The sequence below is a fragment of the Lactuca saligna genome, chromosome 1 (assembly GCF_052625555.1).
Source record: "Lactuca saligna cultivar CGN05327 chromosome 1, ASM5262555v1, whole genome shotgun sequence".
Taxonomy (NCBI): domain Eukaryota; kingdom Viridiplantae; phylum Streptophyta; class Magnoliopsida; order Asterales; family Asteraceae; genus Lactuca; species Lactuca saligna.
In genome coordinates, this window is record NC_136417.1 from 180,232,455 (window position 1) to 180,376,633 (window position 144,179).

Consider the following 144,179-nt stretch of genomic DNA (forward strand, 5'->3'; position numbering starts at 1 on the left):
TACATTCATACAAGAAATATTTATATTCACAAACATTTAACGTAAACTTGTTATCCTATATTGTGAGTTTCTCCATCTCTCCCCGTACGTCCGAGTGCGGGATATAATTCCTGGTAGTTATAATCAGAATCTCCTTGAGGGAGAACGTGATACTTGTATATAGATCTATATTGGGTTTGACACCCCACACCTTTCTGCTAGCTACAGTTGGACCTGCAGGTCTACGGGTGACAAATGTCATTTCATTTTTCGCGACACTGAGAACGTCGTGGCAGGTTCACATAGTCATAGTATGATTATAACGGCTCACATAGGGAACAATAAACTTGTTATCCTATATTGTGAGTTTCTCTATCTTTTCTTTCTCTCTATCTCTCTATCTCCCCGTACGTCCGAGTGCGGGATATAATTCCTGGTAGTTATAATCAGAATCTCCTTGAGGGAGAACGTGATACTTGTATATAGATCTATATTGGGTTTGACACCCCACACCTTTCTGCTAGCTACAGTTGGACCTGCAGGTCTACGGGTGACAAATGTCATTTCATTTTTCGCGACACTGAGAACGTCGTGGCAGGTTCACATAGTCATAGTATGATTATAACGGCTCACATAGGGAACAATCCATAAGTTTACGGGATTTTATTTTTAAAACCTAAATGAGTTTTATGTCGATTTAAAATCACCTTTTATCTCTATGGGTACAAATACAAAACGTCGGGTCTCTATACAAAGCTATTATGATATTAAAACTACACATCCTCTAAAATTGTTAGACTTCAACTATAGTCGCTGAGCGTATATGTTGAGTCATATAAGAATTTAGTCTTGATTGGCCTAGAATTGGTGGTGCCCGCCTCATCTCCTGTTCCTCGTTGGGTTGTGGACCTAGGGCAGACCCACTATATTCAACGTTTTATCTAAGTTAAGTCTTATATAACTTTATATGTTGGACGATTATAGAGGAACTCTGCGGATTACTCTAGGGTTCATTACAGCATCATGTAGGATTATTTCTATTCATACTTAACTAAGAAAATATTGGATTTTCTGGAAATCAAACTAAATCGATTTTACAAGGAAAAACGGTGTCTACTTCAAACAAAACTCTTATGAACTCACCAACCTTTGTGTTGACACTCTTTAAAACTACTTGTATTCTCAGGAAATCAGTGAAACAGGAAAACTTCATCGCTTTGAGGATGGGACGCTAAACCGTCAACAATTTATTTTGTCATCATAATGTAATTGCTTTTGAAACATGTAAACATATACTTTGGTGTAACTTTTGCAATTATATTTGTGTTGGTTGTATTTACTTTGAGCACTATTATACGCGTTGTTGTGATACTGTACATGAAGTCCTCCACCCCCAGACGTTTCCGCCATCCTTGGTTTGGGGGTGTGACAATTAAAACCTAATAATACATTTCGTTTATCTTGGTGGAAATTGGTGAATCGTCATTCACCTACCTTCAAATTGTTTTATAGCTTGGATTACGGCATACCTCTTCTAAGTTATAAAATAGTTTGTTGGGTCCTAGCCTTAATATTTCATATTGGGTGTCATATTAAGGACTTTAAGATCAACAATCTTGAATATCTCCCAAAACATGTCTGTTTTAGATATTTATGATCTTCCCAAATCTCTTGAAACAAGCTTTCCTAAATAAAGATGATATCCCATGGAAATCATACTTCTTTCACCTCCTCCAATTATTCTCCCTACCCCACAAGTTCTTAAAAAGTTTAAGGTCACTCAAGCCCTATTGGCAAGTAAAGGTCTTGGTGTGATCACATCTTGGAGATGTAGTCACATATTGACAAGCCGGGAGAGTTAGGTGTTAAAGTCTTGAGAAAGTTGGTGGTTCAATCACTTTCTAAGTCACATAGTGAGTTCTTTTGGAACACCTATGAAACAGACTATGACAAGACCCTTAATGATCTTATCTATTTGCTAAGATCAACTTCCTGAAACTTTATGGACATTGACAATGGTGACACTGGAAATACAGGAAAAAAAACATTCTCTTCCTAAGGAAAGGGATTTACCATAGTCAACTAGGTTGGCCAAATGGTAAAGAGAAAAAGGCTAAGTCTGTAATAGTCCTGTGTACCATTATCAAAGGGTCCATATGTTTATATTGCCAAAGTAAGGGTCATTAGTTGCGAAGCTGCCTAATTTACCTAAGGATGTTAAAGTCAATAAGATTGACTCTACTTCAGGTAAAAGTCCACTAACTAACTCTGTTAAGTTTCTATTTTGAGATTCCTGATACATGATGTGACTGGGTCACATGGTAATGTTTTAAGAATCAAAGAAAAGTAAAGGAACTTAAAGAAAGAATATGCTGAATCTGATCGCATAGATGGATTTCTATCGTGTAGTTTGAAGATCAGATTCTTGAGCTACTTGTTAGGAGTTATGAGGTATTGCTTAGGAATAGATAACAACAAGTTTTCATATGGATTGTAAGGATAAGTTTTTCCGCATAGTTTTAAAATAAAAGAAAATTTTTTATTTTAGTTATTTTAAAATATCCTTACAATGGCAGTTGAGGAAAAATTGTTGCTTATATGATTCCATTAATAGCAAGAGTGGAAGTATGAAATTGATTCTTTCATTTGTGGTAATGTCTAAATTTATCAAATAAAGGACAGATTCTCATCACCAAGTCTCAATTGGACCGAAACTTGGAATCATGCAAGTTGTATAGCATGATGAATGAGAACTTTCAAGTATTGGAAAATTAAGACTAATTACTTATTCACATGGATGTGTGAGTCAAGTAATGGACTAAGGGATCGAGTACATAGTCATGTGCACTGATTAAGTCCACCACAAAAGATTGATAAGACTATTTGTCATAGTTTACTAAAGCTCAGTAAATATGATTATACTTACAAGCTTAAGTGTAACTCTGAGACATTGGAAAAGGTTCCAATGTAAGGTAGAGCGAATAAGAAGAATCAAATTAGGCAGAAGGATAAAAGTTTCTCAAATCTGAAAAGATGGGAGAGTACTTTAGTATCAGCTTTGTGATCATCTTAATGATTAAGAATCCATATCAAAATTAGTTCTCTAAGGAAGTCTTAGTGCATTCTTATGACTAAGAAGAAGGGATCTTGAATTGTTGAAATGGTTAAATCAAGAAGATGAGTCATAATTCGTTCCAATACAAGTCTTAGAGTCATACTCCAAGATTGTAATTTGAGTGACATGTCTTTAAGAAGGTTTAAAACACGTGTCAAATGTAAGAGTAAAAGTGTCCTACTCTTGTTCATTTTAAGTTGGTAAGTTGTGATGTTTTGGATAAAACAAAGACCAACTTAGGCCAATTGTGTGAAGTGTTTGTCTTGGTTAGAATCCACACTATCTCTTGGATGTTTGACAAGGTTGTCTTATAGGTCAAGAGGACAGTGGGAGTCTTAAAGGTCTTGAAAGTCTCAAGAACTAATCAAGAATAAAACCTGAAGTTCTTCACTAGCACACGCCTTGAGGTTTATAACCTATCGTGTTGACATAGTCAATGACCATTCCAATTAAAGTTGAGTTCTTAGAGTTCTCAATTGGTTGCACAACAACTTGCAAGCAATGGCAGGCCCTTGAGCTACCAGGTGGCAAGAAATTAAGATTGAGTTCAGTCCATATGAGTTTGGATTTGTTATTATCCTTGTCTTGTGACTATGGTTTTGACAATTCACATGGATAAGAACACATACACCATTAAATCTAAGTGTCATAAGGTTTCTCTCTGATTCATGAAAATGATGGTGAGGAAACACTTTCACTAAGTAGATTTTAGTTAGATACAATTGTGATATTTGCATTCTCAAAGTCGTTAGTGAAGCGTGTGTGGTTTACCGGCACACTAACCTGAACTTGTGAGAAGTGGCAAAAAGGTCTAACCATTATGATTACGGCATCCCTCTTCATAATTGTTTAGACACACAAGTGTGCTATCCAAGGGAAGGTGTATGTTTTTGATAAAGTTTTATCAAAACAATCTAGTATCAGAAATCTGAACATTGGTAAGAAAGTCAATAAAGTATTGATTTCTAGAAGTCGAGCTTTCTGAGTACATGTCAAAGCTAGTGGGAGCATAAGTGTTATGCTAATAATCATCACGTTAGTGGGAGCATGATAATTATGATAAGTATTGCAAGTTAGCAATGTTAATTATAGAAAAACAAAAGGTTTCAATTGGGAAAAAGTTGTTTTGCTATAATTAAGGGAGAGGAAATTATACTTCATCTCAAATCTATAAGCTTAGATCATGAGGTTTTAATCATTTAGTCAAGGATATATATGAATTTCATGTTAGAATGGCTCAACATAAGGAAATTCTGTATATGGATCCATTATTTGCGTTCTAAAATTCAAATTATGATTACGGCATCCCTTTTCATAATCTGAATTATGAGAACTTGGCGAATAGAAATGGAGATGTTATAGCAAAAGACTGGTTTAGTCTTTATGTGAGACATCATGAATCGTGTCCCATATGCTTCGGATATAGGATCGATTACATGTTCTATATTCATCCTTTCTAAAATTTTCCAAATGCCTAGGGCCTTAAGAAGGGAAAAGGTTTAGAACTGGATATGACTAAAAGGATTAAACAATTGTCGAGGACAATCTAAGGTTTACCAAAGATTGGTTGCTCAAGGACAGTTGGAAGTATAGTGATAATTCTGGAAGGACCATATTGACATAATCTGTAAGGAGGCAACTCTTGTTCAGAAGTGATAGTCAAAATGGAATCTGGAAATGTTTCAAAGTTAGAATTTTCAATCTGTTTAAGATTAGGAAACTTAATGCAAGAAGGTTGTTTCCAAGGAGCTGATCTCCTTTGGAATACTCTGTAATGATTGTTGTCAAGTCTTTCTGACTTTGTGCATAATCATTACAAGAGTAACAATGCATATAAGTTTAGAATCTAACAGATTTTAGTAAATGACATGAATTTGGAATTCTTGTATTTACAGTAAGGATTTGGGAGTGTGAAAACAGAATCATTGAAGTTATGTTCAATTGATCTAGTTCACAAAGTAAAGATCATAGACAAACATAGTATGCATACTTGGTGTATGGAATTACTAGTGTTTAGGAAACATAGTGTACATGCTTGGAGCATGGGACAAATATTGTTTTAAATTCAAGAATAAAGTTGATAGCTGAAACAGTATACAATGAATAATGTGTAATCATATGGTGATAAATAAAAGATGTTTTATTTATGTTCATAGGTTTTGATACCATATTGGATTCAATTATTCTTGTGTTTCATTTTGCATGTTTTGACTTCCAGAATAAACTAGGTTATTCTTCTGGAATGACTAAGTTATTCAAACCATCCACAGTCGGTCATATGTTGGAAGTAGATATGAATTAAGACTGTCATGGGTTGGCTTGTAGAGGTCTAAGGTGTTGGACAAATGGCTACAACACTCATGAGTGCTCATAAGTTCTGAGTATTGGATTCAACCCGCGCTCATTGGAATCACTTCATGGATTTTATCACGAGTGATCATGAGACGATAATATCTTATATTCTTCAAACCTAGAGATATGAGTTGTTACTATGAGTTGGTTGTACATTGATTGCACGAAACTGCATTTGATAACTCGGTGCTATAAAAACGTGTCTTTGTGTATGATTCAACAAGTAGTAGAACAAGCCATATGAGTCGAAGTTTATCCATTCCTTTTACCTTCGGGATAAAAGCGATATCTGTGGGCCCCTCGATGATTTGATGATGACAAATGGAAGTGCTCGGCCGGGCCAGGACTGATTTGATTAGTTCAATTAGTCAGTCGTCATAAATCGGAAATCGGGAAACAACAAATGGACAGAGAGAATGATTATAATCCATGTCTCAGTCCATATGATATCTAGAATGGAGGAATATATGATCCCTTATCTAATGGACAAGTCATTGACAAGATCAGAGTTCATCTACAAGGTCAGAGTTCGACAGAAGCTTTTGAGAGCTACGATTGCCAGTTGGTTCCTGAAGTCATACGCAATAATAGTTTTAGACTTATCCAAGTGGGAGACTATTGGATTAATGTCTAAGTCCATAACTATAATTGGTAAGACTTGACCCGACCCGGCATGGTCCATTTGGGTTGCATACCATCATGCACTTGGATAGACTAAATGAGAGAAATAAGACACTTATGGTTATTAATATATTATAAGTTCTAGTATATTAATAATAAGAATAATGAGATTATTTAATTAGTATTGATCAAGAATTAATCTAGGATTAATTATGTGATCAAAAGAAGACTAATTAAATATATGGGTTGATTGTGTAAATCATCCATACTTGTATAGTGGGCTAATGCTCCATGGATTATCTAGTTGGGCCAAAACCCATATGATGCTCCATGGTATATTTGAACCCATGGATCCAAGGAAATGGAAAGTCATGACAATTAGGGTTTACCCTAATTGTATAACTATATAAGCATCTTATTCTTGAGGAAAATCGGCCACTAGTGAGAATAAGAAAGGGCTAGCCGATTTCATGAAGTGTAGAATTCTCTCAAGCTATTCTAAGTGTTTTGATGATTGTGAACCATTTGAGGTGTCACACTTGGGGCACTAGGCACTCAAGCTTCATGAAGACAAGCACCATCAAAGAGGTATGTATTCTATCTTGTTATATTGATAGTTTTGTATGCTAGTTTAGGATAATACCTTGGATATTCATATTTGCATGTATAATAGAGAAAACATAGATCCAAGGTATTTAGGGTTGCATGTACACTTAGGAGTGTTAGAATGCTCATAACCCAACAGTTTTTCCATCACCGCAACCCATTTCGTCTGTAAAACTCGTTTTAATCGAATTATTCCGATTTCATTTTTGGATTAGGTCAATTAAGTTAAGACTTTTATTTGACCTTGTAAGTATCCAAACATGTTGGAAACATGTTAAAACGCCCCAAACTAGTAATTAGAAAAGTTTTAGTTTCGACCATATCGGGTAACGACAACTTAATCGGGTGGGACCAAGAGCCTCGGTTAACATCAGTATCGGGTAGAATTCCACCGTGTATCAAATTCAAACCATATTTAAACTGAATTAAGACTCATTTGGAGCCTTTTCACTCTCTCTAACCTCTCTCCTCAATAAAAGATTTAGGTCCAAAAATCATCCATTTCAAGCTTTAAAACACCAAGGTAATCATCCTAGCTCCTAGTGTAACATCCTTAGCCTTCATTTTCGTGTTCAAGTCATGGAATAGGACCATAAACATATGTTTACAGCTCTGGAACAGTCTTGGGCCATGAACACATATAAATGTGGTTTTTGAGCCTTAAAACCCTTCCAAATCACCATTAGAGCTTAGATAAGGCTTAAGGACTTATTGCATTGGACTTAGGACACCTTAAACTCAACATTTGAGGAGTAAACATGAGTTTACTGCCCAAGAGCAAGCTTGGGCCGTAAACACCATTTCATGGAGAGTAAACTCCTATTTGGGTGTTAAAATGCAACTTACACACCTCATAAGCCCTGGAATAAAATATAGAAGCAAGCATGAACAACTTAGAGGCCTAAAACATAAAGAAATCACCCCTGTAAGGATTTCACAGCCATGAGGGAAGTCATGGGCCTAAAACTACTAAAAGCATGTCAAATGATGCCTTTAACTCACCCATTGGCTTGTAAAATTGAGTAGAATCACTTGGAATAAATCAATGACCTTCAAAACAATTAAGAATGATGTGGGTGAGAGTTTACATCCGTAAACACTTAGTTTACTGCCATAAACTCATAAATTGGTCCATATGGTTGAGTTAATTCCTTGATAATGCCCTAGAACCAAACCTAGCAACACCACTCAGTTGATTTAAGGCCATTTAGCACATAAGAACACCCCACCATGAGTTTACGGTCGTAAACTCATGGGGATGTGGTGTTTAGGTCTGTGAACACTCCCTAGAGTTTACTCTTGAAGAGTAAACTCCATATCCTAGCCATTCATGTCCTTAAACGTCACCCAGGTCACTCCAAACACTTAATTTGAAGTGTTTTCGCATCATGGAGTGTATAATCGTATCAGATTAGTGTTTTAAAGTCTAATTAGATACATTTGTGTATCCTTTAACATTACATAGGAACCTCACACGTTTTCAAGCCTTGATCTGGCGTTTAGCATCCTCGCTGACACATTTCTCTCCCGGTGAGTTCATACCCCTACCCTTTTTCAATGGTTTTTAAATGTTTTTAGGGGGGGATTAAAAAGTACAAGAATATCTTGTACTTAAATTCATTATTTCATTTAAATGGTTTCATAATTCGCACACTTTTAAGAATTGAAAACCTACTAACAAACTGATTTAACTTGCAGAGTTGTTTGTTCAAACGATTTCAATTCTTATTATATATTGTTATGTTTCACAATTGATTGTTCACACTTATATTGATAGAGATCATAGAACATTTGTAATGTCCTTAATAAAACACCCTAGGCTCAAGTGTAAAGGACAGACACGATTAGAAAACATAAACCATCTGTAATGTCCTTAATAAAACACCTAGACTCAAATGTGAAGGACAGACACCATTAGAACTTACTTAGTCATAGATACTACTTCCCCTAGACACGAGAAGTAAAGAGAAATCTTAAAGATTGGAGACACCTCCTCTGTAACACTTCGTTGGCACGGGAGAGTGGAGGACTACCCCTATAACCAAAATCTCTAGGCGGGAGAACGTGACTTGAGTGTATAGATCTATACGGGACTGACAATCCCGCACCTGGCTACTAGCTACAGCCGAACCGAAAGGTTCAAGGGTGAAGAAAGTCATAAAAAGGATACTGGCCCTGGCCCGAGTCATATCTAGTCTGAAGTATGGTTAAGGACTCGCAATCAAGATTATGAACACTTTACACTTAATTATTAGTTTTATGTATGTGTTAAAACTAATGTACATATAAGGATAATCAGACTTTTAGGAGACTTCACACACACACACACACTCACATTTAGGAAAATATAGGATTTTCCTAGGAATAACATAGAACATAATCAGAATTGGTAACAATCCACACGCACACAGAATTGGTAACAATTCACACACACACTCATGTAGGAAAATATAGGATTTTCCTAGGTAACAATAGTACGTAACCAGAAAAGTGTAACAATTTGGATAACTAAATTTTACAATTCACAAGAACAATTATGTTTTCTGTGTTCATCTTTTACATTACATTTTGGATTTGGTAACCAACTTTTAAGAAAATATAGGATTTTATTGGGTCATAAAATTTTCATAAACCAAAAGGAATGTTGTACATTTTCATGAAAACAAACCGCTTATGAACTCACCAGCTTTATGCTGATTTTCAAACTGCTTGTATTCTCAGGTTCTACTTAGACAGGTACCCCGCGTCCTTTTGCAGAAGATGGAGACAATGGAAGTCACTCCTTTCTTTTGTTTAAACTATGTATCTATGAAACTTGTACTACTTTACTTTTCAATTGATGTAATGATTCTAATGAAATCTATGTAATGTAATTTTTTGTGTTTTACTTCGCTTACTATGTACATTGGTTATGTTATTCACATGAAGTGACCTCTGCCTTGAGACGTTTTCGCCCTCGGTTTCGGGGTGTGACAGATTGGTATCAGAGCCCTTGTTTATAGTGAACTGAGTATACCAAACCTTACATGGTATAAGACTATAAACATTAAGGGGCCTAAGTGCTCTGAACTAAAAGTATACTTCGAAATATAAGTATTTTAAAAAACATACAAGTATACCTAACAGTCGAGATCCATAACTACTAGTAGAACAAAACATAAGTAAATGGGTGTTGTATGTTGCGGTTAAACCCGGGCAGTTATGTAGTCGTGTCTAGGGTCAATATAGCCTGATCGACTATATTCATTTGTGACACGGCCAACATGTACCTGGGCGTGACTGTGGTGTTCAGCATGCCTAAAACTTACCCAAATACCCCAAACAACGAATCATCGTCGCAGCGAATTATGAAATACTATGGGAGTATTTCTATATCCAACTTCATTATAGAAAATTCTCATTCAAGCGTTACCCCTCGATCATTCCTTTAGCGATAGTTTATCTGCCTGGATAATTCATTTCTGCTCTATCGCTTAATAGAATTATATGTTTGTCTTAAAGAGATATCCCTTGTTTCATATCTCTTGATTTATTGAAGAGGACTTACCATCCTCTTTTTCCTAATCACTTTAGTTCGAAATGTCTTCGAAGGAAGGATCCAGCTCAAGTAACAACAACCCTCCGTCGCCACCTCTTCCTCAATTCGATCCAATGATGACCCAGTTGGCTGTGTCTGCCACAGTGACAGCCAGAGTGACATATTTGTGCTCTAATAGGTTCAGTGGACTAGGAAGTAACACCAACCCTTAAAACCATGAAAATGTTTAGGAGCATCAGAACGAGCATAATAAGAGTAAGAAAGTTTTCTGGAAAAAGCGAAAGGGTCAGAGTTCCCAAGGACCCTCCAAGAGGCATGAAACTATGGTAGTTCAAGCTGCCGCTACTTCTGTTGCTGTATCTACAGTTCAAGCTACCGCTACTCCAGTTGTTGTACCTACAACTCAAGCACCTATCACTAGGTATGCGGGTAATCTCCCTTGGTGCAACAGGTGCAGTTATCACCATCGTATCCCTGGACCATGTCTCGAAACACTCTGTAACAACTGTGGCAAGAAGGGACACCTTACTCAAACCTGTAGAAAACCAGCCCCACTAATCAATCAAGCTTCCGGATCGAGTACTGTTCGAGCCTGCTATGGTTGTGGAGAAATCGAGCATTTCAAGCGAAACTGCCCAAAAGCAACAACCACCAACAACGTCAACAACGCCGAGTTTGAATCATTATAAATTTACAATGAGTTTGAATAACCTTTTAAAAGAAATTACAATGTATTTAAAAGTCAATGAGTTTGAATAACCTTTTAAAAGAAATTTCAATGTATTTAAAAGTCAACTCATGCAAATGCTCCAACAAATGTTGTGTATATACGTGCCTCCTACCAGATGATTCCTGAAAAAACATGTAAAACGAGCGTCAACTATAAAAATAGTTGGTGAGTAGTCACAGATTAAAAATAATATTGGTTTCATGAATCGTAATCAATGTTTAATAGATGTTTCCATAAATAAAAGTACGTTGCTAAAATGTGTAAATGATTTTGCATAAACAAAATTCGTTGTCATTGTGAGAAATAAAGTATGTTGCCAAAATGAGATACAAAGTTCATACTCTCATGAGAAATAAGGTTCATTGCTAAAACAAGTAAACAAGTTTTGTTGCTAAAATGAGTATACAAGTTTCATTAATAAAATGTATATACAAGTGTCGTTGCAAACATGTGTATACCAGTTTCGTATATGCATAAAGATTCCATTCATGAGTTCACAACCCTAGCCTAATGACCGAATCGTGCCCTATTGACTATTATGTGTATCGCAAACATAGAGAATGACATGGTAAAATGCACTCAAGCGAATCGTGCGAGTGAGGAGTTGTCTACTTCCTGATAGCGCTATCCATAATAACCATAGGCTCAAAAGAGTTAATGAGTTGTGTCGAATGATTCCAGGGACTTTTCCGCGATACAGTCCTCATGAATTAAAGTAGCATACACATACATACGAAATATAGCAACCAAGTTTCATATGAGTCAAAATAAATACAACGAACATAAATAGTTTAGGACATGTTTTTCCACCCTAAAACATTTAAAAACCGAAAACATGGGGAGTCATGAATACTCACAATGTATTGAGATGATGAAAATGATGCCTTCATCTAAGTTCCACTTGTACCACTACCGAATCCTACAATAATGGTATACACTAGTGAGTCTCTAGTCGACATCAAATGCTAATATACTTACTACTACAATAGAATTATACCAATATTGTGTCAAAATTTAATAGTGATAAGTTACAAACATTTTTCTGAAATGGTGAAATTTTATAACTCATGTGATTAAGACAATTTTGGATTATAATTTTCCAGATTTTTGTAATATTAATTAAGGGTATTAAACACATTTAAAGGTGTTTTAAGTTCCTTAAAGTCCAAAATATGATCAAACAGTTTCCAAATATTGTCAAGCTTTGCATTTTCATTTTAAATATAGTAGAGGTCATCCAGAAAATTTCCCTTGAATTTTTGATGTGATTAACTATTTTTCCAAAATTTTAAGCCTTCATAACAATATAAATTCATTAAAAATAGCATCCAAATGATAAAAATTCACAAATTTAATTTTATTTAATATTAGAAAATAAAAGAAAAGTAACATACTGAATAGAAAAATCATCCAAATTTTTAGTTAGAGTTCTAATATATTATAAGGGCTTCCTGTAAATTTTCATGAATTTTGGATGAGTAAAACTATTTTTCCTGTTTTTAGTCCATTATAAATACGAAAATCAGGGAAAAATAGGAATGCATTATGAAAAAGTCTGAAAGTATTTTTCTGACTCTTAAACATAGGGTAGAAGCTGCAAAAATTATTATATACGCTTTTCACATTCTATAAAGTGGCTGTGTGATTTATTGGTGCAAAACAAAAAGAAAATTCAAAACCGCATAAACTGTAAGAAAAGTCGATGAAACTTAATCAGAGGTTATTATTTACTATAGGGGCCATCCATGAATTTATATAGGATTTATAAGTATCAGAAAGTATTTTATATGATTTATGGCCTTGTTTTCTTGTAACAATTTTAATAAATCAAGGAAATGGTAAACACTCTTGGGATTTTTCAAATCCTCATATTATCTTACTGGGATTATGAGGAAATTTTGTTTCGAATTAAAAAGGATTTGTAGATTTTTATATAAATAAAATCATTTACATGCACTATTAACAATGTACTTTGATCATCAAGCTCTTTAGCTTGGTGTTCATCACATGCATCATGGTTTGAAGAGCATGCATGGACGTATTTTTTTCATAGTTATCTTTTCAAAGGAAAAACATGTATGCACAAGGTTGATCAACCTTTAAAGCTTGTAAAAATCCTTATTTTAGGGTTTGACATAGGCTTTAGTCCTTGGATTTCACCATTAAACAACATGCATGTTGTTCTTGGGTGAAACCCTACCACCATCATCATCAAAACCAAAGTGAATGAGCACACAAATTTTATAAGAGAAAGGTGTAGAAGAAGAAGGAAATGCAAAAAAAAAAAAATAATAAATAAAATAAAAAATAAACATGAAAACTTGAAGAAAATGAAAGAAATTCATGTTCTACCTTAATGAACACCACTAGATGATGAACATTTTTGAGTATCTTAAGTGTTCGTGGACTTGTTTGCTGGAAATTTACGTGGTTCATAGAGAGAGGAAGAGAGAAAATGTGTGTGAGATATATATATATATATATATATATATATATATAGAGAGAGAGAGAGAGAGAGAGAGGGAGAGAGAGGTGAATGATATGGAGTGTAAGAGAGAAGAAGTGATTATGTGTTTTGGGAAGAGGGGAAGTGTCTTGGGAAGATGGTGGACGGTTTTGAGGGTTTAATGCCCTCCCTCTCTTTTAATTTTATAAAAAAAATTCAATTCTTTTATAAAAATATCAAGTTTTTATAAAATATACACATTAACCTAGTTTTTATGAATAAAACTCTCGATTTTTGACTTATAAATCAAGGGTAAATGTTAATAACTTAAATTTTTTTCCTTGATTGTATTTCCTAATAATTATTATAATAAGATAATATTATAAGGTTCATATTTATTTTTATAGGATTTTTAAGGTTAAATTTTATAAATATGAGTTTTTAGGGCTTTTAGGGTTTTTTGGATTTTACTAAACTTTAGATATCAAGGTAGATTGAATTTTGGAGGAATCAAATTATTTTTGAGTCTTATAACTCTTTTATAGTTATAAATAATGTTTGTAACTCCTTTTTGTCAGTTTATTTGCATTTATATTTAGTGGTTCCGAGATTCAAGTGAACTTGAAGAACCAAGTATACTAGTCATAGTTTCAACTTTGACTTAAGTTCCACGAGATTCGACCTAATTTCTACTACTATGTCAAGTGCATAATGTCTGTATATGATTCATGAAAAGGTGTTCGAGTCAAAGAGTCACCCGAATATGGATATTCTCTACAATTAAGTAGTTGTAGAATTCACATAACAATGTGAAATCGAAGTACACTATCCATTTATTCTACTTGTTTCCTAGTTTTTAGTAGGTTATAACTTAGCATCTAGTTACAAAAGTCTAGTATGTATCGTGCCTATATGTGCATCTAACTTAGCATCTATCCATTTATTCTATGGGCCTTGAGAATAGCGGTTATAGTATAGCGATTGTTTATTATGTATTAGCATGATTATGTGATAGTGTTTATATGTATATAGCGGGTGGGCCCTGGAGACAGGCGAGGCCTAGTAGAAACAGATGGGGGTGTGTATACTGACATTCTGAGAGTTTAGAGCTTGTGGAGCTCCAGATTACCATGGGGCCAGGGACCCCATTGCTAGCAGTAGATGTTGGCTGATGTCACCAACGCTTTTCGAAATAGCTAGTGTCCTGAGGGGAACAAGGTCTGATTCACATCATGTATCCTGAAGGATAGAGCGTGTGATTAGTTGGAGGAGGTTGGACATACTGTTCGAGATGATGTCGCATTGGACGCAATGACATGGAGTGACTTCTCGACCAATTTCAGGGTCGAGTTTACACTAGTTATTAAAGTGCATTAGTTAGCACGAGAGTTTCAGGACCTCCAGCAGACTATTGAGACAGTGGCAAAGATCACCGGAAAGTTCAGAGAGAGAGCCCTCCTGGTTCCGAAGTATGTGGCGGATGAGGAGATGAAGAAGGCTCGGTACCATGAGATGCTGAGGCGCGACATCAGGTAGTTTGTGAGTCAGTCTAGTTGCAAGACACTGGAGGATATGATTGGTCGAGCCAGGGAGAAGGAGATTGAGTTAGAGGCAGACAGGAAAAGGAAACCAGTTGAGGTATAGACATCCGCGGGATCAGGAAAGAGGCCCAAGACATCAGATTCTAGATCGAGAGGTCATGAGGACCGTAGCTTTTGTGGAAAGTGTGGCGATACGCACGATGGTGCATGTAGGAGTGGCAATGGTGGCGATTCTAGTTGTTTCAGGTGTGGCCAGATCAGTCATTATAGAAGGGATTGTACTGCTACCACCACCCAGGGATCAGACCTGATCTGCTTTCATTGCAGTTAGTGGGGCCACAAGAAGGCCCAATGTCTGGGTTTGGCAGTAGCAAGACAGGTGATAGCACCTGCCCCTGTGACTTTGAGGATTATCGACGGCCGTCAGGGTCGGGCAGACGCACCCGCGGTGAGGAGCAGGGCATTCCCGCTGGTTACAGAGGAGACACGAGCAGCCCCTGATATGGCAGGTGCGTATCATTCCCTTTCCTATCATTTTTTATTTATGATTTTATTGCTATGGTACTACATCGATGTAAGTAAGTATATTTCACAATATTATATTTCATGTTTATGATAAAGTTATATGTCATCTGCATACCATGGATGTTGGAGTAGTAGTTCGAAGATGTTTCCCTTAGGGCAGGTTCTCAGGATGCGGTCACTATAGCAAGTGTGAGTGGGGCTCGAGAGGTGCCCTGTTAGTCTTCAAGAGTGGTTCAGATTTTGGATTGGTAAGTTTAAAGCACTAGCAATAGTAAGTATCGGTTGTCAGCAAATCGACCATTATATGGAGGGAAGGATTGAGAATCTTTTCCAAGCTGGGAGCTATATGGATCTAGTTGAATCGAAGTGGGGGAGAACTATCCCAGTGGGTAGGAGCAGAGGTAAGTACAAAACTGGGATGTGTTCGTGACTTTTTTTGGAAGGAAAGCAGCCCAAGTTGTTGTTTGGATAGAGGAAAACACGAGTTTGGAGTTTAGGAAAATTTCCAACATTGAGTTCGTGTATTCATGATAGATGATAACTGGTTAGGAACCAAGTTAGAGATCCTCTTGATAGGATGTGAGTTTAGTCAGGAGAGTGTGGGCGAGGCCCATATCTCCTAGTGAGTAGGGTGTGGGCGAGGCCCATGTCATCGAGTGAGCAAGATTAGGATCAGGAAAGGATAGTAAGTTGAGATTCGTGGAGGAGTGGGCATGCATAGCCCTAGATAGGTGAGACATATGGGAGAGGCTAGTCTGAAATGTAGTTGGTTGAGACCTATGATAGCAGTGCAGATGGGACCAGGTAGAGATTGTAGGGTCGAGGTAGCAGATTTAGGATCCTAGGGATTAAAGAAGCAGAGTGGCAAGGTAGATAAAGCAGTTTTAGATCGTCGAAGCTTCCCTCGGAAGTTGTAGGGAGCGACTAAGAGATGGAGTTTGAGTTCAGTAATCGATGGGAGTCCAGTAATCAAGTTGATGGTAGATTAGTTGGGACTAGGGTGGTGTCGATTCACCCAGAAAGCAGATAAGAGATAGCAGGATCTTCAGGCAGGGGTAGAGATAAGATAATTCTTGTATAGAGAAATCAGTTGATCGAGTGGTGTGATGCCTCTCATAGCAGGGTTAAATAATCTTAGTGGGAAGGATTTGATTCAGTTGTGCACCTCTCGTTTGAGTCTAACCGTTGCAGGAATGAATCTTTTTACTCGAAGGATTATGTGATCCATTTGTTGGGTTGGTCGTTCAGCACTAAGGCATGATAAGAGGAAGCATTCAGTGAGTATCAGCAAAGAGACAGCATTGGGAGTGACTAGAGATTAGTTGCAGCAAAGGATATGTCCTTCGCAGAGACAGGAAAGGTTATTACTTATGTACAGTGGTGTCATTCCCGTAGATTCGGGCTAGTCAATTTAGAGACGATAATCGTAAAAAAATGAAATTTTGATAGAGGATTATTTAGAATAAATAATCTCAACTAAGTTGTAGTATATGTCAAAAGGTTTTCATACATATAAAGAACGCTAAAATCCAAGATATAAAAAAAAGTTATGACTTATCGAAGTTTCGTGACAAAACCAGCATGACACCTGCAATCATAAAAAGTGTGTTTACTATAATTATTTTTTATCCTTGGTGACCTAAAATAAAGTTGTAGATTACGTCTCCACCTACGCGTGGATATAAAGAACGTCGAAAACGGAGCTGGTATGCATAAGTTATGACCTTCCGAAGATGCAATTGTCTAAGGGCATGACACGTGGCAGAAACCCTACGCGCCTTAAGTCACAACGTGAACGTGAAGTTCACGATGTGAAACATGTGAGGGACACTAATCGGGGCTAGAAAACATGTGTTAAAGCTACGAGATGACGTGAATGGGCCCAGAACAACCTATAAATAGCAAGTCCGACCCTTTCATTCCTTACACCTTCTACATTGTTACTCTCTCATTTTCTGAAGTCATTACGCGTCCCGAGCCCGACGATTACGAACTTCTAACCATTTCTAATTAGATTCTACCAAAGCACGCTACAAGTGAGTGCATAGTTACTTTCATCTTACACATAGATATGAAGTATTTAATATAAATTACATGATATGTGTGCATATTATTTGTATTCCTAATATCTTTGTTGGATGAACGTTTTATACATGTTTTAAATGATTTTAACTTAATATGTCATTTATATCTACGAATATGTTGGGTTGAACATGGGTAGATAAATAATGAGGGAAGATATACGATATAGAAGAATATTCGCAGCTGCACCATAACCCTTAGTTGTTTTTTATTTACGTGTTCACCAGTTGTAATCTAAATATGTCCTGGCAGTTGCGCCTAATGGATAATATTGGCAGTTGTGCCTAATAGATACAACATAATATTGGCAGCTATGCCTAATAGAGAATGTCATAATCCTAGCACTTGTACCTAAAGGATAATATTGACAGTTCTACCTAATAGAGAATGTCATAATCCTGGCAGTTATGCCTAAATGATAATATTGGCAGCTATGCCTAATAGATAACCTTGGCAGCGATGCCATAGGCAACGATGGAATTTGTGCCTATTCCTTAGGAGAATCCTTCAGAATGAAAAAAAAGTGAATGATAGATGATTCTTTGGGTAGATCCTTAAGAATAAAGAAGATAATGGGGATGGGCAACTGGGTTGATTGTTTGATGATTAAACATAATAATTATATTATTGTGGGTTTAAAACCCTATGTGCTCACTAGGTTTCCAAACCTAACCCACTCCATATATTTGTATCACATGTGTTGATATGAAGTTAGTTTACACTGAGAGATTTAAAAGAAATGTAGATCACTAGTGTAAATAAATGTAAGATCTATTTATGCTTATGTTTCTATATTGACCATGACATCCCAAATGTTTTAACATGAATAAAATACATTTCTTCGGAAATGATTTGATAAAGTATTTATTATGTTTTCTGGGAACAAATTCCACAATATATTTCTTCACAAATATACTCTGATTTTCAAATAATCCATAAACAAATCGGTCTTTTCTGGCCGTGAAATTGGGGATGTCACAGTTGGTATCAGAGCATTAGTTTAAGCGAACTAGGATTAAGGATTTATTACTACACTTAAACTTAGAATGCTAAGCGATGATCGTGAGGAGTGTGTCTAATATATTTTAGGTAGTACACCTGCATTGACACAAGCACTAACTTACTTTCGGATTGAATTCCTTAATTGCTTTTATTTTCTAAATGATTTATGTTATAGCATTATATGCTTTATGATGCTATTATTTGATCTGATCCACGGTCTATTGCCGACCGAATCTGAAATTTTTAATTGCTCAGATTTCTAAATGTTTAAATACGGTATTAGAACTGGCATGTAACTTTTCGGAGTAATAAGGAGGATTACGTGTCTAAACCATTTATATCTATATTCTCATCTCGATACACTAAACACATGCTTGTGTGAACATAGCATCATGGTGAAGACTCATAGTGAACTGTGTAAATGGATGAAATGAGAAGGCTTACGATAGTGAATGACACCTATCGGAAGATATCGTAGGAATGGTATATTTCCTTTAGAACACGTATAATAAAATAACAATATGGATAGAGGAGTACGGTACATCTGTATGTACACATTTGATTAGCGGGATGATAGAACGGTTGGTGTAATTCCTAAAATTGTCTTATTGTCTGGAGTTTCCATCACCAACCGAATTGAAGCACAATTATGTTGAAGATATGCATGGAAGAAGTCCTAGTAGAATATAGGGAAATTTTTAAGATTATTTGGACACATTGATATGTGTTAAAATGTTTTGTGATTTTAGGAAATAAGAACTTGGGGACTGCGAGACAATACTTGGGATGAGTATGAGTAGGTGTGAATGGTAGTTGAGGCCTATACTACCGGAAGCACAGAACTCACACTTGGATCAGGAGAAGTCACAAGGTTACCAAGAAGCTAGTAATTGTTTCCATTTTGCTCAAGTAAGTCGTTACCATCATTTTGGTAATGACTAAGAAGATGACTATTATTCCGACCCGAGTGGTCACATCATATTGAGTCCAACTAAGATATGTATTCTACGTGGTTCAGAGATCCAAGTTAGACGTAGTACCTGACTTAAGCCACAAGATATAAGTGAAATCGATCAATAGAAATATCGTGAATTGCCGTTAAATTAAGAAACATGTAGCTAGAAGTGTTACATGATATAATGTGATTATATCATACTAGAACATGAAGGGAGGCATATTATGTTCTAGGATTTGACTCTAAGAGACCTGAGTCTAAGTGTTACATAATATGATAGGAGGTCATTAAGACGTGACCCATTGGTCTATATTGGTAATCAAAGAACATATCCTAAGCTTTTTAAGAAAAATAAAGTGTCTCTAATAAGGATCGAGATTGTGAATTGGAAGTCATAATTGAAACTTGGACATGAGATAGAGGGTGCATTCAAGATCAAGCACCGCCTGCAGTTAAAGAAGTCCAAGAGTTATATGTTAATTCCAGGGAACATCAAAGTTACGGTTATCACCCAGGATGAAGAGATAACATTTGGAGTCATCATACAAGCCCTGTTTTGTTGATGATTCTGGAACTTAATCATCCTAAGGGGGAGATAATTGTAACGCCCGCAGATTAGGGCTAGTCAATTTAGAGATGATAATCGTAAAAAAATGACTTTTTGATAGAGGATCATTTAGAATAAATAATCTCAACTAAGTTGTAGTATATGTCACAAGGTTTCTGTACATATAAAGAACAATGATATCCAAGTTTTAACAAAGAAGTTATGATCAGTCGAAGTTTCGTGAAAAAACTGGCACGACACCTGGAATCATAAAAAGTGTGTTTATGATAAATTATTTTTTAGCCTTAGTGACCTAAAATAAAGTTGTAGAGTACATCTCCACTTACGCATGGATATAAAGAACGTCGAAAACAGAGTTGGTATGCATAAGGTATGACCTTTTGAAGATGCAACTATCTAAGGGCATGACACGTGGCAGAAACACTAGCCGCCTTAAGTCACGACGTGAACATGAAGTCCACGATGTGAAATGTGTCAGGGACACTAATCAGGGCTAGAAAACACGTGATAAAGCTATAGGATGACTCATGGAAGTTCACGACATGAACCTATCATTTTACAACGTGAATGGACCCAGAACACCCTATAAATAGCAAGTCCGACCCTTTCATTCCTTACACCTTCTACTTTGTTACTCTCTCATTTTATGAATTCGTTCCATGTCCCGAGCCTGACAATTACGAACTACCGACTGTTTCTAATTAGATTCTATCAAAGCACGCTACAACTGAGTGCATAGTTACTTTCATCTTACACATAGATATGAAGTATTTAATATAAATTATGTGCTATATGTGCATATTATTTGTATTCCTAATATCTATGATGGATGAATGTTTTATACATGTTTTATGTAACACCGTAAAACAGTAAAACAATTTTTCATAGGTTTAAGCATGCTTTTATTCATAATATTAAAGATCTCATTATTTCTTATAACAAAACAAAAGTCAATAGCCCAAGATCATAACATATGTAAAACTCCGCATGTGTGTACTGATCATGCCGGGGCCTTTCGGCGATCCTCGCTGGTACTTGAAACACATCACACAAACATAGTAAGCACAAGGCTTAGTGAGTTCCCCAAAATACCACATACAACACATATCCCACTCGAGGCTACTGTACAACCCTCCGTTCGATGTGTCTCAATGGGACCCTCCAGTCCCGTTGCTCGTTGGACCCTTTGGTCCGGACAGAGCTCGTTGGGCCCTCTGGCCTGGTCTAAATCATTGGACCCTCCGTTCCGATCTGTATCGTTGGGCCCTCTGCTCCGGTCTGTATCGTTGGACCCTCCGGTATTGTCTATACAATCATATAACATACATATATCACATAGCACAGAACTCATTCGTAACACATAATCTCATACATAGCACATAGGACCATCCGGCCAACATATAAATACCACTCTAGGTAACATATAGTGACAAGACTCACCTCGGGTAAAGAAAAGCTCCTAAAATTCTACTGCCATGCACCAACCTCTAACTCTATACCAAACCCACGATTATCTCAACTAGGAGCTAAGTCTAACTTCCCACTTATCAGGTCAAAGGATAGGCCACCAACCAGCCCACCAATTCCATAAGCCCATTGGGCCTACCAAGGCCCAATAATAAATGGGCCCAGACACAGCCGAATTCCTAAACAGAAAGGCAAGCCCACCCCAAGGGCCCCAAGCACAATTATACCCTCCCCTGGTCCAAAACTCAATTGCGTGATGTCCAAACTACAGGCTCAACTCCTAAAGCCCAACACAAAGCTTAGCCCAAAAACCCCCCAGTAGGAGTTATGTGGGGCGTACCCCCTTTGGTACGCTCAGTGTACCCAGACGCGCATGGATCTGATCGGGGCCACAAATGACTACGTTGCACATTCCAAGACTTACGCCCAACGTAAGTCCCAGACTTACAATTCCTCTAATTTCAAACTGAATGGGTTAAGAAAAAAGCTCAAAACTCAGATCTGGACATTCTTCAGTCTCCCAAACCATAAATTCGAGACCTTTAGGCCTTTGCATGGCTAAAAAGTTTATAACTCACCTCAACCTTTTATCCCCTTTTCTCTTTAATACCAAACTCATGCATGGCTCCATAACCATGACCAATATTGGATTTTTATGGCTCTACAACACACATATCACTGAAATGGGACAGATCTAGGTCCATGGAGTCCCTTTTGCTCATAAGGTCTCCGCCTTTGGGACTTAAACCCTAGAAATGGACCATGAAGCATAAAACAAGAAGGGAAAGGAAAACTAGGAGCTTTTTACCTTAGATAGAAGCTCCATTCCATGTAGAACTCGGATCTACTTTTTCTCTCCAACTTCAAGCTCTTCAAATGGCCTCTTCTTCACCTTCTTCACTTTGAAATGGCACCATCAAGTTTAAAAAAAACAGACACAAGCCTACTACGGGTTTTCTTCTCTTTTAGGGTTCCCTTTCTAAATAATGGTGGCTGGGGGAAAGGCCTTAACATTCCTCTTATAGTGCACAAGCCAGAATTAGGGTTTTGAGTCTGGGATCACTACGCCCAACGTAATTTAAGGTACGCCCAGCGTACCGCGTATACTCCACGTCCAACTTAAGTGCATGAGTACGTGCAACATACTCCTTTGTACGCCCAACGTACTCATCTATGACAATTCTCATTTTTGGGTCAAACCTGACAATTCTGCAGAAGAATAAGGGTTAAAAAAATACTCCAAATTCCCGTGTGTTACATTTTAAATGATTTAAATTGTATATGTATTTTATATCAACGAATATGTTGGGTAGAACTTGGGTAGATAAATAATGAGGGATGAAATATGATATAGATGAATATTGGTAGGTGCGCCATAACCCTTTGTTGTTTTTTATTTACGTATTCACCAGTTGTAATCTAAATATTTCCTGGTAGTTGCGCCTAATGGATAATAATGGCAGTTGCACCTAATAGATACAACATAATATTGGCAGCTATGTCTAATAGGGAATGTCATAATCCTAGCAGTTGTACCTAAAGGACAATATTGGCAGTTGTGCCTAATAGAGAATGTCATAATCCTGGCAGTTATGCCTAAATGATAATATTGGTAGCTATGCCTAATAGATAACATTGGCAGTTGTGCCATAGGCTACGATCGACTTCGTGCCTATTCCTTAAGAGAATCCTTAGGAATGAAAAAACTGAATGATAAATGATTCTTAGGGTAGATCCTTAAAAATAAAGAAGATAATGGAGATGGGTAATTGGGTGGATTTTTTATGATTAAACATAATAATTATATTATTGTGGGTTGAAAACCCTATGTGCTCACCAGGTTTCCAAACCTAACCCACTCAATATATTTGTGTCACAAGTGTTGATATGAAGTTAGTTTACACTGAGAGATTGAAAACAAATGTAGATCACTAGTGTAAATAAATGTAAATTTTGTTTATGCTTATATTTTTGTAGTGACCATGACATCCCAAATGTTTTAACATGAATAAAATACATTTCATCGGAAATGTTGTGATAAAGTATTTATTATGTTTTTTGGGAACAAATTCTGGAATATATTTCTTTAAAAATATACTCTGATTTTCAAATAAAGCATAAACAAATCGGTAATTTCTGGCGTGAAATTGGGAATGTCACAAGTGGCCTTGGGAAGGCCATCGCAGGGTAATGGTTGGACCACAGGAGGTCAAGTCTAGCGGTCCATTCAGGGATCGGACTGAGCACTCAAGGTTAAGCATTGCATAAGGATGGTTGTTAGCATTCAGGATAGCTTGGAGTAGCTACTGTGACTGACGAGAAGTAACCGAGATAAGTATCCACAGGAGACTTCGAGGATGAAGTCTAATTTAAGTGGGGGAGAGTTGTAACACCCCGTTTCGAATCATTTCCATTTCGGGGTGGTGATCATTGAGTGGGTATTATTTGAGTTAGAACCATCAAAGAGTTGAGTTTGGGATCATTTGGAGGTGGGTGATGTAGTTGGAATGATCCAATTATTCAGTTTCTGTTTTGGAGCCCAAAGGTATCGGTAAAGGCGTTGGTTCGTGCCATTTATGGATTTTGGATTTAAGTTCGGTTGGCTTTCAGGCTAAATAAAGTTGATAGATGCGTAGGGCTTCTCGTTAGCTTTTCGTGGATATAAAGAACATCAAAATCAAAGTTATAACAAAGAAGTAATGGCCATTTAAAGTTAGAAGGGTTTGGGCCAAACCAGTTACGCAGGGCGTATGAAATATGTACGCATGGCGTACTTGGGTGTTATGGACACGGATGCACATGGGAACGCCATGCGTTCCCAAAGGGTACGCGCTGCGTTCGTCTGGGCAGACAAAACCCTAATTTTTGGGTCTTGCACCCTATTTAAATACCTTAACTCACCTCCGACCCTCATTTCCTTCGGCCTCCATCCTATCTAACCCTAAGAATGAAACTATAAGCCTCTGCATGCATATTGATCTTACCTTGAGCATTTTGGTGTTATTAAGGGTGATTTAAAGAAGAAGGTTTTTAGAGAAGAAGCAAAAGATTAAATAGAGCTTGTAGATCCAGAGGTTTTACGTCATTTCCAGCCTATTGAAGGTGTAAAGTTATCATCTTGGTGCTCCAACATCATAGATGTCGGTTCTCTTGGATATTATCCCTTTTTGGTTTCAAGAATGGATTTTTATGTATCAAATCCGTTTCTGGACTAAGGGTTCCCACCAATGAAGCTATTTGATTCCCTTAGGCAGGAAAAGTTGCCATCAAGGTCCTAATGGGTTCATGCAAAATTTGTGGCCATCTTTATGGAAGTTGATTGCTATTTCTTGAGATTAGGACTTTTGTGTAACAGCCCAAAATTCAGGTACGACCATTTAACCCTTCATCTTTTCCAAGATGTCATTTTGGTCCTTTGTGTTGAGTGAGTATGCTGGGCGTACAAATAGTACGTTGCACGTACTCGAGCGCTTATTTTGTACGCGATGCCATCTGGGTACGTTGGGCATACCTAAGGTTACGTCAGGCGTAACCGGCCCAGACTCAAAACCCTAATATGACTTGAGGGCTATAAAAGGAATTAGATGGTCTTGTCCCTCAGTCACCATCTTTCAGAAAGAAACCCTAAGAGAGCATTTCGTTCATTTTCAGCTTGGGTGTGAGTGTTCTAAGCTTCAAAGTGTCATTTCAAGGTACTAAAAGAGAAGAGGAGACCATTATGGAGGCTAGAAGTTGGTGGACAAGTGTAGATCTGAGGACTACAAAGGTTGGAGCTTCTTCCTGAGGTAAAAATTTCAGATCTTTCCTTGTAGTTTATATGGTGTGCTTCTTGGACCAATTTCTAGGGCTTTTGGTCCCAAGATGGAGACTTGATGAGCAAGTAGTCTCCATTGGCCTAAATCTACCATATTCCAGGACTATATGAGTTATATATTCATAAAAATGCAATTTTGGATGTGGATGTTGAGCCATGCATGAGATCTAGACTCTTGGAGGGGAAAGGAAAGGTGTTAGACGGTGTGGGGAACCTTTTAGACATGCCAAGGCTTAAAGGTTTCGACTTTATGGACTAAGAGGTATTATTTTGGCTAGATCTGGAATATGGGGTTATGTCTTAATCGTTTAAGACATTAGAAGAAGGAAGTGAGAAACTAGGATGTACACTGGGCGTAATCCCAGTACACGCCGCATAGTGGGACGCGTTCCCCGTTTCTGGAATACAAGAGTACGCTGCGCGTACAAGAGCTGGTATGCCCCGCGTACTGCTTGCTATAGACCTTTGTTGAGTTTTAGGGTTTTGGTCAACATGTGGAGTTTTGAGTCAAGGAGGGGTGAAATGGTCTTTTACCCCTCTGTGGGATAGTGAAAAAGGGTGTAGCTTAGTCTTGGAAGCTTATGTTAATTAGAATGATTATTCGTTGTGAATAGGAGGGGTTGGGTCGTCGTTTCGAGATTTAGAGATATCGAGCACGTGAGATTCTAGACATCCTACAAGGTGAGTCTTCTCACTATACTGTAACTGTAAGGGTATCTATGTGTGACCGGATGGTCTGGTATGCTATAAGATATATGCATTGTTTGTGATTAGTTAACCGTTTTCTATGTGCTATGTATGTTATGCTTGTTATGGGCCGGAAGGCATTATGTTATCAGCCGGAAGGCATTATGATGTGCACCGGAAGGTCAGGGAGTTATGGACCGGAAGGTCGACACGGGTAGGACCGGAAGGTTTACCGGGTTGGAACGGAAGTCCCCTGAGACACATGGACCAGAATATCATGGCCTGGAAGGGCGTATGTGTGTAAGTGGTATTTTGGGGAACTTACTAAGCATTATGGTTACAGTTGTTGTGTTATGTGTTTCAGGTACGAGCGAGGACCGTAGGAAGGCACAGGCATGATCTGTACACACTGACGGAAGATTTATTTTATGATCTTAGGATGTATTTTTATTATGATGACATTTGCTAAACATGATATTTGAGAATATTGAATGATAGTTTATGTTGTTTGAAAAACGAAAAATTGTTTTGAAAATTCACGTTGTTACAAGTTGGTATCAGAGCCTTGGTTTGAGGGATTTGGGTGCACCTTCGGGCGTAACTGAACTCAAACCGAGGATTTAAGATAATTTTTCCAATAATAAAAGCATAAAATTTTATAATAGGTTTTGAGATAACAAAAGAAGGAACAGTGTGTACGGTCAGCCAGCGCCTGAACGGTAAAATCCCCAAAATACCCTTATAATATGTGTTATGGGTGCTCGAGATTTTTGGCGTCAAGTTCCCAATTGATCTAGTTCCTATCACGATGGGAGACGTCTGTGTCATCCTGGGCATGGACTGGTTGAGTAAGTTTGGAGTGGTTATTGACTGCGAGAGACACCTGGTGACCATACGAGACCCTAGTGGGGGAGAGCTTACTGTGTATGGCGAAGGGACCCGGTGTGGGTCAGCGTTTTGTTCGGATGCCAAGGCGAGACAGAGTTTGCAGCAAGGCTACAGTGGATTCATAGCCTATGTGATGGACACACGAGTGGCCGCGGGGAGGCCATGTTCGATTGTTGAGGTCCCGATAGTGTGCGAGTTTCCGGATGTTTTTCCCGAGGAACTGCTGGGCGTGCCTCCGGAAAGACAAGTGGAGTTCCGTATCGATTTGGTTCCGGGAGCAGCACCTATCGCCAAGGCGCCTTATCGCCTCGCGCCGCTAGAGATGTAGGAGTTATCCTCGCTGCTTCAAGAGCTGTTGGGGAACGAGTTTATTTGACCGAGTAGCTCACCCTAGGCAACACTGATCCTTTTTGTCAAAAATAAGGATTGTTTACACCAAATGTGTATTGATTACCGGGAGTTGAACAAGTTGACGGTCAAGAACCGGTATCCGTTGCCGAGGATTGATGACCTGTTTGATCAGTTGCAAGGGGCATCTTGGTTTTCCAAGATAGACTTGAGGTCGGGCTATCATCAGATGAGGGTTCGGGATGAAGATATCTAGAAGACTGCAATCAGAACTTGTTATGGACATTACAAGTTTGTGGTGATGCCTTTTGGGCTCACCAATGCCCCAGCTACGTTCATGGATCTCATGAACACGGTGTGCAGGCCGATGCTGGATCAGTCGGTTATTGTATTCATTCATGATATTTTGGTATATTTGAGGTCTAGAGAGCAGCACGAGGAGCATTTGAGGGAGATCCTTGGAGTTTTGAGATCGGAGAGGCTGTATGCCCCTACGACTTTGAGGATTACAGACGGCCGTCAGGGCCAGGCGGAGGCACCCGTGGTGAGGAGCAGGGCATTCCAGGTAGTTATAGAGGAGACGCGAGAAGCTCCTGATATGGTAGGTGCATATATTTCCCTTTCCTATCATCTTTTATTTATGATTTTATTGCTATGGTACTGCATCGACATTAGTAAGTATATTTCAGAATATTAAATTTCCTACTTATGATAAAGTTATATGCCATTTGCATACCATGGATGTTGGAGTAGTAATTCGAAGATGTTTCCCTTAGGGCAGGTTCTCAGGATGCGGTCACTGTAGAAAGTGTGAGTGGGGCTCGAGAGGTGATCTATTAGTCTTCAAGAGTGGTTCAGATTTGGGATTGGTTAGTTTAAAGCACTAGCAATAGTAAGTATCGGTTGTCAGCAGATCGGCCATTAGATGGAGAGAAGGATTGAGAATCCTCTCCAAGCTGGGAGTTATAGGGATCTAGTTGAATCGAAGTGGTGGATAACTATCCCAGTGGACAGGAGTAGAGGTAAGTGCAAAACTGGGATGCGTTGGCGAGTTTGTTGGGAAGGAAAGCAGCTCAAGTGGTTGTTTGGATAGAGGATTGCGCGAGTTTGGAGTTTAGGAAAACATCCCAACATTGAGTTCGTATATTTATGGTAGTTGATAACTGGTTGGGAACCAGGTTAGAGATCCTCTTGGTAGGATGCGAGTTTAGTCAGGATGTATGACTGCCGATGATTCGTAGCGGTCAAGTGTAGCGGTCCTTTCACTTATGTATAGTGGCCTTGGGAAAACCATCGCAGGGTAATGTTTGGACCTCAGGAGGTCAAGTGTAGCGGTCCTTTCGGGGATCAGACTGAGCATACAAGGTTAAGCGTTGTATAAGGATGGTTGTGAGCATTCAGGCTAGCTTGAAGTGTCTACTGTGACCAAGGAGAAGTACCCGAGATAAGTATCCACAGGAGACTTCGAGGACGAAGTCTAATTTTAGTTGGGGGAGTTGTAACATCACATTTCGAATCGTTTCCATTTCAGGGTGGTTGTCACACCCCGAACCAGACGACGGAAACGTCTGAAGGCTCGTGTAACTATAAATTGAAATATCATCACAATGGATATACATGAAACATAACACAATCATCACCAACATTTCATAATACAATCGACATTGTTCACATCAAGTACATTGTTTTACATTATATATTTTAAAAGCATAAACTGTACGATGATTGACATTTGCATAAAAGAAATCCGAAAATACTCTTGATGGTTCTTTAGCTTATCGATTACCTGAGAATACAAGTTATTTTGAAAATGGTCAACATATATAATGTTAGTGAGTTCATAAGCATGTTTGATTGAAAAAATTTGTATTGGGCACATAACCCAGAAAATCCAATACTTTTTGTAAAATTCTCTGAAAAAGATGTAATGATTAAGTGTAAATGTATGTTTGATTTTCATTGTAAATCATGTATAAATGAAAGATCCAAATTTCCTTGTCTTATATCTGTTATAAGAAAGAGGTAGTGATTAATAGTATTTCCCCAGAAAATCCGATATTTTCTGATTTATAAAAATGTTGTAGTTCTTGCATTATGGTATGAATTGCTTTGTATTGATATGATTGAAGAGTTTGGTTTCCGAAATGATAAGATGGTATTGGATCTCTAAGTGATCCTTTATAACCATGCATGATAATGACTAGTTTGCCTGCCATGGCATTTTCCAAATGCCAGTATTTGATCAAGGTTTTGTCACCCTAGACTAACCTAGTCTAACTGTAGCGAGCAGCTCAGGTGTGAGGGGAATAACCCCCGTATAGATCCATACACAAACACTAGTTCTCCCTCCAGGAGACCCTGATTATAACTACAGGCTACGGTCATACACTCAATGATGTTAATCGACAAGTCGCACTAGATCCCAAATGTTTCCACATGAATATGTATAATGTTATATGTATTTAGTTTTACAAACACCAGGTGATATATGAATGTGAAATGTTAAAGCCCAACAAACATGAAAAAGGTCAATTGTGGCCCATTAGATGTGTAAATTGTTTCAAGGCTTGTTAGGTATGCAAGAGGACACTTAAGGCCCATTAAGCATATAACGAATGGTTCAGGCCTGATTATCATGTAAATGGTCCACTAAGGCCCAATAACATGTAAAGGATAAGTTAGGCCCGTTAAGCATCTAATTGGGCCACTAAGGCCTAATAGACATGAAATGAATATATTGCACCCATCAAACATGCAAACGGATCACAAAGGCCCAATAGGCATGTATAGGAAGTATTAAGCCCAATGTTCGCATTGTTGTTGTATTTTGTTTGTTTGTTATAGTATAGTTCATTTAGTCGGAAAATTTGTTCATAATGTTATAAAAATCTAGTATCTTACTATAATGATATTTCTAGCTTGTTACGTCGAAATTCTATAATTTGAACTCGTGTCTAATAAAAATTACACTATAAGTCCCTTAAGAACTAAATTAACATTTAAAGGCTTGTTTTTACATAAAATGTCATTTTTTGGTCTATTTTAAATAAAAATAACATTTTAGTCCAAAATTTTAGAAAAATTTGTATTTTCGCCCCAAATGTTTAGTAATTTACAGATTTGGTCCAAAAATACCCATATTGACATTTTCGGCCCATTTATGCAGAAAATTACATTTTCAACCCTTATTTGAATAGAATGACATTTTCGATGCAATTTTTATAAAGTTAACATTTTTGGTCCAAATCTTTAAATAAGTGTCATTTTTAGCCCTTAATCTCGTGGGTTTTCATTTTTGGCTCAAGTTTTGATTTCATGACATTTTGATCCATAAAAATTGTTATTTTTGCAATTTGGGCCCAAAACGCCGTAAGGCCCACATTAAGGCCCATAATGCACAATTTTACACTTTTGACCCTTTGGAAAGTATGATTGTTATAAAAACTCATTTTTAAGCAAATGTGACATTTTTGGTCCTTATAAAACCATAGGTGTCACTTTTGTCCCAATCTTTTGCTTATTTGTCAAAAATGATCCTTATACAAGATTTGTGTTTCATTTTTCACAACTTAAGCATGTAAATCACTTTTAACTTTGTAGTATGGTGACTAGAGTGTTTTTATTTATGAATCTCACTTATTTTTATTAATGTTTTATAGATCCATCGAGCTTTATCACACAAACACAACAAAAGCCAAGAAAAATCACACATAACATGCATACATACATAGATCTACACATAAACACTTGTATTCTCCCCCAAAACATGTAAAAACCGAAAACAAGGGGGTATGAACTCACCATTGCTTGTTTTTCTCGGTTTTGAAGAAGAAATAGAAGAGGTTTCGGCTCTAGCAAGCCTTCCTTGGATAGATCTTGAGCTTATGGGGTTTTCTAAGAGTGTAATCACCAAAAATGATTAGAATGAGTGTTCTTAACATATGAATGAAGTTATATAACTTGGATATGTGGGGACTTACCAAAGAAAGATGATTTTTGGTGGAAATCTCCTTAAAACAACTCTAGATCTTCAAAATTTTGGAGAAGAGAGGAGGTTTTCTAGAGAGAGTGTTCTTGAAAGATTTTTAAAAGAAAATGAGGTGGTGAGGGTGAGGTTCATCCGAGAAGAAGAAGGGAGAAGAGAGAGGGAGTGAAGTGATGTGATGTGTATAGAGATCCACCATGCAATAAAAGAGGTGCTAATGCTCATTAATCCTTTGAATATCATTTTGTTTCTTCATTTTTTTCATTCGGCCAAGAATAGGCTCAAAGGATGAAGGTAAAATGACTTTGGGCTTAAATTCTTGGCTGTTCTTGAATTTCATATATCCAATCATATTTTTCGACCCATTGGGCCCTTTGGATGGTTCACAACCCTTTTGAATAAAAGAAATGGAGTTTATGGCCCATTAGGGCTAATTAATTCATTTATGGCCCAATAAGGCCCATTAGGGTTAGAATGAATCATTCTAGGTCGAAACGGTCCCAAATGTTATAGATTTATGAACTGGGTCCATTTAGAAACTAATTAGAGTATTTAGGCACAAAATTGTCGAATTGAAGGCTTGGTGGTCCATTAGGCCCAATAAGAAAACCATAGTCCGCAATAAGCTTGAACCGGGATTTTTAGGGTTTTCAACTCGTTATTGACTATTTGGATACTTTGTACAGAGTTCTGAACTTCACTTGTGAATTTTGATTAACTTTGTTGTCATAGAATGAACATAGTGCATGGTATCAAGTTAGAGTTACAAGTTTATCATAGATGACGTTTACATGATCACAGAATTTCCTGGCTAAAATGCCAGTTGTGACATCATCCCCGCGTTAGAGGGAATTTCGCCCCGAAATTCTTTTGAAAACTAGGATTATGAAGGCAAGAATAAGTGAGAGTACATCTGCTTCATTTGATCTTCGTGTTCCCATGTAAATTCTGGTCCACGCTTGGCGTTCCATCAAACCTTCACAATCGGAATGTGGATTTTCTTTGTATGCTTTACTTCCTTATCCAATACCTCGACTCGCTCTTCGACGAACAGGAGATTCTCGTTGATCTCGATCTCTTCTAGAGGAATGGAAAGAGTTTCAACTGATAGGCATTTCTTCATATTTGAGATGTGGAACACGGGGTGTACGTTGCTAAGCTTGGCACGTAACTGCAGCTTGTAAGCCACTGGACCAATTCGGGCGTGATCTCGAATGGTCCAATGTATCACGGGTTCAGTTATCCCCATTTCCTAAATTGGATCATTCCTTTCCAGGGAGAGACCTTCAATAACACTCGATCTCCGACTTGAAATTCTAATGTCTTTCGTTACTTGTCAGCATAGCTCTTCTATCGGTCTTGCAATTCTTGAAGTTGAGCTTTAATTTGGAATATCCTTTCGGTCGTTTCATGGATGATTTCTGGTCAAGTGAGAACACTGGCTGGCGATTGCCCTTTTGCTAGTTGGGTGTCACCCACCTCGGCCTAGCATAGAGGCGATCTTCATTTACGGCCGTATAGAGCCTCGAAAGGAGCAAACTTGATGCTCGTGTGATAACTGTTGTTATAATAGAATTCGATCAAAGGAAAGTGGGCATCCCATGACTAGCCAAAATCAATCACGCAATCTTAGAGCATATCCTTGAGTGTTTGGATGGTACGCTCGCTCTAACCATCCGTCTATGGGTGGTAGGCAATGCTCATATCTAGCTGTGTTCCCATTGCCTTTTGAAGAGATTGCCAAAATCTTGAAGTGAACCTAGTATATCGATCCGAGATAATAGACAATGGCACTCCATGGAGTCTCACGATCTCCTTGATGTAGATTCGGGTAAGGTTTTCCATCTTGTGGGATACTTTTATTGGTAGGAAATGAGCGCATTTTCTTAACCTATCAACGATTACCGAGATAGCATCCAATCCATCTGTTGTCTTTGGTAATTTGGTCACGAAGTCCATAGTAATCCTTTCCCATTTCCACTCGGATATTACTAGTTGTTACAATAATCCCGAGGGATTTTGGTATTCCACTTTCACTTTAGCGTAGGTAAGACACTTTCCCACGTAAGTGGCTATCTTTGCCTTCATATTTAGCCACCAATAATGTTGTTTGATATCCAGATACATCTTATCTGACCCAGGATGAATTGAGTATCGATTCTTGTGGGCTTTATGCATGACTACTTCTCTGAATCCCCCAATCTTAGGAACCCAGGTTCTGTTCATGAAGTAGTGAGTTTCGTCCTCTTTAATTTCAAACCCCTTATCCATTCCCCGCATTGTTTCGCTAGTGATATTCTCTTGTTTCAATGCGTCCAATTGGGCTTCCTTGATCTGTAAGGTTAGGTGATATTGAATGGTGATGGATAGAGTCTTCACGCGACGACTTGAATACCCTTTTCGGCTCAGGGCATTGACTGCCACGTTAGCTTTGCTTGGGTGGTATTTGATCTCACACTCGTAATCATTTAGCAGCTTGAACTATCTCCACTACCTCATGTTTAGTTCCTTTTGATTTAAAATGTGTTGAAGGCTTCTATGATCGATGAAAATGGTGCACCTGGTACCATAAAGGTAGTGCCTCCAAATCTTCAAGGCGAAGACCACAGCTCCTAGCTCGATATCATGAGTGGTGTAATTAACATCATGAGTTTTTAGTTTCCTGGATGCATACATAATTAGCTTCCCACATTGCATAAGGACACAACCTAAGCCTTGATTCAAAGCATCACAGTAGACTACGAAGTCTTCAGTTCCCTCCGGTAAGGATAGCACCGGTGCACTACATAGGGCTTGTTATCTTCGAGAGGTTTGTGTTGGATTAGTGTCTAAGTCCATAACTATTTTGGTATGTACTTGACCCGATGGTGCATGGTCCTTTTGGGTTGCCTTCATCAAAGCAACTTCATAGGATGAATTATGGAGAGAAAGGATTAAATATGATTTATAAATATATTATGAGAATAATATATTAAAGGAGAAATCGTATTGTTTAATTAATATTAGTCAATAATTAACTGGTAATTAGTTTTGTGACTGAAAGAGATAAATTAAACTTAAGGAACTGGAATTGTAATTATAAGATAATTGCAATTTGGGCTATGGATTGTCTTAAATTAAGGAGTGGACGAATTCTATGGGGAAGCCCATAAGGAAATCGTCCAAGGCCTTAATTAAAGGAGTCTATGGGTTGCTTAGGGCTTAAGCATCCAAATTAGGGTTTCGTTGTTAGATAACCCTAATAGCCTCACTATATATAGAACCCTTAAGGCTCAAAAACGTGGGGGAAGACTTCTTCTAGGGTTAGAACACATTTTGGGCAGCCTCTATCCTCCCTCCACTTCATCCTCTTGCTCTTGGTGTTTGTGAACCATTAGAGGAGTGACATTTGTGACTCTAAGCTTTCTAAAGTCAATACAAGGAGGAATTGGGATTGTTATTTCTACATAACAATCAAGAGAAACCTAGATCCAAGCATTAGGGTTTGTATGAGCACATAGGATGTTCTTATGACCAAAACCCATCAGTGGTATCAGAGCCTTGATTGGTTTCTATTGTATTGATGCCTTGTATGTTGAAAAAATTTGTTTTTTGTGGTTTTGCTTGCTGAACTCGCCGAGTCTATAGATGAACTCGACGAGTTCATGCTGACTCGATGAGTTCATACCTAACTCGGCGCGTCGGCTGGTCAGATGGAGGGAAAACTGGGATTTCTTGTTGTTTTTGCTTAAGGATGGTTGCCTTATCATATTAGATCAATATAAATCTGATTTTATGATATATTTGACTATATTCTTGATCTAATTAAAGATATCTATCAATTAATAAAATATTTGTTTCCTTATCTGATAATTGATTAATTATTTTGATTAAATTGGTAAATTGTTTTTCAAGAAATCATTAAATAAATCAAATATGGATAATTATGTGATTAAATGTTAATTAAGATTATTTGTTATTTGATCCTTGTTGTTATGAAAAGTTTCATATTTTTCCCCTTTAGGTTTTATAGTTTAAATTTGAACCCAAAAGTTTTGTTGTTTTGAAATTTAAATAGTTGAAACCCTAATATTTTGAAATGTTTCAAAACTTGCCCTCAAGTTTTGGAATTTAAATTTTGATTAAAAGTTTAATTTTGATGTATATTTAAATTCCAAACCCTAATGTTTTGAAATGTTTCAAAACTTGCCCTCAAGTTTTAGAATTTAAAAGTTGATTAAAAGGTTTAATTAGGAATGTTAAATTCTAAAACCCTAGTAATGTTTTGAAAAGTTCAAATCACACCCTTATGGTTTTATTAATTAATTAAGCTGTATAATTAAAAGAGGTTTAATGAATCCATAAAAGTTTAGGTATACAATTTAATTGAATTAAAAGTATAATTATTAAACTTGACCAACTAATATTTTAGAAGTGTAAAATACACCCTATACTATATATAACATTAAAAGTCTAACATTATATATATGTATGAGTAAAAGTCAGTCTTACCGTTAGTAGGCCTCATTCACGAAGCTGGTCTATAAGGGGTGTTTAAGGAAATTGCCTATAATATGGCGATTGAATTGGTATCCACTCTTACCCACCGCACTCTTGACTAGTGGAGGGTCGTTAGCTGAATGGGTAGGATAGGACGAAACCTTCCATTATAAGTATAATGAAATACAAAAGTAACTAAATGTTTTTTCAAATTCTCAATCTTAGTTACTTAGGCAAAGTGAATTGATGCAATTCCATGAAATTACACTTTGTGCCCTTGCGAAGACATTAGTGGAGCATGTGTGGTTTACCAGCACACCAAATGGTTCTAAGCAAAGGTAGCAAAGGGTGACTCAATGTTTGTCATAGTTTGGTGGAGCATATGTGGTTTACCGGCACATCGAATAGGTGACTGTAACATGTGAGGGCACCATGTTAGTTTGCATGGTTATTCACACCCGCTTTGTGATCCTCAGCATCCCAGTCACAAACAAGAGGGGCATATCGAGATTAAAACATGCCATTGAAATGTTCAATGAATCTCAAAGGATCTTGGAGTTTTCATAGATTCAAAACTTAATATCTTTTTCGTTTTTTGTGGTGGAAATTAGTGAATCGTCATTGACTTACCTTCAAATGTTCTGCAATTTGGGTTACAGCATCCCTCTCCCGAGTTGTAGAATATTGTGTTGGGTCCTAGCCTTAGTATCTCATTTGGGTGATTTACTAAGGACTCAATAAATCAACTAACTTGAATTCGTTTTCTCCCGTGTTGTAGATGTCAAAGTTCGACAACTATGGTCTTCCCAAATCCCGTGGAACAAGCATTCCACATGAAGATGGTATTCTACGATTCGATCGAGGAACAAGAAATCATGCTTCACTTCCTTCACCTCCTCCAATTATTCTACCTAACCCACAAGATCGAAGAATTGAAAGGTTCAATATCACTAAGGCCCTATTGGAAATGAAACATGAAGATGGTAAATCCGTGTGTGCCCACATTCTAAGAATGAAATCACACATTGTCAGGTTGATTATGTTGGGTGTGTCATTTCCCAAAGAGTTGGCTGTGAACTGGTTTCTGCAGTCACTCCCTAAATCATATAATGAGTTTAAAAGAAAGTATTATATGATGGATCATGACGACAACCTCATTGACCTAACTTACATGCTCATTGTTGCTGAATCAAAAATGATTTGGCGAAGCAATGGAGCGTATTTGTTGGGAAAGTCAACCGACCATACTTCCGAGGACGTTCTAGGAGAACCGACATGCATTTGCTGCCAAAAGAAAGGGTGTTGGATACAAGTCTGCCCAAAGAGCCTGAAGAGTCCAAAAGATGGGAGAGTCAAAGTGTATGGCTGCGCTTCAGGTAAAATCCACTATCTAACTTCGTTAAGTTCCTATTCATTGATTCAAAATAGATGATGTGATAAGATTGCATTTGAATGTTTTTGCAGGATCGGTGAAAAGAAAGGAAGCTTGGTGAAAGAGCAAGATGAATTTAATCACAAGATATGGATCTTGATCGCATGGACTTGAAGATTAGATTTTGAGCTTAGATATTTATGATAGAATTGTTAGGAATATTCGACTACATAGTTTTCAATGGATTTTGCATTGTAAGGATAAATGTTTTCCGCTTCTTTTATAAATAAAATAAATTTTTGTTTGACTTATTTATTTATTTGTTTATTCCCTTGCAATGAAATCGTTATGAAAATTGATGTTTGAATAATTCTACAACGAATGGATATGATTCTTATTTATGGAAATGTCGAAAATTTACCAAATAGGGATAGTTTCTCATCACCCAAATTTCAATTAGACAGAAATTTGGAATCACGCAACTTGGTTGCATGATGAATGAGAAATTTCATATTTGGAAATTAGACTAATTCATTGACAAAGTGTCAAGTAAAGGACTAGGAGATCGAGTACACAAAGTTGCGTGTTCGTCAAAGTCCACCATAAGTGTAACAAGATATTCGTCATGGTTTACTAAAAGTTTAGTAAATATGATTATACTCATAAGATTAAGTGTAATTCTGAATTGATTGAAAAAGTTTAAATCAATAGCAAAACGAATAAGAATAATCAAGTAGGCAGAAAGATAAAAGTTTCTCCATTCTAAGAACAAGGGAGAGTACCTTTTATGCTTTATGATAGGTCTTAATGATTAAGAACCATATCTCAATTGATCCTCTAAGTGAGTCTTAGTACAATTGTATGTCTAAGTAGAGGAATCAAGAATTGAAGAAATGGTTAAATCAAGAAGTCAATCATACTTCGTTCCAAAACAAGTCTTAGAGTTAAGATTGTGACAATGAGTGACAGGTATTAAATGTTTATAATGTTCATCAAATGTGGAAAGTTGTGATGTCTTGGATAAGACAAAGACCAACTAGGACCAATTTATGAAGTGTTTTGATAAAAACTACACTAACTCTTGAATATTTTTTTTGTCAAGAAATGTTTATTGACAAGAGAATCTTATGTGTCAAGGAGTCAGTGGGAGTCTTAATGGTCTTGAAAGGCTTCAAGAACAAATCAAAATAAACCTTATCGATCATCACTAGCACACGGCTGAGGTTTACAACCTATCGTGTTGACATTATTTTGGTTCTATGTTGTTCCAATTGAGTTAATTATGCATTTGAGTTCTATGAGTTCTCATTTTGAACGCATAAAAGGCAAGGAACCTTAATCAATGAAAGGTACATTTGATAGGAAAGGGTGAGCTGCTTAACTACTTGGAAGACATGGTGGGCAGCTGTGCTACCATAAGGCAAGAAATCAAGATTAAGAAAGTTTGGTCCATATGAGTTTGAATTTGTCGTAAACTTTGGTTTTAACAAATCCACATGGATAGAAACAAATACACCGTTTAAATCTAAGTGTCATAAGATTTCCTCCTTCATGAAAATGATTGTGAGTAAATGCTTTCACTAAGAAAGATTTTAAGAAGATAGTGATTGTAAAATTGCATTCTCAAATTCGATTATGGTTACAGTATCCCTTTCCATGATTTGAGTTGTGAGGTTTGGCAATTAGTCTTAATTGTTTAGACACACATATGAACTATCTAAGGCAAAGGTGTATAAGTTCAAGAAGCTTTGATAAAAGATTATCGAAGCACTAAGTATTAGAAACATGGACTTAAGAAATTCAATAGGTATTGTGTTTCTGAAAGTTAAGATGTTTATAAATACATGTTGAAGCTAGTGGGAGCATAAATGTTATGTTTTATAGTAATCATCATGATAGTGGGAGCATAAATGTTATGATTGTATGATTATTAAGAAAGGTATTGCAAGTTGGCAATATTAATTATAGAAAACAAGAATCATTCTTTGCAAAGATGTAAGGATGGAATAGTTGTTTTTCTATAATTAAGGGAGAGAATATTATGCTTCATTTCAAATCTAAAGGCTTAGGTTGAGAAATGTTGATAAATTTAGTCAAATGTACATAGTGTGTTCTTAAAATTTCGATTATGATTACAGTATTCCTCTTCACAATTCAAATTTTGAGAACATAGCAAATAAAACATTATGCATCGTGTCACATACGCTTCGGGTATAGGATCGATTGCAAATGCTTTAATATTTGACCATTCTAAAATTTTCCAAATGTCTAGAATCGGTTTTGACTAAAATAATTAAACAACTATCAAAGGATAATCTAAAGTTCGACGAGGATTGGTTGCTTGCGAGTAGTTGGAAGCATGGTATTGGATGGACCATATCGACATTATTATGAATAGAAAAGATTCTATTAAGAATGAGTTTTCATATGGAAAATATGGAAATGTTTCCATATTGGATGGACCATATCGACATTATTATGAATAGATAAGATTCTATTAAGAATAATTTGTCACATGGAAAATATGGAAACGTGTCCATATTGGGAATTGAATATTGAAAATCTATGTCTAGATTAGAAACATTTATGCAAAAGGATGTTCAAAGGAATGTACTTTGAGTGAGAGACATCATATCTAAGGAATTGTCTTGTAACAATCTCCGATTGAGGACTTTGTAATATCATTGGCTATAGTCTTTGTGACTTTGGTGCAGTGACATTACGAAAGGATCATTGCATAAAATGTTAGAATCTAGCATATTCTATAAGTAGCAAGAATTTGATATTCTTTCACTTATGGAAAAGGATTTGGAGTTGTGAAATGAGAATGATTGGAAATGTGTTCAATTTGATCTATTTCACAAAGAAAGAACCATAGGTAAACATTATGTGCATGCTACGAGCATGGGACAAGTGTAATAATTCAAGTAAGAAGTCGATTACCCGAAACGACAAATAATGAGTAATCAATATGGTGATAAATAAAAGGTGTTTTATTTATACTCAAAGGTTTGAGGCCATATGGGATTAGTATTATTCTTGTGTTTCACTTTGCATGTTTTGACTTCCTGAATAATTTAATTGGTTAAGAACAGTCAAATTATTCGAACAGGCCACAGTCGTTCATATGTTGGAAGTAAGTATGAATGAAGACTATCGTGAATTGGTGTGTGGATTGTCTAAAAGAGTATTAGACTTAAGCAAATGTTTGCTGCAACGTTCATGAGTGCTTATGAAGATGAATTTGAGCATTGGATTACACCCACGCTCACTTGGATCACTCCATGAATTGTATCACGAGTGATTGATGAGACGATAACATCTTGTATTCTTGAAACCGAGATGTGTGAGTTGTATCTTGCTAATCGGTTGCACATTGATAATACGTAAACGCACTAGTAACTTGGTGTTATAAAACATATTGTTGTGTATGATTCGGTGAGTGAGTTCAAGCAAGCATTGTATCAAAGTTTATCCGTTCCTTTTATCCAAAGAAGGATAAAAGCGATATCTTTGGGCCCCTCGATGGTTTAGTGATGAAAAACGTAAATGCTCGGCCGGGTTAGGGCTAATTTGATTTCTTCAATTAGTCAGTCGTCATAAATCGAAGATCAAGAAATAGTACAAAGAGAATGATTAGAAATCATATCTCATACGATATCTAGAATGGATGAATATATGATCCCTTATCTAAAGGACATGCGTATCTGATAGGATCAGAGTTGACAACGGCTTTGGAAAGCTGCGATTACAGATCAGGATCTGAAGTCATAAGCATAATAGTTATTAGACTTATCCAAGTCGGAGACTGTTGGATTAGTGTCTAAGTCCATAACTATTTTGGTATGTACTTGACCCGATGGTGCATGGTCCTTTTTAAGTTGCCTTCATCAAAGCAACTTGATAGGATGAATTATGGAGAGAAAGGATTAAATATGATTTATTAATATATTATGAGAATAATATATTAAAGGAGAAATCATATTGTTTAATTAATATTAGTCAATAATTAATTAGTAATTAGTTTTCTGACTGAAAGAGATTAATTAAACTTAAGGGACTGGAATTGTAATTATAAGATAATTGCAATTTGGGCTATGGATTGTCTTAAATTAAGGAATGGATGAATTCTATGGGGAAGCCCATAAGGAAATCGTCCAAGGCCTTAATTAAAGGAGTCTATGGGTTGCTTAGGGCTTAAGCATCCAAATTAGGCTTTCCTTGTTAAATAACCCTAATAGCCTCACTATATATAGAACCCTTAAGGCTCAAAAACGTGGGGGGAGACTTCTTCTAGGGTTAGAACACATTTTGGGCAGCCTCCATCCTCTCTCCTCTTCATCCTCTTGCTCTTGGTGTTTGTGAACCATTAGAGGAGTGACATTTGTGACTCTAAGATTTCTAAAGTCAATACAAGGAGGAATTGGGATTGTTATTGCTACATACCAATCAAGAGAAACCTAGATCCAAGCATTAGGATTTGTATGAGCATATAGGATGTTCTTATGACCAAAACCCATCAGTTTGGCTATCTTGGAGAAGTTCTGAATCAACCTTCGGTAGTAGCTTGCAAGACACAAGAATTGGCAAATTTTTGTTGGAGTTGTCGGAATTACCCAACCTTCAATGGCTTTGACCTTGGAGGGATCTACATGAATTCCTTCCTTGCTGACAACATGACCCAAGAAATTTACATTGCGGAGCTAAAACTCACACTTGGAGAGTTTCACATACAACTTTTTAGCCCGTAGGGTCTCTAAGATCTGTCGGAGGTGTTGGCTATGCTCTTCCTTGCTTCGAAAGTATACAAGAACATCATCAATGAAAACGGTCATGAATGAAACCCTAAGCCTCTTGCATGGATTTTGAGCTTACCTTGAGCATTTTGGTCTTATTTGGGGTGATTTGAAGAAGAAGGTGTTTAGAGAAGAAGCAAGAGATTAAAGAGAGCTTGTAGATCCGGAGGTTATATGTGACAACCCGAAATTTCCATTTGTACGAACACTATCTATTCAATAGGAGCTAGTCCAATTTCTGTAAATTTCAGACTTGTCCGAACAAGTTTGTGTACATTAGGGTTTACGTTTCTGGACGTATCCGGAGAATGGATGCTTCTGTAATCGTGAAACTTGAACATTGTAAGTTTTGCAATGTTATAGTCCGACTTCCGGAATAAAAATATTTTCTGTCAAAATATTCCAGGACTATAAATAGTTTTCTGAACTAAATTAATTCATTATTTACAATTCCAACTAGAGAAAAGCCAATTCTCTCTGACGGATCTTCGGGTTTTCATCCCGGATTGTGAGTCTACTTTCCTAAACATGTTTTAATACTTGTTATATACTTTATAACATCATTTATATGTCCAAAATCAACAAAGTTAGAGGAGTTTACGGCCAAAGAACTCTTGGGCCGTAAACCCCTTTTTAAGGGACAAACATGCCCTAACTTGCCTCCTTGAACCTTAGGACTTTAACCACTAGTACTTGTGCTTGTTTTGGACTTGAAAACACTTCAAAATGATAGACTTTTAGGAGTTTACGGCCAAGGAAAGGATCTTGGGCCGTAAACCCCTCTTTCTTGGGTTAAAAATCATTCCAAGCACACCTTAGGCCTTAAGACAATTTACCTTGCATACTTGGGACTAGAATGGAGAGTATAACACATCAAAACCACTCCTTGAAAGGAGTTTACGGCCAATGAACATATCTTGGGCCGTAAACTCCAAGTGATGCCCTAAATGTGTGCATCTTGTCCCCATTAGCCTTAGATAAATTCATGGAAGCCATCCTTGATGTTTAAGAGCCTCAAATCAAATAAAATCAAGAGTTTACGGCCGTAAACTCTAGGGTGAGAGGACTTTAGGCCGAAAACTCCACTATGGAGTATACTAGAGCCTTAAACTACTTCATGTGTTATTCCAACAAAGCTAGGAGTGTTCTAGGATCAAGACAGCACCCTAAAACAACCAAAACCACCCTTTGAGGAGTTCACGGCCATAAACCCATGAGTTTACGGCCGTAAACTCCAAGGTGTGGGGTTTGTTGGGTGGTGAACTCCTATGCAAGGCCATTTGATGTTTCAAACCTTTTTGCCTTGTCCCGTAGCAACTTAGATGCAACCATTTGAACCTTAAACACTCATAAGAGTGTTTACATGTTCCTAATTGTATTAACTTACTTTGTTAAGTTATTATGTGGCTAATTATTTATATATATGCTTATTATATGATAACTAGGCTCGAACGTGTGAACAAGTCTCCGTTTGACACTTAGCACGGTACCCGATACCTCAATTCAAACGACTCACCACAAGTGAGTTCATACCCCTTGAATCAACCTTTGAAATGATTTTAAATGTTTTAAATACTTTATGGGGGGGATACAAGTCAAACACTTTATAGTTATTGCTTTAATCACATGTGATTGCATTTAATCACATGTGATTAATAACTAGGAAAACAATGATTTTTACCAATGTTCAAACTGTTTATCAAACTGTTTCACTTCAAATGTTTTACAAACTCTTTTTACTTATCAAATGATTTTATATAACTTTGTTTTACTTCTTATAAATTGCATGCCCATATATATATATATATATATATATATATATATATATATAAGTAATGTTTAAAGGGCTTAGGAAGGCCATCCGCCCTATTTCCTTTTTGCGCACTGAGATGTGGTCTGGTGGGACTTCGGGTGACCATCCGAAGGTCGTTTCAACATTAGTTATATATCATATATACATGTATAGACATAAAAGTACTTCCATATTCATATTTATCAGTACATCAATAGTTAGTTACCATCGGGGTAACACCATACATATACATATACTAGAAACAATACATATACATATACTAGAAACAATACATATACAATGATGCTAGAAACAATACATATACATATACTAGAAACAATACATATACAATGATGCTAGAAACAATACATATACATATACTAGAAACAATACATATACAATGATGCTAGAAACAATACATATACATATACTAGAACAAGAAACAGTACATATACATGAATACTTTATTATTATGATTTAAATCGGAGCATGACTTAACTGTCATGGCTCGAGTTGTAGCCAGAATTCTCTTGAAGGGAGAGCGTGAGTTTGCGTATAGATCTATACTGGATTGACAATCCTACACCTTGCTGCTAGCTACAGCCGGACCTGCAGGTCTGCGGGTGCCAAACGTCATTCCGTTATTACGACCATTCATTTGTCGTTGTTACTAGTCAATAGTATGCTGCAATTTATCACGTAATGCCTTAATATAAATCCAGATTAAGGTAGTTAGTACAACAGTAGTTCTTCTAATACAAGGCTACAATACTACATTAATTTACCCATTACATATTTTTAGTGATAACCTCACTTAAACGTTTATGTACAAACTATATTTTGTTAAATGATAGTTACATTTGGGAAATTACACACTTTTACATCAAGCGAACATACAAAACAGTTAAGCCTTGGTAGAAGGCTTCTTTAATAGAAAATATAGGTTTTTCTGAGAGATTCAAACTTTTACAAACAATTGCAAACTTTTACATACATTTTACAAACTTATACTTGATACAGGTTCAAACATTTTTGAATGACAATTTCCGACACTAAAATACTTATGAACTCACCAGCTTAATGCTGATAAACTCTTTCAAAATAACTTGTATTCTCAGGTCATCAGTAGACAGGTATCGAGGCCAGCTTTTGAGAAGATGGAGCGCATTCAAGACTCATCTTATTATTTTGATATACGTTATTTTTGGTGTCTACAATGTACAGAACACACTTGTATTAAAATTATATATTTAATGCAATGGATGATGTTGTTTGCTTATTTACATTTACTGTGTTGTGATACTTACATGACGTCCTCCGCCCCAGAACGTTTCCGCCGTTCTTGGTTTTGGGGTGTGACATTATACATCCTTTCCAGCCTATTGAAGGTATAAAGTTCTCATATTGTTGCTCCTACATCATAGATCTAGGTTCTCTTGGATATTGTCGATTTTTGGTTTCAAGAATGGATTTTTATGGTTCAGATTTGTTTCTGGACTTAGGGTTGCCAACCATGAAGCTATTTGAGTCCCCTAGGCAGGAAAGTTGCCATCTTTAAGGTCCTAATGGGTTCATGCAAGAGTTGTGGACATCTTTGTGGAAGTTGATTGCTATTTCTTGAGATTGGGACTTTTGGGTGCATGCAAAGTCATCAAGTCTGAGATTTTTTGATTTAAGAGGTCTTAAACAGTTTGGATCTATTTTTGGATAGAATGGCTTAAGCATTAAGTGCTTAATGGCCAGTTTTCTTGGAATCAGGACACGAACGCACTACGTAGGGCACGGGAACACGTTGCATTCCCATTGAGACTCGTGACCCGGATTGCAAAGGTTCGCCCAGTGTTCCACAAGGGAATGCCCCGTGTTTGTAAGTCAGTGGGCCTTTTTCGGCCATTTCCCTTGACTAGCTGATTATGAGCCTTAATGGACTATATTATATGTTGGACTTGAGGGAAAGCCCATTTGAGAAGTTTGGCCCAATTTAGAAAATTAGGCAATAAGTCGGCCGTTAGAGGGATTGGAAAGACTATATGGAATTGGGCCCTTCATGTGATGGATTTGGGCCTAGGTCATGGACCAAATTAAATCAGGGGTAAAAAGGTAATTTTACCCTATGGAGGATTATAGATTTGGACTAAGTGATATTTTGGTATTGATAGCTTTGGGAGTCGATAGATCAGCAGTTCAGGGATCTGTCAGTTAGCAGCGAGGGGTTATTCGCAGGATTCTACAGTCAGCTTTGCGATGTGAGTTTTCTCCAGTAGGAATGGGTATAAGTGTTGGGTTATGAGCATTCTAACAATCCTAAGTGTACATGCAACCCTAAATACCTTGGATCTATGTTTTCTCAATTATACATGCAAATATGAACATCTATGGTATTATCCTAATCTAGCATACAAAACTATCAATATAACAAGATAGAATACATACCTCTTTGATGTAGAATGTCTTCATGAAGCTTGAGTGCCTAGTGCCCCAAGTGTGACACCTAAAATGGTTCACACAACACCAAATACACTTGGAATAACTTGAGAGAATTCTACACTTCAGGAAAATCAGCTAGCCCTCTCTAGAATAATACTAGTGTCGATTTTGTCAAGAATAAGATCTTTATATAGTGTTACAATTAAGGTAAACCCTAATTGTCATGACTTTCCATTTCCTTGGATCCATGGGTTCAAATACACCATGGAGCATCCATGGAGCATCATATGGGTTTTGGCCCAACTAGATAATCCATGGAGCATTAGCCCACTATACAAGTATGGATGATTTACACAATCAACCCATATATTTAATTAGTCTTCTTTTGATCACTTAATTAATCCTAGATTAATTATTGATCAATACTAATTAAATAATCTTATTATTCTTATTATTAACATACTAGAACTTATAATATATTAATAACCATAAGTGTCTTATTTCTCTCATTATAGTCTATCCTAGTGCATGATGCCATGCAACCAAAATGGACCATGCCGGGTCGGGTCAAGTCTTACCAATTATAGTTATGGACTTAGACATTAATACAACAATAAGGCACCAATTTCGGCACGTTTATGTGTATGTTAGTCTATACCAGACTTAGATCCGTTGTCGGGGTTAGCCCGATGCAGTATATATGTTTCTGATTTCGGTCCGATGACGGGTGGTACCCGAGGCAGTAGCGTATGTTTAGTTATACTTGTTATCTTTGTGATAGTTGTATGTACCTGGTAGGGAGATGAGTGTGGGCAGGGGGTTGTATCTCATCACTAGCTGAGTGTGGACGGGGTTCTATATCTCATTAGTAGCAAAGTAAGGGTGCGGCCGAAGATTGGCGGGGGCTTGAGAATAGCAGTTATAGTATAGCGATTGTTAATTATGTATTAGCATGAATATGTGATAGTGTTTGTATGTGTATAGTGGGTGGGGCCCTGAGACAGGCAAGGCCTAGTAGAAATAGATTTTTATACCAAGCAGGGCTTGATGCCAGACAGGGCCTGATGCCCGGCGGGGCCTGATGTCAGATTCGTCCGATGCCGGGTGGGGCCCGATGTAGCGGGCTAGGCCCAATGTTTGTAGTATGTGATTATGTATGGTATGTGATATATTGGGAATTTCACTAAGCTTCTTGCTTATAGTTTTCAATTTTGGTTTCAAGTACTTCCGCTAGTGAAGGAAAAAGCTCGGGATGACTGCATGACACACACCAAGAAGTTTTAGCATGGGATGTTTACTCTAATAAAAAGAACATGTTTTGAGATGATAATCTGATTTGATATCAGTATTTTTGTGTATGAATGAAATGCTTGATAATTATGGGTTTTTATTAATTATTTGAAACGAAATTTCCAGGTTGTATTTTTGGGATGTTTCACTAAATAATTTTAGATGGTTAGGTTTAGCATTATTTCACAGCTCTTGTTTGAATTCAACCGTTATAGGGTAGGACCTATAATTCGAATAATTATCTAGTCTTAGTGATATGTAATAATAGTATTCACGATCTACTTAGGGGATTGTAGGGACTTCTTATGCAGGTGGTGGCAGAGAGTGGGTTGGTGATTACCCTAGGGAAAGCCTAGAATGAGATTAGCGCATGAAGCAGTAGTAGTATAAGGGACTTGGTGGAGTCTAGGCAGTTCTTTAGGAAAGTACAGATAGATGTGGAAGGTAGTATGGGCCAGTACTACTGAAAGCGTAGGATCCGTACTCGAATCAAGGACGGTTGAGATGAACCCAGGAAACTTGTAGTTTGTGAGATTCCTCGAGTGATGATATGTATACTAATGCTTGTTGTGGTGTATTTTCAGTATGGTGACGCTGCGTACTAGACCAGTTAGAACTTCAGGCACTGGTGAGGGATCAGGCTTGGGCTCTGGAGCTGGGCAGTTAGACGAGCAGATGAGAGAGTTCATCTCCACTAAGGTCATGTGCAACATTTTAGACCAGACTCCTGTGATCTTCGTTACGATCAAGGAGGGTCTCTTGGAGCTTTTAAATGAGAGGTTAAGTGCATTCCATACTGTGGTGGCGGCCATGATGCGGTTGTACACGCTTACTCAGAGTGATTTCTCGGCCAGGTTCAAGGCCGAGTTTGCTCCTGTGATCGAGGTGCAATAGTTGGCGAGGGAGTTCCAGGACCTCCAGCACACTACAAGGACGGTGGCCGAGATCATCACTATGTTTAGGGATAGAGCCCATCTTGTTCCGCAGTACGTGGTGGATGAGGAGATGAAAAAGGCCTAATATTATGAGATGATGCGGAGTGATATCCGCCAGTTGTGAGCCGATCCAGCTGTAAGACCCTAGAGGATATGATTGCTAGGGCTCGGGAGAGGGAGTTGGATTTAGAAATGGAGAGAAAAAGGAATCTTGATAGGGTACAGACAGGTAGTTCAGGAAAGAAGCCAAAGGTATCAAGTCACAGATCGATGAGCCAGCATGGCTGCAGCCAGTGCGGCAAGATGCCCGAGGGGGCGTGTACGGCAGGGAGTGCGAGCTTCTTCAGGTGCGGTCGAACTGGTCATATGAGCAGGGATTGCATTGCTACCACCACCACCACAACAGTTTCAGATCTGATTTGCTTTCAATGCAATCAGAGGGGCCACAAAAGGGCCTAGTGTCCAGGTTTAGTAGCGGCAGGACAGGTGGGGGCGCCCGCTCCTGCTACATTGAGGATTATAGATGGCCATCAGGGCTAGGCTGAGACACCTACGGCTAGGAACAGGGATTTTCAATTTATTCCAGAGGAGGCACGTGCAGCTCCCAATGTTGTGAAGGGTATGTATTCTCTCCTTATCTCTTTATTTGTATTGATTATCGCTTATGTTTACTTGTTTTGTTATAGGATCGTTCTTAGTGAACGGCATATCAACTCTGGTATTGTTCGATTTGGGGACTTCCCGAACTTTTGTGTCACTCGCGCTTAGCAAGCGATTTGCTAAAGCTTCGGGGGAGCAAGATTGTCCATTGGATGTAGAGATAGCGGATGATAGGACCGTTTGGGTTGCGAGGGTGCATCGGAGATGTACACTATAGTTATTCGACGAGCAGTTCTCCATGGATTTTGTCCCCATCCCCTACGAGGGAATAAGGTTATAGTGGGTATGGACTGGTTGAACCCCAATGGGGAAGTGATCGACTACGAGCAGCAGCTGGTGAGAGTTTGGACTCCTAGTGGGGTAGGGTTAGTGATTCAGGGCGAGAGGCCACAGTGTGGACCGACTCTGTGTTCAGCAGCACGGGTGAGATGCTACCTTTAGCAGGGTTGCACAGGTTATGTCGCCTATGTTATGGATATCCGGGAAAAGAGTAAGGCGACAGTGGATGATGTACCGATCGTGCGAGAGTACCCAGATGTATTCCCGAATGATTTTCCTAGGATACCTCCAGAGAGATAGGTTGAGTTCAGGATTGGCCTAGTCCCTAGTGCGGCACCGATAGCCAAAGAACCATATCGTTTGGCTCCTCCCGAGATGCAAGAGTTGTCTACACAGTTACAAGAGCTGCTAGACAAGGGATTTATCAGGCCGAGTAGTTCGCCACGAGGAGCACTAATCCTGTTTTTGAAGAAGAAGGATGGGTCACATTGGATTTGCATAGACTACCGGGATTTATCAGGCCGAGTAGTTCGCCACGAGGAGCACTAATCCTGTTTTTGAAGAAGAAGGAGGGGATAACGGTTCTTCACTGGTAACCAAGATGCACCCTGTAGCTGGTAAAACAGTGAAGAATCGTTATCCCCTCCTGAGGATTCATGATTTGTTTTACCAGCTACAGGGTGCATCTTGGTTATTCAAGATTGATCTGTGATCGGGTTATCACTAGATGCGAGTCAGAGACGAGGATGTGCAAAAGATAGCTTTTAGGAATCGTTATGATCACTATGAGTTTCTGGTGATGCCTTTCAGGATCACCAATGCTCCAGTCGCTTCATGGACCTCATGAACCGCATGTGCAGACCGATGTTGGACCGGTTTGTGATAGTCTTCATTGATAACATCTTGGTTTACTCCAAGACTCAGGAGCAGCATGAGGAGCATCTGAGGGAGGTGCTAGAGACAATGAGAAGGGAGAGACTTTTTGCAAAGTTCTCCAATGAGTTCTGGTTGTGAGATGTGTTGTTTCTGGGGAAACTTGTCAACTAGAAGGGTATTCTGGTCGATCCAGCCAAGATAGAGGTCGTGAAGCAGTGGGAGGTTCCGAGGTCTCCAATTGAGATTCGGAGTTTTCTTGGTCTAGCGGGTTATTACTATAGATTCATCTAGGATTTATCCAAGATCGTTGTTCCTTTGACCCGACTGACCAAGAAGTCGGTGACATTCCGATGGGAACCTAAGCAGCAGAAAGCCTATGAGACTCTCAGACAGCGATTATGCGAAGCACCGATTTTGACTTTGCAGGAGGGAGTTGATGACTTCGTGGTTCACTGTGATACTTCGATAACAGGCATGGGCGCGATATTGATGCAACAGTATCACATGATAGCTAACGCTTCAAGGAAGTTGAAGCCTCACTAGGCGAACTACCCGATGATCGATTTGGAGCTGGGGGTTGTAGTTTTTTCCCTCAAGATTCTACAACATTACCTCTATGGGGTGCGTTGTACCATTTACACGGACCACAAGAGTTTGAGGTACCTCATGGATCAACCAAATCTGAACATGAGGCTACGTTGATGGTTAGATGTGGTGAAGGACTACAACTGTGAGATCCTTTATCACCCAGGCAAGCCCAATCTGGAGGCCGATGCTCTAAGCCGCTAGGCGGTGTCGGCTACGATTTGAGACATATATCATAGGATGACAGTGATTACTCCATTACTAGAGAAGATTTATGAGGCATAGGTCGAGGTCCAAAAGAAGGAGCGTCAGAAGTGCCAACAGATCATAGGCTAAGTGGCCTCCTTTGATTATGACATCAGTGGGTTGTTGACCCTGCATGGGAGGGTCTGGGTTCCGTATTGGGGTAGAGTATGACATGGTCTGATGGATGAGGCCCACAAGTCGAGGTTCTCCATCCATCCTGGGGCGACAAAGATGTATCAGGATCTTCATCCTGATTACTGGTGGCCCTGCATGAAGCGGGGCGTAGAATAGTATATAGAGTGATGTTTCACCTACACGAAGGTCAAAGCCGAGCACTAGCAACTCCACAGCAAGATGCTGTTGGATAAGGTGTCTAAGTCCATAACTTATTTGGTATATACTTGACCCGACCCAGCATGGTCCATTTGGGTTGCATCTCATCCAAACTATTGATGGATAATTTTATGAGAGTTATACACATATGTTTATTAATATATTATAAGTTAAAATGTATTAATATGAGATTATGTTATTTAATTAGTTTTAGTCTTAAATTAATTATGAATTAATTTAGAGATTAAAAGGAAGACTAATTAGATAATGGGCTATTGGTTTTATATAGTGTGGGCTAATGCTCTTTTGTTAATGGGCTAGGCTTATATGGAAGTCCATGGATGATCCATGGAGCTTTTAACCCATGGATCCTTGGAAAGGAAAGGGCATGGGTTATTAGGGTTTCACCCTAACCATGTACACTATATAAGCATGCTTATGGAGCATGAAATGGTGCCCTAGTGTAACTAGTGAACTAGTGTGTGTGAGCTTGTGTGTGGCTGAATTATATAAGTGTATACACTCTCTCAAAGTTTTCCAAGATTTTGTGGTGTTTTGTGATTCCATTTGAGGCATTCACACTATTGGTGCTTGGCCCTCAAACTCCTTAGAACCAAACTCATCAAAAGGTATGTAATCTCTTCTAACTCTTTTATGTTGAAATGTTCCCCATGCCATGTTAGATAGGTTATAAACCTTGGAAAAATTATTATTTTGCATGTACTTAGTGTAACGACCCGTTCCCGGTATGTTGATTTATTGGTAATTATAGTGAGTTTTTCAAGAGGGACTCGGTGAGTTCTAGCCTGACTCGCCGAGTAGGGTCGCGCCTGAGGGCACGCGTGATCCGGGGACTCGGCGAGTCCATATCCCTGACTCGGTGAGTCCATCTGTCTGGGTGAAACCCTAAAATCCCCGGGTTGCCCACTATTTATACCACCTTATAGCCCCCATTCTCGCCTCCCTCACCCTGAGAACGCAGTGTTAGAACCCTAAACCTCCCTTGAAGAGCTTATATGTGTTTTGGTGCCATTTTGTGAAGGTGTGAAGAAGGAGAAGAAGGAAGAAGCAAGGAGAAGTGTTGTAGTGCAAAGATCCAAGGCCAAATCAGAGTTAATTGAGGTATTTTCAGAGTTCCATCTTGTTATATGCTTTAAACTTCCATTAGAGCTCTCCTAAGAGCTAGTTGATCCTTGTTCCAAGCCTTACACTTGCATGAACGCCTTATTAAGTCGAAATAGCTATGGATCTGAATGTTGGGGTGTTGTAGAGCCCAGATCTACTGTCTTTTTGGAGTTATATTGCATGATAACCATAGATCTACCCATTTTGTGCATCTTTTAGCCTTATTTCCCTTATTCATGAGGTTGTACACGTAAAGTTGGAAACTTTACGTGGTAAATCAGCTTATCGGATCCAGATCTATCAATTGTATGTGTTGGATTCAAACAAAATCAAGTAAAAATCAATTGCATGGCGGCAACTCGGCGAGTCGGAAGAACGACTCGGCGAGTTGGGTCGCGAGTTCCCGATTCCTTCATTTTTACTAGTGTCGAGTGAACCCAGTGAGCTAGAGAGTGGACTCAGCGAGTTGAGGGTGAACTCAGTGATGGAGGGACTCGGCGAGTTGTTTATCAACTCGGCGAGTCCAAGGCAATCTTCTTAAAGATCAAGAACAACTCGTCGAGTTTGTTCATCCGGCTCGGCGAGTCGGATGAAGATTGTCTGAGTTCTTGGATCAAGAGGGTACTCGTCGAGTCGATGCCAGACTCGACGAGTAGCAGTGAGTAAGAGTGAAAAGTGAGAGCGGGACTCGGCGAGTTGGGTGGCCCAACTCGGCGAGTCAGCCCAAAAGATAATTGACTTTGACCGAGGGTAAAAGAGTCATTTTACCCCAAGCGCAGTGTTTAGTATTTGATTGAGTGTGTTTATGGACTTGTAGCCGAGGAGATTCAGGAGCAGCCGCCGTTAGCTTTCCGAGCCACACACTCAGCAGCCAGCGTACGAGGTGAGTTTCCTTCCAGTAGGAACGGGTCTAAGGCCACAATGTCGGCCCGTTCAGTTAGCAGTAGTTTCCGGATTTAGGTCCGATGCAATAGTTAGTATGTTCGATGCCTTCGTGACTCGAACAGGATTTGTGTGCTATGTTTCATGTGTTAAGTATTATGTGTTCCGGGCCACGGCCCGATGTAGCATGTCGTATATGTGTTATGCTAGTTGATGTGTTATGCTATGCCATGTTCAGTCAGTCAGTTCCGGACTTCGGTCCGATGCAGTTAGTTCCGGACTTCAGTCCGATGCAGGGGACAAGGTCCCAGTCAGTTCCGGACTTCGGTCCGATGCAGTTAGTTCCGGACTTCGGTCTGATGCAGGGGACAAGGTCCCAGTCAGTTCCGGACTTCGGTCCGATGCAGTTAGTTCCGGACTTCAGTCCGATGCAGGGGACAAGGTCCCAATCAGTTCCGAACTTCGGTCCGATGCAGTTTCCGGGCTTCGGCCCAATATGTGTTTATATGTTATTGTATGGTATGTGGTAGTTTGGGGGAGCTCACTAAGCTTCGTGCTTACAGTTTCAGTTTGGTTTCAGGTACTTCCGCAAGCAAAGGGAAGAGTTCGGGGTGACAGCATCGCACACACCACAGCATAGCTTTTATCCTGGGGATGTGTTTTGATGTTTTGGATTGATGTAGTATGATATAGTTTTCCGCACAATATTTATTATGTTTTGGGGATACATCGCGTATGTTTTGTGTTATGATGCTTATATTATGGTTTTGATTATATGGAAAAACGAAAATTTTTGGGTCGTGTTTTTGGGTCGTTTCAAGTTGGTATCAGAGCCTTGGTTTGAGGGATTCGGATACACTTCCGGGTGTATCTGAACTCAAACTAAGGGAAATAAAAGATTTTAGTAAAATAAAAATGTTTTACAAAAAGAATTTTGAAAGCACTCGGAAAGAAAGAATTGTTTTTAACAAGATAGAGGTGTGTGCATGCGGTCAGCCGAGCTCAAGTAAGTACTCCCAAATTACCCATACAAGTTATTTGTTCAGTTTCAGTTTCAGTAGAACAGCATGCTAGTATAGGGCTACGGATCTAGGAGAATGCCTTATGTGCCTGCTTATGTGTTACAGCTTTATGAGTATTGCATGCTAGAATTGAGTAGACAGCAGTAGGATAGCCTGTTTAGGTTATGCCTGATAGTATGAGCTTAGCATCCTATGCTAGTGCAGTTTCTTGTTATAAGAATAGTTTTGCCTGAGTCTATTTCCCTTGTCCGAATGCTGCTTGCTTCGTGCTTGGTGGGGTTCTGAGTACTGGGAGTTAGCCATTAGGTGAACACGTCACACCACATGTAATCAGGTTTGAATAATCCCAGAGTGCTGGAACTGGCCCTATTGCGCAGCTCTTGTTTGAGTCCAACCGTTGTAGGGACGGATCTTTTACTTGAAGGATTATCTGATCCTCATCACATGTGATGGTGTTTAGGTGGTGGCTAGCTGGCGTTATGAGGAGACCTACAGCAGCTGAGGACCAGTCGTGTTGAGCTTGAGGTTTCTCTGGGGAAAGCCTAGGATGAGAGTAGCAGAGAATAGCAGCGGTAGAAGTGACTTGGTGGAGTCAAGGCAGTTCTTGAGGAAAGTACGGATAGATGTGGAAGGTAGTATGGGCCCATACTACTGAAAGCAGAGGATCCGTACTCGAATCAAGGAAGGCCAAGACAAGACCAGGAAGCTAGTAGTAGTATCATGATCCCTTGAGATATTTCAGTGTTCTGATGTGGTTACGATATGTTTCAGAATGGTAGTTTTGCGTCCGAGACCAGCAGTCGGCAGCTCAGATGCCGGAGGGGGATCAGGATCGGGATCAGGCCCGGAGGTCGGGCAGATGGATGAGCAGACTAGAGAGTTCCTTTCTTCTGAGGTTACCCGCATCATACTGGAGCAGACGCCTGTGATCTTCGGTTTGATCAAGGAGGGTATTTTAGAGCTAATGGATGAGAGATTGAGTACTTTCCGTGCTGAGATGGCGGCCGTGATGGGGTCGCGCACACTTACGTTCAGGGAGTTCAGGGCATGCGGGGCTCCAGACTATCATGGGGCGCGGGACCCCATAGCGAGTACCAGATGGTTGGCGGATGTGGCCAACGCTTTCCGCACTAGCAGGTGTCCCGAGGGGGACAAGGTCAGATTGGCGTCCTGTCTTCTGAAGGACAGGGCACGGGATTGGTGGGAGGAGGTCGGACATGCCATCGGGGATGATGCGGCATTGGATGCCATGACCTGGGCTGATTTCTCTACCAGGTTCAGGGTGGAGTTTGCACCAGTCATTGAGGTGCAGCAGTTAGCTAGGGAGTTTCAGGACCTTACCCAGACTACAGAGACAGTGGCGGAGATCACCGCCAAGTTCAGGGAGAGGGCCCTTCTTGTTCCTCAGTATGCAGCCGATGAGGAGATGAAGAAGGCCCGTTATCATGAGATGCTGCGGAGTGACATTCGCATGTTTGTGAGCCGGTCCAGTTGTAAAACGCTGGACGACATGATTGCCAGAGCTAGAGAGAGGGAGATTGATCTCGAGATGGAGAAGAAGAGGAAACCGGAGGCGTTTTCGGGTTCAGGCAGTGTGGGCAAAAAACCCAAGGTTTCAGATCACAGGTCTAGGGGTCAGCAGAGCCACGGTCGGTGTGGTAAGTGTGGGAGATTGCACGAGGGGGCGTGCAAGGCAGGGAGTTCCGGCTGCTACAAGTGCAGTCGGACTGGGCATTTGAGTAGGGATTGTACGGCCCCTGCTACTACGGTTACAGCATCAGATCTGATTTGCTTTCAGTGCAATCAGAGGGGACATAAAAGGTCCCAGTGTCCCAGTTTAGCTGCAGCAGGGAAGGTGGTTGCACCTGCCCCTGCCACCTTGAGGATTACGGATGGCCGGCAGGGCCGAGCTGATGCGCCAGTGGCGAAGAGCAGGGCATTTCAGATGACAGCAGAGGAGGCGCGAGCGACTCCTGATGTGGTGACGGGTATGAATCTTTCCTTCATCTTTTGTTATAATATCGTTTGAATATTACTTGATGATATGTTTTATTTAGGGTCGTTCTCGGTGAACGGCATCCCTGCTTTGGTATTGTTCGATTCGGGGGCTACCCGATCATTTGTATCGCTTGTGCTTAGCAAGAGATTTAGAAGAGCTCCAGGGGAGCTGGATTGTCCATTAGAGGTTGAGATAGCAGATGATAGGACCGTAAGGGTCGTCAGAGTACATAGAGGGTGTTCCCTTCAGATATTTGATGAGCAGTTTTCAGTGGACCTGGTTCCTATTCCCCTGCGTGGGAATAAAGTTATTGTGGGCATGGATTGGCTGAGCCCCAATGGGGCGGTGATTGATTGTGAGCTTCAGCTAGTGAGGGTTCGCACTCCCAGTGGGGGAGAGATAGTGATTCAGGGCGAGAGGCCCCAGCGAGGACCGATCTTTTGTTCCGCCGCAAGGGCGAGGCGCTATGTTCAGCAGGGTTGCGCCGGTTTTGTAGCTTACATCTTGGATGCCCGGGAGAAGGGCAAGACGACGATTGATGATGTTCCTATTGTTCGTGACTACCCGGATGTGTTTCCCGAGGATTTGCCGGGGATACCTCCAGAGAGGCAGGTTAAGTTCAGGATCGACCTAGTTCCTGGTGCAGCTCCGATAGCCAAAGCACCGTATCGACTTGCTCCCCCTGAGATGCAGGAGTTGTCTACACAACTTCAGGAGCTGTTAGACAAGGGTTTCATTCGGCCGAGCAGTTCGCCTTGGGGAGCACCGATCTTATTTGTGAGGAAGAAGGATGGGTCGCATCGTATGTGCATTGATTATCGGGAGTTGAACAAAGTAACGGTGAAGAACCGTTACCCACTTCCGAGGATAGATGACTTGTTTGATCAGCTTCAGGGAGCGTCTTGGTTCTCCAAGATCGATCTACGCTCCGGTTATCATCAGATGAGGGTTAGAGATGAGGATGTACAGAAGACTACTTTCAGGACCCGGTATGGTCATTATGAGTTCGTGGTGATGCCATTTGGGCTCACCAATGCCCCAGCCGCGTTCATGGATCTCATGAACCGCGTGTGCATACCGATGCTGGATCGGTCGGTGATAGTGTTTATAGATGACATCTTGGTGTATTCCAAGACACAGGGGCAGCACGAGGAGCACCTGCGGGAGGTGTTGGAGACTTTGAAGAGGGAGAGACTTTTCGCAAAGTTCTCCAAGTGTGAGTTCTGGTTGCGCGAGGTGCAGTTTCTTGGTCATCTCGTCAACCAGAAAGGTATTTTGGTAGATCCGGCCAAGATTGAGGCCGTGATGCAGTGGGAGGTCCCGAGGTCTCCATCTGAGATTCGGAGCTTCCTGGGGCTAGCAGGGTATTATCGGAGATTTATTCAGGACTTCTCCAAGATAGCATTGCCGCTCACCCGGCTAACCAAGAAGTCGGTTGTTTTTCGTTGGGGGCCTGATCAGCAGGCGGCGTTCGAGACTCTCAGGCAGAGATTGTGCGAGGCTCCGATCCTTACCTTGCCAGAAGGAGTAGAGGATTTCGTAGTCTATTGTGATGCATCGATCGCAGGTATGGGAGCAGTATTGATGCAGCGAGGCCATGTAGTAGCTTATGCCTCGAGACAGTTGAAGCCTCACGAGGCTAATTATCCTACCCACGATTTTGAGCTGGGGGCAGTTGTGTTTGCCCTCAAGATTTGGAGACATTACCTTTATGGGGTCCGCTGTACTATTTACACAGATCACAAGAGTTTGCGATATCTTATGGATCAACCGAGTTTGAACATGAGACAGAGGAGATGGTTAGACGTGCTGAAGAACTATGACTGTGAGATCCTTTATCATCCAGGGAAGGCCAATGTGGTGGCCGACGCCCTGAGCCGCAAGGTGTCAACGGCCCCTATCAGAGATCTGTGTATGAGGATGACAGTGATCACTCCGTTGTTGGAGCGGATCAAGGAGGCTTAGATGGAGGGCCTCAAGGAGGAGAGGCAGAAGTGCGAGAGGATAGTGGGCCGAGTAGCTTCGTTTGATTACGACAGTCGGGGTTTGTTGACGCTTCATGGTAGGGTGTGGGTACCGTACTGGGGTGGGGTACGGCAAGTATTGATGGACGAGGCTCATAAGTCTCGATTTTCTATCCACCCAGGAGCGACGAAGATGTATCGAGATCTTTGACCTGATTATTGGTGGCCCTGCATGAAGCGAGATGTCGCTTGGTATGTGGAGAGATGTTTGACCTGCCGGAAGGTCAAGGCGGAGCACCAGAGACCTCACGACAACTCGGCGAGTCGGAAGAACGACTCGGCGAGTTGGGTCGCGAGTTCCCGATTCCTTCATTTTTACCAGTGTCGAGTGAACCCAGTGAGCTAGAGAGTGGACTCAGCGATTTGAGGGTGAACTCAGTGATGGAGGGACTCAGCGAGTTGTTCATCAACTCGGCGAGTCCAAGGCAATCTTCTTAAAGATCAAGAACAACTCGTCGAGTTTGTTCATCCGGCTCGGCGAGTCGGATGAAGATTGTTTGAGTTCTTGGATCAAGAGGGTACTCGTCGAGTCGATGCCAGACTCAACGAGTAGCAGTGAGTAAGAGTGAAAAGTGAGAGCGGGACTCGGCGAGTTGGGTGGCCCAACTCGGCGAGTCAGCCCAAAAGATAATTGACTTTGACCGAGGGTAAAAGAGTCATTTTACCCCAAGCGCAGTGTTTAGTATTTGATTGAGTGTGTTTATGGACTTGTAGCCGAGGAGATTCAGGAGCAGCCGCCGTTAGCTTTCCGAGCCACACACTCAGCAGCCAGCTTACGAGGTGAGTTTCCTTCCAGTAGGAACGGGTCTAAGGCCACAATGTCGGCCCGTTCAGTTAGCAGTAGTTTCCGGATTTAGGTCCGATGCAGTAGTTAGTATGTTCGATGCCTTCGTGACTCGAACAGGATTTGTGTGCTATGTTTCATGTGTTAAGTATTATGTGTTCCGGGCCACGGCCCGATGTAGCATGTCGTATATGTGTTATGCTAGTTGATGTGTTATGCTATGCCATGTTCAGTCAGTCAGTTCCGGACTTCGGTCCGATGCAGTTAGTTCTGGACTTCAGTCCGATGCAGGGGACAAGGTCCCAGTCAGTTCCGGACATCGGTCCGATGCAGTTAGTTCCGGACTTCGGTCCGATGCAGGGGACAAGGTCCCAGTCAGTTCCGGACTTCGGTCCGATGCAGTCAGTTCTGGACTTCGGTCCGATGCAGTTAGTTCCGGACTTCGGTCCGATGCAGGGGACAAGGTCCCAATCAGTTCCGGACTTCGGTGCGATGCAGTTTCCGGGCTTCGGCCCGATGCAGTGGGCAAGGCCCAATATGTGTTTGTATGTTATTGTATGGTATGTGGTAGTTTGGGGGAGCTCACTAAGGTTCGTGCTTACAGTTTCAGTTTGGTTTCAGGTACTTCCGCAAGCAAAGGGAAGAGCTCGGGGTGACAGCATCGCACACACCACAGCATAGCTTTTATCCTGGGGATGTCTCTTGATGTTTTGGATTGATGTAGTATGATACAGTTTTCCGCACAATATTTTATTATGTTTTGGGGATACATCGCGTATGTTTTATGTTATGATGCTTATATTATGGTTTTGATTATATGGAAAAACGAAAATTTTTGGGTCGTGTTTTTGGGTCGTTTCACTTAGACAAATATAGATCCAACGTTTATTAGGGTTGCATGCACACTTAGGAAGTGTTAGATTGCTCAAAACCCAACAGTGGTATCAGAGCCTAGGCTTGCTTGTTTTAATACTTGATGCAAATTGCTGAAAATCAAAGATTTTATGCTGTCTGCACAGCTGCCTCGTCGAGTCCATAAAGGGACTCGACGAGTCCAAGGCAAAACTCATCCAACTCGGCGAGTTGGTTCATGCACTCGACGAGTTGAACCCCCAGACAGCATATCTTCGAGTTTTGGTGCTGGAATTGGTCTAGAATCACTACCGTAAACTGTTTTGGACTCATAAAACCTGTTTTTGATGTGGTAATGATGATGGTGGACCAATTTCAAAGTTATAATCAAAATTTCAATTTTATATGTGTTCATATGATTCTTGAAATTGTTGATGTGGATGTTCATGTTCATATGAGTTTTGTTAGATCATAGGAATTATTTGCAAATTGTTTGTTAGTTAATTCTAGATCTTAATGTGTTTTAATGGAATTCTTAATTTGTCCTCAAGTTATGGATTTCCAAGAGACTCTTCATTAAAAGCTTTAAAACACTTAATTAAAACTTATAAGTTATGAATATCCAAAAGTTTATGAATTGTTCAAAACTTGCCCTCAAGTTTTGGAATTTGGAAAAGTTTCACATACTTTAATAAACTTTAATTCCAACACTTAGAATTTTAAAAGTTAAAATTCAACACTTATACTATTTATGACATTAATGGTTAATTATATATATATATATATATATATATATATATATATATATATATATATATATATATATATATATGTATGTATGTATGTATAAGAACAAGTCGTTTTACCGTTAGTAGGCCTCATTCATGAAGCCGGTCTATAAGGTGGGTATAAGGTTGTTGCCTATAAAATGGCGACTTAATGGGTGTCCACTCTCACCCACCGCTTGCTTGATCGGTGGAGGGTCGTTAGCCGAACGGGTAGGACAATGACTTTAAATTCTCATTAAAAGTATAATGATTATTATAAAGTAACTAAATATTTTTATTGAATTCCCAATCTTAGTTACTTTAGGAAAAATGTGAATTTGGTGCTAGCCCATGGAATTCACACTTTGTACCTTACCAAGTCGTTGGTGGAGCGTGTGTGGGTAACCGACACATTGATTAGGTGATAATATTAAGGGTGCCAAGTGAATTGATATGGTTATTCACACCTTGTTTTGTGATCCTCGGCATCCCAGTCACAAAATTTGAGAGGGCACACTCGAGATTGAAACATGTCATTGAAAAGTTCAATGAATCTCAAAAGATCTAGGAATTTCAAATCTAATTAAATCCTAATAAATTATTTCGTTTTTCATGGTGGACATTGGTGAATCATCATTCGCCTACCTTCAAATATTTTATAGCTTGGATTACGGCATCCCTCTTCCAAATTATAAAATATTGTGTTGGGTCCTAGCCTTAATATTTCATATTGGGTGTTATATTAAGGATTTTGAATCAACTAACTTGATTTTCTCCCATTATAGATGTCTGGTTCAGACACTATGATCTTCCCAAATCTCTTGAAGATGGTGTCCCTCAACATCATGCTTCACTTCCTCCACCTCCTCCAATTATTCTCCCTCACCCACAAGTTCTTGAAAAGTTTAAAGTCACTCAATCCCTATTGGCAAGCATAGTCTATGTGTGCTCACATCTTGGAGATAAAGTCACATATTGACAAGCCGGGAGAGTTGGGTGTCAAAGTCTCATGAAAGTTGGATGTCCAATCACTTTCTTAGTAACATAGTGAGTCTCTTTGGGACTACTATGAGATAGACTATGACACGAGCCTTAATGATCCTATCTATTTGCTCAGTGCTGCAGATTCAGCAATGATTTGGAACACCAGTAAAGCAAATTTTATTAGAAGATCAACTTCCCAAAGCTTAAATGGACATTGGCAATGGTAGAATTGGATATCTAGAAAAGCATTTCTCTTCCCAATGGAAAGGGATCGGCCATAGTCAACTCGATTGACCAAATGGTAAAGAGAAAGGCTAAGTCTGAGATAGTCTCATGTGCCATTACCAAATGGTCCATGTGTTTTGTTGCCAAAGGAAGGGGCATTGGTTGCGAAGCTGCCGTATTTACCTGAAAGATCATAAGATTGATCAAGTCAAAATGTTTGACTCTACTTCAGTTAAAGTCCACTGACTAACTCTATTAAGTTCCTATTTGGAGATTCTTATTACATAATGTGAATGGATCACATGTTGATGTTTTTTTAAGAATCAAATAAAAGATAGGAAGCTTAAAGTAAGTATATGTTGATTTTGATTGCGAATGTGGGTCTCGATCGCACGGGTCGGTGATCAGAATTTTGAGCTATTGCTTAAGAGTTATGATATATTAGGAATAGATAACAACAAGGTTTTCATGTGGATTGTAAGGATAAGTTTTTCCGCAAAGTTTTAAAATAAAAGAAAAAAAGGGTTTTAATTTTATATATTTTAAAAATATCCTTACAATGGTATCTGTGGAAAATTGTTGCTTATATGTTTCCAGTAATAGCAACATTGGAAAGTTGATTTGATTCTTTCATTTGTGGTAGTGTCTGAATTTACCAAATGAAGAAAGTTTTTCATCACCCAAGTTTCAATTGGACATAAACTTGGAATCATACAAGTTGTATTGTATGATGAATGAGAATTTTCATCTTTGAAAATTAAGACTAATTCTTTGATCACATGTATATGTGAGTCAATTGAAGGACTAAGGAATTAGGTACACTGGGTGTGCGCTGGTCAAGGTCCACCACAAAGATTGATTTGTCATGATTTACTAAAGATTAGTAAATATGATTATACTTATAAGGTTAAGTATAATTCTGTAACATTGGAAAGGTTGCAATGTATGACAAAACAAATGAGAAGAATCAAATTAGGCAGAAAGATAAAAGTTTCTCAAATCTGAAAGGATGGGAGAGTACTTTAGTATCATATTTCATGATCATCTTAATGATTATGAAACCATATCACAAATTCATACTCTAAGGACGTCTTAGTGCATTGTTATGGCTAAGAAGAGAGGTCATGAATTGTTGCATTGGTTAAAATCAAGAAGATGAGTCATACTTCGTTCCAAAACAATTCTTAGAGTCATACTCCAAGATTGTAACCTTGAGTGACATCAAGGAAGATTTATTAACACTAAGTCAAATGTAAGAGTAAAATGTTTTCTACTCTTGCACATTTGAGATTGGTAAGTTGTGATGTCTTGGATGAGACAAAGACCAACTACGACCAATTGTGTGAACTGTTAGTCCTGATAAGAATATGCACTATCCCTTGAATATTTGTTTTGTCAAGGAATGGTTCTTGACTAGGGAAACTTATATGTCAAGAGGACAGTGGGAGCCTTAAAGATCCTGAAAGAGTTTCAAGATTTAATCAAGAGTAAAACCTGTAATTTATCACTAGCACACGACTTAAGCTTTGCAACCTATCGTGTTGACATAATTCTTATTTCTGTACCTACTTCAAATAAGTTGAATTTGCATGTGAGTTATCAGAGTTCAACTTGGAAGAATTGGTGGGCCTTGTGCTACCAAGGTGACAAGAAACTAAGATTGAACAAGTTTAATCCATGTACGGCTGAATTTCTCACTAACCTTATCTTGTGATTATGGTTTTGACAAATTCACATGGATAGGAACTCATACACTATAAAATCTAAGTGTCATAAGGTTTCTCTCCGATTCATGAAAATGATGGTGAGGAAACGCTTTCACTAAGTAGATTTTATGTAGATATCAATTGTGTTATTTGCATTTTCAAAAATCGTTAGTGGAGCGTGTGTGGTTAACCGACACACTAACATGGACTTGTGAGAAATGGCAAACGCCTAAACAATTGAGACTATGATCACGACATCCCTTTTCATAGTTCTGAAAATTGTTTAGACACACATGTGAGCTATCTAAGAAAGGGTGTATGAATCTAAATTTCAGAAGTCTAGCAGATTTCTGGAAATATGTCAGAGCTAGTGGGAGCATAAGTGTTATGCTGATAATCATCATGTTAGTGGGAGCATGATTATTACGTTTAGTGTTGCAAGTTACAATGTTAATTATAGAAAACAAAAGTTTCAATTTGTGAAGTTTCAGAGGTTGAAAAGTTGTTTTGCTATAATTAAGGGAGAGGAAATTATACTTCATTTCAATTCTAGAAGCTTAGATTGAGATTTTAATCATCTTTAGTCAAGAATATATATGAATTTTGTGTTGGAATGGTTCAACTTGAAGAAATTCTATATATATTGCGTTTTCAAAATTCGATTATGATTACGGCATCCCTCTTCATAGTTAAATTTTGAAAACACGGCAAATAAAAAATATTGTAGCAAAAGACTGGTCTAGTATCATGTCTTTATATCAAACATCATGAATCGTGTCCCATATGCTTCGGATATAGGATCGATTTCATGTGCTATAATATTCATCCTTTCTAAATTTTCCAAATGCTCAGGACATTCAGAAGGGAAAAGTCTAGAACTGGATATGACTAAAGTGATTAAGCAATTGTCGAGGACAAATCTGAGGTTCACCAAAGATTGGTTGCTCAGAGAAAGTTGGAAGTATGATATAAGTTGTCGGAAAGGACCGTATTGACATGTTCTGAAAAGAAGTAACTCTTGTTCGGAAATGATAGTCAAAATGGGACTATGGAAATGTCTCCATAGGTGGAAGTTATTCAATCTATGTAAGATTAGAAAACCTTAATGCAAGAAGGATGTTCAAAGCAATGTACTTTGAATATGAGACTTCCGTTCCATAGAAGTTGACCTTCTTTGGAATACTCTGTAATGACTGGTGACAAGGTTCTGGTGACTTTGTGAATAATCATTACAAGAGGAACATTGCATAAAAGTTTAAAATCTAACAGATTTTTTGGTAAATGATAGGAATCGTGGATTCTCACATTTACAATAAGGATTTGGGTTTGTGAAATGAGTATCATTGGAATCATGTTCAATTGATCTACATCACAAAGTAAAGATCATAGACAAACATAGTGTGCATACTTGGAGTATCGCATAACTATTGTTTAGAAAAACAAAGTGTACATGCTAGGAGCATGGGATAACTATTGTTTTTATTCAAGTCTTAAGTTGATTGTTTGAAACATTATACAATGAATAATGTGTAATCAATATGGTGATAAATAAAAGGTGGTTCTGTTTATATTCAAAAGGGTTCTGAGACCATATTAGATTAGATTATTATTGTGTTTCACTTTGCATGTTTTGACTTCCAAAATAGCTAGGTTATTCTTTCCGAATGACTAAGTTATTTAAACACTCCACAGTCGTTCATATGTTGGAAGTAGGTATGAATCAAGACTGAATCGGGTTTGTAGATGGCTAAATGGGTTTAGTCATAGCAATGGTTGCTACAACATTCATGAGTGCTCATAAGTTATGAGTATTGGAATAAACCCGCGCTCACTTGTATCACTTCATGGAATTTATCTCGAGTGATCGTGAGACGGTAATATCATATAAATCTTCAAATCTAGAGATATGAGTTGTTACCTATGAGTTGGTTGTGCATTGATTGCACGTAAATGCATCAGTAACTTGATGTTATAAAACGTGCTTTTGTGTACAATTCAACAAGTAGTAGAACAAGCATATGAGTCGAAGCTTATCTGTTCCTTCTAAAAATAAAAGAGATATCTGGGCCCCTCGATGATTTTGTTGTGACCTATGTACCGGCCGGTCAGAACTAAATTGATGTTTTCGATTCAGTTCTTTGTCAAACAAATGGAAAATCGGGAAACAAACTGCTGGACAATAAGTACGACGTTGTTCCATGTATTTGTCCGGCTGATATCATGAGAACAGAGGATTATATGATCACTTATCTAAAATGGCGCTTCATAGTTCAACAAAGTCTTCATAGTTCAACGGAGTTTTCGAGAGCTACGATTGCTGGTTGGTTCCTGAAGTAACATACGCAAATACAGTTATTAGACTTATCTAAGTGGGAGTCTGTTGGATAAGGTGTCTAAGTCCATAACTTATTTGGTATATACTTGACCCGACCCGGCATGGTCCATTTGGGTTGCATCTCATCCAAACTATTTATGGATAATTTTATGAGAGTTATACACATATGTTTATTAATATATTATAAGTTATAATATATTAATATGAGATTATGTTATTTAATTAGTTTTAGTCTTAAATTAATTATGAATTAATTTAGAGATTAAAAGGAAGACTAATTAGATAATGGGCTATTGGTTTTATATAGTGTGGGTTAATGCTCTTTTGTTAATGGGCTAGGCTTATATGGAAGTCCATGGATGATCCATGGAGCTTTTAACCCATGGATCCTTGGAAAGGAAAGGTCATGGGTTATTAGGGTTTCACCCTAACCATGCACACTATATAAGCATGCTTATGGAGCATGAAATGGTGCCCTAGTGTAACTAGTGAACTAGTGTGTGTGAGCTTGTGTGTGGCCGAATTATACAAGTGTATACACTCTCTCAAAGTTTTCCAAGAGTTTGTGGTGTTTTGTGATTCCATTTGAGGCATTCACACTATTGGTGCTTGGCCCTCAAACTCCTTAGAACCAAACTCATCAAAAGGTATGTAATCTCTTCTAACTCTTTTATGTTGAAATGTTCCCCATGCCATGTTAGATAGGTTATAAACCTTGGAAAAATTATTATTTTGCATGTATTTAGACAAACATAGATCCAAGGTTTATTAGGGTTGCATGCACACTTAGGAAGTGTTAGATTGCTCAAAACCCAACAGATGCAGCCGTTGGATATTCCCGTGTGGAAACGGGAGGATATCACCATGGATTTCATCACCAAGCTTCCCAGGTGCGCCCATGGAGTAGAATCGATATGGATCATCGTGGATTGGTTGACCAAGAGTGCTCATTTTATCCCAATCCAGGAGAGTATATCGACTGAGAAGCTGACCGATATCTATGTGCGTGAGATATTGGCACGACATGCAGTGCCTGTCTCGGTGGTGTCAGACCAAGATGTTCGTTTCACTTCCCCATTTTAGAAGCGGTTTAACAACGATATGGGTACTCGTCTCCACTTCAACACCGCTTTCCACCCTCAGACAGATGGACAGAGTAAGAGGAAAATAAAGACTCTTGGGGACATGTTGAGCACATGTGTTTTAGATTTCCATGGCAGTTGGGATACGTATCTTCCATTGGCAGAATTCTCGTATAACAACAGTTACCACACCATCATAGACCGACCTCCCTTTGATATGCTCTACGGGAGGAAGTGTAGGACCCCAATCTGTTGGGGCAACATCGGATAGAGGGTCATGGAGAGTACTGAGGTAGTACTCAAGACCACTAAGAGGATCCAGCAGCTCCGGAACAGGCTCCAGACTACTCAGAGTAGGCAGAAAAGCTATGCCAACAAGCGCCATTCAGACTTGAAGTTTTAGGTGGGCGGCATGGTTCTCTTGAAGGTGTCACCTTGGAAAGGTGTCATCCGATTGAGGAAAAGGGGCAAGCTGCGACCTAGGTACATCGGTTCTTTTAGGGTTATAGCTCGGGTGGGAAAGGTGGCGTATCAATTGAATCTTCCAACAGAGCTCAGCCAGATCCATAGCACCTTTCATGTTTCCCGGTTGTGGAAGTGCCTAGTGGATGACTCCGTAGTTGTGCCTCTAGAGGATATACAGGTTGATGACAACCTGAACTACATCGAGAGACCAGTAGCTGTGCTTGATAAGAAGACAAAGGAGATGATGAACAAGAGAGTTGAGCTAGTGAAGGTGTAGTGACAACACCGCAAGGGATCAGAGTGGAATTGGGAGCCCAAGGAGGAGATGAGCGAGCACTACCTGGAGTTGTTTCCCGACACAGCAGACTTCGAGGACGAAGTCTAAGACAAGTGGGGAAGAATTGTAACTCCTGATTCTTGGTATGTATTTTAAATAAAAATTTATTCACATTTATATGAGAACTCGACGAGTACGACTGCCAGAGTGAAACCCTAATTTCGAGGTTTTGCACCCAATTTATGAAGGGTTTTAGTATACTACAACATCCAATGGTGTACATATAACCCTAAATGTTTTGGATTTAGGTTTTCTCTAATTATACATGCAATATTGTTTCCAAAGCATTAAGCCTAGAACTAGCATGGAAATGACATAATCAACATAAAAAGGAGTTATAGAATTACCTCTTTGTTGTAGCTTGTAGAACTTCTTGAGTTTGGTCTTTAAGAATTCAGTACCACAAGTGTTGCACCTCCAATGGAATCACACAACACCACCAACAATGGAGGACTTCAGAGAGAATACTTGCACTAAAAAATTGGCTATAGCTCTTTCAAGAACACTAGGGTGCCAATTTTAGGAGCTAATAAGTTCGTCATATAGTGTGGCAAAACTAGGGTTACACCATTTAAACCTAATGTACATGACCTTCCATATTCCTTAGGCTCCATGGGTTTAAACCACGATGGATCATCCATGGGTTGTTACATAGGTTTAGCCCAACCTAAGGAATCGTGGATCATTGGCCCATACCAAAAGAATGAGTGATTTTACCAAATCAACCCCTTATATTTAATTAGTCTCTTTTGATCACAAAATTAATTCCAAATTAATTCTTGATCAATACTAATTAAATAATATTATTTCATATTAATATATTAGAAATTATAATATATTAATAAATCATGAATATCCTTTTCTCAAAAGTCCATCCTTTAGATTGTTCTGGTGCCATGCAACCCAAATGGACCACGCTACTCTCGGGTCAAGTACATACCAATTATAGTTATGGGTTTAGACACCTAATCCAAAATTTTAATCATGTTAATCCCCTTATGCCAACCTCATTTACAACCTCCAAGTCCCAAAACCCTAGCCACAAAACCCTAGACCCTTGTGTGAGCTTGTGATACCTTTTTGAGAGAAAACTCGTGTTTTTGAAGCTTGTGGAAGAAGAGGAAGCTAGATGGCTCAAGAGGAAGAGACTAGATCCATAAACTACACTTCATTTGCAGGATTTTTGGGTAAGCAAGTCTTAAAATTGCTCAATGATTCCTTAGATCTCTCTATTTCACTTTTATGGGGTTTTGGCCCAAGAATGTTAGCTTTTGGGAAATGGACGGCCCAAGTGGGTATTCTCCTAGGGCTAGGATCTTGAAGGGTTGTTGTGGCATAAAGGTGCAAACTTTATGCCAATGGAGCCCCATGCAAGCTCTAAGATGTCATCTTGGCCTTTTAGCCCCCAAAGGCCATGCATGGAGGAAAAGGCAAAAGCTTTACGTGTCCAAATGATGTCTAAGGCCTAGATCTCTGTTTGTATGCTTTAGTTTGGAGTTGGATGACTTATGGACCAAGATCTAAGTCCTAAAGATTTAGGGTTTGAGCTAAACTCGCCAAATGGGGGTATTATTGGGTAAAGTTGGAAACTTTACCCTTAAAAGGACATTTTCAGGTTATATGAGAAACAAGAAGCTTACATCTGAAGAGTAAGGGCTTAACTCGTTAAGATGGCCCGAACAGACAAAGGAGCTCGTCGATTCCATAAAGGAAATCGATGGGTTGAGTCGAATTGTCCCTATTCTGAATATGGTAGAACTTGACGAGACTGAGGATGACTCGATGAGTTGACTCGCTTAATCGTGACTATGAGTAGCCAGTGAACTCGGCGACTCGGGGGGGATGACTCGACGAGTTGGATCGCAATTTCAGGGTTTTTGATTTATAGAACTCCGCGGGTTGATAGGTCAACTCGGCGAGTTGAGTCAACCCAGAACATTGATTTTGACCAGAATGTTAACTTTGAACAGGGCTAAAATGGTCATTTTACGCTAAGAATGATTATCATATTTTGACTAAGTGTTATTGTGATAATTATAGTCGAGGAGTCATTGGAGCGGTCGTCATAGATTCCTCACACTAGATTTTAGAGTTAGCTTACGAGGTGAGTTTGACTCCAGTAGAAACGGGTCGAAGGCACCCAAGGCCGGTCGTTTGTGTATTTTAGTAGGTTCCGGATTAAGGTCCGATATCGGGCGGGGCCCGATGTAGGTTTATATGTTTTATTCGGATTTCAATCTGATGTCGGGGCGGTACCTGAAGAATGTTAGTATGCTTGATATCTTTGCGATTCTTGCATGTGTTTGTATTCATATGTTTCCGGACTACTGTCCGATGCCATGGCGGTTCCTGACGAATGTTTGTATGATTATGGATTTTGGTCTCATGTCGGGCGGGGCTCGAGTAATGCTTATAGGTCTATAGTTAAGTGATTATGCTCATGTTATGTGTATTAGTAGTTATGCATGTATGTATGTCGAGCTTTGCTCGATGCCGAGCATGAACCGATGCCAGATGCGGTCTGATGCCAGGCGGGGTCCGATGCCGGACAAGGTCGATTTGGGTAGTGCCCGATGTAGTAGGGCAGGACCGAATGTATGTTATATGTGTTTATGTGTATGGTATATGGTAGTTTGGGGACACTCTCTAAGCTTCGTGCTTATAGTTTTCTGTTTTGGTTTCAGGTAATTCTGCTAGTAAAGGGAAGAGCTCAGGATGACTGCATTGCACACACCACAACTTTTAGCCTAGGAGGATTTACTTTGATATTTTAACAGTGATTTTGATACAACATTATTATATGATGTTTTGAGATACTATTACTTATATTTTTATGAGATGTTTTCGGGTTACCATGGTATTATTTTATAAATGAAAAATGAAATTTTTAGACTGTATTTTTGGGATGTTTCAAAATCCCTTTGTGGCATCCAAAAGAGCCGAATATACTAGAAAAAGCCCAAAAATAGAAACATAATGGCCCAACAAGACCCTAATCTCCTAAAGTCCAAACATGGGCCCAAAACCAAGAAAACCAAATCCAAAGCCTACATGTTGAGTACACGGTGTACGCCTTCTGGGGCAGTACGCGCAGTGTACCAGCTGGGTACGCCCATCGTACTCCCAGGTGACATCTTATTCCATTAAGTCCTTAATCGATTGAGACTTCAAGCCCAAATCTTAAATCTGATTCCTTAGGATGACTTTTCACGTAAAGTTGGAAACTTTACATACAAGCATGGATTAATGGGGGTCAATAGCTCAAAAAGAACTTAAGAAAGTTCTTAATATATGCATGAACCACAAAACGTCCATAAAGTTGTATTTTTATGAACATAGGGACCAAAAGGAGCTTAGATCTAACACTAATACTTATGGAGTAAGTCACGAAGCTCATCATTCACTCCAAGGACTCAAAATGCATAAAATAACAACATAACTAGATCTAGCACCATGGATCATCAAGATGTGAGCCTTTTACCTCAAAAAGATTGCAAATAAGAAGCTAACCCCGGATCTTCAAGCTCAAGTCACCCCTCCAAGATATTCTCTTCTTCATCTCCTTCACAAACCACCAACAAACACTCTTTAAGGTTCAAAACTCACCAAATCACTCTAGGGTTTCAGTTTTAGGACAAGGGAAGGTGGAGGCCGGTTAAAAATGTCCAAAAGAGGCTATAATGGGGTTTAAATAGGGTGCAATCTCTAAAAATTAGGGTTTTCTCAATCCGTGCATACGCCCTGCGTACTCTTACGTGCGTCCATCATAGGTGGGTGATGCCCACGACCGCCTTAAGGTTAGTACACTAAGCGTACTCATAGAGTACACCTCGCGTACTAACCAATGACCAATTTTGTAAAGAATTTGCAATTTAGGGTAAAAGGGAAACATACCAGAATATGAATGTTACATAACTAACATTAGGTTTTTATTTATTTTGAATTGATATAATTCTTGCATCTCTTCAAATTAACAATAAAAGGTTTGTTCTAATTATTTACATGTTTTTCTTTTGTATCATAATATGACCATATAACTAGATTTAGACAATATTTATAATTATTCATCAAACCACACCAAAACCATCCAACTAGACTAAGTCGCATTGCACCGCATAACGCGGTTTAGAACTTCATGATGCATTCTACGGTTTTCGAAAATCTTAAACCGCACATACGGTGCAATTTATGGTTTTTTGACTATAAATTGCACCAAACCGTATCACCCAAACCCATATTCTTGATTACATATATTCTTGATTATATCTTCGACACTTATATTATTGTTTAAGCTATAACAATGCTAACTGAAACTAAGTGATTTTCTTAATTCAATACTCACCTTCAAGATTTTCAAGATTAAAATGTTTATTATTATAACTAATAACATCTGAGGACATATATTCTTATAGATGTTAATTAAACTAACCATTATAGATGTTAACAAAAACAACCATGTTTTCTTGCTTTTAAAAAAAAAAAAAAAAAAAAAAAAAAAAAAACAAACTATTTTTTATTTTTATTTTTATTAATGCCTCATTTTTGGTCTTGTTTTTTACATCTCGAACTAACCAGAGATATTTAATGTATTTTTTTCTCATCTGTACATTTATTAATAGAAAAGTTTCTCCAATTTTTTTAAACGACAAATAGCATTAAAATGGCAGCAAATATCAATGAGCTACAACAATTAATAAGTACAAAATAAATACAGCAAGCGAAAAGAGAAAATAGAAAACATAAAATACAATTGATTAAAAATGGAGATGATCAAATGTACAGCAACTCCAAACCGCCCAATCGAGTTCCTATGCTTGCACCACGCGAATGATTGAGCGATAATAGTGTCAACTACCTTTATTGTTGGGGCTCTGGTCTAATTGATGACCAATTCATTCTTGGATACCCAAATATTCCATAGAAGACAAAAAAATGAAGACATTCAAAATCACTTTTTTTCTCGGACAGTTGCCTTAGGGAGATGCATATTCAGTAAACTCCTTTATACTAGAAAAACGCCTAGGTTGGATCCCGCACCATCGAAAAATATAATATTGAACCTCCTGTGTAAAGTTGCAACGAAGTAGTAGATAATGAGCTGTTTCGACCTCTTTAATGCATAGTGAGCAAGATTGAGAAGCCACCATCACACCCCTAACTTTCTCCACTAATTTCTGAAACTTATATTTGAAAGTGTTTAGTATTACCGTTTTCAATAAAAATATATAATTTTAAGCTATTGTATTGTATATACTTTTCATTTACTATTTTTTTGAAATATTTTTTTAGATTTTAGTAAAGAACAAAGTATTTTCTCGAATTTCCAGAATTATTATCGGTATTGGAATTGTTTTTGAAATTTAAAGTTTTTTTTTTCGAAATTCTAGATTCTGACAAGAATGTACTTTTTGTCAGAAATTCGGGAATAATTATGCTTTATAAGGTTAATTTAAAATATGGTTAACTTGTTAATATGCTTATTTTTGTTGTTATTTGTTTATTTTGTTAAGAACTTAATTTATGATATTAACCAAATATAATATTTTCGAAAAATAGTTGGCTTCATCTAAACCGTGCAGTCGACAAACCTAGTTACCCAACGAAATATTATACGGAGAAAGAGGTTTGACAGTTAAAGAAACGGCCTGTATGTTTAGAAAGAAACATTATTTATTGGGAATCTATCTTAATATTTTGTTTTCTTTAGCATATGTTTAAATTTGAGGGGTCCTTTCAGCAATTTTCTATAGAAACGCAATGGTCAAATATATGTCATTATGTCAACTTGAGTCGTAAAGTGTCTGCGGGCTTCTAGTCCACTTATATTAATATATTGCATCATATGGGAATTAAATATTCATTGTGCATAGGTGCATTGAAAGCTATAATTATATCTTATTTTATATTTTATATTATATTTTAATATATGGCATCATATGGGAATAATATATTCATTATTTTTAAACATTACATTAATTGGTGTCAAGGTTTACACCAAGTTTAAATATTAAATTATTATGAAATCCTTTTCTTAACGTGACCTATGTAAGATGGCATAACAAATTTTGTCACTTTGTGACATAAATATAAGGGATCTTTTCCTCTTAATCATGCATAATTAAAACGATTCATATAGTGACTGATCTAACTTCTAAGCATTAATTGTATTGCACATAATATTATCAAGGCTGCGTTTGATTCTGAGGATTCAGAAGAATTAAGTACGGATTGGAATTTGATTCCTATGCGTTTCCATATATTTGCAAAATGATAAGGAGATTGAGTTTTATAAAAATACATCAATCGAAATCCAAATAATTCCATGGCTGCATGCATGATTTGTAATCTGTCCAGCTTCACGCTGACTTTTTTTTTTAATTTCAATAATATTTTACCGTTTCAAAAAAAAAAATCGAAATAATTAAATACCTATCAAAGTTGTTAAATGTCGCATTACAGAAGTACCTCTTTGCTATAAATTAACCACAATGCCCTAAAAATAACATTTCATCTACAAAGACATTGTTCCGTGCATCTTCCTCAATCTCGGCGAACGATGCAATAAATAGGTTAATTCTTTATTTATCTTTGTTTATTTTATTAATAAAGCAATCTATGTGTGTGGGGTTTTAATAATTTCTTTGGTTTATTTATTTATTTTTGAAACCGCTAAATTTATTAAAAAATAAGAAAGTTATATATGTTCTTAATAAATATCAAAATATCATATTTACCCAACATAATATCTAAATATCATATTTGCCCTTTATAATCCTTAAAATATCATATTTGCCCAGTTTTTTTATTTATTTATTTATATATATTTTGTAATTGTTATTCATTTTTTAAATCATTAAAATTGATTTAAAAAAATTAATGGACCATATTACCCTTACCTTCTAAATCCGGGGAAAGCTTAATGCGATTCGACATCATTAGCGATACATAGAGTTGGTTCTGCTTTTACTCTTACGTCTTCTTTTTTGCCCTATGTACATCTCCCTCTTGAAATCATTAAGTAGCAACAGGTAATTCCAAATTTCGTTGTTGGTCAATTTGAGAACGTGAATATGATCAATTTACATGTGTGAATAAAACTGATGAATATCTTCAAAAATGTTGGGTGATTAGAACTAATCACTTGGTAGATATGTTGATCAATTAAACATTTAATATTATCATTGTTTAACAATTTCAGAGTTTATGGTTTTTCACCGAGTGAAAGAAAGTAAACCTAAGTAGAAAGAAAATATGGAGGAAAATAAGCTAGAGTAAAGTGGTGTGTGGAATTTCTTGATAATATAACATCAATATGTTACAATGTTAAATAAGTGTTGAAGTGTACATCTTGGTGGGAATGAATTTTCAAGATTCTGTTATTTGTTTTGGATTATAATCAAAAAATTGTATTCATGATTAGGTTTTAGATTACAATTTAACCAAATCCACTTGCTGTAACTGGATCGTTAATGAATAAATATTAAATTAAAATGATACATACATGAGTCTGATAATGGTATCATGGATAGATACAAGACTAGTCCCATGTTGACTGGAAGGAAAATCGAAATTGTGACAACTAGCAACTTATGGTTGAGTAAAGTCTAGGTTGTAATCATGTACAAATAAATTCACAATGTAGCCTTGTTATAATTTATTCATGTAAATTAAAAAAGGCATTATATATATATATATATATATATATATATATATATATATATATATATATATATATATATATATATATATATATATATATATATATAAAAGTATATATTGAGAATCATGTTCCTAACAAACATTTAAAAGTCAACATAGGTCAAATAATTAAAGCATGCATCAAAAAGTGGGATATTGTTTTAGGTTTTTCAGTCAATAAAACCCCATGACCGAAATCACCCTTTGTGTGTGATTCAAGAACCGAAATCTCCTACCTAGGATACCCTAGGCCGAAAACAACACCCAAGGATTAGCTACTAGGACGAAATCCCTCCCTAGGCCAAAATCAAATATGTTCTCAGTCATACTAGAGTCTTTCAAATGTGTATTTAGTGGATATTAAGGAGAATAGTAGGTGTTGACCTTGGTAATAGAATAACTCAGCCTTACTCCATTTTACAAAGCAAACAACCATGCAACACACTCTCTTATCTTTCAAATAACCATGCAACACCTGAGATTATTCCCCAAATAAACATGAGCACCTCTATCCCACACTTCCATTTAAACCACAACCAGAAGGCCAAATTCCATTCACCATCACTTTCTTTAACTATCCTTCCCTTCTTTCATCCTTGTAAAATTTCTCTCAAGAACAAGAATAAAAAAAATTCTCCAAGGTCATCTTCATGAAGTGGTCTTTATAGTCTTGGTAAGATTTCGTAAATAACTAGTGTATCCACATATTAGTAAGCTATATTCATCATTTTTACACATTATTATGTGTTAACATTCTTAGGATAATCACATCTCCAAAGAAGCTCATCTACTTCAATCAAAGATTTAGGCTCAAAATCTTCATCTCAAACCCTTCAAACCATCCATGAAATTCACCTAAGGTGAGTTCATACCCCACCTTTTTCAAGATTATTCATGTTTTCCCGCCCCGGGGGGGGGGGGGGGGGGGTACAAGCAAAACTATATTATAGCAAAATATTGTTATGTGTTCATCTATATGTTGTGTATCAGATTTTATGTGCATGTTATGTGATTTTACTAGTTATTTCAAGCTTTCATGCACAATGTGGTTAAGTTGTAGTGTATAACTATATAAAAGCAAGTTTAAATATATTACATGAACAAGGAGAAAGTTATGACTTTTATGGTAAAAGGAAAATTTCCATCAAGAATGAGATTTCATAACCATTCTAAGACAATATTCTCTTTGGTTTAACCATAATATGAATATTCTAAACCTATTATTTTGTATAATAAAATGTATAATAGGTTTACATTTCACTGACTCTGCAACATTTTCAGCAAAACCATAATGGGTATAGTTTGTGGTTCTTTTAAACTAGCTATAATTTTTCGTGCATTTCACAGATAAATATTTCAAACAATCACTATGTCACTCTATCAAATTACTATGAAAAGGAAATTCTTCTACATACAAAAAGGGTTTTCACTACATTACACGTAAACCGTTGGTATAATTTATGAGACACACTCTCTTCACATACTTTACCTAAAGTACACCCTAAGTCATGCATTATAACCAGAGTCTTCTGGAGGGAGAGCGAGACCGTTGTGTATAGATCTATACGGGATTGACAACCCTACACCTAGGTTATTCGCTACAGTTAGACTGGAAGTCTAGGGTGACAAATGTTTACTAGCTCCGACGCCTGAAGAACGTCATACATGCCACTAGTCGTATTAAGTATGACTATAATAACTCATATAGGGTATCAACAATCATTTGGTTTATGGGGACTAATGCATCTTCATTTGCTTTCATAAAATATATAAAGCTATCTGATACTACTATACAATACTACACTACTTACATTTTTGGTCTTAGGGTTTTAAGAATACATTTTACAATTAAGAAAATATTGGATTTTCTGGGACAACTTTACGCTGTCATGTACAAGGAAACATTATAGATTTTATTCATATAAAAACGCTTATGAACTCACCAATGTTAATGTTGATGCTTTTCAAAACTACTTGTATTCTTAGGTAACCAATAAACAGGTATTACAAAAACATTTTTGAGGACATGCGTCACTATAACCTCAGCTAGGGAGGACCGATCGACAGAGCCCTCCTAGACATGATCCAATGGATCACTGACCTTGGTGACCAGACTAGGGCAATAGTGAACGGTGTTCTAGGGGCCACTGTAGAGGTCACAGACGCACATACTCGAGATTTGGAGAGAGACTACTATCCTATAGACAAACTCTTTAAGGACCTTACCATGGCTTGAGCAGAGGTAAATGAATATCAGGTGAGGCATGCGGCTCTCGAGGAGAGAGTGATCACAGGCGATCTTAGATCGACTGAGCTATAGTGTGCCTCTACTTCATCTTAGGAATTGTAGAGGACTACTCGTCATGATAGGATTCATCCTACTCACTATTTGATATGGACTAGATTTATGGGTATGCGTTGGTGCTTCCCTTTATCATTTATGTAGGACCGACCCTACATCTAAGTGATTACACTATTCAGAGGGTAGTTATGCTGCCAATTTTTTTTTATCTTTGATGAACTATAGACCTTTTTAGAGGTCAATTTTCCAAAATTATGTACTAATACCTTATCTTTATTAAACTGGGTATGTATATCCTTTTTTTGGATGTTGTTATCTGATATGCCTGCCTTGGTGCCTTAGACCCCTTAGTATAGTGAGGATAACCCACCTTGTAGATGTCAGCTCGGTAAGTAATCACAGCTCTCCGATCACTTGTCAAAGACTCCACCACCTATTACCATAATACAATTATGCTTATAAATCTCTGTCCTCATAGAGTACTCCATAACCCAACTAGTTAACCCTAATCAAGGTCAAAGTGCTTAGTCAAGGTCAACAGTCCATGTTGACCTTAACTAGTCGAGTACCCCCGGCTGCTCGCCGAGTTCCTTGAAACTCTTACCTACTCGTCGAGTCACCAGCGTGACTCGCCGAGTTCCTACGATTCTCGATTGAGGCCCTAGAGCCACTCATCGTGTTCTCTTCTAGAAATACGTTGATACACATGTTGGATTAATGTCTAAGTCCATAACTATAATTGGTAAGACTTGACCCGACCCGGCATGGTCCATTTGGGTTGCATGGCATCATGCACTTGGATAGACTATAATGAGAGAAATAAGACACTTATGGTTATTAATATATTATAAGTTCTAGTATATTAATAATAAGAATAATAAGATTATTTAATTAGTATTGATCAAGAATTAATCTAGGATTAATTAAGTGATCAAAAGAAGACTAATTAAATATATGGGTTGATTGTGTAAATCATCCATACTTGTATAGTGGGCTAATGCTCCATGGATTATCTAGTTGGGCCAAAACCCATATGATGCTCCTTGGATGCTCCATGGTGTATTTGAACCCATGGATCCAAGGAAATGGAAAGTCATGACAATTAGGGTTTGCCCTAATTGTAACACTATATAAAGATCTTATTCTTGACAAAATCGGACACTAGATTATTCTAGAGAGGGCTAGCCGATTTTATGAAGTGTTCTAATTTCCCTCAAGTTATTCCAAGTGTATTTGGTGTTGTGTGAACCATTTGAGGTATCACACTTGGGGCACTAGGCACTCAAGCTTCATGAAGACAAGCACTATCAAAGAGGTATGTATTCTATCTTGTTATATTGATAGTTTTGTATACTAGATTAGGATAATACCTTGGATGTTCATATTTGTATGTATAATAGAGAAAACATAGATCCAAGGTATTTAGGGTTGCATGTACACTTAGGAGTGTTAGAATGCTCATAACCCAACAGTGGTATCAGAGCCTAGGCTTGTTTTCTTGTTATACTTGCAATAGAAGCTGAAAAAATCGAAATTGATGCTGTCAGCCCAGCAGACTCGCCGAGTCCATGAAGGGACTCGACGAGTCCAAGGCAAAATGCATCCAACTCGCCGAGTTGTGTTCATGCACTCGACGAGTTGGACCCCAGACAGCATATCTTCGAGGTTTTTGGCTAGAAATGGACTATGAACATTACCCTAAGTTGTTTTTGAACTTATAAACTTGTTTTTAATGTGGTAATGTTCATGCTAATCCATTTTTCAAAGATAATTGTCAATATATTCATGTTTTGTATTAGTTTAAAGGTTAGACTAATTACATGAAAAAGTTTGATTTGAATTATCTTGTTCTTATGAGTTTCTTAGATTAATAGAAAAGTTGAATGAAATAGTTGTTTTCAATCCATTTTAATCTAAGAGTTGAGTATAAAATGTGTTTGTGTAACTTATCCTCAAGTTACATGAAGAGTCACATTAAAGACTCATAAAACTCATAAAGTTGGCAAAGGTTACAAAAATGAAGAGTCTAGTTCTAATTAATTGGAGTTATGACTCCATAATTTGTCCTCAAGTTATGGAGGACCAAGAGTCTCTTCATTAAATAAATAAAAAAAATAATGTAACCTTAATTAGTTTCATAAGTTATAAAATAAAGAAAAAGTTAATTCTTTATTAGTTTAAAGTCTTCCATAATTTGTCCTCAAGTTATGGAACTTGAAGAGTTTTTGGATTAAAACTACTTTAAACACATAAGTTATGAAATTAATTAGTTTTGAATAGTTTCAAAACTTGCCCTCAAGTTTTGGAATTTGTAAAGTTTTCTCTTATGAATACTTTAATTCCAAGTTAGCCCTTAGAATTTTAAAAGTTAAAATTCAACCCTTATACTTTATAATATTATAAGTTAATAATATTTATATGTATAAGAGTAAAGTCGGTCTTACTGCTAGTACGCCTCATTCATGAAGCCGGTCTATAAGGTGGGTATAAGGTTGTTGCCTATAAAATGGCAACTTAATGGGTGTCCACTCTCACCCACCGCTTGCTTGACTGGTGGAGGGTCGTTAGCCGAACGGGTTTGACATGACTTTAATTCTCCCTTCATTAAAAGTATTAATGATAAATACTAAGTAACTAAACTCTTTAAAAAATACCCAATCTTAGTTACTTAGAAAAATGTGAATAAGGTGCTAATCCATGAAATTACACTTTGCACTTTGTTTAAGTCGGTTAGTGGAGCGTGTGTGGTTAACCGGCACACTAACTCGTATTTAATAAGGTAGGCAAAGGGTAACTTAATGTTTATCATAGTATCGATGGAGCGTGTGTGGTTAACCGGCACATCGATTGAGGGGTAAACACTTAAGGGTACCAAATAATTTGCATGGTTACTTCACACCTTGTTTTGTGATCCTCGGCATCCCAGTCACAAAACCTGAAGGGCACACTCGAGATTGAAACATGCCATTGAACAGTTCAATGAATCTCAAAAGATCTAGGAATTTCAAATCCAATTAAAACCTAATAATACATTTTGTTTATCTTGGTGGAAATTGGTGAATCGTCATTCACCTACCTTCAAATTGTTTTATAGCTTGGATTACAGCATACCTCTTCTAAGTTATAAAATAGTCTGTTGGGTCCTAGCCTTAATATTTCATATTGGGTGTCATATTAAGGACTTTAAATCAACTATCTTGAATATCTCCCAAAACATGTCTGGTTTAGACATTTATGATCTTCCCAAATCTCTTGAAACAAGCTTTCCTAAATGAAGATGATGTCCCATGGATATCATACTTCTCTCTCCTCCTCCAATTATTCTCCCTAACTGTCACACCCCCAAACCAAGGATGGCAGAAACGTCTGGGGGTGGAGGACTTCATGTACAGTATCACAACAACGTGTATAATAGTGCTCAAAGTAAAAACAACCACCATATATATAATTGCAAAAGTTACACCAAAGTATATGTTTACATGTTTCAAAAGCAATTACATTATGATGACAAAATAAATTGTTGACGATTTAACATCCCATCCTCAAAGCGACGAAGTTTTCCTGTTTCACTGATTTCCTGAGAATACAAGTAGTTTTAAAAAGTGTCAACACAAAGGTTGGTGAGTTCATAAGAGTTTTGTTTGAAGTAGAAACCGCTTTTCCTTGTAAAATCGATATAGTTTGATTTTCAGAAAATCCAATATTTTCTTAGTTAAGTATGAATAGAAATATTCCTATATGATGCATTAATGAACCCTAGAATAACCCGTAGAGTTCCTCTATAATCGTCCAGCGTATAAAAGTTATATAAGGTTTAAATTAGATAAAACGTTGAATATAGTGGGTCTGCCCTAGGTCCACAACCCAACGAGGAACAGGAGATGAGGTGGGCACCACCAATTCTAGGCCAACCAAGACTAAATTCTTATATGACTCAAACATATACGCTCAACGACTATAGTTGAAGTCTAACAATTCTAGAGGAAGAATAGTTTGATTTCCAGAAAATCCAATATTTTCCTAGTCAAGTGTGAATAGAAACATTCCTACATGATGCATTAATGAACGCTAGAGTAACCCGTAGAGTTCCTCTATAATCGTCCAGCGTATAAAAGTTATATAAGGTTTAAATTAGATAAAACGTTGAATATAGTGGGTCTGCCCTAGGTCCACAACCCAACGAGGAACAGGAGATGAGGCAGGCACCACCAATTCTAGGCCAACCAAGACTAAATTCTTATATGACTCAAACATATACGCTTAGCGACTATAGTTGAAGTCTAACAATTCTAGAGGAAGTATAGTTTTAATATCATAATAACTTTGTATAGAGACTCGGCACTTTGTATTTGTACCCATAGAGATAAAAAGGTGATTTTAAATCGACGTAAAACTCATTTAGGTTTTAAAAATAAAATCCCGTAAACTTATGGATTGTTATATCCCTATGTGAGTCGTTATAATCATACTATGACTATGTGAACCTGCCACGACGTTCTCAGTGTCGCGAAAAATGAAATGACATTTGTCACCCGTAGACCTGCAGGTCCAACTGTAGCTAGCAGCAAGGTGTGGGGTGTCAATCCCAATATAGATCTATATACAAGTATCACGTTCTCCCTCAAGGAGATTCTGATTATAACTACCAGGAATTATATCCCGCACTCGGACGTACGGGGAGAGAGAGAGAGAGTCTCACAATATAGGGTAACAAGTTTACGTGAAATGTGTGTGAATATAAATATTTCTTGTATGAATGTACCCTTCTTGTACGAGTGCGTAGAGTGATGTATCATAAACTATACCTATTATAGTTTATCTAAAATGTATGTAATATGTATGAACTCTTTTATGGAAATGTATTAGTGTTGTGAATATAAATATTTCTTGTATGAATGTACCCTTCTTGTACGAGTGCGTAGAGTGATGTATCATAAACTATACCTATTATAGTTTATCTAAAATGTATGTAATATGTATGAACTCTTTTATGGAAATGTATTAGTGTTGTGAATTTATCAACTATACTTTAACAAATTTACGTGAAATGTGTGTGTGAATAGAAATCTTTCTTGTATGAATGTACCCTTCTTGTACGAGTGCGTAGAGTGATGTATCATAAACTATACCTATTATAGTTTATCTAAAATGTATGAAATATGTATGAACTCTTTTAGGGAAATGTATTAGTGTTATGAACTTATTCAAACTATACTTTTTATAGTTAAATAATACGTGTTCCAAAATGAATGAATAATATTTAATATGAATGTCTTGGTTTCAGTTCATAATGATAAACTAGCAAGGAAACACATTCAAATATTAGAACTTATGATTATACACTTTGCTCAACATAATACAAAGTGTTATGATATTTACATGCTGTTGGCAAAATTTAGCTATTCTGCCCTGTTTTGGAAAAATCATAGAAAAATCATACGAAGTCGAAAACTAGATCCGTAAATTCTGAGAGTTCACAAAATTTGTCTAGTTTGCTCATAATTTTTATCACAATTTATAATGACCTCTTACTTGGGTGAAAAAGTCCATAATCACAGACTGGTCCGGATTGTTGTTTGAAATGATAGGCAGTTTTGTAAAAATCACCATAAATCGTAGAAAAATCGTATGGAGATGTGCAAGTAGCCATTTTAAAGCTAAGAACTTGAACTATTTTCACATTGTACAGTTTTGAAAACAAAAATGTTTAAGATGCCCAAAACAGTCCGTGAATGGAGTTGAACTTTTCTGATAAAGGCTGTTAGAGAAATTTAGTTATGTTCTTAGTGTTTTAACTTGTATTCCCCCCTTAAAAACTTGAGAAAACATGAAAATGTAGGGGTATGAACTCACCTTGAGTGATTTCAGTAGATAAGTGTTGAAGAAGAGAAGTGTTCAACCCAAGAACACTTGAAGATTCACTTGAAGATTCGAAGATCTAACACAATTATGAGAGAGTTTGTTTAAGATATCCATGATTTGAGTGGAAATAAGTGAGATAATCATAAAGAGAATGGATTATGCTTACCAAATGTGGAGGAAAAACTCAAGATCAGCCCTTGAATCTCGAATTTCTAGAGAGAGAAAGTGAGAGAGGAAAGAGTTTGATCTTCTTGTGAAATGAGAGCAAATGAGAGAAGTGAGGAGAGAGGATGAATATTCAGCCCTCAAAAACGTGGGAAAGAGGGATAATTGAGTGGAAAAGACATTGATGTGACCTAGGTAAGGTGGGGAGGTGTGGTTAGTCAAAGAGTGGGTGTGGGGTGGTTGCTTGTGACATTGGATAAGGCAAAGTCAACACTCCACCTTTAATAATTCACCCATTTGATTTTTATTATTTAAATAATGATTTTCATCAAAATATGTTTAAATTATGAATATTTAGAGTTTATTATGTTAAAATATAATTTCTGGAGAAAATCCCGCTTTAAAATCACGAAAAACGGGCTTAAAATGTTAAAAATATCAAAAATGGGCTAAAAGTGGCAATTATGCGAAATCTGGCCGAGGCTCGGCCTTCTGGTGCTGAACTGAGAGAGAGAGGGAGGCAGAACCGAGAGGGAAGAAGGAAGAGGGAAGGAACCGAGAGGGGGAAGGAGAGAACAGTGGGAAACGAAAGGGGCGAGTCAGACGCGCGAAGTGATGGGCGAGGGTTCGGTCCGAAGGGTCAGTAGCGAGGGTGGGGGTTCGGTTCGGGAATAAGAGGCGAGGATGTCAGAACCGAACGGACTGTAGTGAACAGTAGTGAACAGTACCTTCGGTTCGGTAGATGAACAGTACCTTCGGTTCAGTTGATGAACAGCACTTTCGGTTCGGCTTGGTGAACAGTACCTTCGGTTCAGCAGATGAACAGTACCTTCGGTTTCGACTCTTGCTCTCGGTTTCGACTCTTGCTCTCGGTTTCGGTTCTTGCTCTCGGGTTCGTTTCCTCCTGGGCGAGGTTCGGTCCTGAGAGGACCTTCGGCTCAGGAGGGTTCGGCTACTCCTTGCTCTTGGTCTCTAAGAGGACCTTCGGGTCCTAAGAGGCTTCTCTCTTGGTTTCGGTTCCTAAAGCCTATTTTTCTCGTTTTCGCCTCGTTTTGAGCCGTTTTTGACCCGGTTAAGGGTCGGAATGACCCGAATGATTCCAAAAAGTTACGGGAAGATTTTGAGAGAGATTTGGGAGAGATTTCTCACACTTGGAGAGATTTGGGAGAGATTTGACATTCTTGGAGAGATTTCTCATACAGAGAGATATTTGAGAGAGATTTTACATACTTGGAGAGATTTGGGAGAGATTTGACATTCTTGGAGAGATTTCTCATACAGAGAGATATTTGAGAGAGATTTGACATTCTTGGAGAGATTTCTCATACAGAGAGATATTTGAGAGAGATTTCACATACTTGGAGAGATTTGGGAGAGATTTGACATTCTTGGAGAGATTTCTCATACAGAGAGATATTTGAGAGAGATTTCACATACTTGGAGAGATTTGGGAGAGATTTGACATTGAGAGAGATAGAGTGAAAACGATTGAGAGAGGTTCCGTGTGGGACAGTTGTGAGTGTCCGGCATCGCAATGCATGGTTCGTAAACCCTGTTAAGCTTTGTTTAAGGATCTTACACACTCCCGATGAGTAAGCATCATTGTTTTATCGGTTTGGCTTGCCACTTACCGCAGCTTTTAGGTTAAAGAGATCTAGTTGCACGTACTTTTCGATTTATGTTTTCTTATCAGAATAGCGAGTTGTTTAGTAAATACTGAACGTAAGCCCAAGTACACAAGGGTTAGTTGAGCTGACCGGTTTGACTTGTTGACTTTATTTGACTTCGAATTGACTAGAATTTGACGGTTGTCACATCATCCCCCCGTTAAAGGGAATTTCGTCCCGAAATTTGCACTTCGAATGGGGATCCAGGGATTTAGGGGAAAGATGGGGATAACTTTTCGTAGTACAAGAATTTGATTACTACTATGCATGCTTTAGTCGATGCAAGATTTAGCATATAAAGAAATTCGGGATTTAAATGTCGATGTTAGAAATACGTACTGATATTTGCGGGCAGTTCCGGAGTGGTTTCTCCCTCGGTGATTGCAAGCACCCTCCCACCACCACCGGCATCTCTTGTCCTTGGGCATTCCCTTTTAAAGTGTCCCGTTTCTCCACACTCGTAACAGGTTGGGCTTACTCCAGAGCCAGGTACCTGGTTGATGGGTCGTGCTGGTGCCTTACAGAAACGAGCAGTGTGCCCCTCTCTGTCGCAGTTTTTGCAATGCATCCTTCGGCAAGCCCCAGTGTGATGGAAGTTACACTTGTTGCATTTTGGAAGTGTTCCAGCGTATGGTTTCATGGGAGTTGGCGTGGTGAGGGTTGTAGCAGCATGAACAGCAAGGATCTGTTGCTTCTTAGCGAGGCCTTGGGTTGATTGGTCCTTCTTGTTGTCCCAAAACTTTCTTTCGTTGTTCCCTCCTCTTGCTTGGCTAAGGGTGGTTGTCATAGTGTCATGGTGGGCATGATGGTCAATGAGTTGTTGTGCTAACTCCTTGGCGCTGTCGAAGGTAGTTGGTCTTGAGGCTAGCACGCTATCTTGAATTTCGGGGGACACTCCCCAGAGGTAACGCTCCAACTTTTTGTCTTCTGGGGTGACCATAGCGGGACAAAGGAGTGATAGATCACAAAATCGGTTGGTGTAAGTTGTAAGGTCGGAGCCTGCCATTCTGAGATTCCATAGTTCTTGCTCCAGCTTTTGCACTTCACCTCTTGGGCAATATTCCTTCAGCATCATCTTCTTCAAGTCCTCCCAACTTAATGAGTTAGCCACTGCAAGCGTAAGCGATTTAACTTTGCCGTTCCACCAAGTAAGAGCTCTTCCGATGAAGGTGAATGTCGCGTACTTGACTTTGCTCGCTTCGGGGCAAGCACAAATCTCAAAGATTGCTTCGGTCCTCTCGAACCATTGAATTAGTGCGAGGACACCCCCACTTCCATCGAAGGAATCGGGTTTGCCATTTGTGAAGTCCTTGTAAGTGCATTCCCTTGTGCATCCTGCACTATCCCCGTGGTTAGGGTTTGTGGCTCCAGATCCAGCACCACCATTGCTATTTGTGCCAATTTGTGACATTGCAGCTACCACGACTGCCGTTACTGCAGCTTGGAACATTTCGGGATCAAACTGGGGAGGTGGCGTCGGAGTTGGTGGCGCTGTGCTGCCAGAAGGTCTGGGTCTTTTCCTTGGTGGCATCATTCTGTCATGAGTTTGCAAAGAAAAAGATCAGATGGTAAGTTTCTACTAGTAAAGACAAGTCAGTTGTTATAGAATTAGATTTTTCCTGCATTATTCTTCGATCTAAGAATTCCTTATATATAGTTCATAAAGGAAGTCCATCTGAATGAACTTCACGAGTTAGTAGGTTTTGTGGTCTCTCTTAGATTTTTCACGAGTGTGCTCAAGGCGATTGGTGCGGATCGTATGTATTCTTGCATTTGCATCAACCTCTGCGATACTATGGAGAGTTGTTCTATCCTGAATCTCGTTTCGGGCAACTCTATGGACCAGGATTAGAAAATTTTTATCTGCTGAGCTTCCTTCGTTTATGTTGTAGAAACTTCGTTCTCTATTAAATGGCATATGTTGGTCTTGTTCTTTGCTCCAGGTTTCCAAGCACTCTACCCAAGGAGGCGTCGGGCCTTGAAAACCGGTCGAGGGTTGGGATTCGGAACAAGAGTCATCGGGGTTAAGTTCTCCACTTCAGGGTCGGAGTCAGAACCATCAGCATAGCCTTCAGTTTGGTGACCATTTCCAGGGGTTGGGTAATCATTCTCTGGCTCCTCTCTGAGCCATTTGGTATTGTCGAGGTTAGGGTAGTACGGGTCGTCGTGTGGATGGAATCCAGCCATGATATATTCGCGAGAAATGGGGATATAAGAAATAACTAGGCAAACATACTAATTAGCTAATTATATGATGAGCTTTATCAGGTACTTCAACAAATTGTTTAGTGCATACTAATTATATGTATTCGGGACAGGATAGACCTTCGAATAAGCGACCCTAACTCTAAATCCCCAATCCAACGAGAACAGGAAGTAGAGCAAAGATCCACAGATTCTAAGTCTATGACGTCCTGGATACATAAAATTTTAATGTATCCACTAAGCAACTATTGACCTATTGATAAAGATCTATTTAGTTCTCACGTATGTAATTATAATAATGCCAAAATACCCCTATGGTATTTCATTGTGGTAGTGTTGGTAAGTTTTTAGACTTGTTGCCACATCACAACCATTCTTGTGCATATGCTAATCACTCCTCGGACCAGCATAGTTGATCAGGCTATGCCACTCCCAAGACTGACCATACATCCCCAGGCTTACCTGTGATATCCAACAATCATTACTTTTGTTTTGTCCTAAAATGATGCTGACCTTAGTATGTATGCATGCATGTATACTTTTAACAAAAGTTATTTATTCTTAAAGGTATAGTGGTTTTGAAATCTTAAAATCAGAGACCTTAGTCCCAATGCATTTATAGTCTGTATATCTTATGTGGTTCGATATACTTAGTTCACTATAAACAATGCTCTGATACCAATCTGTCACACCCCCAAACCAAGGATTGCGGAAACGTCTGGGGGTGGAGGACTTCATGTACAGTATCACAACAACGTGTATAATAGTGCTCAAAGTAAAAACAACCACCATATATATAATTGCAAAAGTTACACCAAAGTATATGTTTACATGTTTCAAAAGCAATTACATTATGATGACAAAATAAATTGTTGACGATTTAACGTCCCATCCTCAAAGCGATGAAGTTTTCCTGTTTCACTGATTTCCTGAGAATACAAGTAGTTTTAAAAAGTGTCAACACAAAGGTTGGTGAGTTCATAAGAGTTTTGTTTGAAGTAGAAACCGCTTTTCCTTGTAAAATCGATATAGTTTGATTTCCAGAAAATCCAATATTTTCTTAGTTAAGTATGAATAGAAATATTCCTATATGATGCATTAATGAACCCTAGAATAACCCGTAGAGTTCCTCTATAATCGTCCAGCGTATAAAAGTTATATAAGGTTTAAATTAGATAAAACGTTGAATATAGTGGGTCTGCCCTAGGTCCACAACCCAACGAGGAACAGGAGATCAGGCGGGCACCACCAATTCTAGGCCAACCAAGACTAAATTCTTATATGACTCAAACATATACGCTCAGCGACTATAGTTGAAGTCTAACAATTCTAGAGGAAGAATAGTTTGATTTCCAGAAAATCCAATATTTTCCTAGTCAAGTGTGAATAGAAACATTCTACATGATGCATTAATGAACCCTAGAGTAACCCGTAGAGTTCCTCTATAATCGTCCAGCGTATAAAAGTTATATAAGGTTTAAATTAGATAAAACGTTGAATATAGTGGGTCTGCCCTAGGTCCACAACCCAACGAGGAACAGGAGATGAGGCGGGCACCACCAATTCTAGGCCAACCAAGACTAAATTCTTATATGACTCAAACATATACGCTCAGCGACTATAGTTGAAGTCTAACAATTCTAGAGGAAGTATAGTTTTAATATCATAATAACTTTGTATAGAGACTCGGCACTTTGTATTTGTACCCATAGAGATAAAAAGGTGATTTTAAATCGACGTAAAACTCATTTAGGTTTTAAAAATAAAATCCCGTAAACTTATGGATTGTTATATCCCTATGTGAGTCGTTATAATCATACTATGACTATGTGAACCTGCCACGACGTTCTCAGTGTCGCGAAAAATGAAATGACATTTGTCACCCGTAGACCTGCAGGTCCAACTGTAGCTAGCAGCAAGGTGTGGGGTGTCAATCCCAATATAGATCTATATACAAGTATCACGTTCTCCCTCAAGGAGATTCTGATTATAACTACCAGGAATTATATCCCGCACTCGGACGTACGGGGAGAGAGAGAGAGAGAGAGTCTCACAATATAGGGTAACAAGTTTACGTGAAATGTGTGTGAATATAAATATTTCTTGTATGAATGTACCCTTCTTGTACGAGTGCGTAGAGTGATGTATCATAAACTATACCTATTATAGTTTATCTAAAATGTATGTAATATGTATGAACTCTTTTATGGAAATGTATTAGTGTTGTATCATAACACTAATACATTTCCCTAAAAGAGTTCATACATATTACATACATTTTAGATAAACTATAATAGGTATAGTTTATGATACATCACTCTACGCACTCGTACAAGAAGGGTACATTCATACAAGAAATATTTATATTCACACACATTTCACGTAAACTTGTTACCCTATATTGTGAGACTCTCTCTCTCTCTCCCCGTACGTCCGAGTGCGGGATATAATTCCTGGTAGTTATAATCAGAATCTCCTTGAGGGAGAACGTGATACTTGTATATAGATCTATATTGGGATTGATACCCCACACCTTGCTGCTAGCTACAGTTGGACCTGCAGGTCTACGGGTGACAAATGTCATTTCATTTTTCGCGACACTGAGAACGTCGTGGCAGGTTCACATAGTCATAGTATGATTATAACGACTCACATAGGGATATAACAATCCATAAGTTTACGGGATTTTATTTTTAAAACCTAAATGAGTTTTACGTCGATTTAAAATCACCTTTTTATCTCTATGGGTACAAATACAAAGTGCCGAGTCTCTATACAAAGTTATTATGATATTAAAACTATACTTCCTCTAGAATTGTTAGACTTCAACTATAGTCGCTGAGCATATATGTTTGAGTCATATAAGAATTTAGTCTTGGTTGGCCTAGAATTGGTGGTGCCCGCCTCATCTCCTGTTCCTCGTTGGGTTGTGGACCTAGGGCAGACCCACTATATTCAACGTTTTATCTAATTTAAACCTTCTATAACTTTTATACGCTGGACGATTATAGAGGAACTCTACGGGTTACTCTAGGGTTCATTAATGCATCATGTAGGAATGTTTCTATTCACACTTGACTAGGAAAATATTGGATTTTCTGGAAATCAAACTATTCTTCCTCTAGAATTGTTAGACTTCAACTATAGTCGCTGAGCGTATATGTTTGAGTCATATAAGAATTTAGTCTTGGTTGGCCTAGAATTGGTGGTGCCCGCCTCATCTCCTGTTCCTCGTTGGGTTATGGACCTAGGGCAGACCCACTATATTCAACGTTTTATCTAATTTAAACCTTATATAACTTTTATACGCTGGACGATTATAGAGGAACTCTACGGGTTATTCTAGGGTTCATTAATGCATCATATAGGAATATTTCTATTCATACTTAACTAAGAAAATATTGGATTTTCTGGAAATCAAACTATATCGATTTTACAAGGAAAAGCGGTTTCTACTTCAAACAAAACTCTTATGAACTCACCAACCTTTGTGTTGACACTTTTTAAAACTACTTGTATTCTCAGGAAATCAGTGAAACAGGAAAACTTCATCGCTTTGAGGATGGGACGTTAAATCGTCAACAATTTATTTTGTCATCATAATGTAATTGCTTTTGAAACATGTAAACATATACTTTGGTGTAACTTTTGCAATTATATATATGGTTGTTGTTTTTACTTTGAGCACTATTATACACGTTGTTGTGATACTGTACATGAAGTCCTCCACCCCTAGACGTTTCCGCCATCCTTGGTTTGGGGGTGTGACACTAACCCACAAGTTCTTGAAAAATTTAAGGTCACTCGAACCCTATTGGCAAGACAAGGTCTAGGTGTGATCACATCTTGTAGATGTAGTCACATATTGACAAGCCAGGAGAGTTGGGTGTCAATGTCTTGAGAAAGTTGGTGGTTCAATCACTTTCTAAGTCACATAGTGAGTTTCTTTGGGACACCTATGAAATAGACTATGACAAGACCCTTAATGATCTTATCTATTGTTAAGATCAACTTCCTGAAACTTTATGGACATTGACAATGGTGACACTGGAAATACAAAAAAAGCATTCTCTTCCCAATGGAAAGGGATCGGCCATAGTCAACTCGGTTGAACAAATGGTAAAGAGAAAAGCTAAGTCTGTGATAGTCCTGTGTACCATTATCAAAGGGTCCATATGTTTATATTGCCAAAGAAAGGGTCATTATTTGCGAAGCTGCCAAATTTACCTAAGGGTGTTAAAGTCAATAAGGTTGACTCTACTTCAGGTAAAGTCCACTACTCTAACTCTGTTAAGTTTCTATTCTGAGATTCTTGATGCATGATGTGACTGGGTCACATGGTAATGTTTTAAGAATCAAAGAAAAGTAAAGGAAATTAAAGAAAGAATATGCTGAATCTGATCGCATAGATGGATTTCTATCGCGTAGTTTGAAAATCGGATTCTTGAGCTACTTCTTAGGAGTTATGAGATATTGCTAAGGAATAGATAACAACAAGTTTTTATATGGATTGTAAGGATAAGTTTTTCCGCATAGTTTTTAAAATAAAAGAAAATTTTGATTTTATTTATTTTAAAAATATCCTTACAATGGCATTTGAGGAAAAAAATTGTTGCTTATATGATTCCATTAATAGCAAGAGTGGAAATATGAAATTGATTCTTTCATTTGTGGTAATGTCTAAATTTACCAAACAAGGAAAGATTCTCATCATCCAAAGTCTCAATTGGACCGGGACTTGGAATCATGTAAGTTGTATAGCATGATGAATGAGAACTTTCAAGTATTGGAAAATTAAGATTAATTACTTATTCACATGGATGTGTGAGTCAAGTAATGGACTAAGGGATCGAGTACATAGTCATGTGCACTGATTAAGTCCACCATAAAAGATATAAGGCTATTCGTGATAGTTTACTAAAGCTCAGTAAATATGATTATACTTACAAGCTTAAGTGTAACTCTAAGACATTGGAAAAGGTTTCAATGCATAGCAGAGCGGATAAGAAGAATCAAATTAGGCAGAAGGATAAAAGTTTCTCAAATCTGAAAAGATAGGAGAGTACTTTAGTATCAGCTTTGTGATCATCTTAATGATTAAGAAACCATATCAAAATTTGTTCTCTAAGGAAGTCTTAGTGCATTCTTATGACTAAGAAGAAGGGATCTTGAAATTGTTGAAATGGTTAAATCAAGAAGATGAGTCATACTTCGTTCCAATACAAGTCTTGGAGTCATACTCCAAGATTGTAATTTGAGTGACATGTCTTAAAGAAGGTTTAAAACACTTGACAAATGTAAGAGTAAAAGTTTTCTACTCTTGTACATTTGAAATTGGTAAGTTGTGATGTTTTGGATAAAACAAAGACCAACTTCGGCCAATTGTGTGAAGTGTTTGTCTTGATTAGAATCCACACTATCTCTTGGATGTTTGACAAGGGAGTCTTATAGGTCAAGAGGACAGTGGGAGTCTTAAAGGTCTTGAAATTCTCAAGAACTAATCAAGAATAAAACCTAAAGTTCTTCACTAGCACACGAGTTGAGGTTTATAACCTATCGTGTTGACATATTCTGTGCCCATTCCAATTAAAGTTGGCTTTGCATATGAGTTCTTAGAGTTCTCAATTGGTTGCACAACAACTTGGAAGCAATGGTAGGCCCTTGAGCTGCCAGGTGGCAAGAAATTAAGATTGAGTTCAGTCCATATGAGTTTGGATTTGTCATTATCCTTGTCTTGTGACTATGGTTATGACAATTCACATGGATAAGAACACATACACCATTAAATCTAAGTGTCATAAGGTTTCTCTCTGATTCATGAAAAATGATGGTGAGGAAACACTTTGACTAAGTAGATTTTAGTTAGATAGCAATTGTGATATTTGCATTCTCAAAGTCTTTAGTGGAGCGTGTGTGGTTTACCGGCACACTAACTTGGACTTGTGAGAAATGGCAAAGGTCAAAACGATCAAGACTATGATTACGACATCCCTTTTCATAGTTCTTAAAATTGTTTTGACACACCCATGAGCTATCTAAGGGAAGGTGTATGTTTTTGATAAAGTCTTATCAAAACAATCTAGTATCAGAAATCTGAACTTTGGTAACAAAGTCAATAAAGTATTGATTTCTAGAAGTCGAGCTTTCTGAGTATATGTCAAAGCTAGTGGGAGCATAAGTGTTATGCTAATGATCATCATGTTAGTGAGAGCATGATAATTACGATAAGTATTGCAAGCTAGCAATGTTAATTATAGAAAACAAAAGGTTTCAATTGGGAAAAAGTTGTTTTGCTATAATTAAGGGAGAGGAAATTATACTTAGATCGTGAGGTTTTAATCATTTAGTCAAGAATATATATGAATTTCATGTTGGAATGGCTCAACATAAGGAAATTCTGTATATGGGTCCATTATTTGCGTTCTTAAATTCGATTATGATTACGGCACCCCTTTTCATAATCTGAATTATGAGAACTTGGCAAATTGAAATGGAAATGTTATAGCAAAAGACTGGTTTAGTCTTTATGTGAGACATCATGAATCGTGTCCCATATGCTTCGGATATAGGATTGATTACATGTGCTATATTCATCCTTTCTAAAAGTTTCCAAATGCCTGGGGCATTAAGAAGGGAAAAGGTTTAGAACTGGATATGACTAAAATGATTAAACAATTGTCGAGGACAATCTAAGCTTTACCAAAGATTGGTTCCTCAAGGACAGTTGGAAGTATAGTGATAATTCTGGAAGGACCATATTGACATAATCTGTAAGGAGGCAACTCTTGTTCAGAAGTGATAGTCAAAATGAATCTGGAAATGTTTCAAAGTTAGAATTTTTCCAATCTGTTTAAGATTAGGAAACTTAATGCAAGAAGGATGTTTCTAAGGAGCTGATCTCCTTTGGAATACTCTGTAATGATTGTTGCCAAGTCTTTCTGACTTTGTGCATAATCATTACAAGAGGATCAATGCATATAAGTTTAGAATCTAACAGATTTCAGTAAATGACATGAATTTGGAATTCTTGCATTTGCAGTAAGGATTTGGGAGTGTGAAAAGAGAATCATTGAAGTTGTGTTCATTTGATCTAGTTCACAAAATAAAGATCATAGACAAACATATTATGCATACTTGGTGTATGGCATGACTAGTGTTTAGAAAACATAGTGTGCATGCTTGGAGCATGGGACAACTATTGTTTTAAATTCAAGAATAATGTTGATAGCTAAAACAGTATACAATGAATAATGTGTAATCATATGGTGATAAATAAAAGGTGTTTTATTTATATTCATAAGTTCTGAGACCATATTGGATTCAATTATTATTGTGTTTCACTTTGCATGTTTTGACTTCCCGAATAAACTAGGTTATTCTTCCGGAATGAATACGTTGTTCAAACCATCCACAGTCGGTCATATGTTGGAAGTAGATATGAATTAAGACTGTCATGGGTTGGCTTGTAGAGGTCTAAGTTGTTGGACAAAGGGCTACAACACTCATGAGTGCTCATAAGTTCTGAGTATTGGATTAAACCCGCGCTCATTGGAACCACTTCATGGATTTTATCACGAGTGATCATGAGACGATAATATCTTATATTCTTCAAACCTAGAGATATGAGTTGTTACTATGAGTTGGTTGTACATTGATTGCACGAAACACATTGGTAACTCGATGTTATAAAACGTGTCTTTGTGTATGATTCAACAAGTAGTAGAACGAGCCATATGAGTTGAAGTTTATCCATTCCTTTTACCTTCGGGATAAAAGCGATATCTGTGGGCCCCTCGATGATTTGATGATGACAAATGGAAGTGCTCAGCCGGGCCAGGACTGATTTGATTTGTTCAATTAGTCAGTCGTCATAAATCGGAAATCGGGAAACAACAAATGGACAGAGAGAATGATTATAATCCATGTCTCAGTCCATATGATATCTAGAATGGAGGAATATATGATCCCTTATCTAATGGACAAGTCATTGACAAGATCAGAGTTCATCTACAAGGTCAGAGTTCGACAGAAGCTTTTGAGAGCTACGATTGCCAGTTGGTTCCTGAAGTCATACACAAAAATAGTTTTAGACTTATCCAAGTGGGAGACTGTTGGATTAATGTCTAAGTCCATAACTATAATTGGTAAGACTTGACCCAACCCGGCATGGTCCATTTGGGTTGCATGGCATCATGCACTTGGATAGACTATAATGAGAGAAATAAGACACTTATGGTTATTAATATATTATAAGTTCTAGTATATTAATAATAAGAATAATAAGATTATTTAATTAGTATTGATCAAGAATTAATCTAGGATTAATTAAGTGATCAAAAGAAGACTAATTAAATATATGGGTTGATTGTGTAAATCATCCATACTTGTATAGTGGGCTAATGCTCCATGGATTATCTAGTTGGGCCAAAACCCATATGATGCTCCTTGGATGCTCCATGCTGTATTTGAACCCATGGATCCAAGGAAATGGAAAGTCATGACAATTAGGGTTTGCCCTAATTGTAACACTATATAAAGATCTTATTCTTGACAAAATCGGACACTAGATTATTCTAGAGAGGGCTAGCCGATTTTATGAAGTGTTCTAATTTCTCTCAAGTTATTCCAAGTGTATTTGGTGTTGTGTGAACCATTTGAGGTGTCACACTTGGGGTACTAGGCACTCAAGCTTCATGAAGACAAGCACTATCAAAGAGGTATGTATTCTATCTTGTTATATTGATAGTTTTGTATACTAGATTAGGATAATACCTTGGATGTTCATATTTGTATGTATAATAGAGAAAACATAGATCCAAGGTATTTAGGGTTGCATGTACACTTAGGAGTGTTAGAATGCTCATAACCCAACAACACACGCATCCGAAACTTGGAGGAAACTCATCCGACTCGCCGAGTTGCTCTTGCGACTCCTCGAGTCTAAGGCAACCTTCATCGGACTCGCTGAATTGTTCTACCAACTCATCGAGTTCACGACGATATTCATCTGACTCGCCGAGTCGTTCTTATGACTCGCCGAGTTCCCTTAGTCCTTAAGCCATACAGATTCGTTTTAATCCATGCAACGACTCCAAACCTTAGATCCAAGCTTCCAGGGCATGCCTTTCACGTAAAGTTGCAAACTTTACGTGTATGCATGGCTAAAAAAGTCCTTAATGTCCAAAACTAAGCTCTCAATGGGTTTCATGCACAAGGATGGCCTCATTCACGTCCAAGACAGGAACTTTATGGATCTAGAACTCGGGAATGGTCCATATCTGAAGTTACAACTTCAGATCTAGCTTATGTTTGCAATATCACCTTACTTACACCTCAAAAACCCTATATTTCCACTATATGAGATCTAGAAGGGAAAACGGATAAAGGTGTCAACTTGGTACCTTCTATGAGTGCTAGCTGAGGTATATTTCGGGTTCCACTCCTCCCTTGCTTCTAGTCCTTTGCTTCTCCAAGTTCTTCCTTCCACAAGTTCTCCTTTCAAGCTTTTAAGGCACTAATGGCACAAATACTCGGTTATGGTTTTCCTTTGAGTTCTATCTGACTGTAAGGAGGGCAAATAGGGCTTAAGCCTCCTTAAATAGAGTGTAGAACCCGGGACTTAGGGTTTCTTTTGCCAGATCCTACTTGCCGAGTCCCACTCGTGGACTCGCCGAGTCAGTCACTTAAGTTGCAATTCAATCTCGCTGCTACTCGACGAGTATGGCAACCAACTCGTCGAGTAGGTCCAAACCAAGAAACTACAATTGCACAATACCTAAGAATCAGGGCATTACAACTCTCCCCCACTTGGACTAGACTTCGTCCTCGAAGTCCGTTGGGATGAATAATGTCGGGTAGTCCTCGCGCATCTCCGCCTCCGGCTCCTATGTCCACTCGGATCCCTTACGATGTTCCCACTGAACCTTTACCAAAGGTATCTCCTTGTTCCGCAGAATCTTCGTCTTTCTTTCCAAAATGGCCACATGCCTTTCCACATAGTTTAGGCGATCGTCGATGTGAACATCATCCAATGATACCACAGCCTCCTGGTCCGTAATGCACTTTCGTAATTGCAATACGTGAAAAGTATTGTGGATCCGACTGAGCTCTTCCGGGAGATCTAGTCTATAAGCCACCTTGCCAACCCTTGCAATGATCGTGAATGGCCCAATGTATCGAGGGCCCAATTTTCCCCTTTTCCTGAAACGGATTACACCCTTCCAGGGGGAGACCTTCAGAAGTACCATGTTGCCTATCTGGAATTCCAATTCGGATTGGCGCCTGTCGGTGTAACTCTTCTTCCAACTCTGAGCTGTCTACAACCTCTGTCTGATCTGCTAAATCTTCTTGGTTGACTGCAAAACCACCTCTGTCCGGCCCATTACCCTGTGGCCCACCTCACCCCAACGAATCGGGGTACGACATCTCCGCTCGTACAACAGCTCGAATGGCGGGGCGCCAAGGCTAGAATGATATTTGTTGTTCTAGGCGAACTCTACAAGCGGTAGATGAGTATCCTAGCTCCCATCAAAATCAATGGCACACACCCTCAACATGTCCTCGGGGGTTTGAATAGTCCACTCACTCTGTCCCGTCTGTCTGAGGGTGGAATGTTGTACTGAAGTGCAACCGCATGCCTAACTCCTCGTGAAACTTCTGCCAAAAACGGGAGGTAACCTGACATCCCGATCTAATACAATGGAAACGGGAATCCCATGGCAAGACATGATCTCACGAACGTACACCTCGGTCAACTTTTCGGCAGAGGAACTCTCCCATATGGCCAGGAAATGGGCACTCTTGGTCAATCGGTCCATGATGACCCAAATGGCGTCGAACCCCTTCACTGTCCTTGGCAGCTTGGTGATAAAGTCCATCGTGACCTGCTCCCACTTCCACATGGGAACCTCCAAGGGCTGTAGCTTGCCATGCAGCCTCTGGTGTTCGACCTTGACCATCCTGCAGGTCAAGCACCTCTAGACGTACCAAGCGATCTCACGTTTCATACCCGACCACCAATAGCTTAAACTCAAATCTCGATACATCTTGGTGGCTCCCGGGTGGATGGAGAAGTGAGACTTATGAGCCTCTTCCATAACCATCTGCCTGATCCCGCCAGTCATTGGAACCCAAACCCGACTATATCTGGTCAGTAATCCCCGACTATCTTGTACGAATCTGGTGTTTTCACCCTTGATCCTTTCTATCTTTAAATTCTCTGGTTGCATGCCATCCATCTGGGCATCCCTGATTAAGCTCACAAGCGGAGAGTCCACATCTATTTTCATACATATAGCAGGAGTAGAAGACCCCGCTGACTTGCGGCTCAAAGCATCCACAACCACATTCGCTTTACCAGGGTGGTAAAGGATCTCGCAATCGTAGTCCTTGACTACATCGAGCCACCTGCACTGCCTCATATCTAGGTTCGGCTGATCCATGATGTGTCTCAAACTCTTGTGATCCGTGCAACTGGTACATCGGACGCCTTAGCGATAGGGGCCGCACCTGGAACCAGGTCGATTCTGAACTCAACCTGCCTCTCCGGATGTGACATCCCCAAAATCTCGGCCAGAAAAGACCGATTTCATTTATGCCTTTTAAAATAATTTCAGAATAAATCCTTTTGATTTAAAAGAGTTGCGGAATTTGTTCCGAAAAACAAAATATGATAAAATAATATTTGTCAAAGCATTTCATCAAGAGATGCATTTTCATTATATAAACGAAACTCGGGATGTCATGTTCTGATACAGACCATAAAGCATAAAGGATAACATTACAAGACATTCAACAAATATATACATATACAGACTTTTAAACAAAACAAATCGATGATTCTTCCATCTTATGCCCTTGCGCCACTTCCTGTAATACAAATAAAACTGAGTGGGTCAGGCTTGGGAGCCTGGTGAGCATATAGGGTTTTCAACCCACAATAAATAAATTATATTTAATTTCACCAACCAACAATAACCCGATTACCCATTCCCATTATCCTCACTTTATGTCCCTAAAACAACATCTATCTCAAGGGACCTAATCTAGGATTTTCATCGGGACGGACATGACTGCTAAGGGGTTTCCTGAACAATAGATATCCTAAATGCAACCATGAGAGGGATAGAGTACACCAGTGAACAAATCGTTCACAACACCTATAGGATATAAACCTGCTAGTGTTCCACAAGGCTGTCTAGAAGGAGTCTGTGGTCGTTATCCATACTCCGTTGAATAACTAGGTCCATAACAACAACATCGAGCTCTCTCATCTGTTTATCACACATCAACTATCTACCCATGTTCTACCCAACATATTAGTAGATAAAAATATATATTTTTTATACATAGTTTAAAACCTGTATAGCATGTTCAATCAATACATATTCCACATAACAGATGAGGCACACACACATAACACATATTTCATAGACAATAAATCGGATCTATGAGATAGAAGAAAGTGAATATACATTCACGCATATAACAACCAAATATACACATAACACGTATTTCGTATAAAATACTTTATAATTATGTGTTAGAAGAAGGAAACTACACACTCACTTGATCTGAAGATGATCGGGCAGCACTACGACTTGTAGAAGTAGTATTTCTCCGTAGATCTGGAAGATCTTCACAAAACCGGGTTCCTCGCGGGCAGAGCTTCGGCTCGGGAATCGCACTTCTCGGGATCTTCGAGATTCGGGACTTGCTTCGGGGCTCGGGAATATTACCGAGGCTTCGGGGTATAAACGGCACGCTAAATGAGGAAAAAGATGAGAAAAAAAGGAAGAGTTTGTAAAGGATTTAGGTTGCCTTCCTATCTCCTTTTATAGGAGGCTGGACCCTCGCGCGTACGGGGCTACGCGGGGCGTACGCCTCGGATCGTCAGCGCTTGCATCATCGGAAGTACTCGAGTGCTGGGCTTCGTCACGCTTCGCTGTACGCTAGGCGTACTTCGGATGAGTCGGTGACTCCCCTTCGGATAATATCAGATATAATAAATAAATTTAAATATAAATTATTTAATAGATTTTGAAAATTCATATCTTCTTCATACGAACGCCGTTTTCGACGTTCTTTATATCCACGCGTAGGTGAGACTACGCTCTATAACTTTCGTTTAAACTCCGTCGGCTAATTTTGAATTTATTTTTATTATTTATTTTTAGGAGGCCGGGACAGAAAAACTTCGTTATAAATGCATAATTTCTTCGTCCGACGTCCGTTCTCGCCTAACTTTTCATCGTTTCGCTACTAACAACGAGATCTTCGATTCTCGTTTAGATTGTTTCGGTTAAAACCGCTCGATCTCAAATCGAGTATTCGGGCTGCATACTGCCAAGTCAAAACTTCAGAAAATCATAACTACCTCATAGGAAGTCAGATTTGGGCGTTCTATATATATTCGGAAACCTCGTTTCAACTACTACAACATTATCCAAAGATATCGAGTTTATTTTACACTTAAATTTTGACGCTCATTTTATTATTAATTAATCATATCACATAATTAAACAATTTAAGCATGAAACACATAATACTCAAATAATACGTTCTTATTATTTCAAATTGGGTTACAAAGGTTAACCTAGACTATTACATTGCTAAAAATGGCAAGCCCAGAAACACAGGCGTTACAATTCTCTCCACATTAGACTGATTCAGTCCCCGGAGTCACATATCAACAAACAAATACGAATAGCGACCCATCATGTCACTCTCCGTCTCCCAGGTGAGATTCGGCCCATTCGTGTGTTTCCATCGGACAAGCACTAACTCAACCATCTTACATCGCAACTTCTTAGTCTTTCAGTCAATGATTGCTTCTGGTTCTTCAATCAACCTTTTGTTCTCATCAATTCTTAACTCCGAAAGTGGAATCATGTCGAGAACTTCTCCCGTGAACTTCCTTAAATAACACACATGAAAAGTGTTATGAATTCCAATCAGTTCTTATGGTAGTTCGAGCTTGTAAGCTTGGTTCCCAATCCTATGAAGAACTTTAAACAGTCCAATAAACCTTGGACTTAATTTTCCCCTTTTACCAAATCTTATAAGTCCCTTCCACGGAAAGACTTTAAGCAAATCCGAATCTCCAACTTCAAAAATCATCGGTCTTTGCTTGTTGTCAGCATAGCTCTTTTGACGATCCTGAGCTGCTAACATTCTTTCCCTAATTATTTTCAACTTTTCAGCAGTTTGATGGACTATCTCTGGTCCCATAAACTGCTTTTCCCCAGCCTGAAGCCAACAAGACGGCGTACGACACTTATGTCCGTACAAATCTTGATAAGGTGCCATCTTAATGGTCGAGTGAAAACTATTATTATAGGAAAATTCTACCAAAGGTAAATGTTCATCCCAGTTACCTTGGAATTCTAAGGTACTTGCTCTTATCATATCTTCAAGTGTTTGTATTGTTTGTTCGCTCTGACCATCAGTCTGCGGATGGTAAGTTGTACTTAAACACAACTTGGTTCCTAATTCCTCTTATAGACTTTTCCAAAATCTTGAGGTGAAACGACTATCACGATCTGACACAATCGTTAGCGGAACACCGTGAAGTCTCACAATTTCCTTCACATAAGAATTCGCAAGCTTCTCCATAGACCATTTCTCCTTGGCTGCTATGAAATGCGCACTCTTAGTGAATCGATCAACGACCACTCAAATCATGTCGTGACCATTCTTTGTTCTGGGCAGTTTAGTGACAAAATCCATAGCAATGTCTTCCCACTTACCAATAGGCACAGGCAATGGTTCTAAACTCCCGTACGGTTTCTGATGTTGTGTCTTGACTCTTGCACAGGTCACACACTCAGCCACATACTTTGCAACATCAAGCTTCATCATCGGCCACCAGTAGTAGGGTTCCATCAGAAGATCTCTGAGCCCTTCTGTCTTAGGTATCCAAATCCGATCTTGGAATACCTTTAGTCCATGACTATTTATACCGAACACCAATGTTTTGCCCAAACGTTCCTCCTTTCGGTCATTCTTCTCAGAAGCTTCTTCTTGAGCTTTCTTTATACTTTCCACAATGGTCGAGACAACTTCAATTCTCAACGCTCTTGGCCTTTTTCTTTCAAGATTGACTTTCCAACTGAGAGCATCAGCAACAACATTTGCTTTACCAGGGTGGTAAAGTATCTCACAGTCGTAGTCCTTAAGCAATTCTAGCCATCATCGTTGCCTCATATTCAATTCCTTTTGACCGAAGAGATATTGGAGACTCTTATGATCAGTGAAAAGTTTTCACTTCGTGCCATAGAGGTAATGCCTCCATATTTTCAGAGCGAAAACTACCGCTGCCAACTCCAAATCATGAGTCGGGTTGTTCCTTTCATGCTCTTTCAATTGTCGAGACGCATATGCGATCACCTTATCTCTTTGGGTCAATACACAACCCAATCCAACACCAGACGCATTGCTATAAATAGCGAAGTCTTCAACCCCATTGAGTAGAGAAAGTATCGGTGCCTCGCATAGTTTCTTCTTTAGCTTCCCGAACGCTTCTTTATGCTTATCACTCCAAGCATAAGTAGCTCCTTTGTGGGTCAAAGCTGTTAATGGACTAGCGATCGAAGAAAATCCTTGGATAAACCTTCAATAATATCTGGCTAATCCTAAAAAGCTTCGGATCTCCGTGGGACTTTTCGGTTGTTCTTACTTCATCATAGCTTCGATCTTCGCTGGATCAACCATTATCCCTTCTTGGTTGACCACGTGACCCAAGAATTGGACTTCTCGAATCCAAAAATCACAGTTGGAGAACTTTGCATACAGCTTCTCCTTCTTCAAGACTTCTAACACGTCTCGCAAGTGTATGCCATGCTCCTCTTGGCTTTTCGAATAAATCAGAATGTCATCTATGAACACTATCACAGATTTATCTAGGAACGGATTACAAACCATGTTCATTAAATCCATGAATGCTGCTGGAGCATTGGTCAGTCCAAACGACATAACCAAGAACTCGTAGTGTCCATAACGCATTTTGAATGCAGTCTTCTCGATATCCTGCTCTCTTACTTTTAGCTGATGATATCCTGACCTAAGATCAATATTCGAGAAATAGCTCGAACCTTGAAGTTGATCGAACAGGTCATCAATCCTCGGCAACGGATATCTATTCTTTATCGTTGCCTTATTCAACTCTCTATAATCGATGCACATTCTCATACTTCCATCTTTCTTCTTCACGAATAACACTGGGGCTCCCCATGGTGATGAACTAGGTCTAATGAAACCGTTGTCCAATAACTCCTGAAGTTGCATCATCAGCTCCTTCATCTCCGTCGGTGCTAATCGATAAGGTGCTTTTGTTATTGGCGTCGTCCCTGGTAACAAGTCTATTCTAAACTCCACTTGTCTATCATGAGGTAATCCGGGAAAATCTTCGGGATATACTTCCGGATAATCACATACGACATGAATGCTTTGCATCGCCTTTTTCTCCTTCTTAGCGTCGATCACGAATGCTAAGTATGATGTACACCCCTTGGTCAAACATTTTCTGGCTTTCATTAGAAAAATGATTCCAGAATTTACTCTGTGTTTATCTCCATACACCATAAACGATTCCTTCCCATGCAGGTTTACTTTGACTATCTTCTTCTTGCACAATATCTCGGCGTTATTGGCGCTAAGCCAATCCATTCCATGTACGATGTCGAAACCGTTTAGTTCATTAGGCAATAATTCCTCGTGGAATTTATTCCCATTCAAGTCAATTAAGATGTTTTTCATACGATGGCTAACAGGTACAAACTTGCCACTAGAAACTTACAATAATACGGCATTATCTAGTCTATCAACAGGCAAAGCTAGTTTTCTACCAAATTCATGCGAAATAAAGGAGTAGTTGGCTCCATAATCAAATAAATTTTGGGCAGGCAATTTGTTTACGAGAAAGGTACCTGAAGCGACATCAGCTTCATCTTTAGCAGCTTCCAGTGTCATCTGGAATGCTCTTGCCTTTGGGTTTGGTGGAATGTTGGGTCTAGCTGCCTCCTTCTTCTTCGGGAAGTCCCTCGACATGTGTCCCTCTTCACCACAACCATAGCAAACTTTCTTAGAGAGGGTGCATTCATTGGCATAGTGCCCTGACTTTCCAGATTTGTAGCTTGTGGCCACTACCCTATATTTTCCATGATGCTTCTTCTTACATTTGTCGCACCACTTGGCTTCACCTCCACCTCCCCTCGAACCAGACTTCGAGAACTTGTTTTTCTTGTTGGACCCTGAATTTCCATCGAACTTCCTCTTTTCACCAACCTCTATCCTCTTCAGACCCTTTTCCTTCTGCTGGGCCTCCACATTCTTAGCTGCTCGAACAGCTGTTTTCAGAGTAGTTGCCATCTTGACTGTCGGGCGAAAGTCGGCAGGCAGTCCATTGGCGAACCTCTTAATCTTGGAGAGTTCCGTTGGTACTAGGTATGGAAATAACTTCATTTTCTCAGTGAACACAGTAGCATAGTCATCTATGCTCATCCTTCCCTTCTTCAAGTTTTGGAACTCATTGTTTAGATCAATCAGATCTATCTCTGAACAATATTGCACCCTTAGTTGTTCCAAGAACTCCTCCCATGACATTTTCTGGGCTTCCCCTCGTGGTATAGTATCTGCCAACAGCTTCCACCAACTCAAGACTCCAGTCTTCAGTTGTCTAACTACGAAAACAGTTTTCTATTTGTTGCTACAGTCGCAACTTTCAAATACCATCTCCATTTCGGAGATCCAATCCATTATTTCAACAGTCTTTAGGCTCCCAGAAAGACTTGGCGGCTTGGCGCCCAAGAAATTCTTGTACATTCGCCCATCCTTGTTGTTTCTCCTTTCCGGATTGTTCCTTCGTTCTTCTTGAGTCCCAATTTGACTCACAATGTGACTATTGTTCCCTTCCTCTGATCGTTCGGGAATCAGTTCGGGTTCCACGTTAGGTATGATAGGTTCGTCCCTATTTCCATGCAACATCTGTCGCATTTCCTCCCTTTGTTCGGCTAACATAGCCCGGATCATGGCTTGCACTCCAGCCATGGTGACCTATTCTGGTGCAACAGCTTCAACATCTATTTGTTGAATTACAGGCGGTTGATTCCTGTTCTCGTTTGCGTTTCCAACACCGCTTCTTGTTCTCACCATTTTTGATATATACACTGAATAAAGTGAAATTTAGATCTTCATTACCGATAGATATTCAAATCATCATTATCACTCCGAAACGATTACATTCTAGTTCTAATATCGTAGACATACTGTCACACCCCAAAACCAGGAACGGCGGAAACGTTCTGGGGCGGAGGACGTCATGTATAATATCAACAACAATGTAAAGTAGTAAACAAGCAACAACATCATCCATTGCATTAATAATATAATTATTATACAAATGTGTTCTGTCAAATTTTGATAAACACTAAAGCATAAATCAAAATGAAAGATAAGTCTTGAACAAGCTCCATCTTCCTTTCTCCTTGCATCGGTACCTGTCTATGATGACCTGAGGATACAAGTAATTTTGAAAGTGAGTATCAGCTTTAAAGCTGGTGAGATCATAAGTATTTAGTGTCTTAATTTGTATGTGAGAAAATGTAAGTAAATGTACTTAAAAGTATTGAAAGTGTATATCAACTGTAAGTGTTTGAAAAACCCTAGAATCCCTATGATTCCTATTAGTAACAAAAGGAGTCTTCTACCAAGACCTAACTGTTCTGAATGTAGTCTTCTACCAAGACCTAACTGTTCTGAATGTAGTCTTCTACCAAGACCTAATTGTTCTGAATGTGTGTGTCTCTTGTAAGAGGATGTATTTTCCAAAGTATAACTATCATTATTTAAAAATATAGTTTGTACAATAATGTTTAAGTGAGGTTATCACTAAAAATATGTAATGGAAAATCAATGTAGTACTATGGTGTAGTGTCCAACTACAGCCGTACTTATTACCTTAAATCTAGGGTAATACTTCCAAGTACTATAGTATTTAATAAAAATAACTACATCGGTACTCAACTGCCTTATTTGAGGGATAAGGTATAATGTGATGTCTAGATCCCAGACTATACGCTCCCCTATCAAAGATTTTGGGACCTACCCACGACCCCTGCATGAACGCAAGCCGTGAGCATCCACATTACCGAATGATCATGTATACTCAATATAACTATCACAATTGTGGTGTGATTCATCAGTATAGTTCGATCCTGAATTGGTTCCGTGCTATAGCACCTAATGACGTCTGTTCTATGTATATGTAAGTGTGATCATGTAATTGTACTCAAGTAAGAGCGATCATGTAATAGTACAGTAGTGTACTATAATGTTCTACGTGTGCTAACTGTAATGTGTGTTCTCTCTATCTAGCAAGTATAGTAATGTAATCATTCTAGTATAGTTGTATATGTTCTCGTCCTAGTATAGCTGTATATGTAATGTACTGAAAAGTTCTAGAAAGTATTGACTCATGAAAGAACTGACTCATTGAATGATATCGCGTTCTAGCAATGGTTCTAGTATCTTCCTGAACTACCCATATGGTAGCTTTCTAGTAATCTAAGTGTACATATGGACATGGATGTATACCCTTGCTACCCAAGGGCATAGGATGAACTGGAAGGACCTTTTATGACTATATATGTGTACATGATATATAACTAATATTTAAACGACCTTCGGACGAAAAAATCCCACCAGACCACATCTCAAGGCGCGAAAAGGAAATAGGGTGGATAGCCTTCCTAAGTCTTTTAAACATTTCTTATATAAGTATACATATAGAGGCATGCAATTTATAATATAAAAGCATAAATAAGATTTGTAAGACATTTTAAATATAAGTATTATTTTAAGAAAAGATCGACTTGGTGTCAATCTATAAAACAATTTGAAGGCATAAGTTTAATAAAACAGTTTAAGTATAAGGAAACATTTGTTTGAAACACGGTTGTAAATAAGTTTGAAAGGAAATGTACGGAGTAAGCTGTACAGTGTAAAAAGGAGTTTAAAACATATAAAATGTTATAAAAAGTCATTTGAAGGAAACTGTTTGGTAAAACAGCTAATGAGTAGCCAAATCATTTGATTGTTGTATATTAATCACATGTGATTGATGTAATAAGTAATATAATCCTACTTGCTAATCACATGTGATTGACATAATAAGTAGCATGATTCTACTTGTATCCCCCCCCCCATAAAACATTTAAAAAGAGTTTAAAACATTAGTTAAGGGGTATGAACTCACCTGCAGTAAGTGACTGGAATTGCACGGGCTGTTATCGTACGGAAGGATCGGACAAGTGCTTGGTGTCAAGTGGAGAATTAGACAGACACAATGATCCTAATTACATATGAAGGCATATGTATATAAATAATTAGAGATTTAATCACTAATCATACAAGTATAACCATTTAAGCGCGAGAACAACACTTTTGGTCAAGTGCTAGGAGGCTAATGGGTTGCAACAAAGGAGTGCAATGCCCCTAATGGAAGTTTAAGGTCAAAAGACCATATTCATTAGAGTTTACGGCCCAGGGGAGTAAGCTCCTGGCCGTAAACTCTCAAACAAGTCATGAAATGGAGTTTAGAAGTACTACAACCTTAGAGGGGAATTGTTTCAAGGCTTTACAAGTGTTTGGGCACCATATTGACTCCTTTGGGGAGTTTACGGCCCAAAGACCCCTTTTCCCTTGGAGTTTACGGCCGTAAACTCTCTTGGGAGGGTTCTTATTGTCCTTTCAAGTCTCCAACATTTCTAGGAACAAGTCTAGGCTTCAACCATTGGCTTAGGGAAGGTTTATGGCACTAAATGGGACCATTTGATGGAGTTTACGGCCATAGAACTCTTTGGGCCGTAAACTCCCTCACACATGAGGTTCTAAGAATTTTAACTAGTCCAAAACTCATTTAGGTACTTGCCCAAAAAGTCTCTTGGCCTAAGGAAGTGTCTAGGGTGTCCTTTGACCCCTTAATAGGAGTTTACGGCCCAAGAAATACTCTTGGCCGTAAACTCTTCAACACTTGAGCTTTTCATGAGTTTTCTAGGTCCTAAACACTTTAGGGTATTTGTCTAACATGAAGTCCAAGCCTTTGGGGGTGATTAGGGCACTTTTAGCCCTTGGAAAAGGGGTTTACGGCCCAAGAAATGTTCTTGGCCGTAAACTCCAATAAACTTATGAATTTGAAGTGTTTTGATGTCTAAAATAGTCACAAGCATATGAGGGTTAAAGTCCTTAGGCTTAAGGGGTGAGTTAGGGCACATTTGTCCCTTGGAAATGGGGTTTACGGCCCAAGAATCCCTTGGCCGTAAACTCCAAAAGTCTTGTGATCTTGGATGATTTTGGACATGTAACAATGTTATAAAGCATATAACAAGTATTAAAACACATCTAGGGAAGTAGACTCATAATCTGGGATGAAAACCCGAAGATCCGTGAGAGAGAAATGGGCTTTTCTCTAAATGGAATTCAACTAATGAACCAATTTGGTTCAGAATTCTATTTATAGTCCTGAGATTTTTGGCAGAAAATATTTCTAATCTCGGAATGGATTCTAATGATTCTAGGGTAATGGAATTTACAGTGTTGCACAAAATCCTAGTGCAACCATTCTCCTAATACCCCTTTTTGGTGTAAAACCCTAAAACTGCCAAACTTATATTCTAAGTCTGAATTTTCATTGTAACTGCTCTACTTCTATTGGATTGAAATGGTTTGATTAGAATGGAAAATTTCAGGTTGTCACACATACGCTTAGAATCCTAAACACATAAACCTTCAGATCCGGTTGGCAACAAACCATAGATCCGAACAAATAATATAATATATGACAACATATAACATTTAGCACATAAAAGCATTTTAGGCAACTTTCCTAAAATAAACTAGTGCTCGTGTCTAAAACATAATAGACACATATCTCAAAACTTCAATTAGCATTCTAAGTTTAAGTCTAGAAATCCTACAAATTCCTAGTTCGCTTAAACTAATGCTCTCTCTCCGGATGTGACATCCCCAAAATCTCGGCCAGAAAAGACCGATTTCATTTATGCCTTTTAAAATAATTTCAGAATAAATCCTTTGTCAAAGCATTTCATTAAGAGATGCATTTTCATTATATAAACGAAACTCGGGATGTCATGTTCCGATACAGACCATAAAGCATAAAGGATAACATTACAAGACATTCAAAAAATATATACATATACAGACTTTTAAACAAAACAAATCGATGATTCTTCCATCTTATGCCCTTGCGCCACTTCCTGTAATACAAATAAAACTGAGTGGGTCAGGCTTGGGAGCCTGGTGAGCATACAGGGTTTTCAACCCACAATAAATAAATTATATTTAATTTCACCAACTAACAATAACCCGATTACCCATTCCCATTATCCTCACTTTACGTCCCTAAAACAACATCTATCTCAAGGGACCTAATCTAGGATTTTCATATGGACGGACATGACTGCTAAGGGGTTTCCTGAACAATAGATATCCTAAATGCAACCATGAGGGGGATAGAGTACACCGGTGAACAAATCGTTCACAACACCTATAGGTTATGAACCTGCTAGTGTTCCACAAGACTATCTAGAAGGAGTCTGTGGTCGTTATCCATACTCCGCTGAATAACTAGGTCCACAACAACAACATCGAGCTCTCTCATCTGTTTATCACACATCAACTATCTACCCATGTTCTACCCAACATATTAGTAGATAAAAATATATATATTTATACATAGTTTAAAACCTGTATAGCATGTTCAATCAATATATATTCCACATAACAGATGAGGCACACACACATAACACATATTTCATAGACAATAAATCGGATCTATGAGATAGAAGAAAGTGAATATACATTCACGCATATAACAACCAAATATACACATAACACGTATTTCGTATAAAATACTTTATAATTATGTGTTAGAAGAAGGTAACTACACACTCACTTGATCTGAAGATGATCGGGCAGCACTACGACTTGTGGAAGTAGTATTTCTCCGTAGATCTGGAAGATCTTCACAAAACCGGGTTCCTCGCAGGCAGAGCTTCGGCTCGGGAATCGCACTTCTCGGGATCTTCGGGGCTTCGGGACTTGCTTCGGGGCTCGGGAATATTATCGGGGCTTCGGGGTATAAACGGCACGCTAAACGAGGCAAAATATGAGAGAAAAAGGAAGAGTTTGTAAAGGATTTAGGTTGCCTTCGTATCTCCTTTTATAGGAGGCTGGACCCTCGCGCGTACGATGGGCGCACGGGGCTACGCGGGGCGTACGCCTCGGATCGTCAGCGCTTGCATCATCGGAAGTACTCGAGTGCTGGGCTTCGTCACGCTTCGCTGTACGCTAGGCGTACTTCGGATGAGTCGGTGACTCCCCTTCGGATAATATCAGATATAATAAATAAATTTAAATATAAATTATTTAATAAATTTTGAAAATTCATATCTTCTTCATACGAACGCCATTTTCGACGTTCTTTATATCCACGCGTAGGTGAGACTACGCTCTACAACTTTCGTTTAGACCCCATCGGCTAATTTTGAATTTATTTTTATTATTTATTTTTAGGAGGCCGGGACAAAAAAACTTCGTTATAAATGCATAACTTCTTCGTCCGACGTCCGTTCTCGCCTAACTTTTCATCGTTTCGCTACTAACAACGAGATCGTCGATTCTCGTTTAGATTGTTTTGGTTAAAACCGCTCGATCTCAAATAGAGTATTCGGGCTGCATACTGCCAAGTCAAAACTTCAGAAAATCATAACTTTCTCATACGAACTCAGATTTGGGCGTTCTATATATTCGGAAACCTCGTTTGAACTACTACAACATTATCCAAAGATATCGAGTTTATTTTACACTTAAATTTTGATGCTCATTTTATGCTTAATTAATCATATCACATAACTAAGCAATTTAAGCATGAAGCACATAATACTCAAATAATACGTTCTTATTATTTCAAATTGGGTTACAAGGGTTAACCAAGACTATTACATTGCTAAAAATGGCAAGCCCAGAAACACAGGCGTTACAATTCTCTCCACCTTGGAATCACATATCAACAAACAAATACGGATAGCGACCCATCATGTCACTCTCCGTCTCCCATGTGAGATTCAGCCCATTCGTGTGTTTCCATCGGACAAGCACTAACTCAACCATCTTACATCGCAACTTCTTAGTCTTTCGGTCAACGATTGCTTCTGGTTCTTCAATCAACCTTTTGTTCTCATCGATTCTTAACTCTGAAAGTGGAATCATGTCGAGAACTTCTCCCGTGAACTTCCTTAAATAACACACATGAAAAGTGTTATGAATTCCATTCAGTTCTTATGGTAGTTCGAGCTTGTAAGCTTGGTTCCCAATCCTATGAAGAACTTTAAACGGTCCAATAAACCTTGGACTTAATTTTCCCCTTTTACCAAATCTTATAAGTCCCTTCCACGGAAAGAGTTTAAGCAAATCCGAATCTCCAACTTCAAAAGTCATCGGTCTTCGCTTGTTGTCAGCATAGCTCTTTTGACGATCCTGAGCTGCTAACATTCTTTCCCTAATTATTTTCAACTTTTCAGCAGTTTGATGGACTATCTTTGGTCCCATAAACTGCTTTTCCCCAGCTTGAAGCCAACAAGACGGCGTACGACACTTATGTCCGTACAAAGCTTGATAAGGTGCCATCTTAATGCTCGAGTGAAAACTATTATTATAGGAAAATTCTACCAAAGGTAAATGTTCATCCCAGTTACCTTGAAATTCTAAGGTGCATGCTCTTAGCATATCTTCAAGTGTTTGTATTGTTCATTCGCTCTGACCAACAGTCTGCGGATGGTAAGTTGTACTTAAACACAACTTCGTACCCAATTCCTCTTGTAGACTTTTCCAAAATCTTGAGGTGAAACGACTATCACGATCCGACACAATCGTTAGCGGAACACCGTGAAGTGTCACAATTTCCTTCACATAAGAATTCGCAAGCTTCTCCATAGACCATTTCTCCTTGGCTGCTATGAAATGCGCACTCTTAGTGAATCGATCAACGACCACCCAAATCATGTTGTGGCCATTCTTTGTACTGGGCAGTTTAGTGACAAAATCCATAGCAATATCTTCCCACTTACCCATAGGCACAAGCAATGGTTCTAAACTCCCGTACGGTTTCTGATGCTGTGTCTGGACTCTTGCACAGGTCACACACTCAGCCACATACTTTGCAACATCAAGCTTCATCGTTGGCCACCAGTAGTAGGGTTTTAGGTCCTTATACATTCTAGTGCTACCGGGATAAATTGAGTACATGGTCTTGTGAGCTTCTTCCATCAGAAGATCTCTTACTCCTATCTTAGGTATCCAAATCCAATCTTGGAACACCTTCAGTCCATGACTGTTTATACCGAACACCAACGTTTTGCCCAAACGTTCCTCCTTTCGGTCATTCTTCTCAGAAGCTTCCTCTTGAGCTTTCTTTATACTTTCCACAATGGTCGAGACAACTTCAATTCTCAACGCTCTTGGCCTTTTTCTTTCAAGATTGACTTGCCGATTGAGGGCATCAACAACAACATTTGCTTTTCCAGGGTGGTAAAGTATCTCACAGTCGTAGTCCTTAAGCAATTCTAGCCAGCGTCGTTGGCTCATATTCAATTCCTTCTGACCGAAGAGATATTGGAGACTCTTATGATCAGTGAAAAGTTTTCACTTCGTGCCATAGAGGTAATGCCACCATATTTTCAGAGCAAAAACTACCACTGCCAACTCCAAATCATGAGTCAGGTAGTTCCTTTCATGCTCTTTCAATTGTTGAGATGCATATGCGATCACCTTATCTCTTTGGGTCAAAACACAACCCAATCCAATACCAGACGCATCGCTATAAACAACGAAGTCTTCAACCCCATCGGGTAGAGAAAGTATTGGTGCCTCGCATAGTTTCTTCTTTAGCCTCTCGAACGCTTCTTTATGCATATCACTCCAAGCATAAGTAGCTCCTTTGTGGGTCAAAGCTGTTAATGGACTAGCGATCGAAGAAAAGCCTTGGATAAACCTTCAGTAATATCCGGCTAATCCCAAAAAGCTTCGGATCTCCGAGGGACTTTTCGGTTGTTCCCACTTCATCACAGATTCAATCTTCGCTGGATCAACCATTATCCCTTCTTGGTTGACCACGTGACCCAAGAATTGGACTTCTCGAATCCAAAAATAACATTTGAAGAACTTTACATACAACTTCTCCTTCTCCAAGACTTCTAACACTTCTCGCAAGTGTCTGCCATGCTCCTCTTGGCTTTTCGAATAAATCAGAATGTCATCTATTAACACTATCACAAATTTATCTAGGAACGGATTACAAACCCTGTTCATTAAATCCATGAATGCTGCTGGAGCATTGGTCAGTCCAAAGGACATAACCAAGAACTCGTAATGTCCATAACGCATTCTGAATGCAGTCTTCTCTATATCCTGCTCTCTTACTTTTAGCTGATGGTATCCTGACCTAGGATCGATCTTCGAGAAATAGCTCGATCCTTGAAGTTGATCGAACAGGTCATCAATCCTCAGCAACGGATATCTATTCCTTATCGTTGCCTTATTCATCTCTCTATAATCGATGCACATTCTCATACTTCCATCTTTCTTCTTCACGAATAACACCGGGGCTCCCCAGGGTGATGAACTAGGTCTAATGAAACCTTTGTCCAATAACTCCTGAAGTTGCATCATCAGCTCCTTCATCTCCGGGTGCTAATCGATAGGGTGCTTTTGCTATTGGCATCGTCCCTGGTAACAAGTCTATTATAAACTCCACTTGTCTATCAGGCGGTAATCCGGGAAGATCTTTGGGAAATACTTCCGGATAATCACATACGACATGAATGCTTTGCATCGCCTTTTTCTCCTTCTTAGCATCGATCACGAATGCTAAGTATGATGTACACCCCTTGGTCAAACATTTTCTGGCTTTCATTAGAGAAATGATTCTAGAATTTACTCTGGGTTTATCTCCATACAACATAAATGATTCCTTCCCATTCAGGTTTACTTTGATTATCTTCTTCTTGCACAATATCTCGGCGTCATTGGCACTAAGCCAATCCATTCCAAGTACGATGTCAAAACCGTTTAGTTCAATAGGCAATAATTCCTCGTGGAATTTATTCCCATTCAAGTCAATTAAGATGTTTTTCATATGATGGCTAACAGGTACAAACTTGCCACTAGTAAGTTCGACTAATAAGGCATTATCCAGTCTATCAACAGGCAAAGCTAGTTTTCTACCAAATTCATACGAAATAAAGGAGTAGTTGGCTCCAGAGTCAAATAAAATTTGGGCAGACAATTTGTTTACGAGAAAGGTACCTGAAGCGACATCAGCTTCATCTTTAGCAGCTTCCAGTGTCATTTGGAATGCTCTCGCCTTCGGCTTTGGCAGAATGTTGGGTCTAGCTGCCTCCTTCTTCTTCGGGCAGTCCCTCGACATGTGTCCCTCCTCACCACAACCATAGCAAACTGTCTTAGAGAGGGTGCATTCATTGGCATAGTGCGCTGGCCTTCCACATTTGTAGCATGTGGCCACTTGGCTTTACCTCCACATTTGTAGCATGTGTCCTTCCCGAGGCTCTGATACCAACATGTAACATCCAAATTTTCAAACAAATTTAAACTTTTAAAAACATATCAAGTTCATCAAAATATTACAACTTTGTTTTCAAAACATTGTTTATCAGAGTCTTGTCCCCAAAATTAACAAAATAGGAGGAGCTGTACGATCACGCCTTGGCCTTGCTGCGATCCCCAGATGTACCTGAAATAATAAACTGAAAGTGTAAGCCCGAAAGCTTAGTGAGTTACCCCAAAATACCGATACACATACAGTTCACATAGCAATATCAACATTAGCATATCATACCAATCAAGATAGAACAACATGCAATGGGTCCACAACTTTACAAGCTGGACTACTCCTGGGCCCTCAATATGAGTCTGGAATGCCTACCGGGCCCTCAGCTCGTATCTGGAATGCGATCGAGCCCTCAATACGAGTCTGGAATGCCTACCGGGCCCTCAGCTCGTACCTGGAATGCTCTCGGGTCCTCAGTATGAGTCTGGAATGCCTACTGAGCCCTCAACTCATATCTGGAACACTCTCGGGTTTGTTGGCTACCGCACGGAGTAGTACAACCTCAACTTACCCCACATAACATGTCGACATGTAATAGATAAATGCACATACAGGTAATCAGTCAATATCACAGGCAATCCTACAGATCTACCCGACTAGCACATCAACAGGCATACATTACTAACTCAGCTCAGCATATCAATGACTACTAGGATATCAAATCCAATGGGCCGGCCTTGGTGCCTTCGATCCCTTAGTATAGTGAGGATAACTCACCTTGTAGATGTCAGCTCGGTAAGTAATCACAGCTCTCCGATCACTTGTCAAAGACTCCACCACCTATTACCATAATACAATTATTCTCATAAATCTTTGTCCTCATAGAGTACTCCATAACCTAACTATTTAACCCTGATCAAGGTCAAAGTCCTTAGTCAAGGTCAACATTCCATGTTGACCTTAACTCGTCGAGTACCCCCGGTTGCTCGCCGAGTTCCTTGAAACTCTTACCTACTCGCCCAGTCACCAGTGTGACTCACCGAGTTCCTACGATTCTCGATTGAGGCCCTAGAGCCACTCACCGTGTTCTCTTCTAGCAATATGTTGATACACACGCATCCCAAACTTGGAGGAAACTCATCCGACTCACCGAGTTGCTCTTGCGACTCATCGAGTCTAAGGCAACCTTCATCGGACTCGCCAAGTTGTTCTAGAAACTCGTCGATTCACGACTATATTCATCCGACTCGCTGAGTCGTTCTTGCGACTCGCTGAGTTCCCTTAGTCCTTAAGCCATACAGATCCGTTTTAAGCCATGCAACAACTCCAAAACTTAGATCCAAGCTTCCAGGGCATGCCTTTCACGTAAAGTTGCAAACTTTACGTGTATGCATGGCTAAAAAAGTCCTTAATGTCCAAAACTAAGATCTCAATTGGTTTCATGCACAAGGATGGCCTCATTCACGTCCAAGACAGGAACTTTATGGATCTAGAACTCGGGAATTGTCCATATCTGAAGTTACAACTTCAGATCTAGCTTATGTTTGCAATATCACCTTACTTGCACCTCAAAAACCCTAGATTTCCACTATATGAGATCTAGAAGGGAAAACATATAAAGGTGTCGACTTGGTACCTTCTATGAGTGCTAGTTGAGGTAGATTTCGGATTTCACTCCTCCCTTGCTTCTAGTCCTTTTCTTCTCCGAGTTCTTCCTTCCACAAGTTCTCCTTTCAAGCTTTCAAGGCACTAATGGCACAAATACTTGGTTAGGGTTTTCCTTTAAGTTCTATCTGACTGTAAGGAGGCCAAATGGGGCTTAAGCCTCCTTAAATAGAGTGTAGAACCCGTGACTTAGGGTTCCTTTTGCCACCTCCTACTCGCCGAGTCCCACTCATGGACTCACCGAGTCAGTCACTTAAGTTGCAATTCAATCTCGCTGCTACTCGACGAGTAGGGAAACCAACTCGTCGAGTAGGGCCAAACCAAGAAACTACAATTGGACAATACCTAAGAATCGGTGCATTATAGAATGACCTTGAATCAGGTCATTCAAGTTCATTCGTGGAAAATCAGGAACTGAGAAATCACAAACTTGATTGTTCGCCCTTACAACATGATACCAAAAATTTTGTATCATATTTTTGAACAAGACATCTTTTGTTATGCTGATCACCTTCTTGATCTTCACCAATGATCATATTTCCTCTGGTTCTTTCCCAACAACAACATCAAATCTAAGTTTCATATGAATATAAGCATCTTCATTATCAAGATTCTCGATTATCTTGTATTGAGCCATGATGAACATCATTTTATTTATTGGAAAATCAACTTGATTCATATCAGTGTTAGTAATAGAATAGCTTTTCTTTGGCTTTTTCTCAAATGCATACAAATGATTGAAAGCAACTCTTGCTTTAATATTTTTATAACTAGACAACTTCTTTGGATCTCTCTTCTCCATACCAGCTGGATCATTTTCACGAAGTCTTAGTATGTTTTGAATTTGCCTTTGTTTATCCATTTTTGTTTCAATTTCGAGCTTCCTCTCTTCTTTAGATTTTTCAACCAAGATCCCCTTCCCTTTTCCATCATCTTCTGAAGGATTTGGTTTTGAAGAACTTGAACTTCCTCCATCAATAGAAAGACCAATAGCAATTCCATTTAGGAACGGTCTTGTTGTTGTCTTGATAGCTTCTGTTGTATACACTTTCGAAACTATTTGTGTTGGGATTTGAGTAGAAACCACTTTCGTTACTTCATCAGTGGTTACAATTTTTATTACTTCAGTAGTAGTTACAACCTTCTCAATATTTTCATTTTATTAATACCGTGAAATTTCTTTTCTTCCCCTTGCACCCCTGTGACAACAGGAGGGGCATTCGAAGGTAAAAGATTGATAATTTGGGACAAGGGTGCCAACTGCTTGTGAAGGATTGATTCAAACAACAGAAACTTTTGAGAAAGAAATTCTGTTGTGATCAGAGGAGATGAGCTTGGCTCCGAGATTAATGTTTTCAATTCATTCAGCAAAGTGGTGACCTCCATGAAGCTTTTACTATCATCAGAAGATAGTTGAGTGATTTTAGGACTTAAAGCTTCATACAGTTTGACAAATTTCATGACTACATCTACAATACTATCCATCTTTTGATTAAGAGATGCATAGTCGTGTTGTGCAACAAAAATCTCTTTGTGCATATCTTCACGAAGTTCCTAAATTTTTAGATTAACATCCTCCGTCACCTTTTTGCACATCTTGCACAAACAATGCATGTCTTTCTTTAGCAACCCTCCTAAAATCTCTGACTTCTTCATTAAAAGTTGAAGATTAAGATTTGATTCTAAGCTCATTGTTCTTGTCAATACTATGCACCTTCTCAAGGATTCGAGATTCAAAAGCACAATGCAAAGTAGAAAATGTATTTAACAATCGAGCTTATTGGGCTTTTAACATCACATCCACTTCAATACTAGACAGTGAAATGCTTCCCCTTGCATCTGCTTGGGATTGCATAATCGAATTGAGTTTTTTGTTCAGAATCTTAAATTGTTTTCCTGACATCAGCATGAGATCAGGAATGTCTTCTTCTTTTGGGTCAAACTCAACTTCCTCAAACGTTCCTCCAAATCCGCTATCATCGTTGTTATTAACATCAACTGATTTTGGTGGATCAGTAGACTGGGAAGAAAATAGAGAAGTGAAACGTTGATTGAGAATTTGAGTAAAGGTGGGTGAAGATGAGATTGGGTGTGCAGGAATAATAAATGGTGGTAAAGAAACATGAGTACTCGAAATAGGTTTGGAAGAAACTGTAATAGGAATACCTTGATATGATTGATCAACACTCACAAAAACATGTGCACCTGTATCAGATAGGTTTGCAACAATGTTTAAAATTGGAACCTCCTCGGAAACTGATTTGGTTACAGCAGTTTTGAGTGGAAAAGTTGTAGTTGGCATTGAAACAGTTGTGATGATTAATGGTTGTGAGAGTTTTGGAGAATGCGAACCCAAAGCTATATCTGGGATGATCTCACTGTCTGATGACTTTTCACGAACCACCAACTTTTGTTTATTACTCTTCTTGGTGATGTGCTTTTCTATATCCGTAGGTCTTCGCTTCTTTGTGGAAGGTGAAATTGGTTCAAGAATCTCACGAACTTTCACTCCTTTTCTATTAAGCCGAGCTTTGTGAATAAGTGGAGTTTGATCATCTGATGAAGTTTGTTTCTTATGAGACAATTTCTTTAACCTTTTTAACAAACCATATTTTGAAGATATCACTTCCTTCGAAGATTCAGCAACAACCTTCTCTTCAGTCTTGTCAATTTCAGTTGTAATCATCTTAGGAGACTTAGAATTAACTTGTTTCTTTGGGCTTTTGTAAACAACATCATCAGCTTCATTTGGCATATTCTTAACTTTCTTAGATGAATCAACATCATTGTTTTGCAGCAAAACCCCAGTTTCAACTGAAGGATTAACATGTTTCAGGTATACCACCAATATTGAATTTGTTGGAGCAACTTTCTTCAGCATCCCATCAGCAATTCGAGCAATATTTAGGAATACATCTTAATCATCTTCAACAGTCTTTGGAAAATGATACTTCATGAATTCTACCTTAGCCACATCTGCAGGAATTAGAATACCTTCTTTCGTATAAACAGATTGAGAATCAGACTCCAGTAACGTGCACACGAAATTCCTTTTACCACATTCGTGTTTTCCAAGCTCTTGATAAACTCTTTCCAAATCTGAGTGGCATAATCAACATTGAGATCATAGTACAAGCCTGCTACCATAGCATAAGCTTTAATTCTTCCCTTGTCAAGCCCTACACTTCGCCCAGTTAAGCAATGAAGATATATCCCAACAAGAAATTCCATACGCAAGGAAGACCAGACTTCTTGAAGGTACTGATTTTGAAAAGTGGTGGCTAATGACCCATCTCGTTGAACACGTACATAATCTGAGCACTAGTAAATTAAAAGAATGGAGATGAATTTGGAATCGCCAAGATTTAAGTAAGCATATTCTTCGTGAGTCTCACTCTCTTTTCATTCACCAGATTAAATGTGATTACATCAATGGCTTTGTTGTAAGAAGCAGTGGAACCAGCTATTCATAACCAAGACATCGGAACCTCAAAAGCATTGAACATTGCAGTTGCAACACCTGAATGTTGAAGAGCGACAATCAGCATCTTGAGTTCTTCAGGATACAGTGAGACATATCCTTTAACTTGATAGTTAGTGCTTTGAATCGTCATAATCGGTTGTGAAACAACCTCTTCAATAGTGGTATTTTCAGTATCAGCCATTGTTGAAAGGTTGAAAGTAATTTTGAAGAACAAATAATTAGGGCTTTTTGATCGTCTGTGTTTTTGAACGCCTAACTATAAAAGGATATAAGAGCTCTTGTGAATTGGAATCTGAAACAGTATTAGCACTAAATGAGATCCGACGTGGCTCCTTGGAAATCGCACCCTATCGCTGATAAAGTAGCCATGCGTGGAAAAGCAACTATCACATCTCCTTGAAACCCGGAAAGAATACAAAGAGTTTTGTCAAACAGCCTGTTTGTACATTCCAATAGAATAGTAATTGTCACTAGCCTTCAGTATGGAAGTAGTGCTCTTTCACTTTTAGGATGAAAAGTGAAGTCATATGCCAGATTGTCGAAATCATCAGCCTGAGTTCGTATTACTTAGAACCTCAAGGATTTTGTGAGTGCAGTTTGCCAATAGAATAAGATAAGAAGCAATTTAACAAAAATTTGGAATTTGTGATGTCGAAAAATAAAGTTTCGACACAAAAGCAGTTAAACCCCGAAAAAGGTTGCTTCGTTAATTATCAAGAGAGATAATCAACAGCTTGTGTGGTTTCCCATGAATTACAAACAAATATTTATAAAGAAGTATAGAAGGGCTTCTTTTTCAAGGCTTCGTGGGTGGCATAAAATTTTCGTTACATATCATCCTAAACATAAGGTGAGTAATTGTAAGAGGAATTACTTGTGGGACCAGTGTACTTAGTGACAAGTATGCTTCGGATTATTTTGAAACCGACAATAGAAAGAATTGATACTTACACGGAAATCATATTTAAAGAAGAATAATGCTCAGCTGGATCTTGTTAGGTAACAAATGTCATAGGTGTCGAACATTTGATCAAGACCACTCATAATGAAAAAAATATGATTTAGAGCATCGAAAATTGGTACTGACACAAATGTTTCGTGAAAATCTAGAACATAGTTCCCTGTCAATTCTTTAAAAAGTTTAAAAAATTGGGTTTCACTTTCATCACGACCTTGTAGAGTCTATGTATTGTAAAAGTCGAAGTGGTTGTTTCTTTTGAGTTTCGCATATTAGTTATTTTACTAATTCAAAATTTTATGCGAAGCGTATTATAATAGACTTAGTATATTTTTTGTACACTCAGGTCTCCTATAAATAGGGACTGAGGATAGAAGTAGAAAGTACTTTTGAACTCGAGTATTCTTTCTGCTTAAAGCTTTGTAATCAGTCTTCTATCGGCGGCCGGGGCCGGTGCTCCGCGTTCTATCTAGGTTCCGCTCTTATGTACTATAAGATCTGATTAATATTTACTCGTGTTCTTACTTTTCAATAATTCAATCATAATTGCTTTCATAATCTCGATAACAATTCTCTTCAATTGGTATCAGAGCATGATTCAAACTGCATCGATCTAATTTTCGTGTTAGAATCATTTGTTTTTTGAGTAGTAACTTTACTCAAAAATTTCCGTGCATTTTGGTTTTGAAAATCACTTTTGATCTTCAGATTTGAATCGATTCTGCCTTTGGATTGTTTAGTCGAGTGATCGATTAGCAATTTGTGATCATTTTAGTTGATTAATTCACAAATTCTTCAAGTTTTTCAAGATTTGTGAAATTTTCGTGTTCATTAATGGCGAACTTCAACATGAATACAATGACTTCTTTCTCTCATTTGATTGGTTCTTCAACCAAAATTCCGATGTTAATCCCTGAATTCTATGATCAACGGGCTGACAGAATGGAGGATTACTTAAATGGAATTAATGAAGAACTTTGGAATTGTATCAATGGAACAGTTCAAGCTCCTGCTAATGTTCAATCAATTGGGCCGTCTACTATTTCTGCTGAAGTTGCTGAACAACAAAACCGTCTGAAAAAAAAATGAAAAGAGGTGCATGACAAAACTAAGAGGTGCTCTACCTCCTGTGGTTTACAATTACATCCGTAGTTGTAAAACAGCCAAGGAGATCTGGAACACTCTGAAAGAGAAGTATCAAGGTAGCAAAAAAACAAAGATCAACTCTGTGAAGCAATGTCTTGTTGAACTAAAGGAATACAGACAAAAGGATGTTAAAACTCTTGAAAGTTACTATGATCGTCTGAATGAGCTTGTGTATCGCTGCAATAGGTATGGAATCACTAGGCATCTCATGGAATTCAATTTAACATTCTTCATGGGCCTTCTCAAGGAATGACGAAGTGTGAGTATGATGATAAAGAATCAACAAAGTTTTGATACAACCAGCTTGAATGATCTCTACAATCAGCTGAAAACACACGAAAGTGAAGTCTCAGAAATGTATGAAGAATCAAAACAAAGTATATGAGGTCCTTTAGCTCTTGTTTCAAAGGTATCTGAAGTTGATACTAATGACACAGATGGTTCAGACAATGAAGGTTTCTTAATGAACTCTGATGATGAAGTTGTAGCATTCTACTCAAACAATAGAGTTAAGAAATTTTTCAAAAAGCCTTTTAATCCAAAGGAAAGGCAAATGATGCGAAGAGTGGAGTCGCTAAAGCTGGAGGTGAGGAGAAGAAGAAAATGGAAAAAGTTGATGAAAAGCAAAAAGATGCAAAAGATGTGAAGAAACTGAAAGGTGATTCTGCAATCTATTGTCACTACTGCAATGGTGCGAATCACTTTGCAGCAGATTGCATGTTGCGAAAGAAAGAGGAGAAAAAGAACAAAGCGAAAGATGAAGCTTACTATTCCGAAAAGCTCGAAGAAGTGCGTGCGAAGGCGAAAGGAATGTCACTGGTTGCAAAGGGTGAGTCTGATGAGGAAGAGAGTGGAACATATCAGATCTAGTCTTCAGGATCTGATGATGAAGAAATGAGGCATCCAACTCATGGAGCAATGTTCGCAAGCTTTGAAGATGATTGCGAAGATAATGTTTCAGGTCGGTGCTTCGTATCCAAATCCACATACAAATCCCCAATGACTACCAAGGTACGTGCTATTCTTGAATCTTTTAATATTCCTTTATCTGCTTATGATGCTGAAATTACTTCTTTTGATGATATTGTCGCTTATTTTGATTCTATTATTGTGTCTGCTAGTACTGAAGCTCAAAATTTAAATATGCAACTAGTTGAGACACGAGGAGAGTTAGAAATAAAACGAAGCAGAGTAGACAAACTTGAAATTCAAATCAAAAATGTAAATTGTGATAGGGACAATCTTGGAAATGAAGTTAGGTTGTTACTAGCACAAAGAAACATATACTATAACTCTGTTAAGCATTTGTATGCAAAATTAACTGCTTTACATCATTCATCTGATATTAGCAAAGAACAACATAGGAAACTTTTACCTTTTCTTGAATATGATCGTGAAAAGTTGATGTTGTGTCTTATGATTGCGAACACACAATTGCTCAATTTGACAAAATACCTAATGATAGATTTGCATATGGTATTGTCAAAATTGATGAATACTTGAATGCTGATGAGTTGGTTAGTATTGTCAATGAAAGTTTGACAAAGAATGAACAAGTGAAAATCTTAAAGAAAACTGAAACCTCAACTCTTGATTCTCAACTCAGTTATGCTGATGTCGATGATAATTCAGATAATGTGAGTGAAATCAGTGAGATTGAAGAGGAAGAAGAGGTTGATTGTTCTCAATTGTCAATCATTAATATCACATCTAAGATCAAAGGTAAAGAAATTTTAGTTGATTCGATAGTCAAAGATGACATTGAAAAACCCTCTACTTCGCGACATTGTAATTTTGATAATGTAGAAGTTGAAAGCTGAAAATCTGATGACACTGATGAAAACAAAGAAGATATGAAGGATTCACATGAAATACCTCCACGAGTTGTGGTTGATCAAGTGTTTGGTGATACAAAAGAATTTGACAAAATTCTAAATGACAGAGGTGCACATTATTTGGAAACTAACACTGTGGTTTATCCAAATTTTATATGCACAGATAACACAATTTTTCCAAATCAAGTATTTGTTACTACTGGGAATGCTGAGAAAATTAATCCTAAATTCAACAAAATGGTTGAAAATGATAATCAAAGGTCAACTACTGAAGGTTTCTTCGCAAATCAAAATACTGTAGAAAACAATTTGACTCAAAATTCTTATGTTTATCGAAATCAAAAATCATCATAAAAATGGGTGGTTAAAAGGAAAAAAGAAAACAAAGTTTTTGAGAGTGTTGCAAAACCAAAGATTGAAGTGAAATTAAATTCTCATGAATTTATTGATGGTTGGAAATTATTCAACAGAAAATAATGTTTCAAAAAGAAAAGAAAGAAAAGAAATTTTTTTGCCAGGTTGTGTCCAATGACAAAGCAAAAGTTGAAAAAGAACAGATTTCAAAGTGAAAATCATGAAAATTTCAAAGAATGAATAAACAAGAAGATACAAGTTTTCACAAACTAATATTTTCTGCTGATAAAATTCCAATGAAAAATAATGATAAATTTGTTCGCAAATATGACAACAATCGAAAATTTGAGACTTCTCAAAAAATTTTGAATAATAAAAAGTTTCGTAATGTTGACAAATTCACGAATAATTCATCAACTTTGAATGTCACAAATCAAACCAAAATGAAATTTACACCTAAACAACCAAATTTTCGAAATCCTTCAATTTCAAAACCGACCAAAGTTTCGTATACAAAAGGAAAATTTGATGTATGTATGATCAATCATTGGCTTGAAGGGAAAGGAAGACAATATCAAAATGGGAAGTTTTCAGAGCAACAAATAAAGAATGCATTTGACAAGTTCGCAAATAACTCTTCCAATGGTAGTTCATCATCTTATAATTCACAATTTCCGGTACAAAAATGGAAACCAGTTATCAAAGTTACGAATGTTGTGAAAGATGAGATGAAACTCAATGAAAATCCAAAACCGTCGAACAACTATATTTCAATATTTCGATCTGATGATGTTGATATCATTGACAGTGTAACAAACAAAGTGCAATCATGGTTTTTAAATTCAAAGCAATTGTTCAAAACTACTAATAAAGGACCCAATAAGTCTTGGGTTCCTAAATTTTTTCAATAAATGCAGGTGATGTGTGACGAGCAATATGATGCGAAATGGTATATTGATAGTGGTTGCTCTCGTCACATGACTGGAAGGAAGGAAAACTTGCGAGATTATAGAAGCTTGGAAAATGCTGGAGTAGTCAAATTTAGGAATAATCACAAGTGTCAAGTGAAAGGTTATGGAAATGTCACGAATGGAAAATTCACTGTTAACAGGGTTGCTTATGTTGAAGGTCTTCAACATAACTTGATTAGTGTTTCGCAACTTGTCGTGGGTACTGGAAATCAAGTTATGTTTAATGAAGAAGGAAGTATCATTTCAAATGCGAAAACAAATGAAGTACTTCTCAAATCCAAAAGATATGGTGATATGTTTACACTGGACATCAAACCAATCGTGGGTAAACCTGTTGTGTGTTTACTAACAAAGGCATCTAATGATGTTAGCTGGATTTGGCATCGAAGATTGTTGCATTTGAACTTTCACAACATTAACAAACTTGTCACTGAAGATTTAGTTAGAGGTTTACCTATACTAAAATTTGACAATGATACTTTATGTGCAGCTTGCGAATAAGGAAAACAACATAAAAAAGGTCATCCGATTATGATAAATTCAAAAATAGTAGAACCATTGGAACTTCTTCACATTGATTTATGTGGACAGTCGACTGTTGCTACAATCAATAAAAAGCGGTTCATTTTAGTTATTGTTGATGATTTTTCTCGATTCGCATGGGTATTTTTTCTCAGGTTAAAATCTGAAGTTGCTCAAAGAATGATTGATTTTATCAAAAAGATTGAGATTAGCCTTAAAAAGAATGTTCACAAAGTTAAAAGTGATAATGGTTCTGAGTTTAAAAATCTAACACTAGACTCTTTTCTCACAGACAAAGGTATTTCACATAATTTCTCCTTACCATATACTCCACAACAGAATGGTGTTGTTGAAAGAAGAAATAGGTCTTTATGCGAAGCAGCCAGAACCATGTTGACATATGCGAACTTACCTCAATAACTTTGGGCTGAAGCCGTATCTACTGCTTGTTTTACTCAGAATCGTTCATTCATTCATCGCAAATTCAATGTCACTCCATATGAAATACTCAAAAATCAAAAACCTAATGTCAAATTATTCCATGTTTTTAATTGTAGGTGTTTTATAATGAATCTAAAAGATAATATGACCAAGTTCCAAACTAAAGCTGATGAAGGCATATTCTTAAGATATTCGCAAAATTCGGTTGCATACAGGGTGTTAAACAACCGAACAAGAAAATTTGAAGAAACTTTCAACATAACTTTTGATGATTACTATCTTAAACAAACGGATAGTAAATTTGAACATGAATCAATTCTTGTTAATTCAAAGACTAACATTGATAATTCAAAAATAAATGATTTTGATTATGCCTTAATTTTTGGAACTCCTGACAGGGAAATTGATGCAGAAACTAATGCTCCTGATAATCAAACATCAGAATCCTCAAAACATAATGATGATTCAACAATCACTACAACGTCGATAACTTACGAAAGTGTGCCTGGGGTTGATGTAATGGAAGAGCAAACTTTCGAGGGGGAGAAAGAAAATATGAATCATCAAGTTGAGGGGGAGCATTCGCAAAATTATCAGGAATATCATTTAGAGGGGGAACATCAAGATGAACATCATGTTGAGGGGGAGCATGATGAAATAGAGACAATTAATCTTGATGAAAATGATGAATTTCATGAATTAAATGATAATTTTTCAGTTGCAGGATCTGAAAATGAAGATATGTATGAAGATGCACCATTGGAATTTAATCCTGATTTTCCACCACTTGAGAAATGGACAAGAAATCATCCCAAAGAATACGTAATTGGGAATCCACAAGATGGAGTGTTGACAAGAGCTCAGATTCGTGCGAAAAATGAGGTACTAAATGCAAACCAAGAATTGTGTATGTTTAATGTTTTTATTTCGAAAACAGAGCCAAAGACAGTAAAGAATGCTATGGAACACCCAGATTGGGTTGTTGCTATGCAATATGAACTGGCTGAATTTGAACGAAACAAGGTTTGGAGATTAATTCCTAAACCTTCTAATGTTTCAATTGTCAGTTTAAAATGGATCTTTAAAAATAAAACCGAAAAAGATGGCAATATTATTCGAAATAAAGCTAGACTAGTGGTTAAAGGATATTCGCAACAAGAAGGAATAGACTATGAAGAAACATTTGCTCCTGTCACAAGACTCGAAGCAGTTTGCATATTTTTAGCTTATGCAGCTCACAAAGACTTTGACGTTTTTCAAATGGATGTTAAATGCGCATTCTTAAATGGAGAACTTGAAGAAACAATGTATGTTGAACAACCACCGGGATTTATAAATGAGGAACATCCTGATCATGTCTACATTCATGACAAAGCAGTTTATGGGTTAAAACAAGCACCAAGAGCCTGGTATGCAACACTTACAAATTTCTTGAAACAATCTAAATTTAAACAAGGATCAGTTGACCCCACATTATTTCGCAAGAAAGTTGGGAATCATTGTGACAACCCGAAATTTCCATTCTAAATCAAACCATTTCAATCCAATAGAAGTAGAGCAGTTACAATGAAAATTCAGACTTAGAATATAAGTTTGGTAGTTTTAGGGTTTTACACCAAAAAGGGGTATTAGGAGAGTGGTTGCACTAGGATTTTGTGCAACACTGTAAATTCCATTATCCTAGAATCATTAGAATCCATTCCGATATTAGAAATATTTTCTGCCAAAAATCTCAGGACTATAAATAGAATTCTGAACCAAATTGGTTCATTAGTTGAATTCCATTTAGAGAAAAGTCCATTTCTCTCTCACAGATCTTCGGGTTTTCATCCCAGATTGTGAGTCTACTTCCCTAGATGTGTTTTAATACTTGTTATATGCTTAATAACATTATTTACATGTCAAAAACACAAGATCCGGGAGTTTACCGCCCAAGAACGTTCTTGGGGAGTAAACTCCAAAATCAAGCCTAAAGGCCACCTAGTCCCATTTCCTTGTTAGACAACTAGTTAAGGACTTATTGTAGGATGTTTTGAGGCTAGAAACAATCCAAGAACATAAAGCTTTTGGAGTTTACGGCCCAAGAGTTTCTTGGACCGTAAACACCATTTTCAAGGGCTTAAATGTGCCCTACTTTCCCCCAAAGGCTTAGGATTCATCTTATACATGTACACTAATGTGTTTAGAACCTAGGAAACATAAGAAAAGCACAATTATTGAAGAGTTTACGGCCAAGAATGGTTCTTGCGCCGTAAACTCCCATAAAGGGGTCAAATGACACCCTAAACACTTCCTAAGGCCAAGAGACTTTTAGGGCAAGTACCTAGATGAGTTTTGGACTAGTTAAAATTCTTAGAACCTCATGTGTGAGGGAGTTTATGGCCCAAAGAGTTCTATGGCCGTAAACTCCATCAAATGGTCCCATTTAGTGCCATAAACCTTCCTTAATCCAATGGTTGAAGCCTAGACTTGTTCCTAGAAATGTTGGAGACTTGAAAGGACAATAAGAACCCTCCCAAGGGAGTTTACGGCCGTAAACTCCAAGGGAAAAAGGGTCTTTGGGCCGTAAACTCCCCAAAGGAGTCAATATGGTGCCCAAACACTTGTATATGCCTTGAAACAATTCCCACTAAGGTTGTAGTAATTGAAAGTACCATCCCAAGCCTTGGTTGGGAGTTTATGGCCAGGAACTTACTTCCTTGGGCCGTAAACTCTAATGAATATGGTCTTTTGACCTTAAACTCACATTAGGGGCATTGCACTCCTTTGTTGCAACCCTTTAGCCTCCTAGCACTTGACCAAAAGTGTTATCCTCGCGCTTAAATGTTATTACTTGTATAGTTAGTGTTATAATCACTAATTATATATATACATATGTTTTCATATGTAATTAGGATCATTGTGTGTGTCTAAGTCTCCACTTGACACCAAGCACTTGTCCGATCCTTCCGTACGATAACAGTCCGTTCAATTCCAGTCACTTACCGCAGGTGAGTTCATACCCCTTAACTAATGTTTTAAACTCTTTTTAAATGCTTTATGGGGGGATACAAGTAGAATTATGCTACTTATTATGTCAATCACATGTGATTAGCAAGTAGGATTATATTACTTATTACATCAATCACATGTGATTAATATACAGCAATCAAACGATATGGCTACTCATTAGCCGTTTTACCAAACAGTTTCCTTCAAATGACTTTTTATAACATTTTATATGTTTTAAACTCCTTTTTACACTGTACAGCTTACTCCGTACATTTCCTTTCAAACTTATTTACAACTATGTTTCAAACAAATGTTTCCTTATACTTAAATTGTTTTATTAAACTTATGCCTTCAAATTGTTTTATAGATTGACACCAAGTCAATCTTTTCTTAAAATAATACTTATATTTCAAATGTCTTACAAATCTTATTTATGTTTTTATATTATAAACTGCATGCCTCTATATGTATACTTATATAAGAAATGTTTAAAAGACTTAGGAAGACTATCCACCCTATTTCCTTTTCGCGCCTTGAGATGTGGTCTGGTGGGATTTTGGGTATTCTTCTGAAGGTCGTTTTAATATTAGTTATATATCATGTACACATATATAGTCATAAAAGGTCCTTCCAGTTCATCCTATGCCCTTGGGTAGCAAGGGTATACATCCATGTCCATACGTACCATTTAGATTACTAGAAAGCTACCATATGGGTAGTTCAGGAAGATGCTAGAATGATTACTAGAACGAGATATCATATAAATGAGTCAGTTCATTCATGAGTCAATACCTTCTAGAACATTACAGTACATTACTATACTTGCTAGATAGAGAGATCACACATTACAGCTAGCACTTTTACATAAGTACATATACATGATTACTTTTACATGAGCACATTTACATAGGTACATATACATGTTTACTTTTACATGATCATACTTATAAGAGCACTGTTACATAGATATATCAGGAGGAGTCCTATTACATTTTATATGTATCGACTCTGTTATCAAAACCCTCATTCTTATCTTTACCTTGTGATTTCAATCACATAACCGACGAGATAGATTAGGTTTATTATCCTAGTACCCAAGGATACAGTTGTGGGATTGACCATTCCTATAATCTCTGTTAGCCACAGAGGTGAAAGTACATCCACAGATGTCAATGGTTGGTACCATTACAGGTATACGATTAAGGTATTAACTATTCCTATACCCAGCTGTTAGCAACAGAGGTAAGAGTACATCTACGGATGTCTTAAAGTTAACAATGATAGTTACCGTAGTACCAAAGGGTAATATTCAGGTTAGTTGTATTATTGCCTTTATTTTGTGACTCATTCACATGACCAATAAGGTGAATTATATGTAAGTATCTTAGTACCAAAGGATACAAATTCTTATAATGATAATAATAGTAACACAGTTAGGTCTTGGTAGAAGACTACATTCAGAACAGTTAGGTCTTGGTAGAAGATTACATTGAGAACAGTCAAGTCTTGGTAGAAGACTCCTTTTGTTACTAATAGGAATCATAGGGATCCTAGGGTTTTTCAAACATTTACAGTTATTCTACAAACATTTTCATACTTATTCGAGCTTTCTTTCAAAACAATGTCAAGTCTTAAAAATTATAAGTTTTACAAATTAAGACACATTAATACTTATGATCTCACCAGCTTCAAAGCTGATACTCGCTTTCAAAATTACTTGTATCCTCAGGTCATCATAGACAGGTACCGATGCAAGGAGAAAGGAAGATGGAGCTTGTTCAAGACTTATCTTTCATTTTGATTTATGCTTTAGTGTTTATCAAAATTTGACAGAACACATTTGTATAATAATTATATTATTAATGCAATGGATGATGTTGTTGCTTGTTTACTACTTTACATTGTTGTTGATATTATACATGACGTCCTCCGCCCCAGAACGTTTCCGCCGTTCCTGGTTTTGGGGTGTGACAGATTGGTATCAGAGCATTGTTTATAGTGAATTAAGTATATCAACCCATAAAAGATATACTAACTATAAATACATAAGGGATTAAAAATACTCTGACCAAGAGTTTATGCTTTAAATAGTAAAATATTTAAGTAAGTATACGTGCTGCATTCATACTAAAATCAGTGTCACTAGGACAGTACAAAAGAATTACGATTGTTGGGCAACACAAGTGGGCTTAGAGACATATGGTCAAAACTGGGAAGATATAGCCTGATCACCTATATTATCCGAGGGTTGACTAGAATGTGCCTAAGTTTAAGTGTGTGGTTGCAACAATGCTAAAATCTTACCAACCCTACCACAATGAGAACAATAGAACATAACATTAAAATTTAAATACTATAGGTGTATTTGGTGTTACTATAAGTACTTTATACTTGAGAATTAAAACGGGATCTTCATTACTAAGTTGATAGTTGCTAAGTGGATACACTAAGGCTACATGTAATTAGGATGATATAGACTTAGAATCTGTGATAATTTTGCCTTACCCCTATTCTGTGTGAATTTGGAATTAAGGTCACTTATTCGAAGGTCTATCCTATTTAGATTACACATAGCTGGTATGCACTTCACAAATAGCGATGTAACTGATGAAGATTTTCTAAATAATTATCTAGATAGTTCGTCTAATAATTATTCTCTTACCCTAAATTCTCGCATAGAAAACATGACTGGACTCCATCCCCTCGACAACCAGTACCTTCCGAATGAAGTCATAGCTGGTTGGTTTGGAGAATAACCAGAGAACGATCATCCTATCCCTTTGGATGATTAGCATGAAGAAGACCTTTCGTATGATACTAACCCCGAACCAGAGGTTGAGAACCTACCCCAAGCAGCTCCTTTCAAATTCCTAACCCTCTTCCGGCTTTTCATGGCCCGACCCTGAGTGAGTGGAATGCTTGGAAATATGGAGCCAAGGACAGGATCAGTTTATGCTAATTAATGGTGACCGAAGCTTTTACGACTTGAGCAATGAGGGCTTAGCAGATATAGTCTTGCGAATCTTGGTCCACAGAGTGGCCCGAAATGAGATTCAAAGCAGGACAACCCTACATCAGATTACGGAAGTTGTCGCCTATGCTAGAATGCATACCCTCCACACCATCCATCTAGAAGATGCACACGAGAGATCAGAGAGAAGCCATGAAACCCTGCTGCAAGCAATGGCTGAATCACGAGCCGAAGTCTTAGAACTCCGAGTACGCCAGATGGTGCGTGAAAGACACCTACTTGACAGGGAACATCAATTGGTTGAACTACGAGTTCACCAGAGGGATGACCGTCGCCAGTTGTAGACGCTTTACTTTATTTCCCTTATAAAAAGGAATCGTATTTTCTGTCTATGTCGGATGTGGCATTTTCTATGAAATTATCTTGTACCGTAAGTACTTTAGTTAGGTCTTTATGCTGTCAGGAACTATCTTTAGTGGATATGATGTAAGACCTTTAGAAGGTCATTTTCCAGAATCTTTACATCGTGAATATCACAGATATTGACAGCCGGCTAACTTCTATGTCATTCTTCATTCAAGTACTCTTGTCATTCATTCATAAGAGTCTATCTGAATCATGCTTTAGTCAAATCATTGGACTATAGCGATTTATCTCCGGAGACACTTCCAAGTCTCTTTCAGTGGTTGGATCTTGTTATTCACCAACTCACGATACCTCAGCTCGAACGACAAACATCTTGAGACCATTCTACGAACTTACTTCCACCCGTGACTAGGACTGCATCATGGGGATGTAGGTCCAACTTTCGAGAACATACTTCTACTCTTTACATGAACAATCTAAGTACATCAGGGTCAACCAGAATCGCTCACAAATTCCTTATTTTCGTATTACAGAATCATGTCGCCAAAGAAGGATGAGCAACCCATCAACCAAGCACCAACCCTCCAGATTGATGCAACTACCTTTCAAGCTGCAGTCTCGGCTGCCGTGTCAGCTATTCTGACCCACCTTCACGCTAACGATGCGAATGTTAGTGGAGCTGTTAACAACAATGCCAATCCAAGTGACAAACCAATACCTCGACGAGAAACAAACCACCACGATACCCCGAGTGTCAGGACCAAGAGTAGCAAACGGAAGTTTTGGGCCAAAAAGAAGGACAAATCACTTCGAAGGGCGAATAAGAAACAACCACCGGTAACGACCTTCACAGCTACTACATCTGCACCTCCTACTACCATTCCTTCTGGTGTCCCGATTGTTCCCACACCATCCAAGCAATATGCCGGAAACCTACCAAAATGCTATGAGTGTAGCTTTCATCATCTGGGTAGTTGCCGTCTGTTACACTGTTTTAGGTGCAACAGGAATGGACATACTACCAGCTGCTGTAAGATTCAGATTCAGCACATCACATCAACCACCAATGTCCAAACCTCTCAGATATGCCATCTATGTGGCGTCATGGGACACTTCAAGAGGGACTGTCCAGCAGAAAAGGACAACAACAAACCTGACGGAGTTTGACCGTAGAGTGGAAAGAGACGGTTAAGGACCCTAATATAGTATAGGTTCCCTCCAAATCGTCAGTTTTTGAATAATCAAAAACGTGTTTGAAACTAGTGCAACTAGAGTCTTACCTTTTGCGAGATCCTATCTGTATAGGGATTCTCGTGCTGCGTATACTTGTCTTTTGTAGTATACCTAAATCGCAGCAATAGTCTGGTAGTAAATCTAAAGTACTGTAACTCTGTTCATGGTTGCACGGTTATTATTGTCTGTAAACGTTTTATGTTCAAATCTAATGTCTTTAAGTTTCTGTATGATTCCGATATTATCATACGACTCGATTCAATTTGATCCCCACGAAAACAGCTGCATACGTACACCTCTTTCTTCTAGATCACTTTTCCAGCGAAACCGTCACATCAGAACACCGAAGTACTCATGCCAGGAGTACCTATTAGTTATTTTCTTTCTGAAGAAATCCCTGAAGTACCACTCGTACAATACGTCAAGTTTAAACCAAGGATTCATGCGATTGATCTATCACCAAGGAGGATATACATAAGAGTGACATATAATCAAGCTTCTACAGGTTTAGAATTGATGATTCCACTTTAAATTCTTTTTCCCCGATGGGATGTGAACTTAAAGAAGAACCAGTTATTCGACTACCTTTTCAACCTTAATTATATATGACTCGTATACACGAAAGGGTGACTGTGAAACTAAGTATGAATTCTAATATGAACTTCAGGACGGAGAACTGCCTAAGTACGAGTAATCACATCGTCATGAGAACAAACTTAGAACCCAGTACGACTCCCGTAAACAGATCACCTTATAGTTTAAACACCCACGGAGATACAAGAACAGTTTGGACAACTTAGCAAACTACACATAAATAGAAATAGAAGACTAGGTTTCTCACCCTAGAGAACCTCGGTCATATTCTTCCAGAGATCGACGGATCGCATTGCATGTACCTCGGTTATTAAGGACTCCGTCGAGATTTTTCATTAGAAATTGTTATCTCTGCCGCGCGTAGACAAAATGGTTGAGCAAACGCAAAGAAAGAAACTACTTCCAGGAATGGATCCGGGATCCGAATATCACCAGTTCGAGTGTTAGGGAAAGATGTCCGGAAGACTATCTCCTGAACTCGATATGGACACTTCAAGTCCGTAGTGATACCCTTCGGATAGGACCAATGCGCCCATAGCTTTTATAAGCTAAATGAGTAGGGTACGTCTTTCTTACCTGGATCAGTTCGTCATTTCTCCTTGTAATGACTTACTTATCTACCCTTGTAGTAAGAAGGAACCCATGGGAAAACATCTCCTCCAGAGAAACTTTTAACGATGTTCTCAAAGCACGAGTTTTGAAATTGAAGAGTCAAATTTCTAAGACCCACTATTAGTAGTGTGGGAAATTTTGAGTACTCTTTCGATTTGTCAAAACCGCTGAGCATGTATCGACATCAGAGACGCCGACATTCCTTCGCCAAACTCTAGGTCTTACCAACCTACCACCTTAGTTCATTCAGAACTCCTCGCAAACTACAGAAACTCGTACGACTTTGACCCAGCAAGGGGTGGCCTTGAGTGGGAAGTTACTCAAGAAAAGGAACCTTTGAGATTCCAAGTGAGTGACCAAGTTCTTTAGAATAACTCACTCTGGGAATGGCTTTATACGCTTCATAAAGCGTGGAAAGCTAAATCCAAGTTAGACAGGACCTCCGAGATTCTTATCAGAATCGGTCCTGTGCCTCGCACAAACTAGATCTACTCCGCGAACTCAGTAACATACTTTCTACTCTTCGCATCTCGATCGTGAAACTATACCTTTCAGTTAGGACTCTTGCAAGTCCACTCGTCGAGATCCACGCCTTCGTATTAGAACCGTGGTGACCCTCGACCGAGAGGTCAAGCGGACGAAGCAACGTCGTCGCCAGTTAGTGAAGGTTCATTGGAATGCCAACCGAGAGCCCGATTTCACTTAAGAGCGCTAGAACCAATCAATTAGGAAGTTTTCTCCTCACGTCTCGATCATTCGCGCATACTTCCTTGCCTAAAATCTAATTTCGGGACGAAATTCCCTTTAACAGGGGGATGATGTGACAACCCAAAATTTCCATTCTAAATCAAACCATTTCAATCCAATAGAAGTAGAGCAGTTACAATGAAAATTCAGACCTAGAATATAAGTTTGGCAGTTTTAGGGTTTTACACCAAAAAGGGGTATTAGGAGAGTGGTTGCACTAGGATTTTGTGCAACACTGTAAATTCCATTATCCTAGAATCATTAGAATCCATTCCGAGATTAGAAATATTTTCTGCCAAAAATCTCAGGACTATAAATAGAATTATGAACCAAATTGGTTCATTAGTTGAATTCCATTTAGAGAAAAGTCCATTTCTCTCTCACGGATCTTCGGGTTTTCATCCCAGATTGTCAGTCTACTTCCCTAGATGTGTTTTAATACTTGTTATATGCTTAATAACATTATTTACATGTCCAAAACACAAGATCCGGGAGTTTACCGCCCAAGAACGTTCTTGGGGAGTAAACTCCAAAATCAAGCCTAAAGGCCACCTAGTCCCATTTCCTTGTTAGACAACTAGTTAAGGACTTATTGTAGGATGTTTTGAGGCTAGAAACAATCCAAGAACATAAAGCTTTTGGAGTTTACGGCCCAAGAGTTTCTTGGACCGTAAACACCATTTTCAAGGGCTTAAATGTGCCCTACTTTCCCCCAAAGGCTTAGGATTCATCTTATACATGTACACTAATGTGTTTAGAACCTAGGAAACATAAGAAAAGCACAATTATTGAAGAGTTTACGGCAAGAGACTTTTAGGGCAAGTACCTAGATGAGTTTTGGACTAGTTAAAATTCTTAGAACCTCATGTGTGAGGGAGTTTACGGCCCAAAGAGTTCTATGGCCGTAAACTCCATCAAATGGTCCCATTTAGTGCCATAAACCTTCCTTAATCCAATGGTTGAAGCCTAGACTTGTTCCTAGAAATGTTGGAGACTTGAAAGGACAATAAGAACCCTCCCAAGGGAGTTTACGGCCGTAAACTCCAAGGGAAAAAGGGTCTTTGGGCCGTAAACTCCCCAAAGGAGTCAATATGGTGCCCAAACACTTGTATATGCCTTGAAACAATTCCCACTAAGGTTGTAGTAATTGAAAGTACCATCCCAAGCCTTGGTTGGGAGTTTACGGCCAGGAACTTACTTCCTTGGGCCGTAAACTCTAATGAATATGGTCTTTTGACCTTAAACTCACATTAGGGGCATTGCACTCCTTTGTTGCAACCCTTTAGCCTCCTAGCACTTGACCAAAAGTGTTATCCTCGCGCTTAAATGTTATTACTTGTATAGTTAGTGTTATAATCACTAATTATTTATATACATATGTTTTCATATGTAATTAGGATCATTGTGTGTGTCTAAGTCTCCACTTGACACCAAGCACTTGTCCGATCCTTCCGTACGATAACAGTCCGTTCAATTCCAGTCACTTACCGCAGGTGAGTTCATAACCCTTAACTAATGTTTTAAACTCTTTTTAAATGTTTTATGGGGGGGATACAAGTAGAATCATGCTACTTATTATGTCAATCACATGTGATTAGCAAGTAGGGTTATATTACTTATTACATCAATCACATGTGATTAATATACAGCAATCAAACGATTTGGCTACTCATTAGCCGTTTTACCAAACAGTTTCCTTCAAATGACTTTTTATAACATTTTATATGTTTTAAACTCCTTTTTACACAGTACAGCTTACTCCGTACATTTCCTTTCAATCTTATTTACAACCGTGTTTCAAACAAATGTTTCCTTATACTTCAACTATTTTATTAAACTTATGCCTTCAAATTGTTTTATAGATTGACACCAAGTCAATCTTTTCTCAAAATAATACTTATATTTCAAATGTCTTACAAATCTTATTTATGCTTTTATATTATAAACTACATGCCTCTATATGTATACTTATATAAGAAATGTTTAAAAGACTTAGGAAGACTATCCACCCTATTTCCTTTTCGCGCCTTGAGATGTGGTCTGGTGGGATTTTGGGTATTCGTCCGAAGGTCGTTTAAATATTAGTTATATATCATGTACACATATATAGTCATAAAAGTTCCTTCCAGTTCATCCTATGCCCTTGGGTAGCAAGGGTATACATCCATGTCCATACGTACCATTTAGATTACTAGAAAGCTACCATATGGGTAGTTCAGGAAGATGCTAGAACAATTATTAGAATGAGATATCATATAAATGAGTCAGTTCATTCATGAGTCAATACCTTCTAGAACATTACAGTACATTACTATACTTGCTAGATAGAGAGAACACACATTACAGCTAGCACTTTTACATAAGTGCATATACATGATTACTTTTACATGATTACAATTACATGAGCACATTTACATAGGTACATATACATGTTTACTTTTACATGATCATACTTATAAGAGCACTGTTACATAGATATATCAGGAGGAGTCCTATTACATTTTATATGTATCGACTCTGTTATCAAAACCCTCATTCTTATCTTTACCTTGTGATTTCAATCACATAACCGACGAGATAGATTAGGTTTATTATCCTAGTACCCAAGGATACAGTTGTGGGATTGACCATTCCTATAATCTCTGTTAGCCACAGAGGTGAAAGTACATCCACAGATGTCAACGGTTGGTACCATTACAGGTATACGATTAAGGTATTAACTATTCCTATACCCAACTGTTAGCAACAGAGGTAAGAGTACATCTACGGATGTCTTAAAGTTAACAATGATAGTTACCGTAGTACCAAAGGGTAATATTCAGGTTAGTTTTATTATTGCCTTTATTTTGTGACTCATTCACATGACCAATAAGGTGAATTATATGTAAGTATCTTAGTACCAAAGGATACAAATTCTTATAATGATAATAATAGTAACACAGTTAGGTCTTGGTAGAAGACTGCATTCAGAACAGTTAGGTCTTGGTAGAAGATTACATTGAGAACAGTCAAGTCTTGGTAGAAGACTCCTTTTGTTACTAATAGGAATCATAGGGATTCTAGGGTTTTTCAAACATTTACAGTTATTCTACAAACATTTTCATACTTATTCGAGCTTTCTTTCAAAACAATGTCAAGTCTTAAAAATTATAAGTTTTACAAATTAAGACACATTAATACTTATGATCTCACCAGCTTCAAAGCTGATACTCGCTTTCAAAATTACTTGTATCCTCAGGTCATCATAGACAGGTATCGATGCAAGGAGAAAGGAAGATGGAGGTTGTTCAAGACTTATCTTTCATTTTGATTTATGCTTTAGTGTTTATCAAAATTTGACAGAACACATTTGTATAATAATTATATTATTAATGCAATGGATGATGATGTTGCTTGTTTACTACTTTACATTGTTGTTGATATTATACATGACGTCCTCCGCCCCAGAACGTTTCCGCCGTTCCTGGTTTTGGGGTGTGACAATCATCTCATGCTTGTTCAAATTTATGTTGATGATATTATTTTTGGCTCAACTGACCTAGCATTATCAATTGAATTTGAAAATCTAATGAAAAGTCAATTTGAAATGAGTATGATGGGAAAAATCAATAATTTTCTTGGTTTGAATATAAGACAAAATAGGGATGGAATTTTAATCAATCATGAAAAATACACAAAGAACTTGCTTGAAAAGTTTGGAATGACCAATAGCACAAAGCTGCGAGTACCTGTGGTAGTGGGAACAAGACTAACTCCTTCATTAGATACTCCTGCTATTGATTTAACTCTTTATCGAAGCATGATAGGGTCTTTATTGTACTTAACTGCAAGCAAACCTGATATTATGTTTTCGGTATGTAATTGTGCTAGATATCAAGCTAATCTCAGGGAACCTCATTTAACTGCAGTGAAAAATATTTTTCGCTATCTTAAAGGAACAATTTCTTTAGGACTTTGGTATCCTGCGAAATCGGGATTTTTCATTTAATCTTTTTTCAGACTCAGATCTAGGAGGATGTACTTTAGATCGGAAAAGTACAAGTGGTGGATGTCAACTGTTGGATGGAAAGTTGGTGAGTTGGCAATCAAAGAAGCAAACTTGTGTTGCTATATCAACTGCTGAGGCTGAACACATTGCAGCTGCTGCTTGCACTTCGCAAATCATTTGGATTCAGAGTCAACTTCGTTATTATGCTATCAATATGAAAAAGATTCCATTGTATTGTGATTCTCAAAGTGCAATTCGTATTTTTCATAATCCAGTACAACACTCAAAGACAAAACATATAGCTCTTCGATATCATTTTATCAAAGATCATGTGGAAGATGGGAATATTGAAATTCATTTTCTTAAAACCACTGAACAACTTGCTGATATTTTTACTAAACCTCTTGATGAAAAATCATTTGTAAGAATTTTAGCAGGTTCGGGAATGATTGATGTGAATTCAGTTTCAAAATCAATAATTCAAGGATAAAGGTCCGATCAGAAGCTCTAAGTCGGAATTGTTCAGAAGTTATTGTTCATTCAGAGGCTTCGCATGGCTTCGCATTCACATTTTTTCGCATTCACACATATGACAACTAAGTTTAGGTTTACTTTTGATTCATTTTCATTTTCGAAAAAAAAAATTGTTATGTTAACCTTTTTCTTTAAGGATTGTGTGTTTTTAGCTTAGTCCAGTGCTTATTGCGAAGAGGTCATGCTTGTATGTTTCTATGGGAAGGTACTATTTTTCCAACTTTGTACTAGTTAGGATGTCCCTAGAAGCATGTTACAGCATGTTGTCTCAAGCCTCATATGACTCTATGTGTAAGAAAGGTAAGCCTTAATGAAATTATCACATGAAAATTTCTTCCCAATAAGGCTTATATTCGCATTAGTCAAAAGAGCTACCTTACTCTTCTCAAATAAGTTAAGAGTTTTATGTTTGGTCCACACATAACAGAGGTATATTCGGTCTTATAACCAATCTTTTTCATCATAAAATTCTTAACACAAATCACACACAAAGACGTATGTCCGAGAGGTCTCTAATCAAACCCATCGAGACTTAGATATACAAACATTATGTGTTAAGGATCTGACATCATGAGTCCGTGATGAAAGTGAAACCCAAAATTCTAAACTTTGAGGAATTGACGGGAAATTTTTTTCTAGATATTAACGAAACTTTTGTTTTAGTACCAAACTTTCGAAACTCCAAATCATATCCAATTCACATGCGTGGTCTTGATCAAACATTCGCAACCCACGATGTTTGATACCCAACAAGATCCAGTACAACAATTTTTATGAATATGATTTCTGTGTGAGTTTCATTCGCAAATCCTAGTCATGATAAATATTTTCAAAAGCCAACTTGTCATTGACTACACTGGTCATACAAGTAATTTCAATTGCAATTTCTCACCTTATGTTAAGGTTGATGTGTAATGAAATTTGAAACCAACCCAAAAATATCTTTCAAAAGAAGCCCTTTGATACTTATCAAAAAGTATTCGATTGTAATTCACGGGAACATACACAAGCTATTGATCATCTCTCTTGATGATTAACGAAGAAACCTTTGCCTGGGGTTTAACTGCCTTTATGTCAAATTGAATTTTTGACATCACAGAATTCCAAAAAAATTTTGTTTCTTATCTTGTTTCTTTGGAACACTACACTCACGAAATCCTTGAGGTTCTGAGTAATACCAACTCAGGCTGATGATTTCGCAAAATCTGGCATATGACTTTACTTTATATCCCAAAAGTGAAAGTGCCTTGCCTCCATTCGAAGGGTTCTAACGGTTACAATTCAACAACGGGAATATTGACAGGCTGTGTATACGTGACGCATGGTATTCGGTCTGGGTTTCTAGGAGATGTGACAGTTGCTTTTTCACACATGGCTAACTTTTGCAGTAATGGTCCGATTATCAAGGTGCCACATCGGATAACATTAAATGCATCCCGCTTTAATTTCAAATCGATCCGGGTTACCTATAAAAGGGGATTCAAGAAGGTGTTATACGGTTACGCGATCAAAACAAAAATTCCTAAATTCTCTGATTCTTTATCTTCTTCAAACCCTAACAATGGCTGCTACTCAATCCAACACTGATGAAGTTCTCTCACAATCACTCATGAAGATCCAAAGCACCAACTACCTTGTTGATCCTCGAGTTTCATCTTACCCAGAAGAACTAAAGATGTTGATTGTTGCCTTGAAAAGATCTCCTTTAGCAACTGCCATGTTTAGTCTTTTTTCCGTTCTGATGACATGGTTGTCATTGGCAGCATCAACAACATCCCACAACTATGCCACTGATGTCATAACCTTTCAATTGGCGAACAACAAGAGGGTTCGTTTGAACAAGAAGATGTTCATTGAGTTCTTGAACATTCCCAATAACCCTCCATTTTTCAAACCCATCAATTCGCAAGTCCTCTTTATGTTCAATGAGATGGGACATCAACCATCACTTGAGAAGATCAGTGATTTCCGAAAATCTGGATTACCATGTATGTGGAATTTTATATTTGGCATTTTTCTTAGATGTTTGATAGGAAGAACAGTAGGTCTTGACAGGGGGTGTATGGAAGTTTATGCGATCGTGATGGGATTATACTATGATATTAGTGTGGATTACAGAACTCAGTTGTGGAAGGAGTTCGTAAAGAGTCTTGAAAATACGAATTCTGAAAAAGGAATCTCTTGTGCAAGATATTGGAGCCTTATTCTTGAAAAGATATATGAAAAAGAAGGAATTCAAATCCCAGAAGGTGCTGAGGTTGCAGAATTCTCGTTGTATCAATTTCCAAAGGTAGTGGAAGACGGTGAAAATATCTTTACACATGTTGCTCGCATTTCGGATGCGATGCTTAGTAAGGTATCATCCACTCACAAAGTGTTAGTAAAATACATGAAGACGGTGGATCCCGCTGTGCACACTGGGATCCTATTGGAAGTCACTTCCAAAACCTCAAAGAAGAAGAAGACCACTAAGAAGGGTGAAACAGGTCAATCTTCAAAACAAACTCAAGCGGAAGAGGTTCAGATAAAGGAAACGTCTTCAAAATCAAAGAAAGAAACTATACCCTCAAAATCTGGGGTACTGAAGACGCTTCGCAAATCCTCTCATATTCACAAGGCAGAAGTCAGCAGTAAAGGGGTAACGGTTAGAAGTGTTCTAGCTCCTATTTCTCCAGGATCAAAGAGGAAAAGAGCTCAGGATGTTGCGAAACATATGCAACAAACACTTTCCAAGAAATGCAAGTTGGTTATTCGCAACGAGTCGTTTGATGAAGAGGTGGTTCCAGAGACTCCACCTGTTTCTTCACCGGTAACTATTTCTATTCCACCTGTTTCAATTACACCAACTTCGCAAACATCTACAACAAATTTCTATTCCACTTGAAGTAGTCACTACCAAATCAGTTTCTGAGGAGGTACCTACTTCTGATATGGTTGTCAACGTATCTGATATGGGAGCACCTATCACAAGTGTCGAAACCACACTACCTATTAGCTTATCTGCTTCTTTACCCATCTCTTCTGAGAATATATCTACTTCGTTACCACCATTTTCTTTTCCAACAACTACACTCACTACTTCATCCATTTTTGATCATCCTCTACAAAATCCATTCACCACCTTATTTCCATCACAATCACCCGAAACTCCTCAACCTTCGCAACCCATGTCCGATGATGAAACCGCAGGAGGAGGTTTTGGAGGAATATTTGAAGATTTACATTTTGATTCAGAGGAAGAGGAGATAGTTGATCATATGCTTATAACCGGAAAACAATTCAAAATCCTGAATCAAAATTTGAATGCCATTATTCAGTCA